Source organism: Moschus berezovskii, chromosome 11 (genome assembly GCF_049115385.1).
Source record: "Moschus berezovskii isolate FMDL1 chromosome 11, NW_MosBer_1.0, whole genome shotgun sequence".
Classification (NCBI taxonomy): Eukaryota; Metazoa; Chordata; class Mammalia; order Artiodactyla; family Moschidae; genus Moschus; species Moschus berezovskii.
In genome coordinates, this window is record NC_142470.1 from 69,291,721 (window position 1) to 69,435,899 (window position 144,179).

The 144,179-nt window shown below is 39.4% G+C and overlaps 1 protein-coding gene and 1 pseudogene across 3 annotated transcripts; both read left to right on the plus strand.

The window, feature by feature from the left end:
• Positions 1–20,645: 20,645 nt before the first annotated feature.
• On the plus strand, positions 20,646–91,061 carry EFEMP1 (EGF-like fibulin extracellular matrix protein 1). 3 transcript variants are annotated; one of them, XM_055399613.1, is made up of 11 exons: positions 20,646–20,801; positions 22,039–22,126; positions 26,578–26,626; positions 26,790–27,191; positions 71,129–71,251; positions 75,114–75,233; positions 76,178–76,297; positions 77,522–77,641; positions 81,950–82,073; positions 82,153–82,348; positions 90,433–91,061. In XM_055399613.1, the coding sequence occupies exons 2-11, from the start codon at positions 22,046–22,048 to the stop codon at positions 90,592–90,594; spliced, it is 1,497 nt and encodes a 498-aa protein (XP_055255588.1). In that variant the 5' UTR covers positions 20,646–20,801; positions 22,039–22,045; the 3' UTR covers positions 90,595–91,061. The 3 variants fall into 3 exon arrangements, with proteins under 3 accessions (XP_055255588.1, XP_055255590.1, XP_055255589.1); XM_055399615.2 differs by having other exon boundaries at positions 20,723–20,801; positions 22,003–22,126; XM_055399614.2 differs by lacking the exon at positions 20,646–20,801 and adding an exon at positions 21,224–21,242.
• Positions 91,062–129,952: 38,891 nt separating this feature from the next.
• LOC148776184 (small ribosomal subunit protein uS8 pseudogene) lies at positions 129,953–130,495 on the plus strand (annotated as a pseudogene).
• Positions 130,496–144,179: the final 13,684 nt, after the last annotated feature.

Consider the following 144,179-nt stretch of genomic DNA (forward strand, 5'->3'; position numbering starts at 1 on the left):
GATTGATTTGCTTTTTATTCATCCAAGGTAGTCTCTGCTCTATGATGAAATCAAGCCTTCAATAAAATTCCAAAAATTTCAGAACAATTTACGAGCTCCAGATGACTGAAAGTTTTCTCAAGTCCATTTGGCATTTAGAAGAAGACTTTCACCAAATACATTCTGAAGAAGAATACATCTGGCATTCACTAAAACAAAGAACTCACCAATGACATAATTGAGGCAAATTAATATCACATAAAAGCAAATTTGCCAATATTCTTTGAGGCCAAAGCTACAATCCAACTTCCATGTATTTCAACAAGTCTTCTTCTAAAGCACAGGCCACTAATCACATAGGTTAATGTTTGGTGGTGTTTCAGCAATCAGTTTCATAAGCACACATTATCTTTTGTGGAGTGTGTGTGTGTGTGTGTGTGTATGTGAGTATTTGAAAAGACTCAGGTGTGTGCTGAAAACCCACTTAAAATTCATATTTTCTCTTGGCCTGATGCTAACTCCAATTCAGTGACAAAAGATAATATTAAAATAAAAGAAATTTAGCACTAAAAGACTATTAAAGACTACTTATTTAATAAAGGCAAGTATATCAGAAATTCATATGTGTATTCACCACAAGAAAATTCCTTGGATGGTAAACTTAGTTATTAAAAAATGAATTTTTAAGCATCAATATGAAAGCAGCCCAAGAAAATAAATAATTTAATCAACATTATTCTTGCAAGATGACATTACAGGGGCTATCAGTAGCCAGTAATCAAATTTTATCATGATACTAAGAAATCTAGTGTTTAACAAAAAAGCTCTTTTTATGAAAGCAAAGGCTTGTACAGGCAAATCTGATCCCAACATTGGCTTCTCTTTCAACAGATTCATAACGGCATATACTTTCACAAACCAACTGGCCCAAATACTGTCTGATTTGGTTATATGACCAAAAGTTATAGGCCATTTCTGCTATTCGTGTGTTGGTCTCTAGAATACCAGGGGTACCCAAAGCTGGACACAGCGTGCACCTTAATCAGCCACTCCTAGAATTGAGAGAAGGAAATGGCAACCCACTCCAGTGTTCTTGCCTGGAGAATCCCAGGGACGAGGGAGCCTGGTGGGCTGCCGTCTATGGGGTCACACAGAGTCAGACACGACTGAAGTGACTTAGCAGCAGCAGCAGCAGAATTGAGTTACACTCACAGGGCATCTTTTTAAATGTAAATGGAGACTTAAAGCACACTGTGTAGTCATCAACATCTGCGAATTCCTTCTAAACTGTGATTGCCCCCCTACCCGCCCCAAACAAACAAATCTTCAAATCTTTAAAATTTCAGACTCCTGTGGGCTCAGAGCAATTGAACAAGGTGAATTTATTGCAATCTCCAATTACAGTCTGCTCAATCTACATATCAGTTTGAATCTCTGTAGTGGCACTACAATGCTTCTGTTCTGTCCCTGAAATCCTAAATTCCATTGGTGGTGGGGAAGGAGTAAGAGAGATGAGAATTCAGAACAAGGGTTCTGGCACTAGACAGCCTGCTTTTGAATCCCCACTTTGCTGCTCACTACTGTATGATCAGAGCAAGTTACTAAACGGCTTGGTGACTCTACTTCTTTTCTAGTAAAACAGGCACAATAAGTTCTGTTACACATGGAGTAATGACTGTAAAAATGGTAACTACTATTTACTACCAGAAGAAGTATAATTTCATAAGCCACTTGAAATCCAAGAAATTAGATGTCTCAGATCCATTTATTCAAAAAATACTATTGTCTGAGGACATTGCTCAGAGTGAGGCCACAGATTTCCATGACCCAGTCATCAAAGTGTAGTACAGTAAGTGTCTAGACCCTGATTCTTCTAAATATCCCATAAATTAGAGAGAGTTACACACAAAAATATGAAAAAATTTTTTAACCTTAATGACCTCTTTCATTCTATCATTCAGTTAATCTGGTTATCTGACTTAAGATAAGTCACCTTCTTTGGTAATAACAACTACAGCAATCAGTTCAGTTCAGTCACTCAGTCGTGTCCAACTCTTTGCAACCCCAAGAATTGCAGCACGCCAGGCCACCCTGTCATTCACCAACTTCCAGAGTTCACCCAAACTCATATGCATTGAATCAGTGATGCCATCCAGCCATCTCATCCTCTGTCGTCCCCTTCTCCTCCTGCCCCCAATCCCTCCCAGCATCAGGGTCTCTTCCAATGAGCCAATTCTTCGCATGAGGTGGCCAAAGTATTGGAGTTTCAGCTTCAGCATCAGTCTTTCCAATGAACACCCAGGACTGATCTCCTCTAGGATGGACTGGTTGGATCTCCTTGCAGTCCAAGAGGCTCTCAAGAGTCTTCTCCAACACCACAGTTCAAAAGCATCAATTCTTCGGTGCTCAGCTTTCTTCACAGTCCAACTCTCACATCCATACATGACCACTGGAAAAACCATAGCCTTGACTAGACAGACCTTTGTTAGCCAAGTAATGTGTCTGCTTTTTAATATGCTGTCTAGGTTGGTCATAACTTTCCTTCCAAGGAGTAAGAGTCTTTTACTTTCACGGCTGCAATCACCATCTGCAGTGATTTTGGAGCCCCCAAAAAAGAAAGTTTCCACTGTTTCCCCATCTATTTCCCGTGAAGTAATGGGACCAGATGCCATGATCTTAGTTTTCTGAATGTTGAGCTTTAAGCCAACTTTTTCACTCTCCTCTTTCACTTTAGATCATGAACTCCTTACTGCCAAATTCAGACTTAAATTGAAGAAAGTAGGGAAAACCACTAGACCATTCAGGTATGACCTAAATCAAATCCCTTATGATTATACAGTGGAAGTGAGAAATAGATTTAAGGGACTAGATCTGATAGATAGAGTGCCTGATGAACTATGGATGGAGATTCGTGACATGGTACAGGAGACAAGGATCAAGACCATCCCCATGGAAAAAAATGCAAAAAACCAAAATGACTGTCTGAGGAGGCCTTACAAATAGTTGTGAAAAGAAGAGAAGCAAAAAGCAAAGGAGAAAAGGAAAGATATAAGCATCTGAATGCAGAGTTCCAAAGAATAGGAGAGAAAAGAAAACCTTCCTCAGTGATCAATGCAAAGAAATAGAGGAAAACAACAGAATGGGAAAGACTAGAGATCTCTTCAAGAAAATTAGAGTACCAAGGGAACATTTCATGCAAAGATGGGCTCGATAAAGGACAGAAATGGTATGGACCTAACAGAAGCAGAAGTTATGAAGAAGAGGTGGCAAGAATACACAGAAGAACTGTACAAAAAAGATCTTCATGACCCAGATAACCATGATGGAGTGATCACTCACCTAGAGCCAGACATCCTGGAATGTGAAGTCAAGTGGGCCTTAGAAAGCATCACTATGAACAAAGCTAGTGGAGGTGATGGAATTCCAGTTATTTCAAATCCTGAAAGATGATGCAGTGAAAGTGCTGCACTCAATATGCCAGCAAATTTGGGAAACTCAGCAGTGGCCACAGGACTATAAAAGGTCAGTTTTAATTCCAATCCCAAAGAAAGGCAATGCCAAGGAATGCTCAAACTACCACACAATTGCACTCATCTCACACTCTAGTAAAGTCATGCTCAAAATTCTCCAAGCCAGGCTTCAGCAATACGTGAACCACGAACTTCCAGATATTCACGCAGGTTTTAGAAGAGGCAGAGGAACCAGAGATCAAATTGCCAACATCTGCTGGATCATTGAAAAAGCAAGAGAGTTCCAGAAAATATATATATTTCTGCTTTATTGACTATGCCAAAGCCTTTGACTGTGTGGATCACAATAAACTGTGGGAAATTCTGAAAGAGATGGGAATACCAGACCACCTGATCTGCCTCAAGAAACCTGTATGCAGGTCAGGAAGCAACAGTTAGAACTGGACATGGAACAACAGACTGGTTCCAAATAGGAAAAGGAGTATGTCAAGGTTGTATATTGTCACCTTGCTTATTTAACTTATATGCAGAGTACATCATGAGAAACGCTGGGCTGGAAGAAGCACAAGCCGGAATCAAGATTGCCAGGAGAAATATCAATAACCTCAGATGTGCAGATGACACCACCCTTATGGCAGAAAGTGAATAGGAACTCAAAAGCCTCTTGATGAAAGTGAAAGAAGAGAGTGAAAAAGTTGGCTTAAAGCTCAACTACAGCAATAACTATGTGCAAAGAATTGTACTAAAGCCTTTATATGCATTTTCTTATTTAATACTCATAAAAACTCTATGAGCTAAGAATTATAATTATTCCCATCTCACATATGAGGAAACCGAGGTCCCAAAAGAGTTAAGTAACTTTCCCAAGTTCACGCAGTTTGTGAGTGGCACTTGGAACCCAAGCTATCTGGACCCAAGCCCTACACTACACTAACTTCTCACTGGGGGTTATCTTAGGGTATGTCCATTATTTCTGAACCAACTACTGTGTCTATAGGTTTGATATTTATTGGCACAGTCTGACCCACATGCTCACCCAAAAAGTCAGAGAAAAAATAAGCTCCCTACAAATTATTTGAAGTGGAAATCTCAAGACCAGATGGTGGTATCTGGATTGAAGAACCATAAGAACAAGCAGGCAAAGAATACAGCAGTTCCCAGTTATCCATGGTTTTGCTTCCCACAGTTTCAGTCACCCAAGGTCAGCTATGGTCTGAAAATATTATATGGAAAATTCCATAAATAAACAACTCAAGTTTTAAATTGCACCATTCTGAGTGCTGTGATGAAATCTTGAGCTGTCCTGCTCCATCCTACCTGAGATCCTAACCATCGACATCATCTGCCTACATCCAATCAAAGACATCATCATGGTCCAATGATCTAGGATCACCAGAAGCAGATGATACTACTTCTGACTTATTGTCAGAATGTCAATAGCAGCCTAATGTTAAGTCACAATTTCTGTTGTCATTCACTTCATTCATCTCGTCATGTGAGCATTTTATCACCTCACATAATCACAAAAAGTGTGAGTACAGTATAATAAGACATTCTGAGAGAGAGACTATATAACTTTTATCACAGTATATTATTATAATTATTCCATTTTATTAGTTATTGTTGTTATCTCTTGTGAAAGTGAAAGTGTTAGTCACTCAGTCGTGTCCGACTCTTTGCGACCCCATGGACTGTAGCCTACCAGATTCCTCTGTCCATGGAATTCTCCAGGTAAGAATACTGGAGTGGGTTGCCATTTCCTTCGCCAGGGGATCTTCCCGACCCAAGGGTTGAACCCAGGTCTCCCACATTGCAGGCAGACTCTTTACTGACTGAACCAGCAGGGAAGAGTTGTTATCTCTTACTGTGCCTAATTTATAAATTAAACTTTATCTTATGTATGCCTAAGAAAAACATAGTATATATAAACTTTAGTACTTTCCATAGTTTCAGCATCTACTGGAGGCCTTGGAATGTACAGTCTCTGGATAGAAAGGGATGACAGTATAAATGAAAATAAAAGTTCAAGGTGGATGCCCCAGGTCCTGGCCTGCCTTGTAGCTCAGAGTTCAGTTCAGTTCAGTCTCTCAGTCATATCTGACTCTTTGCGACCCCATACACTGCAGCACACCAGGCTTCCTTGTCCATCACCAACTCCCAGAGCTTGCTCAAACTCAAGTCCATCAAGTCGGTGATGCCATCCGGTGATGCCATCCGACCATCTCATCCTCTGTCATCCCCTTCTCCTCCCACCTTCAATTTCTTTTCAGCATCAGGGTCTTTTCCAGTGCGTCAGTTCTTCACATCAAGTGGCCAAAGGATTGCAGTTTCAGATTCAGTATCAGTCCTTCCAATGAATATTTTTCAGTCCCGATCTCCTTTAGAATGGACTGGTTGGATCTCCTTGCAGTTGAAGGGACTCTAGAGAGTCTTCTCCAACACCACAGTTCAAAAGCATCAATTCTTTGATACTCAGCTTTCTTTATAGTCCAATTCTCACATCCATACATGACTACTGGAAAAACCATAGCTTTGACTAGACAGACCTTTGTTGGAAAACTGATGTTTCTGCTATTTAATATGTTGTCTAGGTTGGTCATAGCCTTTCTTCCAAGGAGCAAGTGTGTTTTAATTTCATGGCTGCAGTCACCAACCGCAGTGATTTTGGAGCCCAAAATATAGTCTCTCACTGTTTCCATTGTTTCCCCATCTATTTGCCATAAAGTAATGGGACCGGATGCCATGATCTTAGTTTTCTGAATGTTGAGCTTTAAGCCAACTTTTTCAATCTCCTCTTTCACTTTCATCAAGAGGCTCTTTAGTTCTTTTTCACTTTCTGCCATAAAGTGAAAGTGAAGTCACTTAGTCGTGTCCGACTCTTTGCGACCCCATGGACTGTAGAATACCAGGCTCCTCAGTCTATGAGATTTTACAGGCAAGAATACTGGAGTGGGTTGCCATTTCCTTCTCCAGGGGATCTTTCTGATCCAGGGATCGAACCTGGTCTCCCACACTGTAGGCAGATGCTTTACCGTCTGAGCTACCAGGAAAGCCCCATAGGGTGGCAGACACTTTCTGCCATAGGATGGTGCCAACTGCGCATCTGAGGTTATTGACATTTCTCCCGTAATCTTGATTCCAGCTTGTGCCGCATCCAGATTTCACATGGTGTACTCTGCATATGAATTAAATAAGCAGGGTGACAGTATACAGCCTTAACATACTCCTTTCCTAATTTGGAACTAGTCTGTTGTTCCATGTCCAGTTCTAACTGTTGCTTCCTGACCTGCATACAGATTTCTCAGGAGGCAGGTAAGGTGGCCTGGTATTCCCATCTCTTGAAGAATTTTCCACAGTTTGTTGTGATCCACACAGGCAAAGGCTTTGGCATAGTCAATAAAGCAGTAGATGTTTTCTGGGACTATTTTGCTTTTTCAATGATCCAATGATGCTGGCAATTTGATCTCTGGTCCTTCTGCCTTTTCTAAATCCAGCTTGAACATCTGGAAGTTCACAGTTCATGTACTGTTGAAGCCTGGCTTGGAGAATTTTAACATTACTTTGCTAGCATGTGAGGTGTGTGCAATTGTGTGGTAGTTTGAGCATTCTTTGGCATTGCCTTTCTTTGGGATTGGAATTAAAACTGACCTTTTCCAGTCCTGTGGCCACTGCTGAGTTTTCACAGCAGTTTTCCAAATTTGTTGGCATATTGAGTGCAGCACTTTCACAGCATCATCTTTCAGGATTTGAAATAGCTCAACTGGAATTCCATCACCTCCACTAGCTTTGTTCATAGTGATGCTTTCTAAGGCCCACTGACTTCATATTCCAGGATGTCTGGCTCTAGGTGATTGATCACACCATCATGGTTACCTGGGTCATGAAGGTCTTTTTTGTACAGTTCTTCTGTATATTCTTGCCACCTCTTCTTCATATCTTCTGCTTCTGTTAGGTCCATACCATTTCTGTCCTTTATTGTGCTCATCTTTGCATGAAATGTTGCCTTGATATCTCTAATTTTCTTGAAGAGATCTCTAGTCTTTCCCATTCTGTTGTTTTCCTCTATTTCTTTGCATTGATCACTGAGGAAGGCTTTCTTATCTCTCCTTGCTATTCTTTGGAACTCTGCACTCAGTGGGTGTATCTTTTCTTTTCTCCTTTGCCTTTAGCTTCTCTTCTTTTCTCAGTTATTTGTAAGGCCTCCTCAGATAACCATTTTGCATTTTCACATTTCTTTTTCTTGGTGATGATCTTGATCACTGCCTCCTGTACAATGTCATGAACCTCCGTCCATAGTTCTTCAGGTACTCTGCCTATCAGATCTAATCCCTTGAATCTATTTGTCACTTCCACTGTATAATCATAAGGGATTTGATTTAGATCATACCTGATTTGGCTAGTGGCTTTCCCTGCTTTCTTCAATTTAAGTCTGAATTTGCCAATAAGGAGTTCATGATCTGAGCCACAGTCAATTCCCGGTCTTGCTTTTGCTGACTATATAGAGCTTCTCCATCTTTGACTGCAAAGAATATAATCAATCTGATTTCGGTGTTGACCATCTGGTGATGTCCATGTGTAGAGACTTCTCTTGTGTTGTTGGAAGAGGGTGTGTGCTATGACTAGTGCATTCTCTTGGCAAAACTCTGTCACCTTTGCCCTGCTTCATTTTTTAGTCCAAGGACAAATTTGCCTGTTACTCGAAGTATCTCTTGACTTCCTACTTTTGCATTCCAGTCCCCTATAATGAAAAGGACATCTTTTTTGCATGTTAGTTCTAGAAGGTCTTGTAGGTCTTCATAGAACCATTCAACTTCAGCTTCTTCAGCATTACTGATTGGGGATTACTTGGATTACTGTGATACTGAATGTAGCTTGCAGAGGCAAACTTAAATCTAGAAGTCCTGACAGCTCATGCAGAATGAGTTGCCTTCCAGTCAGAGAAACCTGGAATCATGGGCTCAGTGTTCTTTGTGTCCTCAGGCTCATCAGCACACAGAAACAACTTAAACCACTAGAGAAGACAATACTTCTACCATCTCACCAGACCTAACAGCCAGGTTCTGGACTTTGACATTCTTCTTTTACTGCCATTAGAAAAGACAATACTTCTGCCACAACTTACTAGACCTAACAGCCAGGTTTTAAACTTTGACATTCTTCTCTTGCTGGCACTGAGTCATTTCTCCTTATTTTTTGGACCTAGGAATTTTTCCTTTTTGTACTTAGGGGGCATTCTATGTGCAAGACTGCTGATGACCTACCACTGTAAGGAAAGAAATAATGAATGGGCAAAAGCAATGTGAGAAATATAGGTAAGTAGAATGTGACAACAACAGGTAGGTTCAGTATAATAACTACAAATAAATGTTGTTACCCAGATCAGTGTTTGTGTAAAACTGACACAGAGAAGTTGAGCAACTGCTGTGATTACCCAGCTAAAGCACAGCAAAGTCCAGGCAAGAACTCCTGTGTCCTTTCATGTTTTCTTTCTGCCACACCTTTTCTCTGCACTTTTTTTTGTTTCAGCCGCACCACACAGTTTTCAGGATCTTAGTTCCCGTACCAGGGATGGAACCCAGATCTCAGCAGTGAAAACTCGGAGTCCTAACCACTGGCCTGCCAAGGAATTCCCTTTTCTATACCTTTAAGTTTGCCTAGGATTGAGGGCTTTCCAAGGATATAGAACTTCCAGTGCAAAAACTGGAAAAGTCCTGGGAAAACAGATGAGTCAATCACCCTGCCATTAATCCCTACATAATTGTTCCATCTTCACTGCCTTCTTCACATTTTTTCACCGATTTCACTTTCCAGGTACCCACACACTAGTGAAAATTATTAATCAGGTTTTAACCACAAGATTTGTGGCTCCATGACTCAATTAAAGCTTGTGGGTCCTTGAGACTTCTAATTATTTTCAGGGATTTTTTTTTTTTTTTTAAGGGAAAGAAAAAGTGAAGTCACTCAGTCATGCCTGACTCTTTGTGACCCCATGGACTGTGGCTTACCAGACTCCTCTGTCCATGGGATTTTCCAGGCAAGAGTACTAGAGTGGGTTTCCATTTCCTTCTCCATTTAAAAAGGGGGCAATATTAAAATTTTCTTTGTGATACATATAGTATAATAGTTGGCAAACTGGAAAAGAGATGGCTCCCTTATCACTGGTTATTTTTCAAATCCTATGAAGAGAAGCCAGAGTTGTCTGCCAAAGCTGTCTTCCAGAAGCAGTGACTATTAAAGGAAGATCTCAATTCTTAAATCTTTGAAAATCACAAACACACACACAAAGGTAAAAGGATGGAGGGGGGCGCAGAAGCTGACCCAAGCAGAAGTGGTTGGAACGCTCAACTTGCCCCAGGACAGAAAGCCTGGGAAGCTCTCCCAATAGACTTTCCTAAGAAACAGCCAAGGCCTGGCACTCTGGAGTTCAGGACACAGGTACAACACTTCACAGGAACCAGAGCTCCCAGAGTGGGATTCTTCCTCATGTTAATAGGGAGATGTTTTCTGTTTCAAGTAACTGAACACCTGACTCAGACTGGCTTGAGCCATAAGGAAATATATTACCTCACAAAACAGGTGTGCAGAGTCAGGGCAGAGGTCAAGTTTGGCTAATTTGGAAGCTCAAAAATCAGGGCCACATTATGACTTTCTGGTCCCTGGGCAGTTTTACCTTCTTGGGCCCCTTTCTCCATAAAAATTATATTTTACAACTGCAACAGTATAGGGACAAATATAATCCAGACTGGATGATATTTATTTATTCCTTCTGACTCTAAAAATTAACATATTGTGGAGAGGACTTCCCTAATGATTCTGTGGTTAAGAATCCACCTGCCAATACAAGAGACATGAATTCAATCCCTTCTCTGGGAAGACACCACATGCCATGGGGCAGCTAAGCCCAGGCATAAGAACTACTGAAGCTCACCTACAGCCTGTGCTCTACAACAAGAGAGGTCACCACAGTGAGAAGCCCACACACCACAACTAGAGAGTAGCCCCTTGCTCACCAACTAGAGACAGCCTTCAAGGAGCAATGAAGACCCACCACAGCCAAACATTAATTAATTAATTAATTAATTTTAAAACACTGTGGAGGACCCCTAAAAGTATCATGATTTCTAGAGTCAGTTGGCCCTCTGAACAATCCATCAAGATCCAGGTTCTCTCCATGCGGTTGGCCACACACAGCATGTATCAACTTTTTATGCTCAGGCTGGCTTACCTCTGGGCTGTGTTATGGCTGCCAGTGGCAATGGAGGCAAAGGGCTCCACTGTTATCCAGTGTGGGCTTAGGAGACCTTTCACCTAGGAAAGAAATCCTTCCCCTCAGTTCTAATTGGTTGAGGTGGGACGATGGGCTACCCTGAAACAACAGCCAGAGAATGCCATTGTTGATTTCATTACCGTAGACCTGTCAGGAGATGCCCTATTGTAAGAAATACCTAAAGAATCCTGGGTTAAGTTAAGATTGAGGAACAGTCTACTATAGCCCATCACACTATATATTCTAATATCTCAGAACAATCATTCAAATGTATTTGATATTTACCATGAGTTTCTTACCTCGTCCCCACAACCTTAAGAAAGAAAGTATGTTATCCTTCCCATTTTATAGAAGCAGGAACTGAGGCTTATAGCACTTACAAGATTTCCCAAAGGTAAGATTTTGCAAATAGTAAATAAAGAGGTCAAAACATAAAAGAAAAATTAATGTTAGACTTCATCAAAATAAAAAATGTTTGCTCTCAAAAAAACAGCATTAAGAAAATGAAAAGGCAAAACACAGACTGGGAGAAAACATTCAAAAATATGACAAAGAACTTGCAGGGAGAACTTGTATTTTTAAAAGGCTCTTACTACCAATAAGACAAAAAATAAAGAAATAAATTAAAGATTTGAATGGGCTCTTCACAAAAGAATACATACTAATGGATAATGAGCATATAAAAAAGTTCAGTATCATTAGATATCAGAGAAACATAATATAAAACCACAATGAGCTGCCACTTACACACCTGCCATAAAATGGCTAGCATTATAAATTGCTGACAATATCACATAGAGTTTCACACACTGCTGGTAGGAATGTAAAGTGGTAAGGCTACTTTGGGAAAAACTTTGGCACTTTCTTATAAAGTTAAACATACCTATACCATATGACCCAGAGATTCCACTTCTAAGTACTTATCTAAATGAAGGGAAAACATGTCTCCACACAAAGATTTCTACATTAAATGTCCATGATGGCTTTATTCACAAACAATCCAAATACCCATCAACAGGTGAATAGATAAACAAACCAGGGTATATCCACACAGTGGAACAATACTCATTAATTAAAAAGGAGTGGACTTCTGATATACCTAACAGCAAGGATGCATCTCAAAAGTATGCTGAGTGAAGGAAGCCAGATGCAAAAATGTACATGTTCTAGGATTCCATTTACATGAACTTCTGCTGAGAAATGGCTGCAGGGGAGCAAGGGTGTAAGTAAGGATAAAGATAAGGAGGCTAAAATAATTTGTGTGGAAGATGGTGGTGGCAGAGGCCAGCATGGTCATGAAAGAAGTGATGAGAAGTTGTTCAGTTCTGGATACAGCTTAAAGATGGAGCCAACAGAGTTTTCTGAAGAACTGAATGCAGGGTGTGTGAGAAAAAAGAGAAACCAAGGATGACCCTGTGATCTTGGATCTAAGCAAATGGAAAGATGAAATTGCTGTTCATTAAGATGGTGAAGCAGGTAGGCAGAGAAGGTTGGGAAGGAGGGTGAAAGTCAGAAGACTGTTCGGTTTGAAATGTCCATTAGGTACACAAATGAAGACAGCAGATCAGGAGTTGGTTGTACAGGAACAATTCCTGGCTGGAGATAGAAATTTGGGAGTTTTAACCCCCTTTTTTTCTGGGGAAAGGGCTGAAGATTTGTAAAAAGAACTCAAAAAGTAGAAGAAAATGTCTAGACAGATCTTCTTACTGTACAAGAGCAAAGACACAATTTACTAAAGTTTGGAGGTCACTAATGACTGGGGAGGGAGAAGGCAATGGCACCCCACTCCTGTACTCTTGCCTGGACAATCCCATGGACAGAGGAGCCTGGTAGGCTGCAGTCCATGGGGTCGCTAAGAGTCAGACATGACTGAGTGATTTCACTTTCACTTTTCACTTTCATGCATTGGAGAGGGAAATGGCAACCCACTCCAGTGTTCTTGCCTGGAGAATCCCAGGGACGGAGGAGCCTGGTGGGCTGCTGTCTATGGGGTCGCACAGAGTCGGACACGACTGAAGCGACTTAGCAGCAGCAGCAATGACTGGGGAAACAAACATTGGAATTCTGGCACCAAAATCTTCAATACTATTACCAAAACCCCACACACTAAAATAACTGTGGTGAAGCATCAGGGTGGTGAAGCTCCTCTGATCCTGTCCATTGTTGTATGGCTTGCAACCAAACTGGCAAGGTTGGCAACCCACTACATACCCCCGAGATAAGGACAGAGGCTCCCCCCACCCCCCCGCAGCCTCTCTCTCTCTCTTGCATTCCCTAACATTTGATGCCTTTTGGTCCACAGGAAAGGAGAAGGAGCTGTTGGGCGGAGCCTCTGCCCCTGCTGAGGGTGTGCTGAATCAACAACTTCAACTGGCATATTGTCTCATTCATGAAACTGTATTTTCTTCAGAAGTTGTAACTGCCTTGGAGGCAAACTATTATTCTGACTTTAGAGTTGGAACTTTCAAAGATAACCACAATCTGTGTGTTATGACTTGAAGAAGCCGGAAAAAAAAATTTTTTTTTCTCTCCAAATTCCTGAAATTCCACCATTAGTATGAAAGGTGAGAGCAAAATATCCAACTTTGAACGTCCAATGTTGGGGACTCCCACAAATGAACCAGTGGAGAGAAGAAAAGTAGTAGATGATAAAAGGGCGGGGTGTGGTTGAGAGACCAAAAACAACGCAACCTCACAATTTTGTGTGAGTTCTACTTGGCCTATTCCCAACACCTCGAACACAGTAAGTCACAAGTATTTGTTGAATTGAAGGAGGAAACAGACAGAACAGGCTCCATCTTGAAAGCAGGACTCCATCTTGGGCCGGACTGTGGACTTTGAGCTATATGCCCGGTATCTATGGAAACAACATACCAACTGGAAAACCAGGCCCCCTGGATGGAAGAGCCCCAGGGCTCATACCTAGACCCTCTGTTGCCTAAAAGAATACCCTAATTATCTGTGTAACCGAATAGAATCATAAATTCTATTATGCTTATTGGGGTATGACCACAGGCCTATTGATAATTGTCCACTGTTAACTACCTAGGCTTAAGGCATATAAATCATGGGTTAACTTTGATTGTATCTTTCTTTTCCTTTGTTCACACTAGTTTCAGGGAATTTGGGGAGGTGGGTTTGGGCACGTACACTTAGAGTATATAAGGTTTTCAGAGAAACTGGTCAGGGTCCTTGGCTAAGAGGAGACTGCCTTGGGCCCACCGGTGTAATAAATGGCACTCCACTATCTGCATTGTCCTTCTGAGTGAGTTTGTTTCCCAGAATGCATGGCTACAACATTTGGTGCATGGGCCGGGAAACTCCTCACTTTGAGGAGACAAGTCCCATTTGGTACTACTCCGAGGCCTTGTGGCTCGAATCTTCTAGAGGGGGGAAGGCGCCTCGCCCTTCTGGAAGGATTCTGCTTCTCAGTGCCCAGACCTTTCATGTTAGCAGGTAGTGGACGGCAGCAGGGGAACTGAGCACTCAGGTGAGGAGGAGCCCACCCGGGAGGGTGGAAGAGGGGCCTGATCACCCCCTGGGAGGGACTAGAAGTGGCACAGACCCACAGGAGCGTAGAATAGGCAGGTGGCAGAGATTGCTTGGTACACAGGTTGACGAGCATATTAGGGCTTAGGAAGGAAATTTGTGAAGGTCATTTAGGAGGTAATGTCCATGCCATCTTGGGGAAAATTATTACCAAGCGATTGCCAGGGGATTTTTGGAGAAGAAACTTGGTTTTTGTGTGCTCGTATTCTGCCTTCCCCAAGAAGGTGTCCCATCTGCTATGAAATTCTTGACCCCCTCGGAATTGTCAGACTAGAAGGGCAGGGATACATAAGTGAGTACAACTTGGCTTTTCCGGAGACGGCCTGGGACATGGGATATTTAACCCATCTGTATTTTCATCCTCACCTGATCAAGCCCACCAAGGCAGAATGGACTTTAAAAGTTAAGGGAGAAACAGTCTTGGATCACGTGGTGTTCTGGTTCAGCTGTGCTGACCGGCAGGTGAAGACATGCCAATCCCCCTTCTCCCTCTGGGATCTGGTAGGTAAGGCTCTTCTCACCCCAATTAGGAAGGAGGCAGAATGGCAATTTAAGTGTCATTGAGTGGAAATATCAGAAGTACATAGGGTACTGAGAACTTCGTAGACAGAACGAAAAGGAAAAGTAGAAGAAGGTCCAAGAAGGTTAGCAAGATGGGGGAAGTATTGGGGTGCATGATTAAAATTTTTAAAAAAGGATTTGGAGGAGACTATGGGGTGAAAATGAAGCCTAACCACCTCCACAGACTCTTTGTGGTTGAATGGCCCCCTATGGGAGTAGGATGGCCATCAGAGAACACCATGAATTTAAAAAGAGTGGAAGCAGTCTATACAGTAGTCACAGGAGAGCCAGGACATCTGGATCAATATCCATATATTGACTCATGGCTAGAGTCCCAGGGACGGCGGAGCCTGGTGGGTTGCCATCTATGGGGTCGCACAGAGTCGGACACGACTGAAGTGACTTATCAGCAGGGTTAGCTCAACACCCTCCTACTTGGACAAGGTTCTGTATCCAAAAAGGAAAGGGAAAAATATTAATGGCACAAAAACTGACTGATGATAAAAAAAGAAATTCTACAGGATTTGGACGGGGATGACCTGACCCCTCCCCCATCCTGGATAATGACGCGCCTGCCTCCCAGTGCTCTACCAGGTCCGGAGGCCGCCTTACTGCCCAACTCAGGGCCAGGTGAAGTTCCTGCAGCAGCCACTGCTCTTCCACCAGTTCTCCCAGAGTTCGTAGAGCTGCTGTTTCCGCAGGCTCCAGTCCCAGCAATGGAGACCTCTGGTCAATGCCCCCAGAATTCCACCTCAGTTGGACCTCCTAGATTGTATCCACCTCTCCCAGTGAGTACTGATGGGAAGGGGGAAGAAAACACAGCAATTAGACAGAGGTTGTGCTCCGCCAAGGAACAGGGGGAAAGAACCCCACTACAGATGCCCCTCAGAGAGCTACAACAGCTTCCGGTTCAGGACGCATGGGGCACTACCATCCGCCCCCTATAGCCTATTATTACCAGCTATTTTCCTCTACGGATATATTAAACTGGCAGAGACACATTCTACCATACTTGGGGGAGCCACAAGCCATGATTAGGCTAATGGAGATTATTTTTTGAACCCACCGCCCTACATAGGATGACATAATCCAACTACTAGTCTCCCTTTTCAGCACTGAGGAAAGACACCGGATCCTAATTGAGGCCAGAAAATGGTTAGGAGAAATGGCACCTGGGGGTACTGCAAACCCGCAGCGGTGGGCAGAACTAGCCACCCCCGATAAGAGGCTCAGTTGGGACTGTAACACAGAGGAAGGGAGGGACGGCCTGGAGAGAGATCGGGTGACTATTTTACAAGGTCTCAAGAGGGGGGCCCGAAAAGCTATGAGTATCGCAAAACCCTCCAAAGTGATTCAAAGGGAAAGCGAATCACCCTCTGAGTTCTGCGCAAGACTGTGCGAGGCCTATAGACTTTATACACCAATAGACCCAGCCAGAGGCTGCTGGGTCTCAGATGGTGATAAATGCAGCCTTTGTGTCTCTAGCCTACCCTGAAAATGTCAGATGGGGGGATACCAAGTGACTCATGAACTTTTATACATCCCTGAATGCCCAGTACCTTTGTTAGGAAGAGACTTGCTGTCTAAATTGGGGGCAAAAGTGAACTTTCCTCCCACGAAAGACCCACTGTTCGAGTGGGCTCACCCACCTATTTACTCTTCCTCTCAGTAACCCCTCAAGATGAATGGAGGTTGCACGATCTCCCAGAAGGAAACCGGACAGGCTAAACAGTCGAGAGAGTTAACTCAACAATTCCCTGAGGTCTGGGCAGAAGACAACCCACCCCAGGCTTGCAAAACAAGTCCCACTGGTAATAGAACTCAAACCCGGTACAATTATGTCAGCACCCGCCTTGGGCCTGCCAGACCTCGCTAAGCCATTTACTCTTTACGTGACTGAAAAGGACAAGGTAGCTATGGGAGTGTTGTCCCAGGCTATGGGGACACGGGACAAACTGGTGACTTTTCTCTAATCAGCTGGACAACGTTGCCACTGGGTGGCCGGGATGCTTACAGGCAGTTGCTGCAGTTGCCTTACTGGTCCAGGAGGCAATCAAGCTGACTTTGGGCCAAGATTTGTTCGTAAAACTCCTGCATGAGGTCAACACTCTCCTGAGAGCAGACCCCCATGAATGGCTGTCAACATCCTGGATTACTCAATACCAGGGACTGTTATGTGAGAACCCCCATGTTACTACTGAGCCTTGTCAGTCCCTGAATCTGGCCACTCTCTTTCTTGTGGGAGAAGGTGGGCGCTCACATGACTGCAAGGAAATATGCCAGCAGACCTGACTTGAGAGACCAGCCAATCCCGGACCCAGATTTGGTCCTGTACACCAATGGTACCAGCCTGGTGAAACAAGGACAATGGTCGTTGGGATATGCAATAGTCATGGAAGAAACCATCGTTGAGGCTAGCTCTCTGCCATCACACTGGTCTGCTCAACAGGCCGAACTATATGCTCTAATCCAGGCCCTCCAGCTGTCAAAAGGTAAGAAGACAAACATTTACACGGACTCCAGGTATGTTTTTGCCACACTACAGGGCTCTGTATAAGGAGAGAGGTCTTTGACAGCTAGTTAAGGTATTAAAAATAAGGAAGAAATTAATATCTTATCAGATGCTGCCTGGGAACCAGAAAGGGTTGCAGTCATACACGGCTGAGGACGTCAAAAAGAGGATACCCCCCGGGCTCATGGAACAGACTGGCAGATAAGACCGCTAAACAAGCAGCCGAAGGCTTGGGGGTGACAAGTGAAGCCCCTATTAAAGTTCTCACACTGGCGGAGCTACCTGAGCTAACGCTGCTGCTGCTGCTGCTGCTAAGTTGCTTCAGTCGTATCTGACTCTGTGCGACTTCACAGATGGCAGCCCACCAGACTCTGCCATCCCCAGGATTCTCCAGGCAAGAACACTGAAGTGGGTTGCCATTGCCTTCTCCGGCTAGACTCTCCAAAATACACTGAAGCCCAAAACCAACTAGCCAAAGCAGAAGGGGCCATCAAGATTGAAAAGGGATGGTGGGAATTGCCAAGTGGCAAATTATTGGTACCGGAGAAGCTGGCACCCATTCTGGTAAGCCAAACACACCAAGCGACCCATCTCGGCCATGATAAAGAGCTGGAAGGGCTAATTTGAAAGTATTTCTTGGTTCCCCACCTCTCTTCCCTATGCAGGACAAAATCTCAGAACTGCACTGCCTGCTCACAGGTCAATGCTGCCTCTCAGCACAGACAGAAACCTCCAGGGATTCAGGTAAAAGGCACACTGCTGTTTGAACACATGCAAGTGGACTTCACTGAACTGAAACCTCATCAACACTACCGTTACCTGCTGGTCATAGTATGTACATTCTCGGGATGGGTAGAAGCTTTTTCTACCCGGACTGAAAGAGCATCAAAAGTAGCCTGGTGCCTCCTTAGGGAGATAGTTCCCAGATTTGGATTTCCTATCAGCATTGGATCGGACAATGCCCGTCTTTTGTAGCTGATTTAGTATAACAAGTAAGCAAAACTTTAAACATCAAGTGGAAATTACATACAGCATATAGGCCCCAGAGTTCTGGGATTGTGGAAGGAACCAACCGGACACTTAAAGAGACACTCTCCAAGTGAATCTTAGAGACTGACTGTTCCTGGGTGGACTTGTTTCCGACGGCTCTGCTCAGACTCAGGATGACCCCACAGTCCCATGGCTCTTCTCCGTACAAAATTGTGTACGGGAGGCCCCCTCCCATAATAAAACAGGTGTCAACAAATTTGCCTCAGGTAAGGGGAGTTGAGATTTCACAGCAGATGGAACAACTGGGTAAGGTAATAAATCAGGTAATGAAGTTTGTCCAAGAGTGCCATTCCCCATTGGGGAACAGATTCACGAATTTGTTCCTGGGGATCAGGTGTGGTCAAGGACTGTAAACACGACTCCTTGGCCCCACATTGGAAGGGTCCATATACTGTTGTTCTAACCAGCCCTACTCAGAGAAGGCGATGGCACCCCACTCCAGTACTCTTGCCTGGAAAATCCCATGGACAAAAGAGCCTGGTAGGCTGCAGTCCATGGGGTCGCAAAGGGTCGGACACGACTGAGCAACTTCACTTTCACTTTTCACTTTCATGCATTGGAGAAGGAAATGGCAACCCACTCCAGTATTCTTGCCTGGAGAATCCCAGGGACAGGGGAGCCTGGTGGGCTGCTGTCTATGGGGTCACACAGAGTTGGACACGACTGAAGCGACTTAGCAGCAGCAACCAGCCCTACTGCAGTTAAAGTTGCAGGTGTCACTCCCTGGATCCACCACACGAGGGTGAAGAGAGCATACCATGCAGACCTGGAGGACTCCGAGTGGACCACACAAAAGGACCCCACTGATCCCCATGAACCCAAGATCATCTTAAAGAAGAAGAAGAGATGAAGCTCTACAATCAACTGCTGCCACAAGGACTTGCTGGTATCATCTTGAGACTAACCATAGTTTCAGTACAAAGAGGGACCTGTGCTATAATTAAAGTTGAATGTTGTGTATATATTCCTGATTTATCTGGCTATATATCAGCCACCCTAGATGACATGAAAGGTCAGGTAAAAGTTATGTCTGATTATAATCTTCCTTTTTGGACTTTGGTCCTATCTTGGGTGAAAGGTGGTTGGTGGAAAACTACATTTACCATTGTTATTGTTGCCTTGATAGTTCCGCTTTGTGGACCCTTTGTTTTACAATGTATTATGAACTTTGTAACCCAAAGGTTGATGTCATTCTCCCAAATTGGAGGTCGGAGAGTCAGGGTGCAATATATCCCTATGAATGATGAGGGATATATGAGTTGAGAGCATCAAGAGTGGGGAATGAAGGAGGAAACAGAACAGGCTCCATCTTGAAAGCAGGACTCCATCTTGGGCCGGACTGTGGACTTTGAGCTATATGCCCGGTATCTATGGAAACGACATACCAACTGGAAAACCAGGCCCCCTGGATGGAAGAGCCCCAGGGCTCGTACCTAGACTCTCTGTTGCCTAAAAGAATACCCTAATTATCTGTGTAACCGAATAGAATCATAAATTCTATTATGCTTATTGAGGTATGACCACAGGCCTATTGATAATTGTCCACTGTTAACTACCTAGGCTTAAGGCATATAAATCATGGGTTGACTTTGATGGTATCTTTCTTTTCCTTTGTTCACACTAGTTTCAGGGAATTTGGGGAGGTGGGTTTGGGCATGTACACTTAGGGTATATAAGGTTTTCAGAAAAACTGGTCAGGGTCCTTGGCTAAGAGGAGACTGCCTTGGGCCCACCGGTGTAATAAATGGCACTCCACTATCTGCATTGTCCTTCTGAGTGAGTTTGTTTCCCAGAATGTTGTAGCACATTATGAATGCTCTTTTTTCTATATTTGAGGAAGTAGACACTCCCCTATCCCCTCCCCCCAAAAAAAAAATCTTAAAGAAAAGGCAAAAGAACTAGTCCTATAAATGGGGTTAATTTACTCTCCTAGGATTCACTTATTGTTTAAAAGAAAAAAAAAAGCAATTTCTCAGGACACTTGCAAGCTCTCTAGGAGGGCAGTTTTCCACTCCGCGGGGCACGAGAAATTGCCCGGGAGGCTGGAGCATCACCAAGGCCTATTCAAATCCCAAACATCACATGCCAAACGTGCCATCTTCCGCATAGAGTTCTGGCGCGTTTGGGAACTAAGGGTGAGGGGCTGGGAGGGGCGGGCAGGCGCCCTCAGAGGAAGGGGCGCAGACCCAGCTGCGCAGCGCGCCCTCCCTCCGGGTTTGCTGCGCTCAGTTCAGCCCTTGCGCCTCCCTCAGCTCTCTCCTCCGCCCCCCTTCCCCCTCCCCTTTCCCTCCTTTTCTCCTCCTCCTCCTGCCGCCGCGGCCGCTGCCAGACCTCGCCAGTTCAGACCCACGGGGCTGCCCTCCCCTGCGCTCTCCCCTCGCTGCCCGGCCCGGAGCGCAGCGCAGCCGCGCAGGTAGGAGCCCCGGAGCGGGGATCACACCAGCGCACCCACTGCTCACGGGGTCGCGCGCCGAGGAGTGAGTGGGGTGACTTGAGGGGTGCAGTGGACCTGAGAACTGCCCCCACACAGTGCAGGATCTCTCAGGCAGAGAGGGAGGTGGAGGTGTGAGGTCTCGGAATGCGATCTGTCAGGATGTGCGAGCACTAGGTGACATCTGTTTGGATGGGCATGTGTGTGCGTGCCGACAATCAACCGACAGGGCTTTGCCCGCAAACGAGGTTTTAAAAGTTTCAGGGGGCCAGTGTGTGAGATTTAAGCCGCACCTGGATTCCACCGGAACTGGTTAGAAGCTGGAGCACTGTGCAGCTCCCCAGAGACAACCGCCTGTTAACATACTGTTAAGAAAGGGGACCTCGCCTCCTTGAGGACGCCTGGCCGGCCGCCCTGAAACTGGTACTTCGGGCTGCGGTGTGGTTCCCCAGTTCTGGCGTTAGGCAGACCCGATCCTGAAGGTAGCATTTCGGGTACCGAGACACCCGTAAGGCGCGAGAGAACTAGACGCTTGGGCTGCTCATCTACACCACCTGGGGCTTTTAAACAAAGCTGCGCACAGAGAACGCGTGGAAATGCCACTTGGAGAGTTTGCGCTGGGGAATGTGAGAAGGAGTTCTGAAGGGCAGGTATTTTACTATGGGAGGAGATTGCTCCGGAGTTTCGCTGTGGTATTTTGTTTTTTTTTTAAAAAAAAGTTTGAAGCCAAGATAATCCATATTGGTTCACAAGTTTTTCTGCTGAACTTTGCAAGGAACTTAACTAGCTGGCGGTGAGCTTATAGGGAAAGCCTTAACGTTCAAAGGAATATAAATTTGCTGCCCCACTTCCACTCTCGAAAAAAAAAATGCACCGTCACCTTTGAAATTAATTACCCTGTATTCCTTCTCTTTCACCCCCTTTCTCGAGCCTATTGTAGGTGCAGAGTAAATTGCGTACCTTACAACTTTTGTGTATATTCATCGTAGCCGGACAGTGTAAATCGAAATGTAATTATGCAGCCGTCTTCAGCCTTTGGTGTCCCGTTTGGCCAAGGGAAAGTTGAGGAGGGGGTGGGGAGATGAGAAGTAGATCAGTAGATTGTGTATGACGGTGAGCCTTCTCCACCTTCTCTACCTTGCCAGTTACTTTACAGCTGAAGTTTTATTTTCCTCCGCTGCAGATGCTAAGCATCGGTTTGTACTGTGTTTTATTTGAGATTCACGATGTTGAAAGCCCTTTTTCTAACTATGCTGACTCTGGCGTTGGTCAAGTCACAGGACACTGAAGAAACCATCACATACACGGTAAGGGGTGATGGAATTTGAGATAAGTGCGGTTCAGTGGGATTCTGTGGCACAAGGGAGACTTTATGCAGTCCTGCCAGTCTATGAGGGCTATTCTCTGCGGAGGGTAATAAATTAAACCAGAGTTAGCAAGGTTCACATTTAAGATATGTTGTAAATAGCCCGTCCTTTGAAAAGTTCACTTAGATCACCATTTGAGATAGGGACCAAAATGTAAGGATTTATGCAAGGCCAAAAAGGGAAACTACTTGAAAACAAAAATCAAAATAAGCTACTTGTTTATGAAACATTCAGCATATTAATAAGTAATTGGAAAACATGAATTACTATATACATGCAGATAAAACCAGAACTCAAGGAGTAAGACTCAAAATAGGAATGTTAAATATCACAAAAACCCATCACCTCATTTGTGCATGTGACTTATGTTCTCATGTAAGTGGATTTTCTCAACTTTATAAAGGCTATTATTCACTTACAATCTAATTGATAGCTCATATAAATGCCACTCAGATAGACACGTGTTACCAGGATGCAGTATTTGGTAAAATGCATTGTGTGAAATTTGGTTTTGTATTTTCTGATTAGCATATCTGATATTTCCAAGTAATTTTTATTAATTTGCTAATTGTATGAGTACAACCAACATTGAATAAAGTATTGAAAATGTCATCATCTAACCACCCCTCCCCACCACTGCCCAGAATGGATATGGTGAGAAAAGAGAGCAGTGCTTTCCTCACTTCTGGTGAGTTTGTTTGCACCTCTGTTTTGTGTTTTCTAGTCTTTAATCAGTGTTGTGAGGCAAAAGACATTTGTCCTGGATCAGAATATGAAAAACATATTTTTCTACTTGCTCCCAACTTAAAATGAAGTAATCTTACTCAAAAGAATGTCGAAAATTTTTGAAAATAAAACTCTTAAAAGTGAGCTAATGTTAATTACTGATAATAAACATTATCTCACTTTTTTGATACTGTATTATCCCTAGAATGTTAGTATTCATCTGGCAAATGTTCCTTGTTGTCCAGATCAACTATAAATCAAATGGGGTTTAGTATAAATATTTTGTTAACTTAATGGTAAATGTAGTTGCTTCCTCTGCTGAAGATAAATAAAGCAAGAGAAATGAATACATGTGTTGTTTATCTTGAGATGAAACTGTTTTGTTCTTCAGGCTAAACTTACTACCTTCTTAGGGAGTTAAAATTAAATTAGCTACCCCCTTTTATATTCATGTAATAATACATTTTATTGCTTTTACAATTGCTTATCTTGTACTCCCTTCCCTTTGCTAATCACCTAAACCTTACTCATTTTTAGCAGAGAAAGTTCCCTGCGGTTTAGACACTGTAGTTTTAAGACCACTAACTAGGGTTCACCATTAGTATACCAAGTTTCCCAGATATGACACCCTTCCTGTGCCAAGATTAAATCTATTCTCTTTTAAACTGTATATGACTATTAGTTCATGGTTAAAGGACAAGATTTAACTATTTTTTTAGTAACTCCCTATGGAGACACTATCTCTTTTCATCCTCATAGCAAAGTATGAGCTAAGTGGCATGCTCTTACTTCTACTAATAGTAGAACTAAAGATCAGAGAGGTATCTAAATTAAGACTACACAGCCAATAAGTGGCGAAGCTAAATTCAGTCTAGGCTTGTTTAATAGTGATCCATATTGAATGTCCTGGAACTGAAAACCTAAATCAAACTGCAAGTCTCCTCTATTTAGCATACAAATTTATCAAGTGAACTGCCATTCTGCCTGGCTTGAATGATACTTTTCAGAAGGATGGGATCATATCCACAAGACAGCCTCATATTCTCCTTTCATATTAAAGATATGATCCATTCAGTTATGTATTCTTCATGTGCCTGCCCTGTGCATAAGCAATTCTCATCACTATCAAAAGAATTCAAGTTTATTTGTTTACTAAAAAATTTCAGACCTTAACCTTGGGGAATTTACCTTGAGAAAAGTACTGTTGAAAAGTACAAAGTATTATGCAGCTTATACATGTTGCTAAAGAAATACAAAAGCAGAGAGGTAATTAATGTTCATACTGGCAACCCACTCCATTATTCTTGCCTGGAGAATTCCATGGACAGAGGAGCCTGGTGGGCTACTGTCCACAGGGTTGCAAAGGTTTGGATACAACTGAAGCGACTTAGCATGTGCTGCCTTCAATAAGTGACTGGCTTATTGAAGGAGTTAGAACTGCTGCTACTTCTTGCGGAGAAGGCAATGGCAAGCCACTCCAGTACTCTTGCCTAGAAAATCCCATGGATGGAGGAGCCTGGTAGGCTGCAGTCTGTAGGGTCACTAAGGGTCGGACACGACTGAGAGACTTCACTTTCACTTTTCACTTTCACACACTGGAGAAGGAAATGGCAACCCACTCCAGTGTTCTTGCCTGGAGAATCCCAGGGACGGGGGAGCCTGGTGGGCTTCCATCTATGGGGTCACACAGAGTCGGACACGACTGAAGTGACGCAGCAGAAGCAGCAGCTACTTCTTAAAGGAAGTGAGGACTTTGGATTATTCTAGAAAGGCTGAAGAGGCACCTGAATCAGAAAAGGTGGCATAATCAAAGGCTAGTAGGGAACATAGCCAGGTCAAGATCAGGAGGTGACAGGAGCTGGGTGGTGTGGAGAACTTAAAGATGATAATAGTGGAAGAGGAGGGGTCCACAGGCCCCTGTGAGCTCTTAGATGGAGGAGCAGTGTAACCAAGACAGCAAAGAAAGGTTATCATAGAGGCTTGTGTGCAGAATGCAGTGATAAGGAGACCAGCTAAGGAGATTTGCCTTCTCATGAGATCAGGAAGGCTTACACCAACATGGGAGATATAAAAATGGACGCAAAGACAGCAGAGCTTGAAGGAAAAGAATGGAAAAGTTGATGTTAAAATTGTTATCCTGGTTCCTGAAAAATGTGGTAGTGCCTTGGACAGTGTTGGTAAAACTAGAAGTATTAGTTTGGGAGATAAAATGAGTTTAGTTTTCACCTTATTAAGTCTCAGAAGTCAGTAAAATATCTAAACTCATCTCTATCTCCATTCAGCTATTTATTTGCCAAGCATCTGTTGTTTGCCAAGCAACTCTTGGCTCTTATGGAAGAATTTAAGTTTATTTGTTTGTTTACTCTACTTTTGCTTAATCCTTCCTGAAACCTCTTCCTCAAATCTGCATGTGATCAGATGTTTTCTTGAGCTTAAGAATTCTTCAGAGGCCTTATCACTTAGACCAGCATGTCTCAAGAAGTAGCCCATAGATAACTTGTATCAGAATCACCTGAGATGCTTGTTAGGAATTCAGATTCCATGCCACCTACCTGACCTACAGAGTCAGAGCCTTTGGTTGGTCCCAGGAGTCTCATTTTAACAAGCACCAGACTGATTCTTAAGCATAATAAAGCTTGAGATTCACTGAACTTCAAGGTCAAATTCAGTTCCCACTTGGCCTTTCCAGAGAAAGGCTTCCCAGGTTTGGCCCTGCCTACCTCTCTTACCTCACTCCATCCACCCAGGACTACTGGTAGCTCCTTCCAGCTTTGCACCTTTGCTTATGTGGTCCCTTATCCTAGACTCACCACATCTCCCTGGAAAAAATCCAACTCACTTGTAGCTTCGCCGATAAAGCCCTCCTTTGCACCCTGTCATGCCTCCCCACAGTCCTGAACAGAGTCCATCACTCCTTCCACAAGTGAACTTGTCTCACGACACCTGACATCTTGCTTCAACTAATCAACCTGTCATCTTGCTTCAGCTAATCTACCTGTCTGTCTCCTCTTCAGGCCTGTGAGCTGCCTGAGAATAGGAACAAAATCTTAATCATCTTTGCTTTCCCAGGGACTAGGATGGTGCCTGGTGTGAAAGGGTACTTGACAGATGGTTCTGTCAGGGAGTGAACTAGAGAGGACCTTTAGAAACTGAAGCTGGGAGGCAGGCCATGATATGAGAAGACGGATCAGGACTTGACTGAATAGGAATGATAAGGAAAGTCAGGTGCTGGAATGTTCTAAGAGGATTTAGAGAGAGGGGGAATAGTCAAGGGCTAAATAAAAGAACTGAGTTGGATTTTTTTTTTTTTTTTGGTAAAATTTATAATGTGGAAGAAGGGTCAAGTAAAGCAAAAAACAAAAATAGAGAGATTACAGAATATTAGTATCAAGACAGAAAGGAATTCCAAGATGGTCATGGGCAACTGGATCCAATGAAATGCAACAAAAAAGCTGAGACAGGTGGCGATTGAGAAGGGATCCCTGAAGCAGTCCAGTGCACAGATGTGTCTTTTTTAAAAAGCTACAGAATGTTAAATTACCCATCTCATCATCTATGTGGGACTCTAGTACCAACATATTTATGTTGCCATAAATATGAAGCTTTTAGAGTGACTTCTTAGAGAGTGGATACTCAATTAACTGTCTCCTGGCCCCTCTTCACAGCAATGCACAGATGGCTATGAGTGGGATCCTGTAAGACAGCAGTGCAAAGGTGAGCCAGCTTTAAAGACTTCCCATCTGATCATAGCTGTCTGTCTCCATCTAGTATGTCCTTCATGCCCCACCTGTATTATATCCAAAAGGTGTAAGCATGTGTTTACATGTTCAGTTTCCCCTGTAAGAAGATTCCTGACTTATTTTATTACTCACCACAGATATTGATGAATGTGACATTGTCCCAGACGCTTGCAAAGGTGGAATGAAGTGTGTCAACCACTATGGAGGATACCTCTGCCTTCCTAAAACAGCCCAGATTATTGTCAACAATGAGCAACCTCAGCAAGAAACACCAGCAGCCGAAGGTGTGGGTGCAGCTGCAAATGCAGCTGCGACCTCTAGTACAGGCACTGGGGGTGTAGCAGCCAGTGGCATGGCTGCCAGTGGAGTGGTGCCTGGGGGTGGTTTTGTCGCCAGTGCTGCTGCTGGAGTGCAGACTGGCCGAAATAACTTTGTCACCCGGCGGAACCCAGCTGACCCTCAGCGCATTCCCGCCAACCCTTCTCACCGGATCCAGTGTGCAACAGGCTATGAGCAGAGTGAGCATAACGTGTGCCAAGGTAAGCATGACTTTCTATGCTAATGAGAAAGTTCTTGCCCAAGTGCACCTTGTGGTGAGAAAGACAAGAGCTCTCATTTATTGAGAGCTTCCCCCTTGCCATTCTTTGTGCTAAGTGCTTGGCCTGCATTATCGTATTCTATCATCACAAATATCATAAAAGGTAGTTGCTGCCTGTGTCGTCATCATTTTACAAATGAGGAAACTGTGTCTCAGAGAGGTCACCAGTGATTCTCAACCTTAGCTGCACATATTTAGAATCACTTGGGAGCCTTTAAAACTTCTCCATGTCCAAACCACATGCCAGCCCAATTAAATAACACTCTCTGGGGGTGGGTTCCAGGAATCAGTATTTTTTTAAGCTCCCCAAGTGGTTCCAGTGTGCAGCCAAGTTTAAGAACAAGGGGTCACACAGGTGATGAATGCAGAGCCAGCCTTCAAACCCAGACAGATGGGGCTAGAGTCACAGCTGTCAAAAGGAGCAGTCAAATTATTCACTTGGAATTTGAAATTGTGCTGTCAAGCTACTCCACAAATGCCCCCCTTTTAGGGGACGACAGAGAATGAGATGGCTGGATGGCATAACCGACTCGATGGAGGTCAGTTTGAGTGAACTCTGGGAGTTGGTGATGGACAGGGAGGCCTGGCATGCTGTGATTCATGGGGTCGCAAGGAGTCAGACACGACTGAGTGACTGAGCTGAACTAAACTGAATGTCTCTTAATTGAACTTGCCAGTGACTTGTTTTCTTCACTGAGGAATAAAGAAATGGGACTTTTGCTTCTTATTACCTTTGAAGGAGTCTTCCCCCACTCACACTTAAATCTATTCTTAAGCTCTCATTTGAGCACATTTTGCTTATATCACCTGCACCATGGCACCATCTGCCTGGGTTTTTCTGTTTATTCTTACAAAGAATACAAATCTGGCAGACTCAGGCTAGCAAACTGATAAGAATCTTGGGCTTTGAAGAAATGTAGCTTATGAACTAACTGGACTGTGCTAAGGGATTTTGTTCCTCTTTGCCTACTTAGCAAACCCTTTTAGTTCTGCCTGATGTGGCCATAGAAGCTTCAGACTACTTTTTCACTGCTAGGCGCTGGCTGGGTACACCCCATATACACCATAAGTGCCTGGTACACACTGGCCAATAGGAAGGGCCCAGGAGTTCTTACCTTCTACTTACATAAGTGAAGAAGAGAGCACCTTCCTCCCTCAACACAGAAGGGTTCAACTGGGGTCACCTAGCTGCTGTATTAAGTGAAAGAAGCATCTTTTGGTCTTCTAGGATGCTGCCCCTTATTCACAAGTGTTGAGTTTTATCTTCTGTATAAAAATATAGTAGATTTTAAATGGTTTATAGATGAAGTAAGGAAATCTATCAGGCTCTGACTTTTATTATTTCATAGTTTGCATTCAGATTTTCAGTATCCCACATCAAGAGCTAACCCATGCTGTGATGGTGTCACTTTTCAGAGTGCCTATCTTATTAGCATCTGTTTTGTGTTACTGTCATGAGTCAGAATTCCAATATTGATGATGAATGCTTCAGCATCTGCTTGATATTCAGATATTTAATTTAAGGATTATGTCAAAGAGATAACCTCATAAGATTATTTATATATATATATATAAATAAATATATATTTACAAATAAATATATATTTATATATGTATGGTGTGTGTATTTGAGTGAATATTGATTTTAAAATACCTTGAATTTATTTAAGATACCAAATTTTAATTGTGTTATTTAAATATATAATTACATTGGAAGGTTTGGTGGTATTTTTCCTGAAACTGAAAAGGTTTGGTGAAAGTTTTAAAGTACTGACTTTTACATATTGAATTATTTTTTATACTTCAGACATATGTTTGAATGGTACTTAGGAGGGGAAAAAAGCAGGTAAATGAAAGGGTCATTTATCAGAAACTACAAAGTAGTTTATGGTCCATCATTGACAGTTGTGGTTGAAAGCAAGAAGAATGCCTAGAATCAAATGAAGTTCTAGAATAAAACATATTCAGGATTTACAGCATGCATTGGTTACAGTAAAAACTGTATAATAAAAAGTGAATAATAAAAATGAAACCCTATTTAATCTTTCTTAAACAAAGATTTAGACTACCTTACAAAGTAAGGTCTTTTCTTCTTTGGGAATTTCTTTTTCAGTTATAGCTAAAACTCTTAAATGCTTATGATAGATGCTAAATACATATTCATTGATCGTGTGCACATGAGGCATTTCCAACCCAAACTGTTTTGCATAATTCAACCAATTTCTACAATTTGAGATTGGGGGTCTGTATCATTAAAAGCAGGGTTAAAAGTTTTTTTGGATGACTTAAGGCTTAAGTTGGATTTCTTCCCATCACACACTTTTGCAAAGTGCCCATAAATGTGGACTTACTTAATTGTTGATAAAAGGGGGTTATTTCATATGATAACAACAGGATAATCTGTCTAGGGAATCTGACTAACATAAGTCGAGTCACACTTGTGCCCGTTTATTATTGAGCTGATCAAACATGCAGTCCAGCTTCTTCTAATTGCCTACAGATGTATGACATTCTCATTCCAGGCCAGCAGCACAAAATAATGTTTTATAACCAATGTGAAAGTGTAGGGACTTCTGCTTAAAACAATAATATGCTCCAAGGACCTATATTACTGACATCATTGTAGAGTTTGAGGAACTTTCTCTTTTAATAAAGATCTCCATTCTCCTTTTAAATGTTGCGTACTTATGACCAGTAATCCAAACACATTTACCATGATTGCTGGATCAGAATAAATGAAACCCTTAGATGAGTCATATTTTTGTCATAAAATTATTTCTTTTTTCCACATATATTTTTCAACAGGTACAGTTTATCATTATGTAACTTAAAGCTGAGGACATTTTTAATGTAATGACTGAAATCTGAACTGTATTTCAGTGTTAGTCAGTTGTGCCTTTGCATGCACTATTATCAATCACAGCTGGCACTTAATAATTTAAATATCACTAGATATTTTAAAATATTTTCTATTTTAGGGCCTTCCCTGGTGGTCCAGTTAAGACACTGCATTTCCAGTGCAGAGGGACAAGAGTTCAATCCCTGGTCAAGGAACTAAGATACCTCATGCCACGTGTAGTGTGGCCAAAAATAAAAAAGTAAATAAATAAATGTATTCTATTTTATAAATACATTTTTAAACCAGCTTTCCATGTTTTAACATTTAGTCAAAACATGATTCTTTAACCTTTATTCATCTATTTGTCCAGGTTTTTTTCAATTTTATGCAAAACCAAGGGGTTTAAAACATAACACCCAAATATCAATTCACACTAAGCATTTTTTCCAGGTAATTTTTACCAAATGAGCATGATACTGGGGAAGTCATTCACACTGAGAATTTCAAATGACAGGTGGCATCTTTCAGTTCAGTTCAATTGCTTAGTCATGTCCGACTCTTTGCAACCCCATGAATCACAGCATGCCAGGCCTCCCTGTCCATCACCAACTCCTGCAGTTTACCCAAACTCATGTCCATCAAGTCAGTAATGCCATCCAGCCATCTCATCCTCTGTCATCCCCTTCTCCTCCTGCCCCCAATCCTCCCAGCGTAAGGGTCTTTTCCAATGAGTCAACACTTCGTATGAGGTGGCCAAAGTATTGAAGTTTCAGCTTCAGCATCAGTCCTTCCAATGAACACCCAGGACTGATCTCCTTTAGAATGGACTGGTTGGATCTCCTTGCAGTCCAGGGGACTCTGAAGAGTCTTCTCCAGCACCACAGTTCAAAAGCATCAATTCTTCGGCGATCAGCTTTCTTCACAGTCCAACTCTCACATCCATACATGACCACTGGAAAAACCATAGCCTTGACTAGACGGACCTTTGTTGGCAAAGTAATATCTCTGCTTTTTAATATGCTATCTAGGTTAGTCATAACTTTCCTTCCAAGGAGTAAGTGTCTTTTAATTTCATGGCTGCAATCAGCATCTGCAGTGATTTTGGAGCCCCCAAAAATAAAGTCTGACATTGTTTCCACTGTTTCCCCATCTATTTCCCATGAAGTGATGGGACCAGATGCCATGATCTTAGTTTTCTAAATGTAAAAATTAAGCTTTAGAAATTAATTATTTTTCCATGAAATATCATCCACCTCAAAGACAACAGATATTCATCTGTTCCAAAAGGAAGTTGGATCTTTAGTGCATAGTCACTATGTAATCTTCAAAGGATATGGAGTTAGAAAACACTAGTTCAAGTTGAAAAAGAATTTTTTTTACCATATATAATGTTCTAAGAGCCCCATTCTTGTAGGGGAAAAAATAAGAGAAATAAGAAAATCAATTGCCCAATTGAAAGGAATTTGTCCACTTAATTGAACTTTCAAAAATTAAATGTAGAATATTTGAATGGCTGGTAATTAAATCATTACTAAACTCAGCCAGGGTTTTCAAGTATCATTACTTACTTGCTAAAGAAACCATGCCATTAGAAAATGAACTTGATACAAATGTCTAATAAAGCTGATTGTGGAGTCAAATCCAGAGTGCAATTCCTGGCTTGTATTATATAAGGTATAACTGAAAGATGTGAAAACATATCCTAGGGTTTCCAACCATCTCTGTCTACCCAAGACTGTCCTGATCTGAAAACTAAATGTCCCATTTCCCTGGAAATGCCTCAGTTCTGGAGAAATGGCATTGTTGAGCACCTCAGCAAACCCCTAATAACCAAATGTCCTGCACACCACAGTCAACAGTGGAAAAGTTTCAGTGTTAAAGCCACTTTTTCAGGTTAAGGCATTGTTTTTATGGTAAGACTGTTTTTTCAATTTGTTTTAAACTTTTAAAAACTATATTTCATTGATCTTTATGTACCTGGACAGAGCCTTTCTTTGCAGTTGTCAGGATTCTGCCCGTTTGTCAATTTCTACATTGTTCTAGATTGCATGTGTAGGATACCTAGACATTAGCACCTACATACTTGGATACATGTCATACCATAGTTAGTTCATCTTTCCTCATTTCCACTGGGAAAAATTTTACCACTCAGCTAAATTAAAAACCATACTTCAACTACAAACTTTTGTTTGCCAAATATCTTTTTTCAGTTTTAGCTGTATTTTCGATGATTTTATTTGATTTCTGTTATTATTACCTATGATGCAGGAGCAACTAAACAGCTAAAAAGAGAAATATACTGCCTTTTGTAAAGCCTAAAGGAATTAAAAAATTATACTTAGGGTTAAAAAGCTCCACACTCTTGGAGACCATATATTATCCTCCACACGTTTCTTTATAAACATAACTAAAGTACTGTTTTGAAAAGGAAAAAAGTTATTATCTATGCAACTACTTTAAAAAAGAGAAATTTGAACTAACACATAGAGATTCTCAGATGTTAGGGACATCTCTTGTTGGCTTCTTTCATTTGAAACTTAAATGATATCATATCCAAAAGAGGATTTAGAAATTATAGTGTAAGCAAGTAGCTTAGCATACTTGGCGGAGAAGGCAATGGCAAGCCACTCCAGTCCTCTTGCCTGGAAAATCCCATGGATGGAGGAGCCTGGTGGGCTGCAGTCCATGGGGTCGCTATGAGTCGGACATGACTGAACGACTTTACTTTCACTTTTCACTTTCACACATTGGAGAAGGAAATGGCAACCCACTCCAGTGTTCTTGCCTGGAGAATCCCAGGGACGGGGGAGCCTGGTGAGCTGCCGTCTGTGGGGTCACACAAAGTCGGACACGACTGAAGTGACTTAGCAGCAGCAGCAGCAGCAGCATACTTGGCATTGTCATTACCAGGCAACTTTCAAATACTAGCCTTTCGTTGATCCTCACTACTGTCATTAGGGTCTCTGGTTGCTCCGGTTAGTTTTGTGAAGAAGTGCCTAATTTTTGTTATATATAATTATACAGCCCAGCAAAGAGCTTTGATCTCAGAAAATAGATATTTGCAAAAAGAAGACTATAATTGAGTAAATTATTATATTAACAGAAAAGAAATATTTCAAGTAGAATGTAAAATGGGTATTTCACCTACTAATAGTTTATTGTGTTTAGCTGTTAATTATCTTTGAGTATCTTAAAATTCTCTAAGGCCATGTAAATGCATAGGAGTTGAGTTTATAGGGAAAACTTAATTACTTTTTAAATAAGCTGATGCCATATAATTGCACTGATTTCCTCCTGAAAAATCTAGCATTGTTTCATGATTTACATCTCCAAACACTATAGTCATCAAATTTCAGTTAATTTAAGACCCATCTTAATATACATTTGTAAATAATATGTACATCTTTGTGATTCATGCATAGTCAGAAAATTCCTTCATAAAAATTAAATGATAGTTACTTGAGGTAGAAGGATGGAAGATATTGATATGATCACACTTCTGCCACAAAAGACTAAGTTACATAACTGTTTAACTCAATGATTTCTAAATGTGGTTTCCAGACCAGAAACATTAGCATCATCCAGTAACTTATCAGAAATGCAAAATCATGGGCCCCATCAGAACTATTGAATTGGAAACTCTAAGGATGGGGCTCAGCAATCTATGTCCTAACAATCCTATGATTTTGATCCCTACTCAAGTATGAGAACCAATGGCCTAACATAATTTTAACCTCAGGAAGTTGCATTCAGTTGTAAAAATCAAAGGGTGGGGTCAGAATACTTTATGTGGGATATGGGAAGTAATGAAGAGAAAACATCAAAAATACTTTCTGCTTATGGGGCAGAATAATATGCCTACTTCTCTCACCATTCTTATTATCATCACCAGTGCCCTCATCCCTAAGTATGATTGGCCATGAGTCCTGGTTAGGTCTGCATTCCTGAACCAAGAACACATATGTGCAATCTAGAGGAAAAGGGGACATCTTAACAAGAAAACAAGAGGTCTTTCACCTCTCTATGAAGCCTGCAAGTGTGAAATACCATGCTGCTGTCCTATGCTAAATCACTCAGTTGTGTCTGACTCTTTGTGACCCCATGGACTGTAGCCCACCAGACTCCTCTGTCCATGAGATTCTCCAGGCAAGAATACTGGAGTGGGTTGCCATGTCCTACTCCAGGGGATCTTCCCAACCTGGGATCAAATCCACATCTGTTGCGTCTACTTCATTGGCAGGCGGATTCTTTACCACTGCATCTGGGAAGCCCTGTGAAATACAATGAATGCCCTTAAATTGTCAGTAGGTGAAACTCACAGTTATGTTTTGGCTGTGATAATGATTGGTGCTAAGTGATACCTGTACCTTCTAAAGGCATCCCCCTCACACTCAAGGCACAAACATGTGGAGGTTTAGTTCATGTAGAGTTGCAAACGAGGAAGAGGTTGATTCTGATTTTGACCTTAAAAGTGTGCTTTATTTACCAAACTGATAGGAGATCCTTTCAATTACCAGATGCATGACTGACATCCCCTTTAGAGTCTGTGAATATCATCAAATATTAGAATACTATTCTTATGAGTATCTTCTGTTCAATTAAAACTTTATCAGAGATTTACTTCCCATCAAAGACAAGATTCTTAAAACTAGTTAACACTTAATCTACAGAATGAATTTTCCTCGCCCCATAGAAGCAAAAAAGAAGCAGATTAGAGTAGAATTGCAAGTCTGGGTAACTTCAGGAATGTGCACTGGATACTCATTATCTCTTTCTCCAGAAGAAAATTTCAAACTAGAGTCTCTGAAATCAACAAATTGTCCCATTGGTAAAGATTGCCTTTGCACTTGCTGAATTATTGGCACAATTCTGTTCTTTGAAACCAAAGAGTAAACAAAATTTGTCCCAAATGTGTTTGATTTTGCACAAATGTACAAATAAGTAATCTGTGCCACATCTGAAATTCATTAGCATGCTTCTTTTTCCAGGAGGTAACTGCAAATTGCACACTCAAAAATAAAACTGATCAAGAAAACTGCATTCAAATATTGGCAGAAGAAAACAGCTCTCATTGTAAGCATTTAGCCACAATTGCAGACTTGTAGCTTGAACCTAAATGATTTGTAAACATTTAATAAAGATGGCGTGAAGAAATGACATGAAAGGAAGGCTGAGTGCCAGGATACTGGCAGCAGCATGGATAGCTTATTGCTGTCAATTTTGTATAACCACAGATTAAAAGGAGGGACAGAGTGTGAATTAATGTTATATAAATGTGTACTAAATAGACTTAAAAACTTAAGATATTTGGCTAACTCAATTCTAAAACTTGATCTACCTTTAAAATAATTGTATGTTTATATTAGTGAAGGGTAACCAAGCAATATCACGAGTGAAATTGATCAAACAGAATGCAAAACCATTCAGTTAATGTTCAGTAATTCCATCAAATTTTAAGAATTACTTTGTGTTGTTAAGGCACTTTGGTAGAATCAAAGTAGGAGTGGACATTGTCCTTTGGGAATTTGCCATCATCAACCCATGAATTATCAAATAACAATAAAAGAAAATACAACTCTGGAAAATAACTCATGGGACATCATGAGAAGTACATAATGAATTGCCAGAAGTAGTAGCAAAATCAATATGTGATACAGGTATCCTTACAATTTACTAAAATCCATACTTGGAAAGAAAAAAAGAACATGTCCCCAGATATATGGTGAAGAACAGAAGCCTGTTTCCTTCCTGGAATGGAATATTTAGAAGAGAATAATGAGGGGAAGTTGAGAGTTCTGAAGAGGAAATTAAGATCCAAACAGCGAGGGAAGAAGCATCATGTAGACAAGCCAGAACAAGGGAAAAACAGCTTTGTGTCCATGTTCCTCCTACTCAAGAGTGGTTTCCCAGGAGACTCCCCCAGAAGCAGGGTGCTGCTGATAGGAATGCTAACAAGGTTAGGGGTAGGGGTATGTGGAGGAATACAAGATTAGACAGTACCCATGATGCTGAAGCACTGCAGAGCAAACATTCATGACTGGTTCCATCCTTGGTAACTCTCCCCAACAAAATACTAATGTGGTCCTCCAGCTCTGTCTCAGTATCTTCCCAAATTATGTCCCATTTTACTTATTATTGAAATGGCACTAAGCAAATGGTTTGTGTTTGTGTAAGTGTGTGTGTGTTCTTTGAATAAATGAATGGTTTTTAATCATTAGGAGAATTCATGCTTAAAGTTTACTTGAGTTCTAAAACCATCCTTGAAAATGAGCTATTATGTATACCATATATGTATAAATTATATTTCCCAACTCTGTATGTATCAAACTTTTTATTAACAATGGAGGTGTTAGATATCTAGTACTTATCTTAAGCTTAAGACATTTGAAAGAAGAAACTATGAAATCTATCCTTTATATTATGGATTGTTAGGTTTTTAATAAACATTGGCAAATAAATAAGTTGCTGTTATTCCTAAAGCAAGACTAATAATAAGAAACACTATAATTCTTTTAACTTTCTGACAAGCCATTTAACCAGTGATTGCATCTCTGTATCAGATATATCCTTCATCAGAAATATAATGGTGAATAATGAAAATACAGTTGGCTCGGGGAAATGTTAACATTTATGATATTTGAAGTGAATATCATAAGGCTGGAAAAATGTTTATGTAAGCTCTCCAATATTGTGGAGGAAAGCAGGGCACTAGGTAAAACTCTGTAAAATAAGAGCAAAAAAAGGAAGAAGAGATCAGAGCAATCTATCTTGGTCCTTTCCCTTGACTTCAAGCCACAAACTATCTGTAGTTTTTTGTTGTTGTTTTTTGGTTATGTAATTTTTTTAAAAATTGAATTATAATTGACTTACAATATTGTGTTAATTTTAAGAGTACAGCAAACTGATTCAGTTATATTTTTCAGATTTCCATTATCAATTATATTATAAGATATTGAATATAGTTCCCTGTGCATGTATGCCCAATCATTCAGTCATGTCCAACTCTTTGCGACCCCAAGAATAGCCCGCCAGGCTCCTCTGCCCATGGAACTTTCCAGCAAGAGTACTGGAGTGGCTTGCCATTTCCTTCTCCAGGGGATCTTCCTGACCCAAGAATTGAACCCGTGTCTCTTGTGTCTTCTGTATTGACAGTCAGATTCTTTACCACTGAGCCACCTGGAAAGCACATAGTTCCCTGTGCTATACAGTAAATCCTTGTTGCTTATCTTTTTTATGTATAGTAGTTTGTATATGTTAATCCCATACTCCTAATTTATCACTTCTCCCCCTCCATTTCTCCTTAGGTAACCGTAAGTTTGTTATCTATGTCTGTGAATCTTTTTCTGTTTTGTATATAGATTCATTTGTATTATGTTTTAGATTCCACATGTAAGTGATACCATAAAACATTTGTCTGTTACTGCTTCATTTAGTATGATAATCTCTAGGTCCATCTATGTTGCTGCAAATGACATATTTTATTCTTTTTTATGACATATTCCATTGTATATATGTATATGTATGTGTGTGTGTGTTTGTTGTTGTTGTTCAGTTGCCAAGTTGTGTCCAACACTTAGTGACCTCATGGACATCAGCGTACCTGGCTCCTCTGTCCTTCACTATCACCTGGAGTTTGCTCAAACTCATGTCCACTGGGTTGGTGATGCTATCTAACCATCTCATCCTCTGCCACCCAATTCTCCTATTGCCTTCAATCTTTCCCAGCATCGGGATTTTTTTCCAAAGAGTCAGCTCTTTGTATCAGGTACCCAAAGTATTGGAACTTCAGCTTCAGCAGCAGTCCTTCTAATGAATAGTCAGGACTGATTTCCTTTAGGATTGACTGGTTGGATCTCCTTGCAGTCCAAGGGACTCTCAAGAATCTTCTCCAGCACCACAGTTCAAAAGCATCAATTCTTTGGCACTCAGCCTTCTTTATGGTCCAACTCTCACATCTATACCTGACTACTGGAAACACCATAGCTTTGACTATACAGACCTTTGTTAGCAAAGTGATGTCTCTGCTTTTTAATACGCTGTCTAGGTTTGTCATAGCTTTTCTTCTGAGGACCAAGAATTTCATGGCTACAGCCACTGTCTGCAGTGATTTTGGAGCCCAAGAAAATAAAATCTGTTACTGCTTCCACTTTTTCCTTTTCTATTTGCCATGAAATGATGGGACCAGATGCCATGATCTTAGTTTTTTGAATGTCAACTTTCAAGTCAGCTTTTTCACTCTTCTCTTTCACCCTCATCAAGAGGCTCTTTAGTTCCTCTTTACTTTCTGCCATTAGAAATAATATCTGCATATCTGAGGTGGTTGATATTTCCTTTGGCAATCTTAAGTCCAGCTAGTGATTCATCCAGCCCGGCATTTTGCATGATGTACTCTGCATAGAAGTTAAATAAGCAGGATGACAATATACAGCCTTGATGTACTCCTTTCCCAATTTGGAACCATTTCATTGTTCCAGGTCTGATTCTAACTTTTGCTTCTTGACCTGTATACAGGTTTCTCAGGAGACAGGTACGGTGGTCTCATATTCTCATTTCTTTAAGATTCCATAGTTTGTTGTGATTTCCATTGTGTAGTCAATGAAGCAGAAGTAGATGTTTTTCTGGAATTCCCTTGCTTTCTCTCTGATCGAGTGAATGTTGGCAATTTGATCTCTAGTTCCTCTGTCCTTTCTAAACCCAACTTGTACATCTGGAAGTTCTTGGTTCAAATACTCCTGAAGTCTTGAAGAATTTTGAGCATAATCTTACTAGCCTGTGAAATGAGCACAACTGTATGGTAGTTTGAACTTTCTTTGGCATACTACATCTTCTTAAACCAATTATCTGTTGATGTGCACTTCAACTGTTTCCATATACTGGCTATCGTAAATTGTGCTGCTATAAACATTGGAGTGCATATATCTTTTCAAATTAGTTTTCTTCTTTTCTGGATATACGCCAAGGAGTGGGATTGCTGGATCATGTGGTAGCTCTATTTTTAGTTTTTTAAAGGAACTTCCATGTTGTTTTCCGTAGTGACTGTACCAGTTTACATTCCCACCAATAGTGTAAGAGAGTTCACTTTTCTTCACACTCTCTCCAGCATTTTACAATCTGTAGACTTTTTGATGATAGCCATTCTGATTCATTGTGATTTTGATTTGCATTACACTAATAATTAGTGATGTTAAGCATTTTTTCATGTGCTTGTTGGCCATCTGTATGTCTTCTTTGGAGAATTGTCTGTTTAAGTCTTCTGCCCATTTTTTGATTTTTTTTTTAATATTGAGCTATATGAGCTGTTTGTAGATTTTGGATACTAACCCCTTGTCTGTTGCATCATTTGCAAAAATTTTCTCCCATTCTGTAGGTTATCTTTTCATTTGATAATGGTTTCCTTTGCTGTGCAAAAAGATTTTAAGTTTGCTTGGCCCTGTTTATTTTTTATTTTATTTCTATTGCTTTGGGAGCATGATCTAAGAAAATATTGCTGCAATTTATGTCAGAGCATATTTTGCCTATGTTCTAAGAGTTTTATGGTGTCATGTCTTGTGTTTAGGCCTTTAAACCATTTTGAATTTATTTTTGTATATAGTGTGAGAGAATATTCTAGTTTCATTGATTTACATGTAGCTGTACAGCTTTCCCAACACTACTTGTTGAAGAGACTGTCTTTTTCTCTATCGTATATTCTTGCCTCCTTTGTCATAGTTCAATTTACTGTAGGTGTGTGGGTTATTTCGGGGCTCTCTATTCTGTTCCATTGAACCATGTGTCTGTTTTTGTACCAATACCATGCTATTTTGATAATTATAACTTTGCAGTATCACCTGAAGTGTGGAAGGGTTATGCCTTCAGCTTTGTTATTTTTCGCCAGAATTGCTTTGGCAATTATGGATCTTTTGTGGTTCCATATAAATTTGAGGGTTATTTATTCTAGTTCTGTGAGAAACCCAAATAAGACAGTAGGTATTGCGAGGGGGCATCAGAGGGCAGACACACTGAAATCATAATCACAGGAAACTAGTTTATCTGATCACATGGACCACAGCCGAATGTGGTCCACTGGAGAAGGGAATGGCAAACCACTTCAGTATACTTGGCTTGAGAACCCCATGAACAGTATCAAAGGGCAAAATGATAGGATACTGAATGAGGAATTCCCCAGGTCGGTAGGTGCCCAGTATGCTACTGGAGATCAGTGGAGAAGTATTTTGATAGGGATTATATTAAATCTGTAGATTGTTTTGGGTAGTATGGCCACTTTAACAATATTAATTCTTTCAATCCAAGAGGATGGGATATTGTTCCATTTCCTTGAACTACCACCAATTTCCTTTATCAGTGTTTTATATAATTTTCAGTGTATAGATCTTTTACCTCCTTGGTTAAGTTTATTCCTAAGTATTCTTTGTGATTTTAAATGGGATTTTTTTTTAACTTTCTCTTTCTGGTATTCATTGTTATTATAAAGAAATGCAGCAGATTTATGTATATTAATCTTTTATCCTTCCTGTCTTGCTGAATTCATTTATTTAGTTCTAAAAGTGTTTGGTGGAGTCTTTAAGGTTCTCGGTATAGAGTATCAAGTTATCTGCAAATAGTTTTACCTCTTCCATTCCAATTTAGATACCTTTTATTCATTTTTCTTGTCTGATTGCTGTGGCTAGGAATGAAACCATTCTTTTAAAAATCTATCCTTTTAAAATGCTAAAGGGTAGAATCCAGGAAAGTTACTTAGTTGGTTGTAGGTGACTTAAAGAAGCACAGTTATGATCTGGTCCCAAGGTAGGAAGAACTGAATTTCTAGAGAAGTGAGAAAGAGATCCATAGATTTGAGAGTCCCAGGAAGAAAAAAATGCATAATACTGAGGGGACCCTGGGAGCTAATAGCTAGCTTGTACTTAGCTGTACATGAATTAGGAGTGTGAAGGAGACAACAGAACTAGAGACAACCATGAAAGCTGTGTGTTTTGCTTTATGTGTGCCCAGCTAAAGTGAGAATCATGATGGAAACCACAACTTCCTTTGTGCATATAAAATCTCAAAAAGCTCTAGGGACTGTAGTGAAATAAGTTTTACACTCTAAACAGCTGTGTGTGCTACAGAGAATCTAATCCTACTCCCTTGAGTGGACAGTGGAACACAATCTAAAATAGGAAACAACTCAAGGGTTCCCACTTATTGTCCAACCTGGAGACCAGATCTGTCACAATGTGGATCAGGGAAGAATTTTTGTTTGGTGGTGATTAATTAGATCTCACCGTTTTGCCATAAGGCCCTCCTCTTATACATACATTCACAAAATGTCATTAAATTGTTGCTGTCATATTCACAAAATGTCATTAAATTATCATTAAACTGTTACTGTTCACTAAAAAATTTAAGTATCTCAATATTTTTAATATACCAAAATTATGCAGAGCAGTATAAATCTGCTTTCCAGAGTCTGTTATTCAGTCCTTTGAATTTGTTTATTTGAAGAAGCTTCTTAAAGAATCCGTTCAAAATAAATCATTCTCCTAAAATATGTGAGCAGTTTATGTATCTGGCATCATTCAAAACCCACCAGTAAACTTTTTTCCTAATCACTGTTTTTCATCATTTGAGGCCTAAAGAGATAATGTTGTGTAAGATGGTTTTCTCTGCTTATCCATGTTCTGCCCTGAGAAATTTGTGATATCAGAAGGTACCTCATCTAAAAAAGGAAAGGATATTCCAAAAGAAGTTGTTAAAAGACACCTTAGAGACCTGCCTACACGGCCTAAATGCCCCCCTTCCTTGCCTGGATTTAGTTTGTTCCAGCTATTTACATTCACACATGTGCACATATGCACATACCTACTCAAGTTTAGCCCATACAGATTCTTGCGCACAAACATGTAACACACCATTTTTTTTACAGTAAAGTAACATGGATGAAAATTAAACTGATCAAAGCTGATAATGCTTCTAAAATGATTCTCTCATTATTCTTGTAAAATCAACTCTAGGAACTGCTTTGTAAATTCATGTTTTTACCTATCACAAGACAACAGGTCACCTTGGATAGCTACTACATGATTCGAGCAACAAAAAACATGCTGGATGGAATATAGAAAGAGTCAACAAAATAGAAATAAAAATGTTAAGACATAACCTCTAAGATTGTGTTCTCTTAACACTTCTTCAGCATCCTGGCCATGTCTTGACTAATCTTTCTTAGAGATTTACCTGGATTCCATCTTGACCTATCTTTGTGTTAAAAAATAGGAAAATGAGCAACTGAATTTTTAACAAAATAAACTTTTTAGATAGACCATCATAGAATGAATTAGAAAATAACATATCTGGGACTGTTACTGAATTGCCATACTCTTTTATTCTTCAGTTCAGTTCAGTCACTCAGTCATGTCCAACTCTTTGCAACCCTGTGGACTGCAGCACGCCAGGATTCCCTGTCCATCACCAACTCCCAGAGCCTGCTCAAACTCACATCCATTAAGTTGGTGATGCCATCCAACCATCTCACCTTCTGTTGTACCCTTCTCCTCTTGCCTTCAATCTTCCCCAGCATCAGGGTCTTTTCCAAGGAGTCAGTTCTTCACATCAGGTGGCCAAAGTATTGGAGCTTCAGCTTCAGCATCAGTCCTTCCATTGAATATTCAGGACTGATTTCCTTTAGGATGCACTGGTTGGATATCCTTGTAGTCCAAGGGACTCTTCAAGAGTCTTATCCAGCACCACAGTTCAAAAGTATCAATTCTTTGGCACTCAGCTTTCTTTATAGTCCAGTTCTCACATCCATACATGACTACTGGAAAAACCAAGGCTTGGACTAGACAGACTCTGGTGAATTATAGTCAGGATGTAGCCCAGAATAAAAGTTCACTCAACAGGCAAGGCAGAAAATTCCAGTCATTCTCAATTAATTAAACTTCCCAATAAAAGCTATGGGCCCTTTTTCTTCATGACCTGACATATAAGAACCCTAATCCAAGGCGGAAGGTAGCCAGAGAAAAAAGTTTTCCCACACAAGCTGGTAAAGATGCTGGGCTTTGTTCTAAACTTCAATTGCAAGACCTCCCTTCTTTAGTGATAGGGGTAGGGGTGCTAACGATAAAAAGAACCTAAATGAAAGAAGGAAATTTAATTGTGCAATTTATACAGCTAATGATAATTCTGAAAAGCCAGGAAAGATTATTTGGTGACTAGTTCATTCTGAAGTGAAGTGAAGTGAAAGTCGCTCCGTTGTGTCCGACTCTTTGCAACCCCATGGACTATACAGTCCATGGAATTCTATAGGCCAGAACACTGGAGGAGGTAACCTCTTTCTTTTCCTGAGGATCTTCCCAACCCAGTGATCATACCCAAGTCTCCCACATTGCAGGCAGATTCTATACCAGTTGAGCCACAAGGGAAGCACAAGAATACTGGGGTAGGTAGCCTATCCCTTCTCCAGCAGATCCTCCTGACCCAGGAATCCAACCAGTGTCTCCTGCATTGCAGGACGATTCTTTACCAACTGAACTATCAGAGAAGCCCCTAGTTCATTTTTAAAAAATTTTAAATAGAAAAACCATTGTAAATTGGAGTTCAACTCTAAGTAAACTAAAAAAAATCTTCTCATTGATTTTTCAATTTAAGCAGAAAAATAGATTGTGTCAGCATGCCAGAACAAGTTTCCAATAAACCAAGCTAACACCAAAGGTTAATACCCAAATAGAATATCACTCTTAGAAAAAGAGCTTGGGCTATTTAGTTGTCATTGAAAAACCCAGCCCCAAACAGTATTAGGATTTTAATAGGGTTTTAAAAGAATTATTGGAAAAGCTGACTATAATGTCAAAATTAGGAGTAGGCAGAATTACACATTCCCCAAAGCATTATCAATCCATAACAAAATTGTTATAACTGTTTTTCTTGGTGAAATACACTGTTTCTGGTCTCATATTAAAAGGAATAATATATAGGGATAGAGAATAGAGAAGACATCAGTAAGGAAAATTTAATGAGTTATTTGATTAAATATGAATGATGTTTTGTATTTTCTCAAGAACTTAAAACATGAAGTAGAAGTCCTGAGAAGTGGTTAAAACCAACTGCAAGCAACTACCTATTCCTCAGTATAACTCTCACATTAGGAAAAGAAGAATCAGTGCAGTGTCAAGTCAGCCTTAGCAGTTGACTTGGAGACATTTTAAAATCAGTTTAATAGATGACACACTCTATGTTATGTCAACTCTATTACTCAGCAAAAAAGAAAACACCACTTTCCCTTAAAGAAGAGAGACTTTCTCTTCTCTGTTACTGTTAGGTGAATCTCTTAACTACAAAGATCATAACTGGGTAACTACTGATGCTAAAAATTCATGACTTAGGTGTTGCTTGTGCATTGATCAGTTTTAAATACAAAAGTCCCCACTTGTCTGCAAATACATTTCAAGACCTCCAGTGGATGCTTAAAACCATGGAGAGTACCGAACTCTATATATACTGTTTTTTATTATATATACATACCTGTGATCAAGTTTAATTTATAAATTAGGCACAGTGAGAGATTAGCAACAATAACTAATAATGATATAAAATAATTATAATAATATAACCTGTAATAATGGTCTCTCTCATTCTCAAAATATCTTTTTGTATAAACTTAATGCCTTTTTCCATTTTAACTTAGTACTTATTGCACACTGACCATGGCTTTTACAGTTTGAGTTTTGATAGCGAAACTAGCACAAATTTTTTTTCCTTACTCACAATTTCACATTTAGAAGATTCCTTCTTAATGTAGATCTTAGCAGCCTCAGGGTACGAATTTTTTTTTTCTTTCCTTATTAAGTCAAGAACTTCTACCTTTTCACTTAAAGGAAGCACTTTATAGTTTCTCTGCGGCATACCCTAATTGCTGGGATCACAATTCTTGAGCTTTGGGACAAGTGTTATGTGAAATGTGATTCACCTGAACACAAGCACTGCAATATCCAAAAGAGTAGATCTGAAAGCAAGATGCTACTAATCGGTTGCTGGGTAGGATATGCTAGACGAAGGGATGATTCATGTCCCGGACAGCATGGAGTGGGATGGCAAGGTATTTCATCATGCTATTTAGAATGGTGGGCAGTCTAAAACTTATGAATTATTTATGGAATTTTTCATATAATATATTTAGACCAGAGTTGACCATGTGGATAGCTGAAACGTCCAGAAAGTGAAACCAGAGATAAGAGGGGCAACTATATAAACCACAAATTAAGATGAAACAGTGGTGCCAGTTATGAAAATTTCCCTGGCTCCTCTGCTGAGTGACTCAAGGTAACAGTAACACTCTCCCCCCAACACCCAGCTACCATCCCCACACACCACTCAGTATGAAAATTGGTCATCTAAGGAAAAAGCAAAAATGCAGTGAACACCTGTGAGGGTAGAGGCCAGTACAATAGTCACACTTTTGTGGAGGAAAAAAGCAAAATAAACAGCTGAACCATATCCTTCTCTTCCAGGAGCCTCCCCTTACCCTGGGAGACAAGCAGCTGTAAGAGGAATGAGAGGCAGAAAAGGAGATGTTGAATGAAACTATGAGAGAGAAAAAAACAGAGCAAGGTAGAAGAGTAGAGGACAGTGGGCAAGGGCAAGACTATTCTCATCAAAAGTGGGTTGTCCTGAAGTATCTTATAATATAACAAGGACCAATTTTTACCTGTGTATATAGTAGGTATAAATGTATATTTTCCTCAAAACACTGATGAAGGTAAAAAAGAAAAGGTGACAACTAAGTAAATCAGTTTTGCTGTTTTTATGAAATTAGCTAAGGGAGTCTTTAAATTTGGGATTCAATTTTCTAATATGTTTCTGAGAAACTTCTATATGCTATGTGTGACAGGCCAGCAATTCTCAAATTTTGATGTACATATGAATTCCCTGGGATTCTATTAAAATGGGATCCTATTAAAATGGGAATGAAGGTTCTGATTTACTATGTGTGGGATGAGACCCACGATTCACACTTTTAACAAGCTCCCAGATTTTATTGATATAGACAGAGCCTATCTTCCAGTAGCTGGCAATTTGTGCTTCCCACCAAGAAACTGATATGTCTAGTGATTCTTCATTCTCTTTTTTCTGCAGTTATCAAAGTGGGTATACTTTGGATAAAATTAGATCTGCATGTGGTGGGTTTTTTTTTTTTCCCCTAAAAAAGATATTCTTCTTCCCTGATTCGATACTCAATGTCTCCCATATAAATTCCATTGTAACAGTTACAGCTATAATACATAGATATTTCCTTTGCTTACTAATTAATAGAATTTTCTCCTGTAGTGGAATGTTTTTATGCTTAAATGCTCAGGAGGATACAGAAAGTAGTTTGGCAGGAAAAGAGTGGCAGAAATTCCATGAAACTTAGAGAAAAAGGTTCCCATCTGAATCTTCCCCAAGTGACTCTGACTGTATTAAACCAGTTAACCTTTCTGAGACTCAGCTTTCTCAGCTGTCAAAATTAAGAGTTGTCTCTTACAGCTCTCATTCAAAATAATTTTAAAAGAATGAGATAGAGGAAAAGAGAGGTAGAGAAAGTGTACTTTGTCTAGCTACAAGCCTTGGAAGTGTGGTCACTATATGGTTCTTGAACTATTTCTATTGATAGGAACTCTTTGCCTTTCACTTGGCATTTTTTTATAAGGAAAAGCATACTAGAGCAAGTTAAAATCTGCCCTGAGAAGAATGCAGGTGTATTCTGTGATTATAATAAAATTAATGACTCAGAAGCAAAAATCCAGACATTTCTAATGATTTGAACCTTTACTGACAAAACAGTTCACACCTAGTACTAGTTGTTTGCTAAAAGTCTGGACCAAATCACTGAAGCTTTAAAAGCTAGATCACTGCAGTCTTACCCCCAGGCACTGACATGGGTAATTATTGTGGTTCATGCCACAGCCAAGGATTCCATTTCAATCCTAGCTTGTAAAGGAATTGGGTTGGGGTGTGTGTGTGTGTGTGTGTGTGTGTGTGTGTGCAGTGTAAATATACTTTTTTGCATGTATTACTATCAGTTCAGTTCAGTCACTCAGTCGTATCCAGCTCTTTGCGACCCCATGGACTGCAGCACGCCAGGCTTCCCTGTCTATCACCAACTCCCGGAATTTACCCAAACTCATGTCCATTGAGTCGATGATGCCATCCAACAATCTCATCCTCTTTCATCCCCTTCTCCTCTCATCTTCAATCTTTTCTAGCATCAGGGTCTTTTCCAAGGAGTCAGTTCTTCACATCAAGTAGCCAAAGTACTGGAGCTTCAGCTTCAGCGTCAGTCCTTCCAATGAATATTCAGGACTAATTTCCTTTAGTATTGACTGGTTGGATCTCCTTGCAATCCAAGGGTCTCTCAAGAGTCTTCTCCAATACCACAGTTCAAAACCATCAATTCTTCAATGCTTAGTCCTCTTTATGGTCCAACTCTCACATCAATACATGACTACTGGAGAAACCATAGCTTTGACTAGGCGGGCCTTTGTCAGCAAAGTAATGTCTCTGCTTTTTAATATGCTGTCTAGGTTTGTCCTAACTTTTCTTCCTTTAATTTCATGACTGTAGTCACCATCTGCAGTGAGTTTGGAGCCCAAGAGAATAGTCTGTCAGTGTTTCCATTGTTTCCCTTTCTATTTGCCATGAAGTGATGGGACCAGATGCCATGATCTTAGTTTTTTGAATGTTAAGTTTTAAGTCAACTTTTTCACTGTCCTCTTTCACTTTCATCAAGAGGCTCTTTAGTTCCTCTTTGCTTTCTGCCATAAGGGTGATGTCATCTGCATATCTGAGGTTATTGCTGTTTCTCCTGACAGTCTTAATTCCAGCTTGTGCTTCATCCAGTCTGGCATTTTGCATGATATATTCTGCATATAAGTTAAATAAGCAGGGTGACAATATACAGCCTTGATGTATTCCTTTCCCAATTTGAAACCTGTCAGTTGTTCAATGTCTGGTTCTAACTGTTGCTTCTTGACCTGCAGAGATATCTCAAGAGACAGTATTACTATTAGTATATAGTATATACTATAAATATAGTATAGTACACTAGTACTATATTATACTACATAGTATAGTATATATGTTTATGTATTTTATGTATTTAAGTAGTTTATGTATTACTATAAATTCATTTAATGTAAAGGTGCCAAAATTAAATGTTACAGGTTCTTTATTATGTTCTTTTTCTTTTTTCTTGATTTTGAATTAAGACTTCCTGTCTTCGCTGTGGGACCTGAATACCTTTCAGCAAAGAACAACCTGTTAAAAGTCTACAGGTTTGTTCATTTCACATTTCAAGACTTTTTTCAGCCTCAGACTCAAACTAGGCTTATGATCAAAGGTCTTTCCTGACTTCGTGCATTATTATCTATTACACAGAAACCATAACGAAGTCTATGAGTTATCTCTTGCCATGTGACAAATTGACCTAAACATAGCAGCTTGAAACAACAAAAATTCATTATCTCACAATTTCTCTAGGTCAGGAATCAAAGTATGGCTTAGCTGGGTTTTTAGGCTCTGGGTCTTTTACAACCTGCAGTTGTCTCAAGGCCTGACTGGGAAGAATCCCCTTCCCAGCTCACTCAGCTAGAGTTTGTTGGTAGGATTCACTTCCTACCTCCATTCCTCACGAGGTCTTCCTCCATCAACTCATAGCCACATATACCTCTCCATAGAGCATCTCACAGCATAGCAGCCTTCTTCATCAGAGTAAGCAATAGAGAAGGCAAGAGGTGTCAGCAAAAGAGTGCTCAGAAGACTAAAGTCACAGCCTTTTGTAACTCAACTACTGAAGTTACAGTTCAGAACTTTTACCAAATTTTGTTCATTAGAAACAAGCCACTAGAAGATTCCACAGTCTGAATGTCAGGAGTCTAGGATCACTGAGAGCCATGTCAGAAGCCTACCACAATCTGTAATTAAAATTCTCCCTGAAATGATTCCATCTAAACCTTTAGAGTTAAATCTAGAATTTTAAATGGTTTCAAAAGGCAAAATATGGGTCAAAAAGCAAAATGCACCCACCTCCCCAGCAGTTCAGGAGAGTGGATGACTCATTCAGATACGCATCCTGATGGGCGCAGTCCATACAGGCAAAGTACTGTTCAAAAGAAGAGCCACATAACTTCTAACAGCTCCTTTTGAATGAATGTACCCTTCTCTACTTCATGGACATGGAACTTTTAGAATGCTATCAATTCTCTCCAAAACCACTCCTAAATAATTATGAATATATTCTCTGATTTTCAAGTGTTTTAGTTAAAATCCTGCTTTACTCCACTCTACAAATAAACAATATCCATGAAACAAGAACTTTATGAGCAAACACAAAAACTCCCTTTATTTTTGCAGATCAGCATGTATCCACATGCTTGTTATATAAAAGAAAGTTAATAAACACAGTTCTTACTTCAATGTGAACTTTTGTCCTAGACATCTGTGATATTTGTGTGTTTGTTAGAGGATCATGGAAAATGTTCTCCATCTCTCTAATAGAAATCACTGTTCTGTTTTGGTCACATTTTTCTTCCTACAACCTATTCAAAAACCTGCTCCTAGAGTTGTCATTTTTGTGTTTAAATATGTTTAGCATCTTTTCTTTTGCCTCAAATTTCTACTAGGAGACATGTGATGAATATAACCTAAGGTTACAATAAATAAGTTGTGTAAGACTTAAAAATTCAGCGGCCATAAAATCCAACATGAACTGTCTTAGGATTTAAGGAGCAGGTGTCTTGCTAGGAGACAGAATAGTGGTTTGTTTTTCAACAAGAAGGCAACAATGAGGTAGAATAGCACTCTGAGGGAAAAGAAAAATAGAAAATCACCATGATGGGAGATACTAAGAATTGAACAATTTATAAAATCAGATGGTGACATGTAGGAAAGGCCATCAGCCACATCCAATCTTCCTAAAAGACTATTCTGGTAGCCAGATTGTAACTTAACCAGAGTGAAAGAACCAAGAAAAGGCTAATGCAGCTATTAAAAGGAGTAACCAAAATCCAAAGGAAAGGGTTTTTTTTTTTCCCCCTAAAAGAAAATGGAAATGAACCAAATGTTCTTAAATTGCTTTTTAAAGTACATAATACAGCTCTGTATGGAGAGCAGTACATTTTCTCCTTGGTTCACTCTTCCCCAGAATTAGTTTCCAGGTTTTCTCAGGTGTTTCTGATGCCAATAATAAAAAGCTCTATGGACCTGTTGAGTGGGTAGTAGGATAATAGGTGCCTCAGCAGCCAGGTAGCAGCCAGCCTCTGGCCTTGGGCCTGGAGCATTCCCAGAAGGCTGGACTGATTCAAGAAACAGGCAGTGAGAGCTGGGGCAGCTCTCATGGGGCTCTCAGTCAGATCTGCTTCCCTTTACCATGAAATACAGGGTGGGGGTAGGGGGTGGGGGGAGCATTATGCTCATAATATCTCTTCATATTCAGCCATCCATTTGCTAATACATTCCCTTGACATAAGTAGCCTCACTAAATTCCTCTTTCTCATCACTAACTCTAAAATGACAGTGTAAGGATTATCCTTTCTGCCACTTAACCGTGAAACAGCTCCAGACCAGTTTGTTGCAGGCTCTTCTGAGCTTAACCACATAGCTCACAACTGAGTGGATAATCAATCATTCTGTGACTAAATCCATCTGGAACAAATTTGAAGAAGTGGCCATGTAGGTTTCTTTTGAAAAAAATAAAAAAAATTAAACTGAAACCAGAGTTGATCTTTTCAAAGGTTCAGGAAAAAATACATATATAACTTAGCAATGACTTTTCCCTCCAGAACTTAGGCATGCTCTCTTAATAAGATCGGTTTTGTCCTGGACCCATTTTGCATTTCATTTAATCTTTAAGAGAAGCGGTCCTCAAATGCTTTTGGAGGAGAGTCCACTTTCCAGAGAATGAGGTCATGATCCCTCCATGGAGAGAAGGAAAAGGGGACATTGTGTGGCCAGGTGGTCACCATAACTTCATGCTGATCTTAAATTCCTAAACACACAGGACTCAACAGAGAGATTATGGAACTAAAAGAGCCCATTTCTGGCTATTCTTTCTGGACTCACTACTTTTTTGCCCTGCAGACATCGAAGGATAATTTAAATATCAAGAGTCTTGGCTTTTAAGAACTTTCCCTTTCTTTTCCCCAGTAGACTCCAAATTGTTAGTGTAAATTTAGGATGTATTTTTTCCATGTGTACTCTGAAATTCATACCATTCATACGTTCATTTGTTCAATTTTTAGTCACTTATTCATCAATTTTTGCATCAATGCATTCAGTTAATATGTGTTCAAACTATAGTAGATGTTTAGACTCACCACCTTTCTTGCAAGGACTTTTCAGTCTCTCTGAAGACGTTTGTTGTTCTTCAGTCACTCAGTCCGACTCATTGTGACCCCATGAACTGCAACATGCCAGCCTTCCCTTTCCTTCACAGTTTCCTGGAATTTGTTCAAACTCTGTATAGTCCATGGGGTCGCAAAGAGTCGGACATGACTGAGTGTTTTTCACACTTTCGCTATGTCCATTGAAATAGGTGATGTCATCCAACCATCTCATTCTCTGTCTCCCCTTTTTCTCCTGCCCTCAATCTTTCCCAGCATCTGGGTTTTTTCCAATGAGTCAGCTCTTTTCACCAGGTGGTCAAAGTATTGAAGTTTCAGCATCAGTCCTTCCAGTGAATATTCAGGTTTGATTTCCTTTAGGATTGACTGGTTGGATCTCCTTGCTGTCCAAGGGACTCTCGAGGCTTCTCCAGCACCACAGTTCAAAAGCATCAATTCTTCAGCACTCAGCCTTCCTTATGGTCCAACTCTTACGTTCATACATGTCAGATTTTTAAAAATGAAAGATAGATAGAACACATTGGTGGTTGCCAGAGGTGGGTGGTGGAGGGTCGGTGAAATGAGTGAAAGGAATCAAAAGGTACAAATGTTTGGTTATAAAAGAAATAAATCATGGGGATATAACATACAGGATGGCAACTATAATTAATAACACTGTATTGTATATTTGAAAGTTGCTAAGAGAGTACATCTTAAAAGTTCTCATCACAAGAAAAAGGATGTTAACTAGATTTATTGTGGTGATCACAATATACACAAATATCAAATTGTTATATCCCTGAAACTAATAATGTGGTATGTCAATTATACATCAATAAAAAATAAATTAACCAAATAATTCAGCTCAACAATTCAACTCAACAAAACCCTAGTTAAGGGCCATAGTCCCTATGTAGTAAATGGTAAATGATGGTTACCAAGAAGCACTGGAGGGGGATGAAACTAGAGTCTGTCATACAGAATGAAGTAAGTCAGGAAAAGGAAAACAAATATTGTATATTAATGCATATATATGGAATCTAGAAAAAATGATACTGATGAACCTATCTGCAGGGCAAGAATAGAGACACAGATGTAGAGAATGGACTTATGGACACAGCAGGGTAAAGAGAGAGTGGGACAAATTTAGAGAGTAGCATTGACATACATACACTACCATGTGCAAAATAGATAGTCAATGGAAAGCTGCTGTATAACACAGGGAGCTCAGCTTGGTGCTCTGTGATGACCTAGAGGGATGGGATGGGGAAAGTGGAAGGAAGGGTCAAGGTGGAGGGCTATATATATATATATATATATAGCCGATTCATGATGTTGTACAACAGAAACTAACATATTGTAAAGCAATTATTCTCCAGTTAAAAATTAATTAATTAATTTAACAAAAAGAACTGGAAGGGTCCAAAGGAGGGATTGGTTGCTGCAACCAAGGGCCAGTTAAGAGTTTTCTGTAAGGAGCAGATGTTTTACAGATGTGAATAAATTTGAGAAGAAAAAGGGCAGGCTCTGCTAGATGGACCTGAGTTATGGTAACACTACTGTATTACTGTTCAGGGTGATGGAAAGAGGGTCTACTATAGGGGAAGCAAGAAACACGATAGGGAAGTCATTGGAGAAAATTTATATAAAACCTTGAATTCTTGTTAATCTATTTAGATTTAGTACTGTCAAAATTAGTAAAATGTTTTGAGTAAGGAGTGATCTAATAAAAATGCTACCTTTAGATAGTTGTAAGGTGAGGGGGAGAAATAAGCATGCACATATGGTTAAATATGTTAAATCACCCCAATAGGACTGGGGTGGGGAACTGAGACCTGAGGGCATATGTTAGTCTGATTTTTCTAAAATTTAGTTTTTCAAGAAAGAATTGTACATAACTTTCAAGTTAGTATATACAGTAATGATGCTAATAATAGGTATAAAAAAGCTTGCTCCATAAGGACTATTTTCAGAATCTTAATAATAATTTAACACTTTGTTAGAAACTATTTCCAATAGACACATTCATTATTTTTGCATGCAAGTGCTTCTCCTGAGTCAAATGATGATTCTAAACAAGTTCCACTTCAAGTAGGGTAAACTGTTTATAATATTGTTTAGCAATCCATTTATTCATAGGTTTTACAAAAGTAAACATCAAATTTGAAATTAATAACATTCTGGTGTAATTGAGCTCCTGTACCCAATGAAATAGCCAATTAGGAGCTAAGTAAGTCCTTAAATGATCTTCTGAACAATCAGCCTTTGTGCTTCGTGCCCACATCCATTAAACTGTAGAATGTTCATTAGTTATAATGTATAACTGAAGGAATATGGAGCAAGTCTCTAACCATAAACTGTCTAAACATAGACTGTTAACAACAGTTTCTCTTATTTTAACATATTTAAGTCTGTGACACTGCAGTATGCAATGAATACAACTGAAGTAGAGTCATACCCTAATTAAATAAGGGTTTTGCAGTTATAGAAAATTATGGCAAGAGGCAATTATCCATAGGCCCCGTCTACCCTGTGAGTCTCCTACTACCATTTTGTAAATAAGCATAAACTAAAGGAGTAATCTGATTATAAACAGAGGAGAACAACAAGTTCTCATGATATGTCATGAGAATATGCATGGGAAATGCATTTTCTAGTTAAAAATGATCTTTGTTTAAAAATACAAAATGGGGAACAGCAGTTTTAGAGTGGGAGTGAGGCTAGATTGCTAAGCTAATACAGCAAGAATTTAAAACCATAAGAATATATAGTTTAGCCTATAGAGTAACCAGATGAATTTTAACTAGATTTAGAGATCACTAAGTCTTGATACTATTTGGTTGGGGGTGGTTGTTTTGGTTTCGTTTTGGTTTTTTTGAAGATCTACTCATAGCTAGAATTTTGCAATGACAAAACACCTGGCTTGTTCCATTCTGGAACACTTCATAAATAATAGTCATGATTATGCTTTTCAAGAGTGGGTCTCCTGGAGATGAAATTTTAGTTGTCTATATTTGCTTTTTAATTATATTGTTGGAATAATAAGATGGGAGGTAGAAATATTTTAACATTGCTTTGTTTCTTATAGTTTGGGAGATGGCACAAGACCACAGAGATATCCTATAGCTGGATCCCTAAGCATAATTTCAAAGTGTGAGATTATTCAACAAGCCTGAGTAGAGTAACTACTGTGTGCAAAGTATAGTAGGTGTTGATAATACAAGGATGAAAGCTTATGGTGCCTGCCCACAAAGAGCTCACAGTATGAGCAAGAAGACAGTAATAGCAATGTGACATTTTTGACTCCCATTTCAGAAACTTCCCAGAGAAGGTACCACCAGACTTCAGTCTTAGGAAGTTGTGGGGATTAGCCTTTAATGAACTGGGGGAAAGGATGGAGGAAAAGAGAAAAAAGGTTCTATGCAGAGGGAATAGCATTTGCTAGTCATTAAGTAGAATACAGAAGAAATAAGTGCTCTATATAGTTCAGTGAGCATTTAAGATGATAAGTAAGTCAAATCAGGAAGGGACCTGAATGTCCTGTTAAAAAGTTTGGATTTCATCCTGAAGATAGGTGGGAGGTGACATAACCAGGTTTGTTTACAGAACAGGCAAACACATCATTTGCTTTTAAAACTTATTTCTAAATTATAAATTTGTTAATCTGGTGAGATAACTTTATTATAGCTAATTAGAACTGGTTTAATTCTTCATTTCATACCAGTGCAACAAAGGCAAATTAAGTATGAATTTCATTATAAAAATGGCACAGTCCTGTTTATAAGTTTCAATCTTTATCAAACATAACACAGTGGGAAAAATATCTTAGCTCAAGGAAAAGCTTATAAAGTCAAATCCAGCCTTAAAATTCCACTCAGCATTTAGTCATTGTTCCAGGCCATTATGATTTTATCCACACAGAATATAATTGTAAACTCTTAAAGGATTTTTACTACTTGAGATCTGTTCCATCTTAAAATTTGTACTAAAACTTACTGGAAAACTGGTTTGAAAATAAAATTGTAATTCAACCTCACTGTAACTTTGCAGAAGCTACAAGAGTTTCCACACATTCACCTTATTTGGCATAGCATCCCTAGCCTTATAAAAAAAAAATTGTTGTAGTGACAATAGAATTGTATAAATGCTATGGAAGTATTGAGTGTTATTTATCTTAAATGTTTTGCCACTTTATAACATAATAGTGCTAGAATCTACACATCAGATCTAATGGAGAGCTCAATTGGTACCTTCAACAAATTGAGTCTATAAAATTATATAGGCCACTGATGTGTGCCTAGGGTTATTCAGTTGCTGGTTTTTCCTAATGGAGTGTGCCAGAATTCAGTAGTCAGAGAAAAACTTATTTAGGACCCTAAGCCAGACAAAGTGCCAGAGGCACTCCTTCATCCTTAAGGTGAGTCTAGTTAAGCAGGAGGGGATACGGGCAGCTGTCACCAAGATCTCTCCAAGATAGTTGATTTTCCAGAGGTGGCAAATATACTGCTATTCCTCTTTCTTAACAAGGATAATTTGTGGATATAGCAGTCCCATAGCTCAACTGGACAGGTTACTTTCTGCAGTCATCTTACATTGGGCAAAGGAACCTGAGAAAAGAAGCTTCAGGAAGGTGGATATGAACTGGATAGAAGGACAGTCTATCCTGTTAAGGTAGAAGGGTTGGGAAGAGGCTCATGGGAAAATGCAGACAAGTGGCAACATGTGTTTACACCATGGAAATATGTAGCCTGGCTGATATTGAAGGTCATACAAGATGATATTGATGAAAAGACTAGTTTTTATATGAAATTACCTGTTATAGTGAGGTTTATCCAGTTATACAGACCTTCTTCATTTTATTGACATCTATGTGCATTTGCATCAGTCACAGGATTAAGTTGGGGTTCTGGGGACCTGGGTAGCAGCAGATCACCTCACTGAAGAGATGGAGATGGCAGGGACAGTCTGCTGAGCTCCTGAGGGGTGCACTGGAGAGTCACAGCACTGGGTCAGGGAAACAGCACTCACAAACCATTGTTAAAGCAACAGTTCTCAAGGCCTGCACTAGTAGGAGATCCTCACATGACCCTTGGATGTGGCATCAATCAGAATTCTCAAGGTAAAAGAATGGTCTGCTCAACTGAGGTGAAATTAAGAAAGGGCAAATACAAGATCAACTACAAATGCAAGCTGGAATCAAGATCACTGGGGGAAATATCAATAACCTCAGATATGCAGATTATACCACCCTTATGACAGAAAGCGAAGAAGAAAAGAGCCTCCTGATGAAAGTGAAAGAGGACAGTGAAAAATTGGGCCTAAAACTGAACATTCAAAAAACAAAGATCATGGCATCCAGTCCCATCACTACATAGAAAATAGATGAGGAAATAATAGAAACAGTGAGAGACTTTCTTTTCTTGGGCTCTAAAATCACTGCAGATGGTGACTGCAGTCATGACATTAAAAGATGCTTGCTCCTTGGAAGAAAAGCTATGACAAACCATAACAGCATATTAAAAAGGAGAGACATTACTTTGCCGACAAAGGTCTAAATAGTCAAAGCTATGGTTTTTCCATATGAGAGTTGGACCATAAAGAAGCTGAGTGCTGAAAAATTGATGTTTTTGAACTGTGGTATTGAAGAAGACTTCTGAGCATCCCTTGGATTGCAAGGAGATCCAACCAGTCAATCCTACAGGAAATCAGTCCTGAATATTCATTGGAAGGACTGATGCTGAAGCTGGAGCTCCAGTACTTTGGCCACCTGATGGGAAAAACTGACTCATTGGAAAAGACCTTGATGCTGGGAAAGATTGAAGGCAGGAGGAGAAGGGGATGACAGAGGATGAGGTTGTATGGCATCACCAACTCAGTGGCCATGAGTTTGAGCAGGCTCCGGGAGTTGGTGAGGAACCAGGAAGCCTAGCATGCTGCCTTCTGTAGGGGCACAAAGAGTTGGACACGACTGAGCAACTGAACTGAACTGAAATGCAAGATCGAACACTGAAATAGGAAGAAAGAGTCAGAACTGCAGGATGGGACAAGGTGGGATAATAAGACAACAGAGAAGGAAGTCACCCTTGTCACTTGCTGATTTGTCACACTGTCACCATAAGCATAGTGTTTTTCCTCAGGCTTTAAATTCTTTAATTTTTCCTATTAATTTTCTATGTTTTACTTTTAATATGAGAATAAGAATTTATCATATGCACCTATATAATTTATATATGGATATAATGAAAGCATTTGGAGGTCATTTGGTATCCAAATGAACCAAAATTAATTTTCCCAAGTTTATTTTTCTCATATGCCATGTTTTTTTGCTTTATTAATAGCATAACTTTTAACAAACAAAAATTGGCTCCAGATCAAACATTCCTGTATGATATGATTGAATGGATGTTTCATTAACTACAAATGATATGGATCACCATTATGTCTTGTGGAGATTCCCCAGATTTCCTCATTTGAGAAGTTAAGCACCTGATGATTTCATCTTAGAATGTGATGCTGAGCCTTGTCCCTAATGAACAAACACCCAGAAATGACTTTACATGTAGCTTTTCCCATATGTTTGAAAATATTCCCCATCTGTTCTCTAGTTCTGATTTATAATTTCATCAACACGTTGAGAAATGATGACCATATCCTTGACATGTGCTATGCTTAGTCATTCAGTTACGTCTGACTTTTTGCAACCCCATGGACTGTATCCTGCCAGGCTCCTCTGTCCATGGGGATTCTCCAGGCAAGGATACTGGAGTGGGTTGCCATGCCCTCCTCCAGGGGATCTTCCTAACCCAGGGATCAAACCCAGGTCTCCCGCAAATATAATAATAAAAATTGCTTCTGAAATTTGTATTTTTCACAGTCTTTTCAAATCTCTCAGAATTACACGTAGGTTCTAATTAGAGCGCCAATTAAAGCTATGTTTGCTAAACATTAATAAACATTAATACTTCATAGATATTAATACTCCATTTCTGTTGATGGTCCTATTGCCACCAACTGTCCTTTCATATCTCAAAATATGAAATGCAAATGATGTAGACTCTTTCTGTTTTGCCAGATCACATTTGTGTGAATATTTGCAATTTCCCTAATGAGAAATAACTTTAAGAAAGAAAGGGTGATTTTGCCTATTCTTGCATCCATGCATCTGGAATATGCCAAAGGAAGGGAAGTCATCCGATGCTATGGTTGTTCCTCTTAAGTGGATTTCAGTCATGACCACCACATTCAAAATATGACACTGAGCAAGGAAACCAAGATAGGATGTGTAATTATATACTAGGACATCTGCAGTTTTCTTGCTTCCTTCCACTTGTCTGTAACAGAAGTACCATCCTGATGTACAACAACGTATAAAAACCTCACAGTGTTAAATACAATTTATTGAGCCCTTAGGTAAATGAAGTGCCATTTGGGATGTGTATTACTTCAGTCCATCCTCACAAGAACCTTATGAAATGCATATTATCCCTACTTGACAGACATGGCAGTGAGACTTGGAAAAGTTAAATGACTCTCCCCTGACACATACCAAAAATATGGTGTCGCTTGGATTTGACCACTCTTCTGTCTCAATCATATTTCATATCTTTCTGTCAGGGAGGTGCACAGGGAAAAAATTTATTCTGTGGTTCAAAGACTTTCTAAAAAGATTGAGTCCTCCCATAAACTCTTAATTCTTGGTATAATAAGGCTAGACCAAAATCTAGCACAAGAAATTAAAGAAAGAAACAACCTCAAGTAAAATAATTTAAAACTTAAAAATACTATGTAGTGAGAAAATAGTATGGCTATTCAAATTCCAAAAGCCATGGAAAAAGTTCTGTAATTGCAGGTCATTGATAGGGGACCTATCTGGCAGCTTCATAGTCATCCACATTGACCATATATGTGCCTGAAGTCAAAGGTTTTTATTTAAAGGTTTCCATAAACAAATTGTTATATTTCTAGGGAGAAATAATTCTAGGCTAATTTTAAAATTAACAATATGAATTACTCAGTTTTTCCATTCTTCTTCTAAAATGGATGTGCTCCATGCGGTAACCATTTTAAGTGTATATAACAGATCTAAGAACATAGACTTTTTTTTCATCTGTGTTTATTCATGCCAAGAAATTCTCTTAAAGACTAAGTTTGGCATCTACCTTTAACACATAACTGGCACAGGTCCACCTCCCTTTGTAGTCTACAGACAGAAACCGTGTACAGGGCATGTTTCCCCACAAGAATTTTTTTCAGAGTTTAAGCTGGCAATCAAGCATTAAGCTTCTCTAAATTCTGGGCAGGTATGTAACTTTACAGGTACACAGTACTGCCTAAGCATTGAAGAGAACTTTCTATGCATCCCTCTCTGCTAACAGAGCCATTTAATCCTGTTCAGAAAGATGAGTCCATTTTAAATCCTCCTTTGATTCTACAGATTAGGAGGAGGGGAAAATGAAAAACAAGGGACGAAGAAACAGTCATGGCTCTCAAGAAGCAAGAGCATGTTTTTTCAGGTTTTCCAGGATCCAGTATTTTGTGTTAGAAAGGGTGGAAGCGATAAGAGCTGGAAAATGAATCCGTTTTACAACAGCATTCAGGAATTCAACAAAGTGAACTTTAATTTCAGATTTTTAAAACTGAAAGAAATTTCAGAGAATACATAGTATTTTTGCTTCTAATGGAAATGGAGGGTAAAATACCCCAAACTCATTTAAAAAGTCCAAAGATTATTTATATGCTTGCTTGAGAAATCTTTAGCATCAAAACTCACCAGGTCATAGTTTTAGGGAACAGTATTTTCCCTATTGCCTTTGGATACTCTTTGAATTAATAATCAGGAGTTATTTGAATGCTATTGCTTCACATCACTAAAAGTGTTTTAACACTGGGTAAGGGGATATCCCATAGTTTATGTAGGTCAAACACAATTTATCAGCAAATTAAATTCAAGTATTCATGATAATTCATGAATAACTTGGAGGAAATGGTAACTATAGTATCAGTTTGAAACAAAACCAAAAAGTCAAATCTTACTTGGTATGATGGCACATGAAACACTTGGGCACAAGCTGATAGTTGCTTGTATTTAACATTTTGAACACTGAATAATCTTCTGCCTTAATATGATAAAGCCTACAGAGTCTTCCTTCCTGAAAAATTCTTAAAACTAACAAGGAATTTGTTAGTATACTGTATATATTTTGTTAGTATTTGTTAGTAAACTATATATACTATATATATAGTATATTATATAGTATAGTACAACTATAACATATATATTAGTATAATAACAAGTCTAGGATTTCTTAACTACTTCCTAAAGGAAGAAAGAATGAAAAATAAAACACTTGAGATCTTTCCTTGTTATATTTTGTCATAGAATAAGTTTGTCAGATGTTAGAGGAAAAATTATAAAAGTATAAAAGTAAACATCACAATATACATTGTGTATATACAAAGATATATGTATGTACACCATATGTCAAAGAGAGAAAATATAGATATTCAATCTTACTGAATCCTCACAACTTTCTACACTGGGGTAGATGCAGCACCTATTTTTCAGTGTTTTTTATCAAAATTTTCAAACTTGAATGTATGATACAATGAACATTGATCACCTACCATCCAGATTCAGAAACTGTTAATATTTGCACACAGTACCTTAACACCATCTTTAAACAGAGATAACTGGTCAAATCCGACCCCTGCCCCCTCCACACATATACACACACACTGCTGGGATTAAAGTTACACCAGTTGCATATTTCCAGTGATAGGAACCTCGTTATCTCTTAATATCTTAAAATGTTCAATGACCACAACATTTTTTTTCTTTCACTGAACCAAAATCAGCCTTCCTCGGATTTCTACCTGTTTATTCTAGTTCTGCTCTTTGCAAAGACATGGTCAAGATCTTTTCCTTCTTCTTTAAGCAGCCCTTCAGAATCCTCAAGTCACTCTCACAGCAGACTAGCTCAGATACAAATCTCATTTTGTAAACTGGGTACAGTGTGGGGGGAAGATTAGGATGATGTAAGAAGAGGAGGGGCTATAGTCCTTAAAGGCTGGCATTTCCGCCCCCCTCAGGATTTGATATTTAACATTTTCATTTTCACTTAGCTTGAAATAGTCTTAAATTTCAATTTTGTTATCTTCTTTAAATCATGAGCTCTTTTGAAGTGTAGGTCTTCTTTTCCAAAAGAGAGTGATTTTTCTAGTTTTGTCATTATTACTGTTGCTGTTCTATCTTACTTGCCTTGCAGTTAGAGTGTATATTGCAATTTTGAAGTTTATTTAAACTTAAGACCAGCATATAGTTATTTTCCATTAATGCTTTGTCAATATTTGAAAAGGTTATATATTCTGTACAGTGTTCTATATATGTCAGTTCAAAGTTTTTAACCATGTTACTCATATTTTCTATTCATTTTTGCAAATGTGTGTTTATTCTTTCAGTTACTGGGAGAGATTGTTAAAATATTTTACTGTATATATCCATTTGCCCTTTAGTTTGATTCATGTTTGCTTTATCTATATTGAGGCTATGTGATTAAATGCAGTTAAATTTAGAATTTCTACATTTTTCTGGTGAACTAAACTTTTATCATTACACAGTATTATTTTTTATCCTTTCTAATCTTTTTTCCTTAAAGTCAACTTTGTCTGATATTAATACTGAAGAGCCAACTTTCTTTTGGTTAGTGTTTACATAGTATATTTTCCATCTTTTTTCTTTAATCTACCTGTGTCCTTACATTTAAATCATTTCTCTTGAAACAGCATATTTGGGTTTTGTTTTGTAATCAACCTGACAACTTTTGGTTTTCATAAGAGCATTTAATTCACTTACCTTTAATGTAGCTATTGATAAGTTTAGGTTTAAGCTAACATTTTACTATTTGCCTTTTTTTTCCATTCTGCATATTATGGTTTGTTTTTCTTCACTTTCTTTTTTGCTTTTGAACTAAAATGATGGACTATTTTGTATTATTCCATTCTCCTTTGTATTAGATTTGAGTTTTATACTCTTTTACTAGTCCTTTCATGCTTTCCCTGGGGAATACTTTAACATGTACCCTTGACTTATCAAAGTCCAGAATAAATTGGTTTTATTTATTAGTTTTACCTCTTCCAAGACTACAACAGAACTTTAAAATACTTAAACTCCATTTATATTCCTGCCAGCATATGCACTTTATTCCCATGTATTTTAATTCTAATTTTTTATAAATCACGAAAGACCTTACTATTATTGTTTTATTAAGTCAGTATTCATTATGATTTACACACATGTTTATCCTTTCATTGCTTTTCATTGTGCTTAAATTTTGAGTGAAAAAGAAAAGGAAATTTAGTACAAATTTGGTGTCACACACCTCACTCACTTCATCCTACCTATCCATTTGGAATTCAGAAAACTGTAAGGTCATTCAGGCATATGGGGAAACATTATGCAGAAGTATCATAAGTGCAGTGTAATGAAATGGGTAGGAAAGTATACACAAGAACGGAACATGCTCTGAAGGCAAGAGGCACAAAGATATACTTTATTTTCAAAGTCTTAGGCAGTTAATGATTTGGAGAAGTATTGCCAAGTTACATTCAGCAAATTTAGTAGTATGCCTCAATTTAGTGGGCACAAAAGCTGTTTATTGTTAAATGAACAACAAGTATAATGTAATTGGTCTCATACAATTAGGAGGTCCTCAAGCCATGCTTGTTATAATTGGCATTGCCATAGCCAGCGGCTTATATGACCTCAAGTGGTGACTGGGCTGAAGGAGTAAGCCAGGAATGTGTGTGCCTTGGGCTAGAGAGGCTGACTAATCTGGCTGTTAAGGCCTCAAGGATTGGGACCAGGAGTCAAATCACAGTGTTCAGGGAAGGCATGGTGGACTCCTTCAAATGTACTCAGTCTCCATTCAGTTCATCACTCTCCAGTGGTATGATCTGGAGCTAGAAATAGGAGGGAGGTGGGAGGGGGCAAGATGAAGTAGTGGGGCACCAGAAAACACAATTGAAATATAAGTGCAAGTGAGGTGAAAATCTCTCAGTCATGTCCAACTCTTTGTGACCCCATGGATGTCGCCCATCAAGCGCCTCTGTCCATGGAATTCTCCAAGGAAGAATACTGGAGTGGGTTGCCATTCCCTTCTCAGTCAATGCAAAGGCATCCCCTAATAAGATGGGATCACAACTCCTCTGAAGGCCATTCAGTATGAAGTAGGTCCTTGACATGTATGGGATGGGCTTGAACTTTCATACAGAATCCTTTATTCCTGGTACTGAGCCACCCTAGAACAAAGACTGACGGTGCTGCTTGTTTCAAAATAAATTTTACCTCCACTATATTAATGATTGATTATAGAATAATGATTGATTGTAATATCATTCAAATACTAAGGTCATCTTTTCTCAAATATTTTTAATGTATTATTAAGATTAAGAAGAAAAAAGAGAGTTTACCTGGATGTGACATATTCACAGAGATTCCAGAGAACACTCCTGACAATTAACAACCATTTATCAGTAGAAAATGTATTTCCCTTAAGATTCTGAAAGCAATAAGCTTCACTTTGACAGTGTGCAAAAAGAGCTGAAGAATGAGGATTAAGGTCTTTGAGTTTTTGCTTGCTGTCTTGTTTTGGCTTGATTGGTCCATTTGGTTTGTTTGTAGTAGAGGTGAGTTATAAGTTGATCATTCATGTTTACCAGTTGATTTTCTCCCCCACATTCATGAATGTTAGATATGACTTCATGAGGTTATACATGAACCTCGTGTCTAATCTCATCCAACATCTTGCAAATGAACACCTCTAGACAGAGGAAACAAGGTGAGAGAAGGTCATTTGTAGTGCAGATCCACTATCGGGGTTTACAAGGCAACTCCAAGTACATGTACCATGACTTTTCCACATGGTAATAGCACATTTCAAGGTTCTGTTCGAATGCAGTGCAATACCAAGGACTTCCAGTATAGTTGATTGACTACTCTTCTAAAATGAACAAATGAACTATCTGGGAAGCTGATATTTCTTGATTTAGGTGATATTTTTGTTTATCATTTAAAGCACACCAAACTATTAACAATCTGTCTTGCCAGAACAGATAAGAATCTAGAACTATAAATCTACTGCTGGCCATCAACAAAGACAGTCCTCTTTTGTTACTCAATGTCAGTATTTATTTTCCCCACTAGAACTGCTTAGCTTGGGTGAATTCTAGCTGATAATTTCAGAAGGGTGAAAAGCTAACTAGAACTGGGCATCTGTCCCAGATAAATCTGATTCCAGTACTATTAAAGAAGCAGCAAGGGAAATAGAAAGTCTTTGACAAAAATTGTTGATAATTGGCTAAGGACTGGGGAGGGAAACAGAAGACTTGGAGAGCTATGAATGTTACTCTGATGGAGCAGAAAGATGCAAAGGAGGAATCAATGCCCTAATGATTAACAGCCCTCTCTTTAATTCTAAGAAAAATTATATATTTATATAAGATATATTAGAAATATATATATATATATATATATTATATGTATATATATACAGAGAACTTCTACTATCCAGAACTCTTAAGAAATAAGCCTTTCTGGAGACCTAAATTACAGAAGCAAAAGAGAAGTCTTTTTTGACTCCGAGATTTCTCTGTTCTTTGTTACCTTGAGCAGGTCACTTACCAACCTACATTTCAGTGGTATCCTCCTGCCTCATCCAAAAATTGTGGATAATGAGACCATTATTCTACAGGATTGTTATTAGGATGAAATCAGAGGCTTGTAGGTCTTATTTCCTAAACAAATAATAGATGTTTAAATACTATTAAATATTTACCTATTTTTACACCAGTTAATTTTAGAATTTTAACAAATTTTCATATGAAGTCATATAAAATATTATACATCTTATCCTTAATCAGATCTCAGTCAACATAATATAATGCCTTGATTACTCAGGCTATCACTATCAATAGCCATTAATGGATGAAACAGCAATAAAATAGCAATGCCTCAGCACTTGCTGAAATAGATGCTACCTTCCAGGATTGTATTGAAAATAAGATTAATATCCAAAATAACTATAAGATCTTCACCCAATGAATCTCTTTTCTTCAAAAAGTTTCATAGGTTAAGTGGAAAGTGTACTTTGCTGGGAACTAATTTATTATCCTGTCACTATAGAAAAAAAAGAAAGAAAAAAATAGAAAAGAAGGAAAGGGGGCGAGAGGGAGGGAAGAAAGCAGCCAGGAGTGAAGTAACTCCTCCTTACAGCAAATATGAGTCTTGACCTTTTTCTCCTACTTCATTCCATTTATGAGATTAAATTAGTATTGTTGGGGAAGACATAATAAGGTTTTAGATCCAAAAAGATCAAGAAATAGCAGCAACTTGAATTTAATTATTACCTTTTCTTTGCTATCAAATAATATTTACAATGGCCCACTCAGAACTAGTAAAGATCTGGTTATTTTACTCTAAGGATTTATGATCTGGAATTAAAAAGATGTATTTTGAAATTTCTGAACTTTTAAAAATCTGTGCATATCAAGGACAGACAGTCCATTTTACAGACAAACAGAAAAGGAATTGATGTCATGACCCTAGATCACAGAGGTAGTGACAGAATAAAAATAATTTCAGTCCCCTTATTTCTATTTCAGTGCTTTCTCATCAAATACAACATATGGTGAATGGTGGCTTATTCCAAAGTAGTTCTAAATTATTCCCTTAACGTAAAGCAGCACAAGAAAAGTATAAGTGGTAATATAGAGCATTTAAGGTACACAAAATCTTTGCCCATGAAAACACACTGAAGTAACTCCATGTTGTGGTAAGTTATCAAATTATGGAAAGAACATTGCAAAGATTAAAATGTTGCATAAGAGAGAGAAAGCAGCATGAGTCAGGGGTTTGGGAAATATGAGTCATACTGAAGGGCAGTAGCCAAAAACATAGAGCATGAGGGCCTAAGCAGGGACTTAATGGACACCACAGAGATGTGGACACAGTTGCCTCTACTAACTCTGAGAGAAAACCAAATATGCAGTTCCATAGACTGGGGATCAGTGCGATAAAGAGGCTAGGAGTGAGAGCTGAGCGAAGATCAGCTGGATTATTTAACGCAGTGATGATGCCAAAGTCAGCAAGAGAGGGACTTACAATAGTATAAATCACTAGAAGGGAGAGTGTGGGCACATTTTTGAAAAATGAGGGAATCACCAAATATTGCCATTAGCTATTCTTAATACATTAGAATGATGAAATGTGAGTTGATTTATGTGTCGTGATATTTTAGGAAGCACATTCTATTATTTTGTACTTTTGTAATGTTTACATTAGGCTGTGTCTACATAGTTCAGAGCTGCTTCCTGTGGTGTTCAATCTAAACTCTAATTACACCTTTGCTCTGTGCTTCGTGCCATGCTCAGTTGTGTCCAACTCTTTGCAACCCCCCATGGAGTGTAGGCCGCCAGGCTCCTCTGTTCATGGGATTTTCCAGGCAAGAATACTGGAGTGGGTTGCATTTCCTCCTCCAGGATATCTTCCCAAGCCAGGGATCGAACCCACGTCTCTCGCATCTCCTGCATTGGCAGATGGATTCTTTACCACTCTACCACCTGGGAAGCCCAATCACACCTTTAAGGCCTTGAATTTTGCTCATGACTTGAATGGCATTTTATGAGTGCCTTTAATCGGGCACTGCAGCAAACTCCATACACAGTACCTCCAGCCATGCTGACTCCAGCTGTCTGCCATTCTTCTTGTGCAAACCACTTCTATCTTATCAGCATTTTCTAATGTGATCTCCCTTCTGCCTAGAAATAGCCTCCTATTTCTTTTCCTTTTTAAATTTTTTTCACATGTGTTGTTTATTTTTGGCTGTGCTGGATCTTCATTGCAGCACAGGCTTCTCTCTAGCTGCAGTGTGTGGGCTTCTCATTGCAGTGGCTTCTTTTGTTGTGGAGCACAGGCTTCAGGGCGTGTGGGCTTCAGTAGTTTGCAGCTTCTGGGCTCTAGAGCACAGGCTCAGTAGTTGTGGCACATGGGCTTAGCTGCTCCATGGCATGTGAGATCTTCCCCTGACCAGGGACCGAAACCATGTCTCCCACATTGGCAGGCAGATTCTTTACCACTGAGCCACGAGTAAAACCCCTAGCCTCCTATTTCTGCCAATCCACATACCTTACCTTTTTCAAAATGCAGCTCAAAATTCTCCTTGGGCCAGTCTTCCACCTCTGATGCTGCCTTTTTCTTCCTTGCTTCTGTATTTCTCTACTCCGTTGCTTTATAGCCATTTCCATTTTCTGACATTTTGCTGTGTTTCTTACATTTTACCTGTTACTCTGTCTTGTAAATGTTTAGTTCTGTGAGATAAAACACTGACCCTACTTTCTTTCAACTATAGGCATCCCTTGTTAAGAAACAACCTTGATTCAATCATCCGTTTATTGAACAATTATGTTTTGAAAACCCATCATGTTTCATGTACTCTGTAAGGTTCTAGGAATACAGAAAAAAAGTAATACGTAGACCGTGTCCTCAAAGAACTTGGTTTCAAGGCCCAAGAAACATGCTGTCTACCTAAAGAACCTAGTGAGCTGAACTGTCAAAGATAACTTACAAATAGTTTAAAAACAACACAAAAACTCCTCTCCCCAGAGTACTGTTTCCTAGATTATCAGGGAAACTGTGGCTGACCTGAGTAGTTTCCCTTATGAATAAAGAATTGCTTTTGCTCGTAAGGTATTCCCACCACAGAGGACTTTTATAAACATACCTAGAAAAGCCAGGTCTGCTGGTGCATCTGCACAGAGATGGATATTCTGCTTTGAGTTTCTAGCATAGTCGTATATTTTAGATGCATACAAGTAGAAAAAATAAGCACAATTAGTTTAACAATGTAAGATTATTTTTGCCTAATTTTGTATAGATGTGTGAATAAACAATAACAGGATCTCAAAGAACAACTTTCAAATCAATAAAACCGTGTTATTTAAATAAACCAACAAATTTATGGTCTTATTGAAGATCAGAGAAATCTGGTCTACCTACACATCCTTCAGCATTACATAACTTGCAAAGAGGAAAGGAGATAAATATTCTAAACTCGAGTCAGAGAAGCCATAAATGAAAATGCAGTCTGTTCATTTACTAGCAGATGCAGCTCAAGGTATAAGATGAAGCATCCATTCAACTCCTTTGGAATAATTTCTTGAAGGGAATTTCATGCAATTGTGTTTTATTGAATTTCAGGGAGTTTTCCCATCTGAAAGAATTAAAACTAAAAGTGAATCCAGGTAAGTAGAAAGTATATTAAAAATATCACCAGTCAATCCTAGGTGGGGTAAATCCTGTTTCAGTTTTGTTTGTTATTGACAGAGAAAGGAATATAGTGGCAGCAGAGATGGTGGCATTTTATTTGCTTTTGGGGTTTTTTTATTATTATTAAATTACTTTAATTCACCTAATACTTTTATTAAATTATCCTTCTTAGAAGGTAAACAAACCTGGCTCTTAAAAAGGAACTGGTCCAGGGAGCACGACTTTTATGTATGAAACCTATTTAATGATATATTAATTCCACTGGAAATGTTAGCCTATTTATCAAAGAGAACTGAAGGACAAAAAAAAAAGAATAGGAAGGAAATCACATCAGGAATGCAATGGGGTGGAGGCAGTTTGCAAAGGGATGTCTCAGAAAAAAAAGCCAGTCACTGGTGAGACCTCCTTTAGAAAATGCAGCAGCCAACCCAAGCCCTTGATCTTCTGCCAGCATGTACTGAGGAAACTTGCCACATCTGAATCTCACATTGCTGTATCTCTCAGGGCTGTTATCACTGCAAATGCTGGCAAATGTTCTTGACATAAAACAAGAGGAATTCTGCTGTCATTTCTGTATTAGCGAGTCATAAACCTCTGAAGAAACCCCAGTAGACATGTTTTCATCAAGTGCATATGAGAAAATAATAAAAGACACACCAAAAAAAGCAGATAATTTCAAAGAAAGATTGTTGTACCTTTGCATAGTACCTAGAAAGGACAGAGTTGTAATCACTGATTTGAAAATAGTAATAAAAATTTTCAAAACAGACATAAAAATAATAACAAAAATTTTGCCAGAACTTTAAACCTGGATAATAAGAATTATGTAAGTAGATGCTTTTATAGGTTATTATCCAATAAACAGCCAGGCACCCCTCGGGGATTCTTTATCTCCCCTCCCTCTTTCTCTTGGAAAGAATCCCTCTTGTCTTTTCCACACCCAGCTAACTAAAGCCGTTATCTGAGGATAACTCTCTTATAACATGAGCTTCCTACATTAATATACTGGGTAGTGTAAGTGCAGCAATTATGCTTGAAAATAAAGGAAGATGAAAGGCAGCACACCCGGGGCAACTCTCTGAGCCTCTTAAAGGGAAAGCAGGATTTAGGAATAAATTCTAATTACTGATGGTTCATTTTCAGTACTGATTTTTGGCCCACTATTTCCTCCAAAGCACCTCCATGGGTCTACCACAGTGATGATTCAGACACCCCAAAACCTCTCTCAGTTTTTATGCAAAATTTGTCATCTAGGAACTACAAATTTTAGATATTTTTAAATGAAGCTTAGGGTCTTCAGTTATTGAAGAATGACAAAATTTCATAATCTTTTCATCTGTGCTATTTAACCTCATAAATATGAGAGATTTAAATGAATGCAAAGGTGAAATGGAGAAGGCAGAACTAAATTTCACTTATAAATATTCCAATATGAGTGCACACACACAAATCCACATCATATTTTTCCCCAGATTTTAAACCTTTTATTTTGTATTGGGGTAGAGCCGATTAATAATGTTGTGGTAGTTTCAGATAAACAGTGAAGGGACTCTGCCATGCATATACATGTTGATCTCAAACTGAACATTTTTTTACTTTTCTAGAACTAAATCTACCTATGCTTTAAGGTACATTTAGTAAATTATTCCAGGACGTGAAATGCTTTGGTAAAATATGTATTTTAAACTACACCAGACTGTCTCTCTTGGAGGAATATGATTAAATTTAATCCCTTTTATTTTGAAATCTGCAATGAAAAGTTTATTCATCCATGTTATGCTAAAGTTTACCACAAAAAAAAAAAAACAGCAACAAGCAATGCATAATATTAAAGCTTGATTTTTACCTAGGTATTAGGCACATTTTTAGAGATTGGTCACTAGAAATTATTTCAAATGTGATATATTGGGTGGAAAAGCAAGTATCATATAATTTAACATTTTAAAACACCCAAAACAATACCATATATGCTAACAGGTGCATATATGTTCAATGAAAGTATTAAAAAAAAATCTCAAGGAAGGATTCACACCTACCAGGATGGTCGTAGGTGGGTAAATAAAGGGATGAGAATGGAGTAAAGCTTTGGTTACACCTCAATGTTTCATTTCTTAACAAAACAAAGTGAACTGAAGCGTGCATGGCAGAATGTTAGCGTTTGTTAAATCTATTAATAAGTGATATACAGTGGCATCTATGAAATTACTTTCTGAACATTTAAAATAATTTATCATTTTAAGCATTTCCAATAAAACAGTATTATGGAGTAATGTTTTAAGAATAGAGTGAAAACTTGGTTTCTTTAAGAAAAGTATGGCAAAATAGATGGAGAAAATACCAGCATCTCCACAGTCGACTCAAACTCTTTCTGTGCTGCATGTCTTTATCAGACATAGATGAATGCACTGCAGGGACACACAACTGTAGAGCCGATCAAGTGTGCATCAATTTACGAGGTTCCTTCGCCTGTCAATGCCCTCCCGGGTATCAGAAGCGAGGAGAGCAGTGTGTAGGTAAGTACAACAGTGCAGTGAGCCAAGTCCTGTCTGGAGCATCTTAATTGTTTAACCCTCAGGCCTTCAAATCAAAGCACTCATCTTTATTTGCAGAATGATAATGCCTATTCTTTCTTTGACTACCAACCCATTTTCCATATTAACAAGAAAAAAACAACTTTATAGGTTAAGCATATTCTGGATATCAAAGTGTCAGTTACATCTTAGACTAAGCAAAAGCAGAAATTTAGGGTATGAGTGAGACCACAAAAGCAAAGAGGAAAATCATTTAAATTAGTTATTTGGTGTTCTAGCTCTAAAATACTGAGGCTATGGGCTTCATTCACTAGGTTTTAGTGTAACATATAGCTTACAGAGCAAATGTGTGTTGTGTGTGTGCTCAGTCACTCAGTCATGTCCAACTTTTTGTGGCCCCATGGACTGTAGCCCACCAGGCTCCTCTGTCCATGGAATTTTCCAAGCAGGGATATTGGAGCGGGTTGCCATTTCCTACTCCAGGGTATCTTCCCTACCCAGGGATGGAACCTGCATCTCTTGCATCTCCTTTATTGGCATGTGGATTCTTTACCACTGAGTCACCTGGGAAGCTCTATAAAGCGAATAGTAAGGTTCAAATCCCAGCTCCATCCCTCACTCACTTTGAGTTACTTAAATCCTCTGTGTCTCACTTCTTTTCTTTGTACTGTGGAAATAAAACCAGCCCCTATCTCAAGAGCTCATGTGCAGGAATGCTTAGAATGGTGCCTGGTCCTGGATTGAATAGTTGTTAACAGACTTGTACTAAACATTCTTTATGTTACAAGTGGCTCCAGTACTAGAACCGCAACACATGAGCCCTCCTTGAGAGCTCTATTTGAGCTCTCTGAGGGCAGGGGCCAGGTATGGTTTGTGTCATTGTTATCTCCCCAGTCCCGGAAGTCTGCCAGCCAAGTAGATGCTCAATGCATGCATTTTGAATGACTGGAAGAACACAATATGGGAGGCTGGCAAATAAGAAGTCAACTAAAGTGTTCTAGGTGCAATCTTGAGGCCCAGCACTAGGATGAAACTCTGTAATCAACTCCCTTTGTCCACTGACTTACATACTTCCTCGTGCCATTAGATCAGTGAAGAGTCCTTATTTTCTCTTAGGAACAGAGGATAAAAATCTCTGGGGGCAGGCAACACCACATTCACTTTTCACCAGTGAATGTGAGCTGTTGGTGTCAGGGTGTCCACTCTGAGCTCTCATAGGCCCTGACCCTGCTCTCTCTGCCATGGGGCTCTGCTAGGTGCTGGGGCTAGTGACCAGTCTCTGATGAAGGACCAGGAATTTGCAGTGACTGAAGCTGTGATTTAGGAGAAAACTGTTCAGAAAAATTCATAGGCACCAAAGTTTTGCCCGCTGTATTAGTCAGGAAAATAAACAACTTAGGGTATAATAAGTATAGAAAAAGAACAAACCCAGCCTACTATGGGAAGAATCAAAGCAAATGGAACATATGGTTAGAGCTCTTTATGATACGGTAGGAGATGTCCTTAAATTCAGATCTAATCATGTGACTTCCCTGATGTACCCCTCACCCCCAGAATCAACACTGCATTCCTCAACAGCATATAAGGTCTTCCCCATCTTATCGTCGCCCAACTCTGTTGTAACAACACCCTTCTCCTGCCAAAACAATTACACTTTAGCTTTGTCCCACGAGTTATAGTTCCCCAACACATCACACAGTGTCACACTTTGCTACCTCTGTGCTTTCAGTACCAGAGACATGTACTTCTGACAAACTCCTATTCAAATCTTAAATTCCAGGTCAGGGTCACTTCCTCTGGGAAGTGTTCCATGATCTCCCCAAACACAGTCATTCCCTCTTCTATGCCAGTAATTCTCAAACTTTGATGGATTCTTTTTGTAAATTTTTAGCCTGTTATAGATCAATACTTCTGTAGAGTACAATAAGAATGTTGCAGTAACAACAAATTGCTATTCTGAAACACATGCTCCCAATTTCTATACTTATTCATTGTGGACTGGTCCAAATAGACCAGCAGTGGCCAGCAAGTCACACTTTGAGTGGTGTGGTGCTCCCTCTATCTCTTGTACACTTTTCTATTTTTGATCTTATAATTACACACAATAATTTGTTTTCATGCCTGTTTTCCATAAAAGATGGAGTAGAATATACATATGATTATCATCATATGTTGAGCAGTGTAAACCTACATTGCCAGTCACAGTGCTAACAAATAACAAAGGTTCAACGAATGTTTACTTGTTGAAAAGACATACACCACTTATTCATCAAATATTTATTGAGGGCTCACTGTGTGCTAGGTGCTGGACCACTGTGGTAAACAAACAGATTTTACAGAATCACGGCCCTCATGGAGCTATTACAAAGTACCAATTACATAACTTAGCTATTGATATTGTCATCTGGCTATGATACTAGGTACCAGGAAGAACTGTGCCACAGCTGCTCTTAGTTAGTATGAACTTTCCATTCATTCAACTAATGTTTATTGAGCACCTGCCGTGCCAGACCCTATTCTAGGTATTAAGCACACAACAGACAAAAAATACTTTATCTCTACCTCAAGGGGAGAAAACGGATCTTATTTGCCATGGATTATAGTGAGGAAGACAGACAAGAAGCAAATGAACACATAACACAATGGCAGGGAGTGTCACTGGCTACAAAGAAATATAAAGCAGGATTAGGGGTAGATGAAGCAGAAGTTATTTTATATGGATGGACAGAAATGGCCTCCCTGACATGACATCTGATCAGACAGCTAAATAAATTAGGAGGGAAGCTATGTGAACATTTTAATTGTTTATTTAATATTCAAGTTAAATCACATATATTTGTAGCTTATTCATAATAGCTTCCATTTGTTTTTACCTATTTTGTGCAAGGAAGTTCACCTACATCATCTCATGTTATCCTCCCAACAACCCTACCACATTGTTGTATTATTACTCACAAAAGAGGAAATGGAAGCAATGAGAGGTTAAGACCAAGCTAGTAAATGCTGGAATAAAGACTTAAACTCACATTACCTCGTGGTACACTACCTACTTGAGCACACAGCCTCCCACACTTGTAATTATTAAAATACCAGAAGAGTTCAGCATAAAGTTATGTTTCATTTTCATTTTTCCAATAAGATAGTATCATTGCATTGATAGTTATATAATTATTATTTTAAATTACACATGCCATATTTGAGTGTACAGTTGTAAATTAATGAAATTTTATTATGCTCTAAAATATTAATTCTATCCTTGATCAGTGTGTCAGAAGGGCACTCTCAAAAAGTAACTTGTTTAGTATCCCATTCCTTCCACAGCATTCTTTCACTTGATTCTCACAGAAACTTCATAAGCTACACATTACAAGCATTACTGTCTACATTATATGGAAGAAAAAATGAACTACTGGACATTTAAGTGACTTCACCAAGGTCACCAGCTGAACAACAGCCTCCTTTCTTAGTTTTATATTATATCTCAATCTTCCATGGTTCTTTTCTACTTCTTTAATTATAAATAAGCTTTTATAGTCCCAGCCTGACATTCTCACTTATATGTGAAATAGTCTTAATTACTTTTCCTTCTTTAAATCTCAACCCATCCAGCCAGGTTTATGAAGTCTTTGTTCTTAATGTCTCATTTAGCTACAGAGGGCACACAAAAGTATATTTAAAGCACAGATACACTAATTTTTTAAAAAGAAAAATAATTACTTTTAAAATGAGGTCTCCAGGTTTCCTAGATAATGCTCTGCTGAGAACTTGAGATTAAACAGATCAATAATAGTAATTTGGATAGTCAGTAATTTGGTTCTCTTTGCGTCTGTGCTTAATAACCCAGATATAGACGAATGCGCCATCCCTCCATATTGCCACCAAAGATGTGTGAACACACCAGGATCATTTTATTGCCAGTGCAATCCTGGGTTTCAGTTGGCAGCAAACAACTATACCTGTGTAGGTAAGTCTTCTGGAAACAGCCAACCAATTTCTGTCATCCTAGCAGTATCTCCAGTTTTCTATATTCATGGTTTCCATCAACTTCCCCACATAAAGCTGAAAAGACAATAAGCAATCTGGTTTTTAAAAACACATCAAGATGTAAACAGGAAAAAATTTTAACTTTGGTTTTAGTTCTCCTCTGTGACAGTATCAAAACAGGTTTTAACTATAGATCAGTTGATATACACAGACCAGTTGGTCAACAGTGTGTGATACGAACCCTGAAGGTGCCAAAGGGGTTACTACAAGTTCAGATACATAAACTTTCTGCTGAGAGTGCATCTGATTTTTGCATGCTTCTTCTGCCCTTTCAGAATGCAATGTCACGGCACACAATTTTAAGATTGGCATGACATGGAAAAAATCTAGTGCAGGAAAAATGCCTTTTCACAATATTTTCAGAGCCTTAGAGCATTGCAAAACTCTGTATGGGTCTCAAAGGCTTATGTTATAATTGTAATGGAATTTAACAGGACCCATTTAAAAGTAATAAATAGCACAAATAAATCTTCACTACAGCATGGTGAGAGACCGTATCAGTATGTGTCTTATATCAATTATTTATAGACTTGGCATTTTGCATTTGAACAATAAAAGAAAATAGACATTGGAATGTATATTTATTAGAATCATTAAATTCTTTTGGAAAGATTCATCAAACACCAAACTAACCATCATTCCCAGGGAAAAAAATACTCTGGTATTTCTAAAAGAAGTACATGACAGATGTTTGAAGTTGTTCCAATAAATATGAGACCTGAATGGATGTTCTCCAGTGAGCTTCTGCAAGGCAAAGAATCCAACTAGGGAATTACTCACTTATCATCAGATGACATAGGTACAAAAGAGCAAGGCTATGTTTAAAGACATAAATATATAAGTGTGTATGACCTTGCCTTTCAGATATAAATGAATGTGATGCCAGCAATCAGTGTGCTCAGCAATGCTACAACATTCTTGGTTCATTCATCTGTCAGTGCAATCAAGGATATGAGCTAAGCAGTGACAGGCTCAACTGTGAAGGTAAAATATTATCCAAATATTGGTAGTAATAGCACAGTTCCTGTCTTTGCTGTTGCTTTATCCAAGTATATACCTGTTTAAGAAAGAAAATATTTATTATGTTCTAAAATCCAGTTAACTTAGTTCACTTATAACACTGTCTTTTTAGTATGTTATCAAAAGAAAGGAGAAAAAATAATTGAAATACTAGATGTAGGCTGGGTCTGATAATTAGCAAGGGTACTCTAATGTCTTGTTTCTCAAGTGTGATGGGCCAGCAGAATTGGCACCTCCTAGGGGGTGGGCTGCCGTCTATGGGGTCGCACAGAGTCGGACACGACTGAAGCGACTTAGCAGCAGCTGCAGCAGTGGCATATTTAAGTTCAAAAGTAGCGATTGCATGTCAGGAACATTAGAATAGAAACCAAAATATCTGGCCCCTAGGCATCCCTGCCACTGCGTGCTTGGGGCACATTTCTTAAGGTGCCTTCGTTTCACTCTCCACATGATCAAGAAGAGGGCCATTTAACTAGGGCCATTTAACTAGAGGGATCACCATCAGAGTCCACTGCACATGCTCGCTCCACTGTGTACTTCAAATGGCCTAAGACATCCTGAGGGTGATACCATTGACACTTCACGCTCTTGGCTTCCTCACAAACTGTCCCAGCTTTACTTGGGGCCACAAAGATCATACCGTACACAGAGAGGCTTCCCATCATGCCACTGCACTCAAAACCAAAAGGAGCTGGCTCTGGATGGCTGCCTCTGCCCTTCTGAGCAAACTATAAGAACAGCACCATTGAGAAATGCAAAGCCTTCTGCCAGGGCATCAACCTCTAGAAGCTAGCACAGGGATGGAACTTGGAGTTCAAAACTCAGATGAACTTGGAAGCAGAGCCACCCAATTTCTGAGAAGGCAAATATGAATCTGCATCAAGGGTAGGTCTGCCAAGCACAACACAAGGATCATCAACCACAAACCACTTCTTTCAGTCTGCTCAGCTAGCATGGTTAGTTCCAGGATTTGCCAAAGTGTCAGCAGTAATTGAGTAAAACTGATGGTAAGAAAATTCTCTGCTCTGTGAAGTTCCATGAGAAATAAGCTGATATTGTTAGAACTTGCATTTGAGCCTCTTATAAAGTATTGCATTTCTGTTCCAGAGATTGTTTTAAAAAAAAGTTACCAAAATAATAACAAGTAAGCGTTCAACTCTATTTTGTTGCTTTTGTCTGGTTCAACAGACATTGATGAATGCAGAACCTCGAGCTACCTGTGTCAATATCAGTGTGTCAATGAACCTGGGAAATTCTCATGTATGTGCCCCCAAGGATACCAAGTGGTGAGAGGTAGAACATGTCAGGGTAAGTTTATTGTTTTCAGACCTGTTAAGTTTTAACCAAGAAAAGCAGGGAGGAAGTATTGCAATCTCTACCACAGACTCTCATTTTTTACAATTTGAGCTCTTTTTTCCCCTGTTGATCATGAGACATGCACAACTCATAAAGAGGATATTCAGTGTTATCTTTCTTTGAAATTTAAAGTAATAATTTTTTCTTAAAATAGAAATAATTTTAATAAAATATTAATATGCTTTCTAAATAGCCTATATAATTCCTATAATATACATCCTCTAAACATCCACCAAAAATGATTCAATTATTAAAATACTTCGCCATGAATTTCAGTATGGAACATAAGCTTAATGTGTGGTTAGGTATACCTCAAAAAGATCTCAGTTCTCTAAAACACTAGGATTATAAACTGGATGGTAATAAGTGTTGACAAAATCAGCATCATGTGTATTAAAATGTACCTGAATTCTTCAGTTAAAAAAAAAAACTATTAATCCAAAAATAGCTAATGTCTTTCGATCCAGTTTTAAAATAAATATTTAGGTGATCTTCATAGTGACATATAGGTAGAAAAGACACAGCTCCCTACATAGGATGATTTCAGAATTTCTCTGAAAGATTGAAAATCCTGGGAAAATTGGTGTAAACACGTTTATATAAATAAATGAAAAAAATGACTGAATTTGAAGAAATAAAATCTGTTGAAGACCCAGCTATGTGACATTCTATCTATACAATTTTAACAAATTATCAGACTTCTCTGAGCCTGAACCTTCCTGTTTGGCAAAGGGAGCTGAGGGAATAAAATGGAATAATACACATAAAAACTATAAATTATAAAGCCTAGAAAATGTTTTTATGAAATTTACCTAGCAATATAAATGACTAGTAGTAAATTTTTTCTAGAAGGACAGTAAAATTTTGTTAAGAAAATATCTAGGAAAGGAGACAGGATTCTGAGTTTGCTTCATGATTTTGCAGGGAAATATTAACTCACAGGAACATCTATTACCTGATAGCATGCATGTGATTATTCAACTAGAATCTAACCACAAAACATGAGCATAATCAGAATGTAGTTCATTACACAAGTAACATCTTTCTACCCCTTTCAAGGTTACTAGAGACTGTAATGTTAACTGTGGAAAAACATTGCATTCCAAAGGTTTTATTTTCTGAACTCTAATTGAGACTTTTAACATGAATATTACATGCAGGAAAATGTTAGCCAGAGGGTTATCTTAACCAATTTCCCTGGAGCCCTTCAAACAAATATCTATGTGTTTTTCTAATCATAAATGGACTTGATACCCAGCAAAAGACAGAAACAAGTTAACATTCAGTTACCTGCCTACTTTATGGAAACATTTATATCTGTTATGATGAAAGGTGAAATGCAGTGGAATTGCAAATAAGGGATTCATCAGTGTTATATCTTGAAGAATATTTGTTAAACTAAAACATTTTTTGTGAAAGAGACCATTCTTTTAAGGTATAAAACAATTGGTTTACCCCACTGAAAGCATCCCTTCCCAATAGTCCACAGGTTAAATTAATACCAAAAGAGTTTCGATTCTCACCTTCCCCTACAAAGTGTATTTGGAGGATGAAATAACTGTTCTCATTTCCACAGTCTTGCAAAAATGAAAACTCTCTGTGTATGTGCTGGTTGGTGTGGGGAGGGTAAAGGGACAGTGGTGAGGAAGAGAAACAGAGAGAGAATACTCAGATGCACAGACACTCACGAAATATTTTATACTATTAATCATTTCTGAAAAACCCTCCAAAATGATTAAGGAGCTGATTATGCTAGGCTGTAAATTACTGGAAGTAATAAATAAAATTATTAAATAAAATTTCCTTTTGCCGCTTTTGAACTCCATATAACAAACCAGTCCTGTAGCTAAACAGCATCTTTATTTTTCAAAAAAGTGAAAAATATTGAAAGGACAAGTCAGCCGTGATTTCTTATGAGGAATCTAAGTTCTTTCTTTAGCCATAGCCAGTCCAAAAGAAGATACTTTTTGTAACTGACTCTTGGAAACTGCATGGCTTTTCCAGTCTCCTCTTAGGTTCCAGATAGCTCTTGCCAGTTTGGAAGCTAAAAGAAAAAAAATTTTTTTCCAAAGACAAAGAATGGAATTATTCTCATTTAGAGGATGCAGTACCTTGTGGTGGAAAGATGCCTGTCACTATCTGTATACACTTGGGTCAGCCACTTAACCTTTATTTGTTTTTCCTTCATGCCAAATAGAGATATCTTTCTCACTATCTCCACATGTTGTGTGAAGAGCAGCTTAGTTCATTTTCAGTCAGTCAGTTCAGTCGCTCAGTCGTGTCCGACTCTTTGCAACCCCATGAACTGCAGCGTGCCAGGCCTCCCTGTCCATCACCAACTCCCTGAGTTTACCCAAACTCATGTCCATTGAGTCGGTGATGCCATTCAACCATCTCATCCTCTGTCGTCCCCTTCTCCTCCCGCCCTCAATCTTTCCCAGCATCAGGGTCTTTTCAAATGAGTCAGCTCTTCCCATTAGGTAGCCAAAATATTGGAGTTTGAGCTTCAACATCAGTCCTTCCAGTGAAAACCCAGGACTGATCTCCTTTAGGATGGACTGGTTGGATCTCCTTGAAGTCCAAGGGACTCTCAAGAGTCTTCTCCAACACCACAGCTCAAAAGCATCAATTCTTCAGTGCTCAGCTTTCTTTATAGTCCAGCTCTCACATTCAGTTTAATATTTGCTAAAATCCAGGTGCCTCCAATGCATTCATGCTATGTGATTAAGGGATAAAAATATGTGCACAATGGTGCTTACCCTCCAGGAGTTTACAAACTAATAGAAGGATTGAAACAAACATGCAGATTTCAATAATGCAAAGCAGAAACGAATAAAGGCCCCAAAAGAGGAAAAATGAGATATAAGAATTCAGAGAGAAGAAAGAGATCACATCCCAGCAACTAGGCCATGACTGCCTTGTTAACAAGAATTCAGTAAATTATTTATGAAATAAGTAAATTAACGAATGAAAATATCTGATTGTGTGGAAGGAATGATTCAGAAAAGACTTATATTGGATACAATCTTATCACTATTCAAATGTAAAGGGAGGCACACATAAGGATGTGCATATTAATATAATTTTTGTCATTGCTGTAAATGTAATGGTTCTCTGGAGAAACTGTTCTCTCAGATGTCATCTAGGAACCCTTGATTCTCAAGTCTACACTCAGTCTTTGTCTAGCCTGACCTTTCCACAACCATCCTTCCTGAGACTCTCTCCTATTCTGACCTCCTTGAACTGCGTTTTCCTGGGTTGCTTCTCACTGCTGACAGCCCCTTCCTTAATTCCTCTTCTTCCCCATGATCTTTAAATAGCCACATTCTATGGGCTTCCCTGGTAGTTCAGCTGATAAAGAATCTGCCTGCAATGCAGGAGACCCCGGTTCGATTTCCGGTTTGGGAAGATCTTCTGGAGAAGGGACAGGCTACCCACTCCAGTATTCTTGGGGCTTCCCTGGTGGCTCAGCTGGTAAGGAATCTGCCCACAATGTCGGAGAGCTGGGTTCAATCCCTGAGTTGGGGAGATCCCCTGGAGAAGGGAACGGCTACCTACTCCAGTATTCTGGCCTGGAGAATTCTGTGGATTGTAAAGTCCATGGGGTTGCAAAGAATCAGACAGGACCTAGCGACTTTCCCTTTCACGTGCTGGAATGCTTCATAGCTTCATTTCTTTTCCTGTAAACAGCTCCTTAAGGACACTTTAACCCACTCCCAGAGCACCAACTATCCAGCAGCATGCTACAACTTACTGAAACCACATTCTAGCTTTTCCCTCTCTTCAGGCTCCTGAGCCTGACAATAAACTTCCATCTCCAGAGTTTTTGTTTGCTGCTTTCTCACCCTGGAAGGCCCTCCCCACCTCCAAGATAAAAATCCTATCTAGCCACCACCTTTTCTAGGCCAAGTTGAGAGGGCTTCTCCTTCCTTCAGCCTTACCTAATCCCCCAAGAAGTGGCATGGCGTCTTTCACTTTTATTTAAGCAAAGTCAATGGCCTAACATTTGGCTTTGAATTCAACAGATGAATAATAGATGCTTGATAAAATACAATGAAATGACACATATTAATCTGTCGAGAATGGTTTCACTACATCTGTTCTGAATTAAATGCAATGAATTCAGGTCCCACCAAGTTTTAGGTCTAAAATCAAATTAAACAGTCCAGATTCTCATATACCTCCTTCTGGTGGCAAAGTGGCATGCCACTTAGGCAATTTACTTATATCAGTAAACTCTTTGACTCTGCATCTCTACAGATATAAATGAGTGTGAGACCACAAATGAATGTCGGGAAGATGAAATGTGTTGGAATTATCATGGCGGCTTCCGTTGTTACCCACGAAATCCTTGTCAAGATCCCTATGTTCTAACATCAGAGAAGTAAGAAAAACCAGAACTTTTGAAACTGAGAGTCTTCTCATTTTACCAAGCCTAACAGTGAATACTTTTCTCTCTGCAGCCGATGTGTTTGCCCAGTCTCAAACGCAATGTGCCGAGAACTTCCGCAATCCATCGTCTACAAATACATGAGCATTCGATCTGATAGGTCTGTACCATCAGACATCTTCCAAATACAGGCCACAACCATTTATGCCAACACTATCAACACTTTTCGGATTAAATCTGGAAATGAAAATGGAGAGTTCTACCTAAGAGTAAGTATTCTGAGGGCAGCCTTAGCTGTTGAGAATGGTTCAAGGTTGTTGTTGTTTGATAATAATTCACTTGGAAAGAAAGCTAACATTTAAAGAGTTTTTATGTGCAGGCATTGTATAAGGCCTTCCTGTATGCATTATCTCATAATCCTCTTGGTAATATTGATACTTGGTAAGATTAATATTTATCTCCATATTTTACAGAAAAGTGAAACCCAGGGAGATGAAATAGCTTCTCTAAAGTCACTCAGATAAATATTATAGACTCTAACAGAGTTATATGTGACCACCAAAATACAAGCCTGCCTGCACACACACTCACACGCACTAAATAGATACTAGAAATCAGTGATATCTATTTAATTGTACATAGAAAAACTAATTCCTACAGAAATTTTTCAAAAACCCTGGATTCCTTATTGTTACATTCACAAGATTATTTACATTTGCACCAAAACTAAGACCCAGAAATATCTGAGAAGTGACCCCAACCTCCCACCCTTGTACCATGTATACAACCAATAAGTTGTACCATTCTTGCAAATTTCCAGTAAGGCAATGTGAGGTCACCTTTATGTTTTCCTTTTCTTTCATTGCCTATATGAAATCTTTCTCTGAATTCTGCCATTTCTCTCTTCACAGTGTCCCCTGTGTTATCTTTGTTTCCTCATGTCCCTGACTCTCTTCCTTTAAACTGGGTCAACTCTCTGCAACCCCATGAATCACAGCATGCCAGGCCTCCCTGTCCATCACCAACTCCCGGAGTTCACTCAAACTCATGTCCATCCAGTCGGTGATGCCATCCAGCCATCTCATTCTCCGCCGTCCCCATCTCCTCCCGCCCCCAATTCCTCCCAGCATCAGGGTCTTTTCCAGTGAGTCAGCTGGTCGCATGAGGTGGCCAACGTATTGGAGTTTCAGCTTTAGCATCAGTCCTTCCAATGAACACCCAGGATTGATCTCCTTTAGAATGGACTGGTTGGATCTCCTTGCAGTCCAAGGGACTCTCAAGAGTCTTCTCCAGCACCACAGTTCAAAAGCATCAATTCTTCGGCGGTCAGCTTTCTTCACAGTCCAACTCTCACATCCATACATGACCACTGGGAAAACCATAGCCTTGGCTAGACGGACCTTTGTTGGCAAAGTCATGTCTCTGCTTTTTAATATACTATCTAGGTTGGTCATAACTTTCCTTCCAAGGAGTAAGCATCTTTTAATTTCATGGCTGCAGTCAGCATTTGCAATGATTTTGGAGCCCCCAAAAATAAAGTCTGACACTGTTTCCACTGTTTCCCCATCTATTTCCCATGAAGTGATGGGACCAGATGCCATGATCTTTGTTTTCTGAATGTTGAACTTCAAGCCAACTTTTTCACTCTCCTCTTTCACTTTCATCAAGAGGCTTTTTAGTTCCTCTTCACTTTCTGCCATAAGGGTGGTGTCATCTGCGTATCTGAGGTTCTTGATATTTCTCCCAGCAATCTTGATTCCAGCTTGTGCTTCCTCCAGCCCAGCATTCCTCATGATGTACTCTGCATTTAAGTTAAATAAGCAGGGTGACAATATACAGCCTTGATGTACTCCTTTTCCTATTTGGAACCAGTCTGTTGTTCCATGTCCAGTTCTAACTGTTGCTTCCTGACCCGCATATGGGTTTCTCAAGAGGCAGATCAGGTGGTCTGGTATTCCCATCTCTTTCAGAATGTTCCACAGTTTATTGTGATCCACACAGTCAAAGGCTTTGGCATAGTCAATGAAGCAGAAATAGATGTTTTTCTAGAACTCTCTTGCTTTCTCCATGATCCAGCGGATGTTGGCAATTTGATCTCTGGTGCCTCTGCCTTTTCTAAAACCTGCTTGAACATCTGGGAGTTCATGGTTCACACACTGCTGAAGCCTGGCTTGGAGAATTTTGAGCATGACTTTACTAGCGTGTGAGATGAGTGCAATTGTGCGGTAGTTTGAGCATTCTTTGGCCTTGCCTTTCTTTGGGATTGGAATGAAGACTGACCTTTTCCAGTCCTGTGGCCACTGCTGAGTTTTCCAAATGTGCTGGCATACTGAGTGCAGCACTTTCACAGCATCATCTTTCAGGATTTGAAATAGCTCAACTGGAATTCCATCACCTCCACTAGCTTTGTTCGTAGTGATGCTCTCTAAGGCCCACTTGACTTCACATTCCAAGATGTCTGGCTCCAGGTGAGTGATCACGCCATCGTGATTATCTTCGTCGTGAAGATCTTTTTTGTACAGTTCTTCTGTGTATTCTTGCCACCGCTTCCTAATATCTTCTGCTTCTGTTAGGGCCATATGATTTCTGTCCTTTATCAAGCCCATCTTTGCATGAAATGTTCCCTTGGTATCTCTAGTTTTCTTGAGGAGATCTCTTGTTTTTCCTATTCTGTTGTTTTCCTCTATTTCTTTGCATTGATTGCTGAGGAAGGCTTTCTTTTCTCTCCTTGTTATTCTTTGGAACTCTGCATTCAGATGCTTGTATCTTTCCTGTTTCCCTTTGCTCTTCGCACCTCTCTAATCCCTCCAAGGGTTTCCCAGCAGATCTTCCTGACTGCAGTGCCTCAACCTTCCAGTCCCCCTACAAAATCTTAGCAAGTTCATTTTAGGTTAAAATTCTGACATTTTAAATATGGCTCACCAGTTCATGTGAAAATGATGGCACCCCACCAACCAGTTTACAGGGTTACGGTAACTATTTCATGTTAAGGATGTTATTCATCCAGTTACAATTTTCTCAAAACTCCTTTGGGCACTCTTCATTTTTAATCAAATTTTAAGGTCAATATTTCATTTTGAGAATATGAAAAGTAAATTGGGAAATTCATCCTTGTGGTAAAGTTTACAGATTCTTAATGTTTACATGTTTATCCTGTTCTTTGATATATTAAGTTCCCTTCCAGCTCCAGAATTATGTGATTCTGTTTCTTTGCCAGTAAATTAGAAATGATTAATTTCTCATGACCAACTTCTGAAGAGAAAAATCCAACCCAAATACAATCTGTTACTATTCTTTTTTCTAATGACTAAAAATAAACTTCTTTAAAATTTGATGCTTTAAATTTGAGATATACTAGATATTTATAAGAAATTTACTTTAAAGGAACTTCACACAGTTCAGATAATAACAATTTAATAATTTTAGCCCAAAGAAATCACATTATTTGTAACCCATGGCAACAAAATAGATTCATCTTAAAATCTACTTTAAAAATAATTTTACATTTGGGACTCTTAGGTATAATTTAAGAAAAAAAAATTTCCTAGGAATATCAACAAATAGTTTTGCAAAGTTCCTGCATATTTTTTTAAATGAACATGGCACTATTAAAGTTTCATGATTCATATCAGTGCACTTATCAATTTGATATTTTCAAGTATAAATACAGTATTTTTTCAAGTAAATATATCATCCCTTTTAATGAATGATATAAAACATTGTCAATTTATATAATCCCAGAGTTAAATACTACTATTTGAAAACCAAAAAGAAGCATTTAAAATAAAAAGATATTTCAAGACTACTTCTTATCACATAATTGAAAAAGTAGTTGTATAAAATCCTACAAAATGTCTATACTGAAATTCCACTTGTGCTGAGGCCATTTACAATCAGCAGGCATTAATTAAACACTTACTATATGCTCAGTTCCATGCTAAGTTTATGTAATACAGAGTTCCTTATATCAGAGAGCTTTAGATATTACTTTGTGGCATAGTTAACACCTATGAAAACAGTAGCAGTGTTTAATTGTGTTTAATTCCATGTCCCAAGACCTCAAAGAATTAGGAGTCAGAGACAATTTCTTGAGAAGCATGAGACTGGACCTTATCCTTGAAAGAATCTGAGTGATATAGGATTTTATTTATATTCCTTTAGGGAGAATACTGAGAAAATCTTCTTCCTTAGAAAAGTGAACACATTAGAAAGAAGTAATACATGAAATTGAAGGTAGAATACCATCTTTCACCCAGACCAACCAATATCCTTCCTCCCTTACTGAGACTTATTTTTCTTCACAACCCCTAACACCACCTTCCATAATATTTGTCTATGTCACCTACTACAACGTGAGGGCAATGAGCAGAGACATTGTCTATCTGTTCACTTTTCCATGCACAGCACATAGAATGAATGGTACCTGGCATTTTGCAGGTGCTCAAAAATGTTTTTAAATGAATGAATTAATTCAATCAACACCTTCAAGGTATCACTGTTACCTATAAGAGGCAAGTACCATGCTAGGTTCTAGAGATAGAGCCGTGAATAAAACCAAACCAGTTTTGGCCCCAGTGGGGCTTATGGTCAAGACATTGAACAAGTGTTCACAAGTGTGCTGAATGCTTCAACTGAACATGGCAAATTCCTCATGAGCACACTACATGTCAACCCTAACTAAGATAGTGGTGGTCTGGGAGCTTCCTGAGAATAGATTTAAACTGAAGACTAACAGTTAGAGACTAGCAAATGGAAGCAATAAAAAGCAGACAAGTTGATCTACAACTCCAGATGCTATATGCAGAGTGATTTGAGAGAAGCCTAGAGAGATGCTGCTGCTGCTGCTGCTGCTAAGTCACTTCAGTCGTGTCCGACTCTGTGTGACCCCATAGACGGCAGCCCACCAGGCTCCCCGGTCCCTGGGATTCTCCAGGCAAGAACATTGGAGTGGGTTGCCATTTCCTTCTCCAATGTGTGAAAGTGAAAAGTGAAAGTGAAGTTGCTCAGTCATGTCTGACTCGTAGCGACCCCATGGACTGCAGCCTACCAGGCTCCTCCGTCCATGGGATTTTCTAGGCAAGAGTACCAGAGTGGCTCGCCATAGCCTTCTCCACTAGAGCGATGAGCAGGGCCTATATCACGTAATGCATGACAGACCATACTAAGGGTTTCAAGAAGAGGAGTTGCTGTAAGATTTTCATTAAAAAACAAACAAACAAACAAACCCTGGCTACACTGTAGAGCCTGGATTGAACTGAAGCAAAAATGGAAATGGAGAGACCAGTAATTCAAAAGATGGGGGACTAGGGTGGTAGCAGTGTGTCCAAAAGAACTGGACAGATTTATGATGATATACGAAGAACTACATGACTTGGTAAGCTGTTTTTTATGGGGAGGTGAAGGAGAATGAAACATCATGGATAACCTCCAAGTTTCTGTCTTGAGCAACAGTAGATGGTGGGACCATTTACTGAGATAAGGAAGGAGTTAGTGGAGAGGAAGCCAAGGAGTTCAGTTTGGACATATGGAATACTGGTTGCCTTGAGACTTCCAAGTAAATCTGAGTAGAGTATTGGATATGTGGGCTTGGAATTCCTAGTATAGACTTTAAAGTCACTGGCAGATATGTCATACTTGAAGCCATGGCTATGGATGAGCTCACTTAGGGAGAGTGTGTAGAGAGTAGGTGAGATCACTCAGAATTGGGCATTATTATAGTCGAAAGGTTGGGGGCGGGAGAAGGGGACGACAGAGAATGAGGTGGCTGGATGGCATCACCAACTCTGTGGACATGAGTTTGAGTGAACTCCGGGAGTTGGTGATGGACAGGGAGGCCTGGCGTGCTGTAATTCATGGGGTCGCGGAGAGTCGGACACGACTGAGCGACTGAACTGAACTGAACTGAACTGATAGTCATCCAGAAGCTTAGCCTACAACTCTCTGGCCGTGTCATCCCCCATGAACTTCAGCTTCACCACCCCATAGCCACATGATGGACACTTTTATCAGGCAGAACAGTTCTACACTGGAATCTTAGTCTCCAGTGATCCCCTCAGGGACTGATTCTCCTTCTCTTTCATGCCCTCACTTTACCTTCAAAGTGATGTTAGTCCTCTGACCCCTCATCCCCCATTTTCTTACAGCCTATCAACTTCTTAATGGACCCTTGAACTACTGTCATCAGCATCTCCACCCCCTGTCCAGCAACCCTATATCAATCACATAATCCATATCTTTATTCATACCCACCTTGTCAGCACAGATTGGTAATATTTTAAATCTTCAGATGTGTCCTCAGTATGCTCAGCAATCCTATTACTTTCTTTTGTTCGTCACTAATTGCAAATGTCCCCATACTCTTTAAGTACCTCAGTTCAGTTGCTCAGTCATATCTGACTCTTTGCAACCCTATGGACTGCAGCACTCCAGGTTTCCTGGTCCATTACCAACTCCCGGAGCTTGTTCAAATTCATATCCATGGAGTCACCCTTCATTTTCAGTAGATGAACTCACCTCCTACTCTTCTGAAACCACTGAAACCAACAGTCTTGAATTATTTGAACTTATCATCCTATCCCTTACAAATTTAATTCCATGTGTCCCCCTTCTGTCCTTCTTGCTTGAATTTTCCAAAGACAAACTTTCACTTCTATCCATCAAGGCCAACTCACCCCTGTATTCTTCATTCCATTTCCTTTGGGAACTTACCCTATTAAATTCTAATATACCTCATACATATCCAGCTTGTTTTCCCTCTAGATGTTGCCTCCTCTCTCTGTTTTCCCTTCCTCGCCAAGGTTCTTAAAGCATAGTCTGTAACCACAGTCTCTACTTTCTCACTTCCTAGTTACTCTTCCGCCTTCTATTCCCACTACCTTACTGAAATTGTTCTGGAAAAAAAAGCCACCAACAGCATCCATACTGCTATATCAGAGGCATTTTTTAGTTCTAGTCACCCTCATCCTCCACTGCTCTATGGGCACTTCTTGCTGTTCATCTGTTTTCTACTTAATTATTTCTTCTCAGCTTCCTTCAATGGCTTCTCTTCTGCCCATCCTTAAATGCTGGCCTCTCCCAGACCCAGTCATGTATACATTTTCTCCCTTGGTTTAATGTCCATCTGTTGAAGTGACTGGGCTCCCAAGGTGGTGCTAGTATTAAAGAACCCACCTGCCAATGCAAGAGACATAAGAGACTCGGGTTCCATCCCTGGGTCACGAAGATACCCTGGAGGAGAGCATGACAACCCACCCCAGTGTTCTTGCCTAGAGAATCCCATGGACAGAAGAGCCTGGCAGGCTACAGTCCATAGGGTCACAAAGAGTCAGACACAACTGAAGCGACTTAGCATGCACACAATTGAAGTGACAGCAAAAGTCCTAATCCATTGTTTCTATCCCTGCCCTCCTCTTGGCACCCAGATCCACACATCTACCTGCCTGACTGTCCAAACTGATCTCTCTGGAGTCTCCAGTGCCCATCATATTGTCCATCAAAATGAAACTGCATCCATTGCTCCAGAACATCCTTCTTTACAAAATTCCCAATTATTCTGGGTGACTGTCCTCAAGCATCAAAAGCCTTCCCTTAATGCTTCAGAGTTCCTCTCTTTTTCCCTGTGTGTATACACCTCTAAATGGACTTCCCTGGTGGCTCAAATGGTAAAGAATCTGCCTGCAATGCAAGAGACCCAAGTTTAATCCCTGGGTCTGGAAGATCTCCTAGAGAAGGGAATAGCAACCCACTCCAGTATTCTTGCCTGAGAAATTCCATGGACAGAGGAGCCTATCAGGCTGCAGCCCATGGGGTCACAAGGAGTCAGACACGACTGAGCAACTAACACATATGCCTCTATGTATCTTCATGTAACCCTGCATATCCCCGCATATCTTAGCATTTGCCACATTCTATTGAAACTATTTACATATCTCTTCACCTATTAGAATATAAACAGATCCACAATGGTGAGAAGTGAAAGGTGACAACTTTTTTTATCAGTCCAAAAAATATCAGATTCTCACATAAACTGCAGTCTCTATAATGAGTCATTCTCATTTGAACTGCAGTCTTTTATTGATATAACTACTCAATAAAAGTGAAGAGAAAAATTAACACAGAGAGATGAAAGAAAACAAAGAACTATCAAAAAAGCATGTCCCTATATCTGAAACTAATGACTGTGTGGACGAGAGACAAGATTCAAGGATTATAACCAAGAATGGACTAAGTAGTGACTTTAATCCTACATCAGAATTGTTCCCCTAATTCTTATAAGAAAGTGTATTCACAAATAATAGAAACTCCAATAAAGGAAAAATTATTCTCTCACTCCCTCATTTTTCTTTCATTTTAGCAAACAAGTCCTGTAAGTGCAATGCTTGTGCTGGTGAAGTCGCTATCAGGACCAAGAGAATATATAGTGGACCTGGAGATGCTGACAGTCAACAGTATAGGAACCTTCCGCACTAGTTCAGTGTTAAGATTGACAATAATAGTGGGGCCATTTTCATTTTAGTGTTTTTAAAGAGTCCACTGTAGGCATTTAAATCAGCCAAAGAATATTGTTATCTTAAAGCACTATTTTATTTATAGACATATCTAGTTCATCTACATCTATATACTGTACACTCATGAATAATTCAAACAATTACACCATGGTATAAAGTGGGCATTTAATCTGTAAAGATTCAAAGGTTGTCTTTCTTACTGTATGTAAATTCGACATTAATCCACTAAACTGGTCTTCTGCAAGAGAGCTAAGCATACTCTTTCTGGTGAAACTTGGATTCTTTTCTGGAAAAGTGGGACCATGCAATGATTGTCTTCTGTGGTGCTTAAGGAAACTTACCACAGCTCCACTGACAGTCTCATAAGGAGACAGCACCATAACATTGAACAGCATGCAAGTTCAAGAATGAGATTTTAACTGCTTTGTAAGAAAATGAAAAAAGTCAATAAAGATATATTTCTTTAGAAAATGAGGATATTTGTGTTGGTTTTTACTTTTATGATCAGTATAAAGTAGTTGTTTATTACATAGTAATAAATCACTATCACATAGTATAGTAGTTTCTATATTTTACATTTTTTCAGAAATTTTTGTTATGAATGTAAACAAAAACAGAAAGCAAAATTCCCAAAATGAATAAGATATCCCCTAGAAAATTATCATATTGAGAAATCTATGGGAAGGAGATGAGAAAACAAATTCATTTCTAAACCACTTGGAGCTGACCAGAAGAAGCAAACTTGGTGTACTAGTCAGTTTGACTAGTATTTTGCTATAACAAAATACTATAGACTAACTGAGTGGCTTATAAACAACATAAATTTATTTCTCACAGTCTGGAGGCTGGAAGTCCAAGATCAGAGTGCCAGCATGGTCAGGTTCTGGTGACATGAATAAGTCCTGACCTTCTACCCCCACCTCTAAAATATAATTATAGAAGTACATATAATCTATGTATTAAAATGTGTCTGTGTGCTCAGTTGCTGAGTTGTATCTAACTCTTTGTGACCCCGTGGAATGTAGGCCACCAGGCTTCTCTGTCCATGGAATTTTTCAGGCAAGAATACTGGAGTGGGTTGCCATTTCCTACCCCAGGGGATCTTCCCAGCCCAAGGATCAAACTCACATCTCTTGCACCTCTTGCATTGCACCACCTGGGAAGCCCCTGCATAGGTTATATATACTTCTGGCTTCCCTGGTAGCTCAGTTGGTAAAGAATCCACCTGCAAGGCAGGAGACCCCTGTTCAATTTCTGGGTCAGGAAGATTTTCTGGAGAATGGATAGGCTACCCACCCCAGTATTCCCTGGTGGCTCAGTCAGTAAAAAATCCCCCTGCAATGTGGGAGGCCTGGGTTCGATCCCTGGGTTGGTAAGACCCCCTGGAGGAGGGCATAGCAACCCACTCTAGTATTCTTGCCTGGATAATCCCCATGGACAGAGGAGCCTGGCAGGCTGCAGTCCACGAGGCTGTAAAGAGTCAGACACAACTGAGTGACTAAGCACACACAATAATATATTCTACAAATATTTTATACATTATAATTTATATATATAATTTAAATATAATCTATGATAAAATAATAATATATTTTATGTATATATTTTTGGGGACCTACAGAAGCCATTAACTGCAAACAAGATGGTCTCCCTTTCATCCCAACACCTAGTCCTATTCACAAATCATAAACACATGAAAAGGGTTGACAAAGTGTCACTGGTGCAATCCCTTTTCTTCTTTTTAATTGTAAAATACGGATAAAACTCACCATTTTACAGTGTACAATTCAGTGGCGTTTAGTATATTACAATATTATGCAAATATCACCACTACCTAGTTTTGTGTCATGTCCATAACTCAAAAATAAAGTCCATACCCATTAGCAGTCAATCCTCATTCCCCCTTCTCACAAGCTTTGGTGGGAGTTACCACTTGTCTACTTTCTATCTCTCCGAATTTGCCTATTCTAGATGTTTCATCCAACTAGAATCATACAATAGATGTCCTTCTGTGTCTGGCTTCTTTCACTTGGCGTAATGTCTTCAAAGTTTAGCCATGATATGTAAGTATTTCACTCCTTTTTATGATTGAGTGATATTCCATTGTATAAATATACCACATTTGTTTATCCATTCATCAGTTTATAGACTATAGTTGATAGGTTGTTTACACCTATAATTTCTATGTATCTGGAATATCCAAAAGGAAACTGATTATAGTCTAAATCACCCATTTTTACTTTCATTTTTAACTAAAAGGAAGAGCAAGTGAAAAATAAATTTTATTCACAGAAGCAAAATCCTGAAAGAAGCTAACACATGAGTCACTTTACAGGTACAGTTGTCCTCAGTAAACATAAAAATCTCGTGCTCTCTTCAAACATAATTTGAAATTCAAAATAAGGTAAATATCACTGAAAACAAACCAAAGCAGTAAAGCAAAGCTTTGTTTTCAAACTACACGTGACTCCCACCTTCCCTCCTCCATGAGAATCACTGGTTTAAACCAGCTCCCATGGATAAGAATTATGAAAATAATTCATCATCAGAGTCATTATTATTCAGCAGCAAACATTAATTGAGCAGCTTCTACAGTAGTCTCTTCGAACATCTAATAGTGTGATGGAGCACAGAAGAACCATGGTTTGAGTCTCAATTCTAACATTAGCTTCTTGGCACCTTGGTTTCTTTATACATAAAACTAGGATATTGAAACAAGGTGTTTTTTTCATCTTTAAAAACTATAACTATTCCTCATACCTGAGCTGCATTGAGAGAAAAGGTGGCTCTATTTGCCAAACTTTTTACAACATTGAGTCTTCTTTGTATGCAGTGGCTGTTGGGAAGCACTGCTGCTGCTGTTGCTGCTAAGTTGCTACAGTCATGTCCGACTCTGTGCAATCCCAGAGATGGCAGCCCACCACGCTCCCCTGTCCCTGAGATTCTCCAGGCAAGAACACTGGGTTGGGTTGCCATTTCCTTCTCCAGTGCATGAAAGTGAAAAGTGAAAGTGAAGTCGCTCAGTTGTGTCCGACTCTTAGCGACCCCATGGACTGCAGCCTACTAGGCTCCTCCGTCCATGGGATTTTCCAGGCAAGAGTACTGGAGTGGGCTGCCATTGCCTTCTCCCTTGGGAAGCACTGGACATTGGTAAAAAAGAAAACTAATAGCTCCTACCCCAAAATATGTATTCAAAATGAGAGTTCATTGCTAGGGACAAGGACATGAGAAATAAGTTTAGCTATAAATTTTTAAATTACAATTCAAAATAACATTTTTTTAGTTTTCACTGTTAAATTATGCATGTTTGTTCCTTTCTACTGATTATAACTGAAATATTATTTCTCATGTTAAACTGAAAATGATTTTACTTTGTTTTGCCAGCAAAAAATTCAAGTCATAGGTTCCCACACTTCCAAACATGCTTCCAGAAAAAACCACATGTTCTTATTCAGTAAGCCTCAATAATGAAGACTGAACTAGTAATTTCTATCACCAGTCCAATGCCCATACCTGGGTTCTGAAACTTCCATGCTCTCTGACTGGACAGAGGTATTTTCTGATAGCAGTTAGAAAAGAACTCTTGGTTGCTAAGACTTCTCAAAAGGGGAATAACATCCCTTCAGCTGCCAAATTTCCCTCTTAAATAGGTTTTTTGACAATATGCAGACTTCATCTCTTCTAAACATAAAATCTCCCATTACCTACACTTCTTTTTAATTATAATAGAATTCTAAACTTAGATGCCACCTGGTGAAACCAAGTTATTAACACTTGCTCAACCTACTCAATGCTTTATGGTGATCTAAATGTGATTCACTTTGCTGTACAATAAAAACTAATACAACATTGTAAAGCAAATATACTCCAATAATAAATAAACAAAACTTTTTTTAAAAGACTTTCAAGGTCACAGTTTATTGAGCAAGAGCACTGTGCCTTGAATGAATGTCTTATGACTTAGATTAGGGCTCTTTTTGTTGGCTATACTCCAAATTTCAACACCAACAAGCAATCACTTTCCTTCCAAGCTTCTTCCTGCAGTATCCACCCCAAACTGTGGACCAGCTTTGCTGATTACCAAGAGCAGTTGTCACCACTGCTGTTAACTGCAAAAAGATTGAAATAGCACAGGTACTAACCTGATTCTGATTTACTCTGTTAAACTTTGCTCATTTGTTCCCTGAAAAAACTCCAGCGAGGCAAAAATAATTGTTCCACAAAATACTTCTGAACTCTAGAAACTGAAACTCAAGGACCAATCATGTAGACCTTACTATACTTGAGAGCTTAGAGATTTCTAAAAGGAAAAAAGAAAGCCTATTCCTAAAGGTACAAACAGAACTCTCTGCACGGGAGAGATTTGAGAGCGACAGTAAGGGTGGAAAGGGGTGAGCATTCTCCTCATTCAGAAACTAGACAAAAAGACAATGAGTCCTTCCTCCCATAAGATCAGTGGAAGGTAAGGGGTTAATGAAAGATTACTGCCAGTCCTGATATCAGTTAACATTCATTAGGTGTTTATTGAAGGAGCAGACAACGAACATCATCACCTCATCACCTAAAGCATTCTTGCTTTAGAGGCTTGAAATAACATAAGAGATACCATATTTTATTAACAACTCAGCTGACTGTGGGGCTTTTGGTTCTTTCACAATGTTTAAGTTAAAATGATCTCCCTAGGGCTTCCTTGGTGGTCCAGTGGTTAAGAATACACCTTCCACTGCAAGGGACATGAGTTTGATCCCTTTTTCAAGAACTAAGATCCCACATGCTGTGGGGCAACTAAGCCTGTGCGCCACAACTCTTAAAGCCCACGCACCCTAGAGCCCGTGCTCCACAAAAGCCATCACTATGAGAAGCCTCTGCACCGCAACTAGAGAATAAACCCCCACTCACTGCAACTAGAGAAAGCCCAACTGCACCAACAAAGAGCCCATATGCTGCATTGAGGACCCAGTGCAGCCAAAATAAATACTATGATAACATCATTTACTTAATTCACCTCATCCTCAATTTGAAAAATGGCCCCCCCAAAAAAAGTTAAGGACTTTTTACTGTGATTTAAAATATATAAATATTAGAGGGTGGAAATAAGCTAGAAATTCCATCCCCATTTTTATCTAAAGAATATAGTTCTCTCTACCACTCTGCCTCTATAATGAAGTTGTTTCAGTAAATGCAAAGGATGGAAATAGAAAGATTGTTCAGTACCCTAAGACCATCTGAACATGACCCAGTGGGATTATTATTTGGGGGGAAGCTTCACAAATACAAGTTTATTGTTGAACCTTCTTTCCATGATTGCAAGCAGTTGCTTATGTTTTGAATGGCCATGTATGCTTCTAACTTTCTAGTTCTTCTTTTAAAATATAGAACAGCTGCTGGCATACTCATATGTTACACATAAGAAGCCCACAAGGGACAAGGCCTTCCATTAATATGTTGAATTATTTTTAACACATTTGTATTTCTATCCTGACTCATCATCTCAGAGAGAGGGCAAGTTTCCATCTTCCCAGCTGGGGGGAGCACCTGCAAAATACAAATGCAAACTGTGACACATCTGGTACCAAAAAACCAATCTTGTTTCATCTGGCCAGCAGACTAAAATATCAGGATTGTTGAACAGAAACAAGGCCAAAAGTTAACTGCCATTTATATGTAGTCAACACACATGTCTATTTAAGCTGTTTATAAGCGCATGTGTATGTTAACAGAGCACAGACTCCTTTAATAAGCCAGAGTTGGATTATAAATGCAAGAGAATTTTAAAGCCCTGAATGCAATAATTTGGTTCTTTTTTATCTTCCTATAGAAACTAAATAAATTTCATCAGAATTTCAGCATTCTTTTTAAACAGACGCATTTAACACAAATAATTTTGTTGAATACCAAATTATTTCCTTTAAAAACTGTATTCCATGTTTTTTATTTTAATGTTTATATTATGTTTCTTAAAGTGACTTAAACCAGGTGTCTTGGTTTCTGTTGCCCAGAAGAAGACCCTGTCACGGAACTGAGTGCGGGACGTTTGACAGGTTAACTGAGGAAGCACAGGTGAGAAACTGGGGACAGTGAGTCAGGGAAGAGAGAGATGCTAACAACTGCGTGAGTTAATGCGTGGGTCTCTTCTGCGAGCAAATTAGTGCTTAGTTTCTCTGGGGAGCCTCTGAGATACAGTGTGGAACTCTCCGCAAAAGCCTCCCACTAGAAGCTGCCTAGACAGACTCCCATCCCTGTGGGAGGGTTGCCACACACACCCAGTTACAACTACCTGCAGCGGGTGAGCTTTCTGGCACTGGAGAAAGCCCTCAGGCAGAGGAGAAGAGAGACTAAGGTTTGATGCGGGATGTTGTCAGGGAGCTAGAAACTTCTACTGCAAACCTCAGTAAGCTCTTGCTGCTGAAGGACTGTCTGCCAGGCAGCAATACCCACACTGCTTGGATTCTGACCACAGAAGCACATGACCTGATGGTTTCATACACATAAGCCTTTCCTGAATCTTTTTCTGTTGGTTCTTCATCTTTTTTCCCCCTCTCTTCCTTTCTCTGGAAAAAACTCAAGTTTTTTTCTCCTCTGTGTATCACTCATTTAGCAAATCAGGCCCCGAACATGTTCATTCAATGCAAAGACATGCAAGATATTATGTACAGTGGTATTGTACACTTAACACCATGAGCCTGATTCCAGAGCACAAGTCCAACTATAGAGTTTTATATCAAATTAGTTGCCATTCAAAGATGAATTTCACTTTCATGCATTGTAGAAGGAAATGGCAACCCACTCCAGTGTTCATGCCTGGAGAATCCCAGGGATGGGGGAGCCTGGTGGACTGCCGTCTATGCAGTCGCAAGTCGGAGACGACTGAAGCAACTTAGCAGCAGCAGCAGCAGTAAAGCTAAAGCTTCAAGGCCTTTCCCTTGCATCATCCTTTCCAAGGCTCTGAAGCTACAATGTGCCCATGTCATCATATATTTTTGCAAAATTTGAAAAAGTAATACATTTCAGCCAAATGGATTAGGACTGATCATTCCTCTTAGGGCCCCCTTTCACACTTCTTGTGTTAGATAGCACTGGGATGGTCATAAGGATTTTGGGGAATCCAGCCCAAGATTTAAGTTCAGTTCAGTCACTGAGTCATGTCCGACTCTTTGTGACCCCAAGAATCACAGCACGCCAGGCCTTCCTTTCCATCACCAACTCCCGGAGTTTACTCAAACTCATGTCTATCAAGTCGGTGATGCCATCCAGCCATCTCATCCTCTGTCGTCCCCTTTTCCTCCTGCCCCCAATCCCTCCCAGCATCAGGGTGTTTTCCAATGAGTCAACTCTTCGCATGAGGTGGCCAAAGTATTGGAGTTTCAGCTTTAGCATCAGTCCTTCCAATGAACACCCAGGATTGATCTCCTTTAGGATGGACGGGTTGGATCTCCTTGCAGTCCAAGGGACTCTCAAGAGTCTTCTCCAGCACCACAGTTCAAAAGCATCAATTCTTCAGTGCTCAGCTTTCTTCACAGTCTAACTCTCACATCCATACATGACCACCGGAAAAACCGCAGCCTTGACTAGACGGACCTTGGTTGACAAAGTAATGTCTCTGCTTTTGAATATGCTATCTAGGTTGGTCATAACTTTCCTTCCAAGGAGTAAGCATCTTTTAATTTCATGGCTGCAATCACCATCAGCAGTGATTTTGGAGCCCAAAAAAATAGTCAGCCACTGTTTTCACTGTTTCCCCATCTATTTCCCATAAAGTGATGGGACCAGATGCCATGATCTTAGTTTCCTGAATGTTGAGCCTCAAGCTAACTTTTTCACTCTCCTCCTTCAACAAGAGGCTCTTCAGTTCCTCTTCACTCTCTGCCATAAGAGTGGTGTCATCCACATATCTGAGGTTATTGATATTTCTCCCAGCAATCTTGATTCCAGCTTGTGCTTCTTCCAGCCCAGTGTTTCTCATGATGTACTCTGCATATAAGTTAAATAAGCAGGGTGACAATATACAGCCTTGACGTACTCCTTTTCCTATTTGGAACCAGTCTGTTGTTCTATGTCCAGTTCTAACTGTTGCTTCCTGACCTGCATACAGGTTTCTCAAGAGGCAGGTCAGGTGGTCTGGTACTCCCATCTCTTGTAGAATTTTCCACAGTTTATTGTGATCCACACAATCAAAGTCTTTGGCATAGTCAATAAAGCAGAAATATATATTTTTCTGGAATTCTCTTGCTTTTAGGGTGATCCAGCGGATATTGGCAGTTTGATTTGCGGTTCTTCCACCTTTTCTAAAACCAGCTTGAACATCTGGAAGTTCACGGTTCACATATTGCTGAAGCCTGCCTTGGAGAATTTTGAGCATGACTTTACTAGCGTGTGAGATGAGTGCAATTGTGCAGTAGTTTGAGCATTCTTTGGCATTGCCTTTCTTTGGGATTGGAATGAAGACTGACGTTTTACAGTCCTGTGGGCACTGCTGAGTTTTCCAAATGTGCTGGCATATTGAGTGCAGCAGTTTCACAGCATTATCTTTTAGGATTTGAAATAGCTTAACTGGAATTCTATCACCTCCACTAGTTTTGTTCATAGTGATGCTTTCTAAGGCCCACTTGACTTCACATTCCAGGATGTCTGACTCTAGGTGAGGTATCACACCATCATGATTATCTGGGTCATGAAGATCTTTTCTGTACAGTTCTTCTGTGTATTCTTGCCACCTCTTCTTCATAACTTCTGCTTCTGTTAGGTCCATACCATTTCTGTCCTTTATCGAGCCCATCTTTGCATGAAATGTTCCCTTTGTATCTCTAATTTTCTTAAAGAGATATCTAGTTACGAAAGTACATTTAACTTCACCTTAGAGAAATATATATATATATATATATATAGTTCACAATCGCTTCTATGTATGTTTAATTCCAGTTCCTGTCTGGCATAGGAATATCTTCTAAAAATGTTCCTACCACCTACCCTCCATGTTAATTTTACCTAACAGCATGCACAGAGATTCAAGGCTAGGGGTCTTATCACAGTTTAATGTGTCCTACGACAGTTGAACATGACTGAGCAACTAACATTTTCACATGTATCCAGCACCAGAGTAGGTAGTAGAAGAAAAACAAGTTTTGAAAGAGCCAGAAGCTAATCTATGAAAAATTCTCCCAATCATCACGGGTGTAAAATGAAAACCAAAAGATTTGGGTTTTAATCAATACCTTTTCAGGAATATATTTAATTATGTAACATGTTGTTGTTCAGTTTCCCAGTCATGTCCAACTGTTCACAACCCCATGAACTGCAGCATGTCAGGCCTCTCTGTCCCTCACCATCTCCCAAAGTTTGCCCAAGTTCATGTCCATTGCATTGGTGATGCCATCCAGCCATCTCATCCTCTGACACCCTCTTCTCCTTCTGCCCTCAGTCTTTCCCAGCCTCAGGGACTTTTCCAGTGAGTCAGCTGTTCGTATCAGATGACCAAAATACTGGAGTTTCAGTTACAGCATCAGTCCTTCCAACCTGTATTCAGGGTTTATTTCCCTTAAGATTGACTGGTTTGATCTTCTTGCTGTCTAAGGGACTTTCAGGAGTCTTCTCCAGCACCACAGTTTGAAGGAATCAATTCTCGGTGCTTCGCCTTCTTTACCGTCCAGCTCTCACAACCATACGTGATCACTGGGAAGGCCATAGCCTTGACTATATGGACCTTTGTTGTCAATGTCTCTGCTTTTCAACACATTGTCTAGGTTTGTCATACTTTTTCTGCCAAGAAACAAACATCTTCTGATTTCATGGCTGCAGTCACCATCCACAATGATTTTAGAGCCCAAGAAGAGGAAATCTATAACTACTTGCACCTTTTCTTCTTCTATTTGCCATGAAGTAATGGGGCTGGATGCCATGATCTTAGTTTTTTTAATATTTAGTCTTAAGCCGGCTCTTTCACTCTCCTCCTTCACCCTTATCAAGAGGCTTTTTAGTCCCTCTTCACTTTCTGCCATTAGAGTGGTATCATCTGCATATCTGAGGTTGTTGATGTTTCTCCCTCCTATCTTGATTCCAGCCTGGCATTTCTTGTGATGTGCTTAGCATATAGATTAAACAAACAGGGTGACAGCAGACAACATCATCATACTGCTTTCTCAATCTTGAACCAATCAGTTGTTTAATATAGGGTTTTAACTATTGCTTCTTGACCTGCATACAGGTTTCTCAGGAGACAGGTAAGATGGTCTGTTATCCCCATCTCTTTAAGAGCTTTCCATTTATTATGATCCAAACAGTCAAAGGCTTTGATGTAGTCGATGAAACAAAGGTAAATGTTTTTCTGGAATTCCCTAGCTCTCTCTATGATCCAGCAAATGTTGGTGATTTGATCTCTGGTTCCTCTTCCTTTTCTAAATCAAGCTTGAACATCTGGAAATTCTTAGTTCATATAATGCTGAAGTCTTAGCATGCAAGATTTTAAGCATGGAAGATGAGTGCAACTGTCCAATGATTAGCACATTCTTTGGTACTACTCTTCTTAGGAATTGGGATGAGGATTGACCTTTTCCAATCCTGTAGCCAGGTCTTCCAGATTTACTGACAAATTGAATGCAACACTTTGATGGCATCATCCTTTAATGGCATCATCCTTTAGGGTTTTGAATACATTGTTCTTCAATGAAGAGTGTATATAGCATATGCAATTATAAATGCACCATATCATGAAAATATTTTTCATATATTTCTATAAGAACTCACTAGAAATTATTTTGACAGTGAGAATTGCATTTTAATCCCCCCAAATCTATAGTCCCCCAAAAAACTATAATTCACTGAAATGAAGAAATAAATTTCAAGTAGAAATAATGAATAAATGCTTACATTGATCAAATTAATAAAAAGGAATGAGTCATGTGAACATGTTGGGATGGAATTTAAGGGTCCTGCTACTTGGATATGGAACACTAACATCAGTAAAGTTCAGTTCAGTTCAGTTCAGTTCAGTTCATTTCAGTCGCTCAGTCGTGTCCGACTCTCCACGACCCCATGAATCACAGCACGCCAGGCCTCCCTGTCCATCACCAACTCCCGGAGTTCACTCAAACTCATGTCCAGAGTCGGTGATGCCATCCAGCCATCTCATTCTCTGTCGTCCCCTTCTCCTCCCGCCCTCAACCTTTCCCAGCATCAGAGTCTTTTCCAGTGAGTCAACTCGTCGCATGAGGTGGCCAAAGTATTGGAGTTTCAGCTTTAGCATCAGTCCTTCCAATGAACACCCAGGATTGATCTCCTTTAGAATGGACTGGTTGGATCTCCTTGCAATCCAAGGGACTCTCAAGAGTCTTCTCCAACACCACAGTTCAAAAGCATCAATTCTTCAGCGATCAGCTTTCTTCACAGTCTAACTCTCACATCCATACATGACCACGGGAAAAACCATTGCCTTGACTAGACAGACCTTGGTTGGCAAAGTAATGTCTCTGCTTTTTAATATACTATCAAGGTTGGTCATAACTTTCCTTCCAAGGAGCAAGCGTCTTTTAATTTCATGGCTGCAATCAGCATCTGCAGTGATTTTGGAGCTCCCAAAAATAAAGTCTGACACTGTTTCCACTGTTTTTCCATCTATTTCCCATGAAGTGATGGGACCAGATGCCATGATCTTTGTTTTCTGAATGTTGAGCTTCAAGCCAACCTTTTCACTCTCCTCTTTCACTTTCATCAAGAGGCTTTTGAGTTCCTCTTCACTTTCTGCCATAAGGGTAGTGTCATCTGCATATCTGAGGTTATTGATATTTCTCCCAGCAATCTTGATTCCAGCTTGTGCTTCTTCTAGCCCAGCGTTCCTCATGATGTACTCTGCATATAAGTTAAATAAGCAGGGTGACAATATACAACCTTGACATACTCCTTTTCCTATTTGGAACCAGTCTGTTCCATGTCCAGTTCTGACTGTTGCTTCCTGACCTGCATACAGGTTTCTCAAGAGACAGGTCAGGTGGTCTGGGATTCCCATCTCTTTCAGAATGTTCCACAGTTTATTGTGATCGACGCAGTCAAAGGCTTTGGCCTAGTCAATGAAGCAGAAATAGATGTTTTTCTGGAACTCTCTTGCTTTCTCCATGATCCAGTGGATCTTGGCAATTTGCTGGTGCCTCTGCCTTTTCTAAAACCTGCTTGAACATCTGGGAGTTCACGGTTCACATACTGCTGAAGCCTGGCTTGGAGAATTTTGAGCATGACTTTACTAGCGTGTGAGATGAGTGCAATTGTGCGGTAGTTTGAGCATTCTTTGGCATTGCCTTTCTTTGGGATTGGAATGAAGACTGACCTCTTCCAGTCCTGTGGCCACTGCTGAGTTTTCCAAATCTGCTATGAACAAAGCTAGTGGAGGTGATGGAATTCCAGTTGAGCTATTTCAAGTCTTGAAAGATGATGCTGTGAAAGTGCTGCACTCAACATCAGTAAAGAAAACATAAAATTGGTAATTTTACCACCACAACAAGGTCATTGACAACTCATTAGTAAGTGACTGTGGCCATTTCAAAGGGTGTTTAACATAAGTTCTTGCACAAGAAAACTAGGAGTGATTTACAGTTGTATATATCTTATATGATAGAAGCTTGCTAGAGGTTTCCAAATTTAACAACAATTTCAAAAATTTGTATGACATTGCCAAAATGGCTCTTGAAACCAAAGAAATCTTTTGGTAAATATGTCAATTTAAAATTGTTCTCAACCATTCTAGAAGAAAGATTGGGTTATCTTTCTCTTCTTTCTATAAGAACCTACTGTAGAGCACAGGGAATTCTTCTCAATAGTCTGCAATAGCCTAAATTGGAAAGAAATTTTAAAAAGAATAAATACATGAATATTTATAACTGAGTCACTTTGTTGTACACCTGAAACTAACACATTGAATCAATAATACTCCAATATAAAATAAAAATTTCAAGAAAAAGAAATGATGTTACAAAGTTGTGGCCATCAGTTCAGTTCAGTTCAGTTTAGTCGCTCAGTCGTGTCCGACTCTTTGCGACCCCATGAATCACAGCATGCCAGGCCTCCCTGTCCATTACCACCTCCCAGAGTTCACTCAAACTCATGTCCATCCAGTCGGTGATGCCATCCAGCCATCTCATTCTCTGTCGTCCCCGTCTCCTCCCACCCCCAATCCCTCCCAGCATCAGACTCTTTTCCAGTGAGTCAATTCGTCACTTGAGGTGGCCAAAGTATTGGAGTTTCAGCTTTAGCATCAGTCCTTCCAATGAACACCCAGGATTGATCTCCTTTAGGATGGACTGGTTGGATCTCCTTGCAGTCCAACGGACTCTCAAGAGTCTTCTCCAGCACCACAGTTCAAAAGCATCAATTCTTCGGCGATCAGCTTTCTTCACAGTCCAACTCTCACATCCATACATGACCACGGGAAAAACCATAGCCTTGGCTAGACGGACCTTTGTTGACAAAGTGATGTCTCTGCTTTTTAATATGCTATCTAGGTTGGTCATAACTTTCCTTCCAAGGAGTAAGCGTCTTTTTTAATTTCCTGGCTGCAAAGTTGTGGCCATAGGCAATCAAAAGGTATGTATCCAAAATGTAGGAGGAAAAGTATTACCAAGGAGTTCCTGGTAGCTAATTAATAAAAAAATATTATTTTCCTAGACTTTGTAATGTTTACTGTCAGCTTTTAAATCTTGTGATTTGTGATTTGTTTTGTTATTTTAAATAAGAATTCCCTTTTGTGTCTAATTTTGCATTTATAATTTGTATTCTTTCCCTTAAAGTGAGCTTCTAAATATGTATAGGCTTTGCTCAAAGCCTGAATGCATCCCTGATCACATGAAGTAGTCCCGCACCTAGCAATTATGGGGCTTTTGTGAAAATAAAAAAGAATATTTAATCTGAGCCTTAGAATATTTGCATAGGCAGGGAAAAAAGGTATAGGAGATAGCCCTTTATTTCAAATTTAGCAGCACAATGCATAGGCATCAATTAATCTTGTTAATAGCAATTGTGTATTTAAAAGTTGCTAATTTCTGATTCAGGCTCAAAAGTTGAAAAGTCTCTTTAAACCTCTGGCCTCTATTAGGTGTGTTCTTACAGTGATTAAACGTGCTGTTCCTCCACTTTGTCTCTTAGCAATGATTGCTACTGCTAAGTCACGTCAGTCGTGTCCAACTCTGTGCGACCCCATGGACGGCAGCCCACCAGGCTCCCGTCCCTGGGATTCTCCAGACAAGAATACTGGAGTGGGTTGCCGTTTCCTTCTCCAGTGCATGAAAGTGAAAAGTGAAAGTGAAGTCACTCAGTCATGTCTGGTTCTTCTTGACCCTATGTACTGTAGCCTGCCAGGCTCCTCGGTACATGGGATTTCCCAGGCAAGAGTACTGGAGTGGGTTGCTATTGCCTTCTCTGTTAGCGGTGATTATCTGCTTTTATTTCCTCCTAATGGCATCACCGACTCTGTGGACATGAGTTTGAGTGAGTTCCGGGAGTTGGTGATGGACAGGGAGGCCTGGCGTGCTGTGATTCATGGGGTCGCGGAGAGTCGGACACAACTGAGTGACTGAACTGAACTGAACTGAAGATCTGTTGACTGGAGAAGGCAATGGTGACCCACTCCAGTACTCTTGCCTGGAAAATCCCATGGATGAAAGAGCCTGGTAGGCTGCAGTCCAAGGGGGCTCCAACAGTCAGACATGACTGAGCGGCTTCACTTTCACTATTCACTTTCATGTATTGGAAAAGGAACTGGCAATCCACTCCAGTGTTCTTGCCTGGAGAATCCCAGGGACGGGGGAGCCTGGTGGGCTGCCATCAATGGGGTTGCACAGAGTTGGACATGACTGAAGCGACTTAGCAGCAGCAGCAGCAGCAAGATCTGTTGATTAGCCATTAATAAGAGTTTTCCTTGTGGCTCAGCTGGTTAAGAATCCGCCCGCAATGCGGGAGACCTGGGTTCAATCCCTGGGTTGGGAATATCCCCTGGAGAAGGGAAAGGCTACCCACTCCAGTATTCAGGCCTAGAGAATTCCATGAACTGTAGAGTCCATGGGGTTGCAAAGAGTCAGACATGACTGAGCGACTTTCACAAAGACCTCAAAGAGATAAGCTTTCCAAACCCCTGATTACATCCCAGCTCCAGGCCTTATATAATAATTCCAGTGTAATTCACTTCAGTAAACATTCACTGGACATCCACCATACTCAGGGCACTGTGCTAAGGGAGCAAAAGTAAATATGATGTAGTCCTTGGCCTCAAAGAACTTACAACATGATTAGAAAATTAAACACAATAATATCAGTTCAATTTTTTTTAAAATAGTCACTGTTCATTGAGCTTTCAGTCAATAAAACTTATTCCTCATTTCAATCATTTACCTCATTCCTCATATTCATCCAATAAAGAAGGAGTTCCATTTTAAACAATGAAGTTTCGTTCCATTTTACTGGTGAAGAAACAGATTTAATGACTTATTTAGGGCCAGATGTCAAGCAGGAGCAGGATCAAGACTGGAAACAAGACCTATCTTTCTCTAGAGCCTTAATATGATCTACCGGGAGACAACTGAGAGCATTTAACCCTGACTGGAGAAGGAAATGGCAACCCACTCCAGTGTTCTTGCCTGGAGAATCCCAGGGATGGGGGAGCCTGGTGGGCTTCCGTCTATGGGGTCACACAGAGTCGGACACGACTGAAGTGACTTAGCAGCAGCAGCAGGGGGACATCAGAGAAAGCAGAGCTGGTCTGAAAGGTGGAATGAGTTTGTCCCAGTAAAGAAAAGTTATTCCTGCAGAGGGGAATTTACACACAAAGGCAAGGAAGTAAAACACAACACGGGACAAGTCAAGAAACCTTATAAACCTTGTACTCCTCAATTAACCAAGATCCTGACTCCTGATACTGAATAATGTGGTTACAAATCTCACTCCATCCATCAGTTTTTTCATTTTCCCAACCTTTCTTTACGTCTCTCCTTATTTTAATCTTTCCATAAGCATGGATACAATGGCTTTTTAAATACTCTTCCTATTTTTTAGTAAATTTAGTAATTGGAGGAAACAAATAATCAAATAATCCCACAAACAAATGTAAAACTGCAACTATGAAAGATTCTACCAAAAAGGCAGGTGGTGCTCCAAGAGTCTAAAATGGGGGAAATCAAATGACCTACCCAGGCATCCCTTGAAAAATGTTTCCAGAGCTGAGCTATTGGAAATGAGAAGGAGATAACCGAATAAAAAGGGAGGGAAGGATGGATGTTCAGAAAAGGATCTACATACACAACGGACCTTGGGAGGGAAGAAGTATTTTGTGGGACGGAGTCCAAGGGACTGGTGAAGTGTAGGTGAAGCTGAAAACATAAGAGGATAGGACATAAAGCTAGACAGGATACCACTGAAGAATCTGTGCCTTTATTCTTAGAGCAATGGAAAGCTACTTAAATATTTTAAGCAGGTAAGTAATGTCATCATATTTGCACTTTGGAAAAACTCTCTTTGATCTTCAGATAAACTGGAAAGGAGTCAGAATGGATTTTTTTACACATTACCATGTGCTTGCTCCTTGTAAGCAAAGCTATGACAAGCCAAGACAGCATATTAAAAAGCACAGACATCACTTTACTAACGAAGGTCTGCATAGTCAAAGCGATGGTTTTTCCAGCAGTCATGTGAGAGTTGGACCACAAAAAAGTCTGAGCAGCAAAGAATTGATGCTTTTAAACTGTGGTCCTGGAGAAGACTCTTGAGAGTCCCATGGACTGCAAGGAGATCAACCCTACAGGAAATCACTCTGAATATTCATTGGAAGGACTGATGCTGAAGTGGAAGCTCCAATACTTTGGCCACCTGATGGGAAGAGCTGACTCACTGGAAAAGACCCAGAGGCTGGGAAGGACTGAGGGCAGGAGGAGAAGGGGGTGACAGAGGATGAGATGGTTGGATGGCATCACCAATTCAATGGACATGAGTTTGAGCAAACTCAAGGAGATAGTGAAGGACAGCAAAGCCTAGTGTGCTGCAGAGCATGGGGTGGCAAAGAGTCAGACACAATTGAGTGACTAAACAACAATGATGGGAAAAATAGAGAGCTAGTGGGAACTTGCTGTATAGACAAGGAGCTCAGCTTGGGGCTCTGTGACAACCTAGATGGGTGGGAAGGGGTGGGAGATGTGAGGGAGGCCTACAAGGGAGGGCAAATATATATACACACACATATATATACACATATAGCTGATACCCTTCATCGTACAGCAGAAAGTAACAACACTGTGAAGCAATTATACTCCAGTTTTTTAAAAAAGAACTAAAAAAAAAAAAGAAGAAGAAGAAGACTATGCAAGCAGCCCAGGAAAAAAATGATATGCTAACTTGGACAAAAGAATTGGTGGAGAGCATGAAGAGAAATGAACAGATTGTACATGGGAGACAAAATAAAGGACTTAGGTTGGATGTGGAGAGTAAGGGAGAAGGACTTGTTGGAAATAAGCCTAAGTTTCTGGTAGCCCAGTAGGCAGATAATTGTTTCTAAGCAGAGATTCAGGAATCAAGCTTCTTCCATTTGGGGGCTCTACCGCCTGCAACTGATGGCTTCCAAGGTCCCTGTGGTCACATCTACATCAAGAGGTAGATCAATAGCAGACTGAAAATGAGAACTTTTTATGGAGCAGACTGGAAGTGGCTTACATCACTCTGCTATATTCCTTTGGCCACACTTCTGAGGAAGGTTGGGAAATAGAGTCTGTCTAGCTGTGTATACAGAAAGAAGAGCAAAGGGGTTTTGTCTGAGCAGTCTCTGCCTCAGTGGAGAAACTAGAAAATGAATACAGTTGACCATTGAACAAATGGGTTAGGGGTACCAGCCCTTTGACCAGTCAAAAATCCATTTGACCCTCCTTATACTCTGTATCCGGAGAAGGCAATGGCAAGCCACTCCAGTACTCTTGCCTAGAAAATCGCACGGACAGAGGAGCCTGGTAGGTTGCAGTCCATGGGGTCGCTACTAGTCTGACACGACTGAGCGACTTCACTTTCACTTTTCACTTTCACACATTGGAGAAGGAAATGGCAACCCACTCCAGTGTTCTTGCCTGGAGAATCCCAGGGACGGCGGAGCCTGGTGGGCTGCCGTCTATGGGGTCGCACAGAGTCGGACACGACTGAAGCGACTTAGCAGCAGCATACTCTGTATCTGAGGTTCCACATCCATGGATTCAAGCAACTGTGAACTGTGTAGTAATGTTTAATTTACTACCAAACAATGTGCATATAAAAGGACCCATTAAATAAAAACTCATTGTTCAAAGATCAACTATATATTCTTTAGTAAGGCAATGGAAGTGTTCCGTTGGGGCAGAGAACAGTTTTCTAACTCCTAGAATTTTTTTCAGTTTCATTTGTTTTTCTCTATATCCCTTCTCTTTACCATACTGTTTGTGTTCAAGAATGAGTAGGAGCAATACTTAATTGCACATCTGTATGTATTCATTTCTAATGAGAGAAAATCACCTTTTTAATACCGATCCATTCCGTGGATATTTAAGGGTCTACAGTTGTCTCAGTCTAGTTGTTTACTTCTTATCCAGGGAAGGCAGAAAGAAAGAAAACTATTCTTTTACTGTTTAAAAAAAAAGGTTATCAGTACTTTAAATTTATAAGAAAAATGTTTATGTGCAAATATGATTACTTTGGGCTTCCCTCGTGGCTCCAACAGTAAAGAATCTGCAGGAAATGCAGGAGACCTGAGTTCCATCCCTGGATCAGGAAGATTCCCCAGAGAAGGGAATGGCAACCCAATCCAGTATTCTGGCCTGGAGAATTCCATAGATTAGTCTGATGGGCTTGAGTCCATGAGTTCACAAAGAGTCAGACATGACTGAGCAACTAACACACACATGATTACTTTAATGTTATTTCTAGTAACCAAACAAATGAAAACAGTTTAAATAGTACAATAATGGGGGCATTTAAATTATGACACAGCTATATAATGGAATAGTATGCAGTGATTAAAATGTTTAGAAAGAGATTTTTATGGAGTGGAGAATATTTATGACATAGTGTTAAGTGTGCAATGCATAAAGGACTCTCTCAATTACATAAATATATGTATGGAGAGAAGTACACCAAATATTAACTATAGTTATTTCTGAGATAGGATCAAAAGAACATTATAGTCTCCTCTCTGTACTTCCTTATATCTGTAATTTATTTTTAACAATGATATTCATGTCAAATTAAAAGTTTTCTTTTTAAAAATTAAAGCAAATTCAAAGCCTCAGAAATCTTGAAAATATGATAGATAATCACAGGTGGAAAACTCAGCAGTGGCCACAGGATTGGAAAAGGTCAGTTTTCATTCCAATCCCAAAGAAAGGCAATGCCAAAGAATGCTCATACTACTGCACAATTGCATTCATCTCACACGCTAGTAAAGTAGTGCTCAAAATTCTCCAAGCCAGGCTTCAGCAATACATGAACCATGAACTTCCAGATGTTCAAGCTGGTTTTAGAAAAGGCAGAGGAACCACAGATCAAACTGCCAATATCCGCTCGATCACCGAAAAAGCAAGAGAATTCCAGAAAAATATATATTTCTGCTTCATTGACTATGCCAAAGCCTTTGACTGTGTGGATCACAATAAACTGTGGAACATTCTACAAGAGATGGGAGTACCAGACCACCTGACCTGCCTCTTGAGAAACCTGTATGCAGGTCAGGAAGCAACAGTTAGAACTGGACATAGAACAACAGACTGGTTCCAAATAGGAAAAGGAGTACGTCAAGGCTGTATATTGTCACCCTGCTTATTTAATTTATATGCAGAGTACATCATGAGAAACACTGGGCTGGAAGGAATCAAGATCACCAGGAGAAATATCAATAACCTCAGATACTCAGATGACAACACCCTTATGGCAGAAAGTAAAGAAGAGCTAAAGAGCCTCTTGATGAAAGTGAAAGAGGAGAGTGAAAAAGTTGGCTTAAAGCTCAACATTCAAAAAACAAAGATCATGGTATCTGGTCCCATCACTTCATGGGAAATAGATGGGGAAACAGTGGAAACAGTGGCTGACTTTATGTTTTGGGGCTCCAAAATCATTGCAGATGGTGACTGCAGCCATGAAATTAAAAGATGCTTACTCCTTGGAAGGAAAGTTATGACCAACCTAGATAGCATATTAAAAAGCAGAGACATCACTTTGTCAACAAAGGTCCGTCTAGTCAAGGCTATGGTTTTTCCAGTAGTCATGTATGGAGTAAGAGTTGGACTATAAAGAAAGCTGAGCACCGAAGAATTGATGCTTTTGAACTGTGGTGTTGGAGAAGACTCTTGAGAGTCCGTTGGACTACCAGAAGATCCAACCAGTCCATCCTAAAGAGATCAATCCTGAATATTCATTGGAAGAACTGATGTTGAAGCTGAAACTCCAATATTCTGGCCACCTGATGCAGAGAACTGAATCATCTGAAAAGACCCTGATGCTGGGAAAGATTGAGGGCAGGAGGAGAAGGGGACAACAGAGGGTGAGATGGTTTGATGGCATCACTGACTCAATGGACATGAGTTTGGGTAAACTCTTGGAGTTGGTGATAGACAGGGAGGCCCGGCGTGCTGCAGTTCATGGGATCACAAAGAGTCGGACACAATTGAGGGACTGAATTGAACTGAATGGAACTGAATCACAGTCAAGCTATATAAAGCTTCCTAAGCAAAAAATGGACAGTAAAGTTAAAGGTTCAGTCTAAAATTTTGGAGGTGGTTACCACAATCTTCCATATGAGTGCCTGTTCAATAGTAGTAAGAGCCTACCAGTCCCATTAATTGGGGATATAACATCTTAAAAAGCAGAGACATTACTTTACCAACAAAGGTCCATAGTCAAGGCTATGGTTTTTCCAGTGTTCATGTATGGATGTGAGAGTTGGACTATAAAGAAAGCTGAGTGCCAAAGAATTGATGCTTTTGAACTGTGGTGTTGGAGAAGACTCTTGAGAGTCTCTTGGACTGCAAGGAGATCCAACCAGTCAATCCTAAAGGAAATCAGTCCTAAATATTCATTGAATAAAGGACTGATGCTGAAGCTGAAACTCCAATATTTTGGCCACCTGATTTGAAGAACCGACTCATTAGAAAAGACTCTGATGCTGGGAAATATTGAAGGCAGGAGGAGGAGGGGACGACAGAGGATGAGATGACTGGATGGCATCACTGATGCAATGGACATGAGTTTGTGTAGGCTCTAGGAGTTGGTGATGGACAGGAAAGCCTGGCGTGCTGTGGTCCATGGGGTCGCAAAGAGTCAGACACGAATGGGTGACTGAACTGACTGAACCAATAACATCTTGGTGACCTACATGCTTCAAACATTACTTTCACCACCAGACACATCCACAACTGAGCATCACTATGGATGTGTCAGGTCCATCAGTGCTGGTAAGGCAAAGCCAAAAAGCAGAACTGAGGCCAGAAAATCAGACCTCAATAGATGACTGGCATAACAAAGCCAAACTTCCAAGTAAAAGAGATCAGTGGAAAGGCTGGACTTTGGCTACACAAAAGCAAAGCAAGAGGTCCAGGCTTTGAACAAGTTGATGTAAAAGGCAAAGCTGAAGGAGCAGTTTGGATTCAAAAGTGTTAAGTGAGGGTCAGGAGCAAGGATTCAGGTGCCAGGAGTTCACATTAGTCTCCTAGGATGGAATTTCGTGCCTCAGGTGAAAATCTAAGGCATGCCTGCAAACATCTTAACAAACAAACATCATAGCTTAGTGTTACCAAATCGGTGTTACCTTTAATCAAGAAAGGTACTTTTTAATGCCTCGATATTTCAATAGTAAAGATGATAACATTTCCTGAGTACCTACTGTAAACTTTTGACTGTGGCTTTACACTGCACTATATGCTTTATATGCTTGCAGATATGATCTCATTTTATGACATGAGCATTTCTATCCCATTGAAAGATGAAGAGACTGAGTCTTGGAGAGGGAAACTGCTCAAGTCACACAGGTAGAAAGTGGTGGTACCAGGTCTGCAACCCAAGTCAGTCTGACACCAAAGCTCACAGGCCTAACCACTTCATTACTGGTCAGTGGTTAGTTCCCTGTGGCTATGGATATTTTCTGTGCTTTTTTTTTTTAAACATATCAGTAAACCAGAAATCCTATCTACTGGGGATGAGGCTAATAGAAAGCATAGGTGAGTAAAGAACATTAAGATCTTCGGCGCCTGTTAAAAGAATATTACTACTAAATATATATACATATATATATATATGTATATTTATTTATGAGAGTTAATTTGGAAAATAAGGAAGTCTCCTCAGCATTCCTAACATTACATCATAAGCTCTGAAGTTGACTCTTCTTTATCTCTGCTGCTGCTGCTAAGTCACTTCAGTCGTGTCCGACTCTGTGCGACCCCATAGACGGAAGCCCACCAGGCTTCCCCCGTCCCTGGGATTCTCCAGGCAAGAACACTGGAGTGGGTTGCCATTTCCTTCTCCACTTCTTTATCTCTAGCCAAGGTAAATAAGGAAGAAATGAAAAGTTTATACTATAGATGGCTAAGAAACCGTGAAAATTAGCCCAGATTCAGGAAGGATCTAAACGGAATGAGTAAGGTATTAAGCAATTAAAATTTCTGTTTGAAAACACGGTGTACATCCCTTATGTAATTCTTCTTTGGATCACTGAATTGTACCTTCTTTAGACCAAACATCCAAAGAACAGTAAAATATAAAATATAAATATAAAAAAGCCTTTACAGTACAGCAAACATTTCTGTGGACTGAAGCATAAAATCAATTGGGCAAAGCTGAACAATGAATCAAATAGTATATACGCCCTTCTTTGCTTCTCAGGGATTTATGGAGCACTGTTGAATATCAGTTGCAACTTAATAACATGCTTAGTTTGTTTTTTTTTTTTAATGTGTCAAGATTTGACATGTTTTCTTCTGTTGAGTGAAAGCTCATGCAATTAGCTGTGCAGAAAGCTACGAACATGGTCAGGCCACTTTACCTTAGCAGAGGTAACTGCAAATCAGCAGAGTGTATACACTCTAAGTACTGGGCAAATCTAGCAGACCATTCCAAAAGTAATCATGGGGCTTCAATTTGTATCATTTACTTCCTCCTGTTCAAATAAAAAAAAGGTTAACCCTTCAGCAGCAATTCTCATCCTTTTCCCAAGAGATGCTTTTAAATACTCTGGGATGAAACTAAGTACATGAAGTAAAGTGAAGTGAAGTGAAAGTTACTCAGTAGTGTCTGACTCTTTGCGACCCCATGGACTGTAGCCCACCAGGCTCCTCTGGTGGGAATTCTCTAGGCAGGAATGAAATTCTTTCCATGGAACTCTCCACGCAAGAATACTGGAGTGGCTTGCCATTTCCTTCTCCAGGGGATCTTCCCAACCCAGGGATTGAACCTGGGTCTCCTGCATTGCAGGAAGACTACCATCTGAGCCACCAGGGAAGCCCATGATCACCTTGGAGGAGGGTCAGAATCAAACATCTGCTCAACGACAGCAAAGAAATTTTGAATTTGTTTTGGTTTTTTAATGATTTGAGTGCCAATCTGAAGATTTCATTTTTAATTCACCACACTGATATCAAGATATACTTCATATTCTATGATTGTGCTTAAAGGAGAGTGAGGTAAGTTTTGATGTCAAATAAACTGAACTAGAGGATAAATAAAAAACAACAAATGCAAAATTATGTAACACAAAGTTTTTCAGCTCTGCCTGATGCTTCTGTAGCAAAGAAGGTATCCCAGTAGGTCAAATGCATGCCCTGTTATCTTCACAATAGCTTCAATAATTAGCTATTTGGTGTAGAAGCAAGCTTGGGCCCTGACTCTTGACAGTTTTATAGCCCTTGGTGAAAGTTTTCAACAGCATTTGGGCAGGCGTGACTAGGCAGCCAGATTACACATACTGACTTTCCACTTGCAAGATACACAGTATTTACTTTACAGGGTGAGCCAGTAAATCAGCTGACCAATTAGGCCACAGATTCTTTGTGCCTCATGAAAGCTAAGCAAAGACTGAATATAAAAATCTCAGAAACACATGCAGACTGGACTTTCCTTTAATGTGTCTTCATATAATCTCCATGAAAAAAGAATGTCAATGACCAATAATCTTCAGAACCACTTCAGTGTAAAAAACAGTGTGTCTCTCAAGTGAAGAGCTCTAGTTTCTTGGGTTTATGGAGATCCACATTCAGACAGTAGATAGGATCAAACTTCAGAAAATAAGGCAATTTTATAAGAAATCTCCAGAACTCCTCTAAACCCCACTGCTATTTGGCCTGTCATTCAAGTACCTCCACAATCAATTTTCCAACTTTTTTACCAACATTTCTATCAATCAGTTCTCTCTTCTAGCCAAATTGATCTTCCCATGGTCCTCTGAACATGTGATGTGCACTGCTACCTGTAAGGTCAAAAGGGCCCATGACGTTAAATAAAAGAACCCAGATGCCAAATAATGTAACAGGCTTTAATGGCCAGGCCCCCGGGCAGGTGAACAGGCCATGAGAATTCAGTATGAACACTGATTTTCCAGCTGAGACCAGAGGAAGAGCAAGGGAGAAGAGTGTGCTAATTCAGGAACAGTGTGCACAAAGTCCTGGAAATGGGAGAACTCATCTGGGAAGTCCACAAACTGCAAGAGCACTTCAAAATGGCTGAAGCTCAGAGAACTTAAGTGGTGGTAGCAAGACATGAGGCAAGAAAGGCCGGCAGGACCAGAACAAGAAAGAACAGTAGCCTTATTTGGGGATCTTGACACTATCCTTAGGGCAGAAGAGAGCTATTAGAGAGCTTTAAAGTAGGAAAAAGATGACCACATTTGTGCTTTAGAAAGATTTCTCTACCTCCAATGTAAAGGAAAAATTAGCTGGAGGAAATATTGAAGGCAGGTGGTTATGGTAGTCATTCAAGTAGAAGATAATGGAGAGCTGGCCCAAGGAGTAACAGTGGAGACCGAGAAACCTGGACAAATTCAGGAGATGTTGAGAAACTAATATAAAAGGCATGATGACTTATCACATGGAGGGTATTAGGGAAGGAAGAGTCAAAGATTAAATCATGTTTCAGACTTAAAAAACTAATTGTATATTATTCACTGGAAAAGGAAACACTAAGGAAGATACATAACTAGGGAGAAAAATAAGGAGTTCAGTTTTGGCCATGCTATATTTAAGGTACTTAACTAAGAGTTGGATATGTGGGTGTCTACAAAAGACAGTTAGCCATATAGGTCTGACTTTTGAGAAAGCAGTCTGGCTAGAGGCACAGGTGAGGCATCATCAGCCTATATTTAGTCAGAGAACCTGGGGGTGAGACTGAAAAGAGCGGTCAGAAAAGCAGAGAGAAAGTCAGTGGAGTGTGATGTCATGAAACCAAGAGAATATTTCAAGATAACGCCAAGGGTCAACAGTATCAAATAGGCCAAATAAAGTCAGGACCAAAAAGATTGTCCCCTGACTATAAACACCTCTGTGCCTTTGCTCAAACTATTCTACAACCAGAAACCATAGAAACATTTCCCATATTTCTTTCAAGGATAGTCTCAAATCACCTCACATTTGCGTGGTGATTTATTGCACATCATCACATGTTACCTCATTTACTGACTAAGATTTCAAGGGTTAAAACCACCTCTTATGTATCTTGGCATCCCTCTAAGCTCATTAAAATATGAATGCAGTAGGTTGAGAAAAGGAATCAAATTTGCAGTGAAAGCTCCACGAAAAGAGGAGAATCTATGGATGGGAAGAGCTGGTCCACAGGCCAGAACTATTGCTTGTCCCTGTCAGCAAGACAGCACAGCTAAGACAAGTCTGTGTCCACACAGATAAGTCATGAAGCATTGCCCTTGATTGTTTAGAAAGAGATACAGTCATTATCCTTATATGCAAACTTACTGAATGAAATGATGGTAACAAGCTCATCCTGCCTTTCACCATGCCAATAACCTCATGGACCAGGTTAGTGACAGATCTAGAGCAAAATACCCACAACCCCCAGATCCTGACTGACCTCACTCAACCCAAAAGGGAGGCCATGTGTAGACAAGGATAGGGAGGCATTTGTCTTCTGACTGTTCTTTTTTCTGGAGGGCAAACATCTAAAAAGGAAAACCTATTTGAATAGGTGTAACTGCCAGCTTCACTTACCCCTTCATAGTTAATGAGCCTATTTTGTTTTATAGGTGCTTCAAAAGAGCTGACAGAGACGAGACAGCTCTGAATGGAAAACAGGAAGCAACTTGCTGAGCTCTCATTGTGAGGTCAACTGCTTGCCTTCTCGTGCCCTTGCAGACCTACATTTAAATGATTGCCTTTTCAAACACAGAGCAAAAACCAAAGGAGAAAAGAATTCTGATGTTTCAAGTGTCAACAAGGTAGCTTGAGGGAGATGCAGCCACCAACACAGTAACAGTTAAAGCAGTAGTGATGTGGTACATGTTTTGAAGACATTCAGCCTAAACCTCCAAACCTTGCAGCTCAGCAAGTTGCCCTCCCCCATCCCTGCCTACGCAACATTCCTCTTAAGTTCTCAAGAGGCCCTGGCATTTAGAACACTGGCAAATATTTATTCAATACCCAGAAAAGTACTTTAAAAAATGGTGGGTCCTTGATAGTGGTAACACTCTACACTGGTAACAAATAACCCTTTACACAGTACCTTTTTATAAATGGAGAAGACAAGAGTAGTGAAGATGAAAGTTAAAGGTAAAAATTCCCAGCAGTTTCTGTCTGGAATATGTTGCCTAAAGAAAGTTCAGTTCAGTAAGATGTTAGTCAATGCCTATTAGTATTCAGCACCACAGGAGTTTGGGTGGTCCCTTCTTTTCATCAAGTCATCTTGTCATTCAGCACTGCCTCTATATTAATATTGCACATAATATTGCAAACTTCACTTCTGGATGTCTTTACCCCTTTTACTGTGCTTTCCACTGAAAACCCTGAGTGGCTTAAAAATAGACGATCCACTTTACACTGACCCAGCCTACAGGTGTCCAAGCAGGCATGGCATCATTAATGTGGTACCAGCCATGTAAGGAGAGAATTTCAGACAGAAGAAAGAGTACTACAAATCTGAAGCTTCAGAAGGAAATTAGGGATTTAATCCAATGCCAACATTTTACACAACTTGAAACATTTTTAAACAAGCCAAGACATGAGAGAAAGTATTTCACCAAGGTCACATAGTTACAAGTATCTTCTCAGAATTAGTTATTCTCTTGTGCCGCCACTGTTTTAATACCTGTAATACTAGATTCCTGTCACAACATAATGGCTTCCCTGGTGGCTCAGCGGTAAAGAATCTGCCTGCCAATGCAAGAGACATGGGTTCAATCCCAGGGACGGGAAGAGCCCCTAGAGAAGAAAATGGCAACCCACTGCAGTATTCTTGCCTGAGAAATCCCATGAGCAGAGGAGTCTGGTGGGCTATAGTCCATGGGGTCTCAAAAGAGTTAGACACAACTTAGCAACTAGACAACAACCACATAATAATATGAGTAGCTACACTTTATAATCTTAATAACCACACAGAGCCAACAGTTGACTAGTAGGCCTTCTGGAGTCCTACACATAGAGGGATTAAGAATAATTTAGGCACAAAAGAATATTCTCCAAACACCAACTAAATGTTAAGTTGTAAAGAAGGTTATTTGTAATAGACCAGAAATTTTTCACCTGTAGCTAGTAAAATAATAACAACAACAAAAACAGGTAGAATTTTTTAGGTATCTAATCTAATTCTGACAACAATTCTATGGAGCAGAGTTATTATTACCCCCATTTTAGAAGTGAGGAAACCAGGGCTCAAAAAGGTTAAGCAATTTTCCCAATTGTTTACAGGTTCTATAGCTAATCAATTCGAAATCAAAGAGTTAGATCTAAGCTGTCAAGCTTCAGGGATTGTCCTCTTAACCATTATGCTGTACTGACTAGACTTAATATCAATCAGTTCAGTTGCTCAGGCATGTCCAACTCTTTGCAACCCCATGAACTGCAGCATGCCAGGCTTCCCTGTTCATCACCAACTCCCAGAGCTTGCTCAAACTCATGTCCATCGAGTCAGTGATGCCATCTGACCATCTCATCCCCTGTCGTCCCCTTCTCCTCCTGCCCCCAATCCCTCCCAGCATCAGGGTCTTTTCCAAGGTGTCAATTCTTCACATCAGGTGGTCAAAGTATTGCAGTTTCAGCTTCAGCATCAGTCCTTCCAATGAATATTCAGGACTGATTTCCTTTAGGATTGACTCGTTGGATCTCCTTGCAGTCCAAGGAACTCTCAAGAGTCTTCTCCAACACCACAGTTCAAAAGCATAAATTCTTCGGCGCTCAGCTTTCTTTTTGGTCCAGCTCTCACATCCATATATGACTACTGGAAAAACCATAACTTTGACTAGACAGACCTTTGTCAGCAAAGTAATCTCTCTGCTTTTTAATATGCTGTCTAGGTTAGGCATAGCTTTTCTTCCAAGGAGCAAGCATCTCTTAATTTCATGGCTGCAGTCACCATCAGTCAGACTTAATATACACAACCATAAACAACATGCATAAGATTGATTTAATTTTTTAAAGTTTTATTCTATATACAAAATTTAAGATTTTTCTACTTTTATATAGATCTTGGAACTGTTGATCTAAGACAGTAGAATAATACAATATCCCACATTTTTCAAGCTGTCCTCTCCACTGAGGTGTTGCATTTCATTTCACTAGCTAATGTTTGTAGCTAATTAATATAAGACTGCATTCAGTTTAAGAACTAAAGGTATGGACTTACTTTAGCATTTCTCAAGAATGCAGATTTTTTCTCTAAAAGATTACCTTTTTTTAAACTAGAGATTTAGCACCTCTATTTTTTGGTCATCATTCCTAAGTTGTTCCAGTCCTCATAATTTATTAGTGGAAATTATGCTTGGTTTTGGAACAACCCATTGCAGATTGTAAATAGGATTACTTTTCACTAAGTGTAAATAAAAGATGTCAATTGTTACTACACATTTTATCAACGAGAAATTAACTGTAAAGTGAGCCCACTTTTTGAAACAAAAAGCCTGAATTTTTTTAATGGTCAAAACAGGAGATGGCTTCTCTGTCAAATACTTATCACATACATTTAAGCTGATCAGAATTCTCCAAAGTGTCAAATTATAAATCACTGTCAAAAAGCAAAAAATTAATTCATTTTCAATTTACAAAATAATCTGAGTAATAACAATTCAATAGAATATAATGTGACTAGTCAGTACCAGTAACAAACAAGCATCCATGTTATTTATAGGCAAAAATAAACGGGTTACTTATTGATTAAATGTGGAAGATCAACTTCTTTTTAGCTCTTCTTCTCTAAGTAGCACATGGGCCTCAACAGTTCATTTTTTCTCTCACTTTTCACATAAGATAAAGTAAAAATCTGATTTCAAAAAAAAATTATAAACTAAGCATACCAAGCATGGTATCTTACTTTAGTAAGATAAACCTGATGAATAGGACAACATAACAGATGTTCATGAGATATACCTAAAAATTTTAAAAATAGGTCTAAAATAATTTAGCATCACTAGTTTAACTACATTTTTAATGGAGAAAGACACAGTATAGTAAATTTCACTAAATTATTATAATTCTTTGACCAAGTTTCTACATACACTTGTAGTATTTCTAATTATTCTATTTTATTTTTACTTTCTATGCTATTTTCATTGTGATTACTTCTTTTGGGGGTAAGTCTTGCAATGAAGCTTTTATCATTTATGAGATTTTTATATACATCAAATGTTACTGATTATACCTTCAGTCATTCCAAATTTTCTTTTCGTGACCATTTTTTCATACCAAGTAAAAATTTTGCCATCTAAATTTTGTCAGTATTTTATTCTTCTGTTAAATTTTGTAAATAACACATTTTATAATGTGAAGTTTTAATAGCTGTCATTGTTATTTATTATTGATTCTTTACATATATGATATTCATTATGATCTTGATTAAAAAATAACTGATTGCTTTGTTGGTTCATGATAATGAGTAATTTCTCTCAGATAATCCAGTATTGACAATAATTATTAATGGTCAGCCAGTTGTATGGTTTGAGCGGCTAAACTGAACTGAACTGAATCACCTTTGTATTTCATGAGCAAACTGTCTACATCCTACATCATTGACTGAATTATCTTAATCAAGTTGTTTAACCTGATGACCTGGCTGTTTCTGTTTTCTAATTTATAAAATCAAAGTTACAATAGTGCATACCTTATAAATTGCTATGAGAAAATACATGCAAACCACCTACAACAGTCTGGCACCTAGAAATCAATAAACACAGCTTTCATACTTTTCACTTTTGTTATTCAGTTTAGTTCAATTCAGTCGCTCAGTCGTGTCCAACTCTTTGTGACCCCATGAATCACAGCACGCCAGGCCTCCCTGTCCATCACCAACTCCCGGAGCTCACTCAAACTCATGTCCATCGAGTCGGTGATGCCATCCAGCCATCTCATTCTCTGTCGTCCCCGTCTCCTCCGACCCCCAATCCCTCCCAGCATCAGACTCTTTTCCAGTGAGTCAACTCTTCACATGAGGTGGCCAAAGTATTGCAGTTTCAGCTTTAGCATCAGTCCTTCCAACGAACACCCAGGATTGATCTCCTTTAGAATGGACTGGTTGGATCTCCTTGCAATACAAGGGACTCTCAAGAGTCTTCTCCAACACCACAGTTCAAAAGCATCAATTCTTCGGCGCTCAGCTTTCTTCACAGTCCAACTCTCACATCCACACATGACCACGGGAAAAACCATAGCCTTGACTAGACGGACCTTTGTTGGCAAAGTAATGTCTCTGCTTTTTAATATGCTATCTAGGTTGGTCATAACTTTCCTTCCAAGGAGCAAGCGTCTTTTAATTTCATGGCTGCAATCAGCGTCCGCAGTGATTTTGGAGCCCCAAAATATAAAGTCTGACACTGCTTCCACTGTTTCCCCTTAGGAATGACTATATTTAGCTCGTTTAAGTAAAAAATAAAATACAACACTATGTAATTCATAGCAGAGACTGCTACCTCCTTGTGACTGGTTTTTGGCTATAACAACTGCTTACAGTTCCTAAAAATTGCACTATGTGTGTTAATTCACTTCCCTGATGTGTGTAGAGGAAAACATCCTCTGAAATACTAGCAAAACAGAATCCAATAACACGTTAAAAGAATGATACAATATGACCACGTGGGATTTATCCCTGGGATGCAAGAATGGTTCAGTATGCTGTTGTTGTTGTTCAGTTGCTAAGTCATGCCTGACTCTTAGAAACCCCATGGACTGCAGCACACCAGGCTTCCCTGTCCTCCACTATCTCCTGTAGTTCAGTATAAGAAAATCAATTAATGTGATACCCTACATTAACATAACAAAGAATTTAAGTCACATGATTGTCTCAGTAGATGCAGAAAAATGTGTTTGACAACATTCAACACTCTCACATGATAAAAACTCTCAACAAACTAGGAATAAAGGGAAATACCTTTACATAATAAAGACTATATATGAAAACTCCATAGCTAACATCATACTTAATGGTGAAGAAATGAAAAGTCTTCCTCTAAAATCAAGAATAAGACAAGGATGATCACTCTTAGTACTTCTATTTAACATAGTACTGGAAGTTCCAGAGCAGCTAGGTAAGAAAAAAATAAAATACATGCAAATTGCAAAGGAAGAATTAAAATTATCCCTGTTTTCAGATATTATGATCTTATATACAGAAAACCCCAGACATTTAAAAAAATGTTAGAACTGCTAAAGGAGTTCAGTAAAATTACAGGATACAAAATAAATGTACAGAAACCGGTTGCATTTTTATACACTAACAGTGAACTAGCTAGAAAGGAAATTAGGAAAACAATCACATTTTCATTAACACCAAAAAAAAAATAAAATATTTAAGGATAAATTTACCTAAGGAGGTCAAGGTTTATATACTAAAAACTATAACACATTGATGAATAAAATTAAGAAAGGCAAAAACAATGGAAAGACACCCCATATTCATGTATTGGAAACTTAACACTGCTAAAACATCTGTACCCAAAGTGATCTACAGATTCAATGCAATCCTTATCAAAATCCCAAAGCCAATTTTTATAGAAATATAAGATACAACTCTACAATTTATATGGAACCACCAAAGTTCATAAATAGCCAAGTCAATTCCAACTAAGAACAAAGGTTGAGGCATCACTTTTATGATTTCAAAATAATTATAAAGCTATAGCAATCAAAAAAGTACAGTATGAATATAAAGACCAATAGACCAATGGAACAGAATAGGGCCCAGAAATAAACTCACACAGATATAGTCAACTGATCTTCAACAAAGATTTCAAGAACACACAATGTGGAAATTATAGTAGTCTTTTCAACAAATGACTTTGGGAGACTGAATGTTCACATTTAAAAGAATGAAAATGGACCTTTCTCTTATACCATAAAAAAAAAAAAAAAACTGAAATAGAAACCCCAAAATCATAAAACTCCTCGAAGAAACAGGAAAATCTTCACGACATTGGTTTTGGCAATGATTTCATGAATATGACACCAAATGCACAGGCAACAAAAACAAAATTTAAAAATGGGGCCACATCAAATTAAAAGACTTCTGCTCAGCAAAGGCAACAATCAACAGAGTGAAAAGCAATCTATGGATTGGGAGAAAATATTTGCAAATCAAATATCTGATAAAGAGTTCATCTCCTATAGATACAAGGAAATCCTACAATTCAATAACAACAACATCCCACTAATAATCTGATTTCAAAAATGGGCTTAGCCCATCTTTAAAACATTGTAAAAAAATAATGTTTTATAGTAAACGCCACCTGTCCAAGGGAGGCCTGGCATGCTGCAGTTCATGGGGTCGCAAAGAGTAGGACATGACTGAGCGACTGAACTGAACTGACTGAACACCTGTCCAAAAAAAAAAAAAAAGGGCTAAGGACTTGAATAGATATTTCTTCAAAGACATAAAAACAGTCAACAGGTATACAGAAAAAGTAAGTGTTCATCATCACTGATCCCCCGGGAAATGTAAATCAAAACCACAAGATATTATCTGATACTGTCAGAATGACTATTATGATAAAAGGCAATAAGAATTGGCAAGGATATAGAGAAACTGGAACAGTTGAACACTGTTGGTGGGAATGTAAAATGGTGTAGTCACTGTGGAAAATATTATGAAAGTTTCTCAAAAACTTAAAAATAGAATTACTGTTATGACTCAGCAGTCCCATTTCTGGGTATACATCCAAAAGAACAGAAATTAGGATCTCAAAAAGGTATTAGAACTTCTATATTCATTGCAACACTATTCACAATAGCAGAGGTATAAATAACCTAAATGCATTGACAAAAGAATGAATTTTTAAAATGTGGTATACATTTACAATGGAATACTCTTCAGCCTTTAAAATAAAAGGAAATTCTGCAATATTTGACAACATTGTGGACCCTTAGGACATTATGCTTAAATAATCCAGGTACAGAAAGACTAAAGGGAGTAGGGAATGGCAGCCCACTCCAGCATTCTTGCCTAGAAAATCCCATGGACAGAGGAGCCTAGAGGACCACATTCCATAGGGTCACAAAGAGTTGGACACAACTGAGCATAGAAAGACAAATATTGCATGATTCTACTTATATGAGATATTTAAAATAGTCAAATTCAAAAAACCAGAGACTAGAATGGTGGTTACCAGGGGTTAAGAGAAGAAGAAAATGAGTTTTTAATCAACAGCCATAAAATGTTAGTTAAGATGAATAAGTTCTAGAGATCTGCTGTACAATATTTATGTCTATAGCCAACAATAATGTATTGTAAACTGAAAATGTGTTAAGATGGTAGATCTCATGTGAAGTGTTCTTGCATTAATAAAATAAAACAGAAAACATATCTCAGTTTTAAATGCTTGAGGGTCTCCAATAATTCACAGGGTGCTTATTATAATAACAAAATAAGTATTTTTGACATGAAAGTCTGATTGCCTTTCCGACCTTCTCCCCAAAGGATGGCTCCCCATTGTGGCTCAGATGGAAAAGAATCTGCCTGCAATGTGGGAGACCTGGGTTCAATCCCTGGGTTGGGAAGATCCCCTGGAGGCCACCCTCTCCAATATTCTTGCCTGGAGAATCCTCATGAACAAAGGAGCCTGGCAGGCTGCAGTCCATGGCGTCGCAAAGAGTCAGACAAGACTAAGCGACTAAGCATAGCCACAGCCCCATTGTTCTTAGGATTAAAGAATATGGCCTTTGAGCTTCTGGATGATCAGGGTTCAGCTGCCTATCTTCCTGTCAGCCCCTCCTGCTGCCTCATCCTCTTCCCTGTCCCTCTCTTTCCCTGTCCCCCGTCACAGAACTTTGTTACTTGGCCACAGCCTCTAGGGAATGGCTCACCCCACTCTTCAACCAAGTAACTCCACTTCTTCCTTCAGATCTCCTCCCACCTCACAACTATGTCAAACCCACCTATTTTATGCTCTAACAGCTCCATGTACTTCCATTTTTTAACTCTTACTACTGATATCGTTTTGAATATATTTATGTGATTATGTGATTACCATCTGTCTTTCCCACTGGATTCTAAAATCCATACCTGGTTTTACTCACCATTGTTCACCACTGTTTAATAGTGTGCCTGGAACAGAGTAGGTGCACTATGAAACAAATACACAAATGAACAGCCTCAACAAAATAAGCAGATTTGAATTTATATTTATCATTTGTGATACATAAATGTGTAGTCTCCCAATATGTATTTCCCATTTGGGGCACGTTCCCATAGAGGAAGCAGGTTTTTCACCCTGAATAAAGCCCTCACCACAGGAATCCAAGGGGAAAGCATGAAGAACTTCAGAGATCAATGGCCTCTAATTCCCCTGGGAGGGATTAAAGTTACCATACAGGTGGGGAAAGCCAGGAGGTGCTAGAACAAGACAAGTTAACTGCATTAGGAGTTATTCTTGCCACAGCTACTCTCTCTTCTGAGAGTTCCTCTCTTCTCAGACATTATAAGGATCTTTGACCATCTGACAATATTGATCTTTTGACCTCTCTGAAAAGAGCCAAATTTTTTTATGGCTTGGAAATTGTTTCATCTGTTTTTCAGCTCACCATAACCTAATTTCAAACTATAATATTTGAAGGAGAATATAAACATGCAAAAAAAAGTTTACATGATATACTTCATGGAATCATGGTGTCCTAAGAATGGAATGGACCTACAAGAGGTCATAACCCATCACCTTTCACACCTGCAACCATGAGTCACTCCACGCTTCTCTCCTGAGTGTTCCCTTAAGCTAGGGCAATCTGTCCCACATAGTTTAAGGAGACTTGCCATAGAACTTCATGGAAGTTCTGTGATAAAAGAGCAAAGAAGGTTATCTCTCCACAGAGATGTAGAGAAATAAGAAGAGTGGAGCAGAAACGGGAGGATATGTGGAAACAGGAGTTGGGAAATGAATAACAGGGAAAAAAAAAAAAAAGCATTAGGGGAAAACTGAAAATTAAAAAAAATTCTGGAAACATGCACAAATTGAGATAGCCCAGGATATGAGTCAGAGACTTGATTAAAAAAAAAAAACCAAAGAAAAATAAGGAAAATGAAGATGGCTTTGCTGTTTTTGTTGTTGTTCTGTTGTTCTCTTAACATAAGTTTACAGTTACTAAACAAGGCAAAATTAGAAGTGTAATAATGTGCTATATGTGAGGGGACTCAATTTTTTGAGGTAAAAAATGCAATCAGCCAAGGATATGTGCAAATCAGAAGAAAAGATTCAAGATGTAAGATGCAAAATAAAGCATACCTTACATCTGTTTTTTTTTTAAGAAATCACATTGAACAGCTAAGATTCCTTCCAAAATGTTTAATATTCCTTCTCTTCACCAGCTTCCTAACAGTGTGTTCACCCACATATCTCAATGTTAGTGGCACATAAAACAAACCTTTCATAAAAATCAGAAATAAATATATATATATATATATATATATATGAACACAGGAGGTTCCTGACATTGGAAAGATTCCAATTCACATATACTCTTAGGCTAGACCCACTAACATTTAGAAGCCAATCTGCTCTTAGTTCAGTAATGGAGAAGGTTCTACCAGCCTTGGTTTCCATGTACTAGGGTACTCTCTAAAAGGAGCAAGACATCTCCAACAATCTTCAGAATTCTTTTATGCGATATTGCTGCAAGGTGTGTAAACTCTTCCTACCAGTCTACAACAAGGCAGTAACTGAAGTATCAGAAGACGGTGAAAATTTGGTTCACTGTGTTTTTGACCAATAGCAGTGTAAGAGCTTAAGAAAGAATGTACTATTCATGAGTGTGAAATCTACAGCAGGGAAGCCATCTCTTAGGACAAGACACTTGCATGCAGTAAAGGACATTCTGCTCCTCGGGAAGATCTAGTGCTGATCAACAATAAAGCAAATAAGGGCTCTGTCAAAACAAACAAACAAACACTCTTTGAAAGGGACAAGGTGCAGATCATATAGAATAGTCTTAGCTGAAAAATGTCAAAAAGGAGGCACAGTAACTCCCATTCTGCCAAAGGCTGACTCCCTGGGAGGGACTCCCAGAGCAGTCTTCAAGTCTGTTGACTTGTTTTTTCAAGCTATTAATGTAACTCGCAGCTACATTGGTTTGTTTTGTTGTTGTGACATGGTCTCCATAGATGTGCATTGAAATTGTGCCCAGCTGCACTGAAGCCAAGAACCATGCAATCTGGAGGTTGTGCAAGCAAGATTACAAGGCTCCAAGGTATCCAGTGCCTGCACTGCTCATCTCTTCCACTTACCTCGAAGCTTGGCTTGTCCAGCCTGGACAAGGGAATGTTGCACTGGGACCATATCCAAGTGCTTTAGGAAAGTGACTACATTTACAGGGAAGGAAGAGAGTTTTATCTTCACATCAGGGCTTTATTTGCATGCCTAAGGAATGGTCAGCTTAACCAGGATCAGTTTAGTGCCTGTTTGTTTTTAGTTGTCCCTCTTCCTTTTTGTACAGAGCCCGACTTTCTCATCTTTATTCCTCTCATGAGTCCATTACCCTTATGTTTTCTTCATCCTCTGTCCATCTCAGGAGATGTATTTGCAAGAAATAACTTGATCAATTCATTCACACCAAACTTAGAAAATAAAAACACAGCGAGGAAAATACAGGGCATCCAGTTAAATTTGAATTTCACATAAACAATATTTTTTAGTGCAACCATATCTCATCCAACATTTGGGACATATTTATATTAAGATTATTTACTGTTTATTTGAATTTCAAACTTAACGTTTGTCCTATAAACTAAATAAGTAAATGACTACATGAAACAGTAAATGGCTTATGATGTTTTTACCTCTCCCAAGGCTATTGTCTGAATTTTAACTTAGGGTTAAAGTGCTCATGCTGCTGCTGCTGCTGCTGCTAAGTCACTTCAGTCGTGTCCGACTCTGTGTGACCCCATAGACGGAAGCCCACCAGGCTCCCCCGTCCCTAGGATTCTCCAGACAAGAACACTGGAGTGGGTTGCCATTTCCTTCTCCAATGTGTGAAAGTGAAAAGTGAAAGTGAAGTTACTCAGTCATGTCCGACCCTTAGCGACCCCACGGACTGCAGCCCACCAGGTTCCTCCATCCACGGGACTCTCCAGGCAAGAGTACTGGAGTGGCTTGCCATTGCCTTCTCCGTAAAGTCCTCATAGCTCTAACTAAATGAATAATTAGGAGATCTTAGCAACAAACTCGGAGAAGGCAATGGCAAGCCACTCCAGGACTCTTGCCTGGAAAATCCCATGGATGGAGGAGCCTGGTAGGCTGCAGTCCGTGGGGTCGCTAAGGGTCAGACTCGACTGAGCAACTTCACTTTCACCTTTCACTTTCACACATTGGAGAAGGAAATGGCAACCCACTCCAGTGTTCTTGTCTGGAGAATCCCAGGGATGGGGGAGCCTGGTGGGCTTCCATCTATGGGGTCACACAGAGTCGGACACGACTGAAGTGACTTAGCAGCAGCAGCAGCAGCAGCAGCAACAAACTAGAAGAAAAACATATTGTACCAGGTAAGCATTCGCTTATTATGCCCAGCCATAAGGAGTCACATTTTCTAAAATTAAAGGACTGCAATCTAGAGGCAGAAAGCATCACTTGATTTTTACCTGCTTGTACTTAAGGCTACTTATCAACGCTTATTTCAAATCAGACAATGTGATTGTTCACATTAATTGGTGCTTTATTCTTCTAGATGGAGAGAACACAATTTAAAGATGCAAACCTCTGCGCCAAAATATCTGTTCTCACACTGTCTTCCATGAACTGGAGACACACATGGTGTTAGCTGAACATCCTAGGCCTCAGATCATATCTCCTCAACAAAGACGTTACATGCCATATCTATTAACAAAGCCAAGCGTGAATACATATTCTTCAAGTTCTCAGAAAACCTATAGTTAGGGTCAGAGAAAAGGAAGATATATGAAATTAATGGTAATCAAAGAGAAAATAGGAAGGAGAATTGATAAAAGAAAGAAGAAAATTATAAATACAAATATCAATAATGTAAAGGGAGTGAAGAAGACCCTTGGACCAACCCCAGTTATCTAGAATAGGGGGCTACCTCCTGGTGTGGGTTAAGTTCTGTGACGAACCCTGTGGGAAATACTAGAGATAAGCTCATTTAACATCTGTTCCAACTTCCTTCTGCAATGCCTTCCTATGTATTACAGAGGCTAATAAACAAAACTGCCTTTTTCCACACTTTCTTGTAACTAGGGTTCTAGATATGATATAGACTCCGTTATTAGATTCACTTTCAGAGGGGGAATTCAGACTCTATAAAGCAAGGAGAGAGACTGGACATGAGGTATCGTTCTGCTGATGCAGATGGAGTATTAACTCCCCAGTTTAGCAGAAGTGGTTTCCTGACCACAGCTTCTCCGTTTGACAGGCAGCATTCAGATCAAGACAAGTACAGCAGTTTCTACGATGATTCAGTTGTGAAGTGGCCTCAGGATTTGTCTCTGGAAGCTCACCAGCCTAGATTCTATTTCTTCTACCCACAGACCAGTTCTGTAGACCATTGGATACCCTGTCATTAATACATTTCAGCTTAAGCCAGCTAAAGCGGGGTCTGTTCTGTGCAACTGAGCACTGAGACAAGCTGCTACTACCAAAATATCGACTTCACTAGCCTAATGGTTCTCAACTTGCCAATGTCTGGAGACATTTTGGGGTCACAAATAAAAGGAAGATTACTCTTGGCATCTAGTGAATAGAGACCAGATCCTACTAAACACTCTACGATGCACAGAACAATCCCCACAGCAAAGAACTGTCCAGTCCAAAATGTCAATAGTGCCAAGATTGAGAAACCCTTCCCTAGCCTAGAATCAAATTTGAAAGTTTATCATTTAAAATACAGTATTTGCCTCTTTCTGCCATCTTTCCATGCTGCCATAATGGTGTGCATGAATGTCCTGGCTGATGCTCTCAAGAGTATCGACAATGCTGAAAAAAGAGGCAAACTCCAGGGGCTTATAAGGCTGTGCTCCAAAGTCATCATCAGGTTTCTCATTGTGAGGATGAAGCATGGTAACATTGGTGAATTTTAAATCATCAATGACCACAGGGTTGGGAAAATTGTTGTAACATACAGGCAGAATAAATAAGTGTGGAGTGATCAGCCTCAGATTTGATGTGAGACTCAAAGATATAGAAAAATGGCAGAATAATCTGCTCCCATCCCATCAGTTTGGCTTCATTGTACTGAAAACCTGAGCTGGCATATGGACCATAAAGAAGTAAGACAAAACACAATAGGGAAAGCACTTGGATTCTTTTTCTAGGGATGCAATACAAATAAAATGCCTCAGAGGACAAAAAAAAAAAATACAGTATTTGCAATATGTTGGTTTAACAAGAACTCTTTCACAATGCAAATGGTCCTCAAAAAACTACAGGTAAAGTTTTTGTTCTCTGCCAATGTAGTACTGAAAACCACATTCTCTTTTACACTGTAATATTTCTGCAATCGTGTCATGACCTAAAAGGTATGCTTTTAATGTAATGATTTTTTTCCTATCGACAGAGTTGGCTATTTGTAGTCTCAACCCTAGCTACTCAACACAATCAATGCAGTGCTTTTCATTGGTTTAAGCGTGAGGTTCAGACATCAATATTTCTTCAATGTTCATTGCAATCAGGGTCAAGAACCACTAATTTGGAGCATTTTAAAGAATTTGGACCCCTGAATATAGAGAAAAGGAAATAAAAGAGATGCCACTAGGAAAGATAAGCAAAAGTGATGGCAGACAACCAGACAGACTTCAGAACCTCACTCTTCCACCCAGGACCAAACCTTGTTACAATCACAGAAAAAGTGCTAACACTCCAGCCTTATAGTTCTTGAGTAACTTTCACGAGTTTTCTGTGACCCAAAGAAAATAACAAGTGGAGAACTGAACTAATAATTGATACTGACAAAAAGAAATGGAAGATGCTTTCATCTACTCCAAACTCAGTACATATTTTTTTCAGCACATATGTCGAAGCAAGCTGTATCCTACAAATATATTTTCTATAATTTGTAAACATCTCATTCCCCTGTAAAGTCTAGCTCCTCCCTTGAATGAAGAGGTGCTCTATAAACATTGGCTAACTTGAATTATTATTGGCTATCTTGAAAGATGATGCTGTGAAAGTGCTGCACTCAATATGCCAGCAGATTTGGAAAACTCAGCAGTGGCCACAGGACTGGAAAAGGTCAGTCTTCATTCCAATCCCAAAGAAAGGCAATGCCAAAGAATGCTCAAACTACCGCACAATTGCACTCATCTCACACGCTAGTAAAGTCATGCTCAAAATTCTCCAAGCCAGGCTTCAGCAGTATGTAAACCGTGAACTCCCAGATGTTCAAGCAGGTTTTAGAAAAGGCAGAGGCACCAGAGAGCAAATTGCCAACATCCGCTGGATCATGGAGAAAGCAAGAGAGTTCCAGAAAAACATCTATTTCTGCTTCATTGACTATGCCAAAGCCTTTGACTGTGTGGATCACAATAAACTGTGGAACATTCTGAAAGAGATGGGAATCCCAGACCACCTGACCTGCCTCTTGAGAAACCTGTATGCAGGTCAGGAAGCAACAGTCAGAACTGGACATGGAACAACAGACTGGTTCCAAATAGGAAAAGGAGTACGTCAAGGCTGTATATTGTCACCTTGCTTATTTAACTTATATGCAGAGTACATCATGAGGAACGCTGGGCTGGAAGAAGCACAAGCTGGAATCAAGATTGCCGGGAGAAATATCAATAACCTCAGATATGCAGATGACACCACCCTTATGGCAGAAAGTGAAGAGGAACTCAAAAGCCTCTTGATGAAAGTGAAAGAGGAGAGTGAAAAGGTTGGCTTGAAGCTCAACATTCAGAAAACGAAGATCATGGCATCTGGTCCCATCACTTCATGGGAAATAGATGGAAAAACAGTGGAAACAGTGTCAGACTTTATATTTTTGGGCTCCAAAATCACTGCAGATGCTGATTGCAGCCATGAAATTAAAAGACGCTTGTTCCTTGGAAGGAAAGCTATGACCAACCTTGATAGTATATTAAAAAGCAGAGACATTACTTTGCCAACCAAGGTCCGTCTAGTCAAGGCAATGGTTTTTCCCGTGGTCATGTATGGATGTGAGAGTTGGACTGTGAAGAAAGCTGATCGCCGAAGAATTGATGCTTTTGAACTGTGGTGTTGGAGAAGACTCTTGAGAGTCCCTTATACTGCAAGGAGATTCAACCAGTCCATTCTAAAGGAGATCAATCCTGGATGTTCATTGGAGGGACTGATGCTAAAGCTGAAACTGCAATACTTTGGCCACCTCATGCGACGAGTTGACTCACTGGAAAAGACTCTGATGCTGGGAAAGGTTGGGGGCAGGAGGAGAAGGGGACGACGGAGAATGAGATGGCTGGATGGCATCACCGACTCTGTGGACATGAGTTTGAGTGTACTCCGGGAGTTGGTGATGGACAGGGAGGCCTGGCGTGCTGTGGTTCATGGGGTCGCGGAGAGTCGGACACGACTGAGCGACTGAACTGAACTGAACTGAACTTGAATTAAATATACTCCCTAAGTACGCTTCTGACTTAAAATGTATAGGGAAAAGATATTAGCCCTCTTTAAAGGAGAGAGCAAAAATTTAAGAGAAAATAGTAAAAGGACACAAAGGAACTAGCCCACTCCAATTATCTCTTTCTCCAGCAGTGGAAGAGATCTACACAGGTCCAAATAAATGTTGCCTCAAAAATTTGCTACTACTCCAACTTAATAACCCTACTACTTCATTGTTAATTTTTTTAAGTCAAAATTGACACAGTAAATTCTACAGCGTCCCCACCTGCCTCAAAACCCAGATTGTAGACTTCTAAAGTCAGATCTTGGATAAGATTTTGAAACCATGCTCTGCTATACAAAAAAGGCATGTTTAGGTGACAGGCATAATACTGCAAAGGACTGAGTCTCAAGCAGTAAGTAGAGTCTGAAGCCTAAATCCATCTTTTTAGAAACACTTTCATCATTTCAGCAGAGTCAGTTTTTCTTTGTTTTACATTTATTTATTCAGAGACTTCTAAATAGAAGCTGCTCTGTTGAAACAGCCTCTGGACCCAAGTACAATAAAACCACTAATTAAAATATATGATTAAAAACACCCATCTGCAAGGCTGGAACAGTATCAAATGAGCTCTCGCGTTTAGTGTCAGTCATAAAGGATAAATCCACCTGCTGGTGACCAGTACCGTGCTCCTCCCACCCCCATCCCACCCCTGGCTTTGCCATGGATTCCGAACAGCTGATGCTGCAGTGGGCGCTCTCTGAAGACAGAAGGGCACACTCAAATATTCCATTTCTTTCCCCACCCTTGATTTGGCTTCCCTGGTGGCTCAGATGGTAAAGAATCCGCCTGCAAAGCAGGAGATGTGGGTTTGTATACCTAGGTCGATAAGATCTCCTAGAGAAGGGGATGACAACCCACTCCAGTATTCTTGCCTGGAGATTCCATGAATAGAGGAGATTGGTGGGCTACAGTCCATGGGTTCACAAAGAATCAGACATGACTGAGTAACTAACAGCTTCACTTTTTCTCATGTTCCTCTCCTTTCATTCAGCAATAGACTAAAGAGAAATTCACAGAAGCCCCAAATCTGAGAGACACCCAGACATGGGAATTTTACATAACCTTTTGGCTTTGGCAGGTCAGGAATGAAGAGCTGGAAGCCCTCAACTGAAAAGGACCCTGTCCTCTGTGGGCAGCATTATTCTTCCTGAGGTGTTCTACCCTTGGTTCTGGCTCCAAACACTTCGCAATGCAGAGGTAGCAGCAGAAGTAATATAAAATACACAATGTAGAGTCAAAGGGAACACCACAGGGAATAGCATGGATTTCAGACAATGTAGACATTTCACATTTAGGGGTTGGGGGTTCCCATCTATAAAATAGAAACTACTACAAAAAAAAAAAAAAAAAAGGTTATAAACCTTCACTCCCTTGTGACACAGAAAATTCTCTAAATTCCAAATGTGTTTACACAGCTAATTAGGCATGAAAATTTTAAATCTAGCACAGGCCTGTTAAGAAGTTCTTGTTATATGCAGACATGTTCTGTCAAGGGTGTGTATCTAGTGAGAGATGCCATCAATGGCTAATATGATTTTGTTATAAATTCTATCCTTTTCTTAAAAGTTCACAAGTAAAAAAAATAAGCAAAAGATCTTGGCTTTCTTCTTTTATGTATGATTTTCCCATAAATCTCCCACCATAGGAAAACAAGAAAAGAGATTTGAAAGAAAAGAATAGTAAATCAATACTAAGTAGGAATAGTATGTCAAAAGTGGTGAAAGTGAAAGTGAAGTCGCTCAGTTGTGTCTGACTCTACGCAACACTGTAGATTGTAGCCTACCAGGCTCCTCCGTCCATGGGATTTTCTAGGCAAGAGCACTGGAGTGGGTTGCCATTTCCTTCTCGAGGGGATCTTCCCGACCCAGGGATTGAGTGGGAACATGTTATTTTATGTTCCTCTGTATTCTGTATTATTCATTCCTCTTTTTTTTTCTTTAATGACAAGTGTGCCCGTATCTTATTACAAAGAGGCTACCACCAAAGAAGATAAAAATGCCTTTTATCATGCATCTGGCCCAAATTATATTTCTAGAACTCCTTTTCAATCAGCCATGGTGTTTTTCATAATTTTGTGATTTTGTCAAATTGACTGAATCTCACGAGCTGCCTGCTACTACATTCTGAAGTGCCAGGCTGGTATCTAAGAAAAAAAAATAACATTTTCCTTCACTTTTAACCCACAATCTGACTTCTTATGCTGAATTCAATCCCAGCTAATTAGTTCAAGAGTAAGCAACTTTAACCAAGATTTGGTATTACTTTCCTGTTTCTGAGAGCTGGACTTTCCCCAGATGTAGCTCTCTTATTACCCTTTGCATTTTAAATAAGCCATTTTGGAGCATGTCTCTGGCTTTTTCTCTAATATATGCGCCCCTTGGGGCTGTACTGAAGCTTGTGATGGCTCTTCGCCAGCAGTCAAGGCAACAGAATATCTACAAGATCCAGCTTTGTCCTACAGTTGGCATTCATTGTGTAGCCCCAGTTGAACAGAGAGATTGCAAGTCAATTTTCTCAGAAATTCAGGGTCCCTAATATTCTAACATAGAATCTCCCTTAATTTCCTCCATCTTGTTTGTTTTAAACATGCAGTAACATTTACCTTATTGATAGTTTCTGGAATAAAGTATTCCTTAGAAGGCTACCTTACAGATAACTGAAGACTTGCTAAAGTAAGAGTTTGATTAAAAAAAAAAAGTTCTAAAATGTTAAATAGTTCTGGTGGGTCTCAAACAAGGTATGCCAAAAGTATTTTTACTCTTTCTTGATGAGTTAGGGTCATCTTTAAACCATCAGTTATTTTACACTGAAGTATACCCTGGCGTTTCAGATGGTAAAGAATCCACCTGCCATTCAGGAGACCCAGGTTCAATCCCTGGGTCAGGAAGATCCCCTGGAGAAGGGAATGGCAACCCACTCCAGTATTCTTAACTGGAGAATTCCATGAACAGAGGAGCCTGGCAGGCTATAGTTCATGAGGTCGCAAAGAGTCAGACGTGACTAAGCAACTCACACTCTCACTTTCATAAAAAAAAAAAAAACCAGTGCATAAAATTACTTGCCCCTACATTCAGAAGTTACTATAGTTTCTTGGTTACTTTGGCAAATTTTTTATATTTTTATTTCTGTCCTCTTCCATACTATCAAATTATTTCAAACTATCTGTGTTCACTTTGCATTGATATTCACATATCAGTAAAGAAGCAAACTTTGGTTTCATTGCTTTCAGCTTGCAGATGGCTGGAAACCCAAATAAATCTGCTGTAACAATATCTACATGAAAATTAAATCAGTTTTGGATGGTATTCTGAAGCTCAGCCTTCTGATCTAAATGCATAAGCATCAGGATATGTATGTGTAGCTGCTATTCTGGATACTCAAAGCCATTTGAGCTCTTCATCTATATTACACAGAAGAACATGACCAGGTACTTGTCCTTCAGTAGTACTGCACACTCAAGTTCAGCAATTTGTTCACTCTCAGTGTTCTTCTCTTTCCTTCTTGTTCTTGATTTCTCTTCATCCCTCTGATCCTTTGTTTGAGCAATTTCCATAAGCATTAAATCATCCATTGTGATAAGGAAAGAAATCATAAAGGAAAGAGTAAAATATTTTAATCACTGCAAACTGAATCTAGATTTTGGGGAGGCAGTGGGCAGTGGTTAAATGATTGGCAGGAGAAGGATAAAAGTACATCAAAATGGAAGATTTACTTTTTAAACTTGCCTCTCATCAAAATGGAAGCATGAAGTTTGGTTATGCTCACAAAAGCCTCTGACACTCATATGTGGCCATCTCCCCAGGTTATAAAATCTCAGCCTCTTTGACTAAAATCCCAACAGCTGTTGGAAATGCCTGTCCTAGGCAAAGATGATCCAGGCAAAGTTGACTTGGAGCATCAAAAAAATCTCATCAAAAAAAAATAAAAGCTCTTACTCAACCCTACACTTTACCATGTTGGCATTGGTTGGGGATAGGGTGACCAACTTATCCTGACTTGCCAAGGACCGTCCTAATTTTGAAACCAAAACTCCCATGTCGAGGGAACCTACTTGCTGCTGCTAATGCTGCTAATTCACTTCAGTCGTGTCCGACTCTGTGTGACCCCATAGACGGAAGCCCACCAGGCTCCCCCGTCCCTGGGATTCTCCAGATAAGAACACTGGAGTGGGTTGCCATTTCCTTCTCCAAGGGAACCTACTTAGTCACAGGCAAATTGGGACATTTGGTCATCCTGATGGGAGATGATGCATCAAAATTCTCTCATGTTTCCCCCAGCTGATCATTTTTACCTTCAAAGCAAAACTTATCATTTTTACAGTTAAAATTTCTAAGAATTCAAAGAGTCCTCCTTTTTTCCTTTTGCTCAGTCTCGAGAATTATTTCTTAGTAACATCACTAGCATCAGTTCAGTTCAGTTCAGTCGCTCAGTCGTGTCCAACTCTCCGCGACCCCATGAATCACAGCACGCCAGGCCTCCCTGTCCATCACCAACTCCCGGAGTTCACTCAAACTCATGTCCACAGAGTCGGCGATGCCATCCAGCCATCTCATTCTCTGTCGTCCCCTTCTCTTCCTGCCCCCAATCCTTCCCAGCATCAGAGTCTTTTCCAGTGAGTCAACTCGTCTCATGAGGTAGCCAAAGTATTGGAGTTTCAGCTTCAGCATCAGCCCTTCCAATGAACACCCAGGACTGATCTCTCTTAGAATGGACTGGTTGGATCTCCTTGCAGTACAAGGGCCTTTCAGTTCAGTTCAGTTCAGTCGCTCAGTTGTGTCCGACTCTCCACAACCCCATGAATCACAGCACGCCAGGCCTCCCTGTCCATCACCAATTCCCAGAGTTCACTCAAACTCATGTCCACAGAGTCAGTGATGCCATCCAGCCATCTCATTCTCTGTCGTCCCCTTCTCCTCCCGCCCCCAACCTTTCCCAGCATCAGTCTTTTCCAGTGAGTCAACTCATCGCATGAGGTGGCCAAAGTATTGCAGTTTCAGCCTCAGCATCAGTCCTTCCAATGAACACCCAGGATTGATCTCCTTTAGAATGGACTGGTTGGATCTCCTTGCAGTGCAAGGGACTCTCAAGAGTCTTCTCCAACACCACAGTTCAAAAGCATCAATTCTTCGACAATCAGCTTTCTTCACAGTCCAACATCCATACATGACCACAGGAAAAACCATAGCCTTGACTAGACGGACCTTGGTTGGCAAAGTAATGTCTCTGCTTTTTAATATACTATCAAGGTTGGTCATAGCTTTCCTTCCAAGGAGTAAGCATCTTTTAATTTCATGGCTGCAATCAGCATCCGCAGTGATTTTGGAGCCCAAAAAAATAAAGTCTGACACTGTTTCCACTGTTTTTCCATCTATTTCCCATGAAGTGATGGGACCAGATGCCATGATCTTCGTTTTCTGAATGTTGAGCTTCAAGCCAACCTTTTCACTCTCCTCTTTCACTTTCATCAAGAGGCTTTTGAGTTCCTCTTCACTTTCTGCCATAAAGGTAGTGTCATCTGCATATCTGAGGTTATTGATATTTCTCCCGGCAATCTTGATTCCTGCTTGTGCTTCTTCCAGCCCAGTGTTCCTCATGATGTACTCTGCATATAAGTTAAATAAGCAAGGTGACAAGATACAGCCTTGACGTACTCCTTTTCCTATTTGGAACCAGTCTGTTGTTCCATGTACAGTTCTGACTGTTGCCTCCTGACCTGCATACGGGTTTCTCAAGAGGCAGGTCAGGTGGTCTGGTATTCCCATCTCTTTCAGAATGTTCCACAGTTTATTGTGATCCACACAGTCAAAGGCTTTGGCATAGTCAATGAAGCAGAAATAGATGTTTTTCTGGAACTCTCTTGCTTTCTCCATGATCCAGCAGATGTTGGCAATTTGATCTCTGGTGCTTCTGCCTTTTCTAAAACCTGCTTGAACATCTTCAGTTTCTTCTTTATTATTGCCACCAACTTGAACTTTATCCCCGGATCCTGGACTATTGTAAAACTTCCATGAAGTCTTCCTGTCTTCACTACATTGTGCATGCCCTTCTCAGATTAATCTTTTCAAAATCTAGTTTTGCACAAGGTTCAGCTGAAGTCCCACCTCTTTCATGAAGCCTTATATCTCGCCTGGCAGGAGGGGAAACAGGGTGGGAGAAAGAAGTGGCAGAAGGTAGGCTTAGGAAAGGTAGTGGTGCTATGAGGCCAATGCAGGTTGCCACCTCACAGAAGCTGCTAAAGAACAAAATCAAGACAGGCTGCAGAAGGGAGAGACAGGCCAGGCACAGTCACTAATCCAGAAAAGGTGGTCTGAATCAACCACCAAACCAAGGAGGTCGAGCCACAGACACAAATCTGCAGGGTCCATGTGGATATACAAGAGCCAGGATGCATTGTTCTCAGCACACTAGATGCAAGAGGGTCACATCAAGCAAATCCCTCTGAGAGCAGACTACCCCACAGCTAGTTGAAGGCAGGGATAGCCACATGAGAAGGGAAAGGAAACTGCAGTAGGAAGAACTGCCTGTCCCACCCTTTCCACAGCCAGCAGGTTCTAATTTGTAAAGTTGTTAATATATTAATGTTTGCATCCCTTAAATGCAAAGACAGTATCTTATAACGCTCTAAAATTCTCCACACCTAGCACAATATGTAGTCAATAAACATTTGATTTATATAGTATAAAGTGTGCTCCCGTGTTCTAAAGACCATGTGCATGGGAAACCATGAGAAGCACAGAGCAACTGCACTTCTTTTCAGGAAATGTGGAAGTCATCTGGCTGGTTGGGGTTTCAGATGCACTAATCAGCAAATAGAGAACACAAATGCTCCCTTTCCTCTTTTTTAAAACTTCAGAGTGAACCATTAACTCTCCTATTTCTTTTCGTATCCTAGTTCAAATACTAAGCACAAGAAAAAATAATAACAAAACAAACTATCTTTCACCAAGACTCAGATCCAAATCAGCCTTATGTTTTCAAGCTACAGTGTTTATTAGTACTTGAAGTTCAACCAGAGAGAAAGAAAAATTAATCTAGTTCAATTTCTCAACTGAATTTTCAACACACATGCTAAATCACTTCTTGAGCAAATGTCGTGGTGTGTCCATGCTGAGAATCCCTTTAAAATGATGAAGTCTTAAAAAGATTTTGCTAAGAATGTATTTTTCATTCAATAACACTTAGGGGGAAAAGATCCAAGTTAAAATGAAGGACTATTATGTTAGCTTTATAAATGTAATCACCTTTCTTTATTCATTGATCTATGAAGTCCTTTGAGTACACGGGGGGAAAAAAAGCAATAGTTAAGATTTACAAATAATATGCTATTAGAAGTGACTCAAATGAGGGTCTTGTTTTCAGTGCCAAAGTAAATACCTGAAACTACTAACATAAAAGGAGACCACTTTGTTTTCTATTAAAAAAAACAAATGTCAGATGTAATTTTGGAATCTCTGGAGGAAAAAAAGGAAGGCTTCATATGAATCTCTGATAAGAAACAGCATGGCATGCATAATACTAGAAGTATTATTAATCTAAAGAAAGTGACTACCTTAAAATTTGTAAATGGTCTAAATCAGTATTTCTCAATACTATCATGAATAGTCAAGCACTGTGGACATTTTGTACCAAATAATTCTTTGCTTTGAGGGGCTGACCTGTTTATGGTAGTATACAGATACAGTGGGCTTGCCTACTGGCTCAGTGGGAAAGAGTCCACCTGCCAATGCAGAAGATGTGGGTTTGATCTCTGGGTTGGGAAGATCCTCTGGAGAAGGAAATAGCAACCCACTTCAGTATTCTTTATCTGGGAAATCCCATGGACAGAGGAGCCTGGCGGGCTACAGTCCATGGGGTCACAAAGAGTCTGACACAACTTAGCTAACGAACAACAACAACAAATGCCAGTCGCATCCCCCAACCCCTTCCAGTCGTGAAAAAACAAAAATGTCTCCAGATGTTGGCAAATGTTCCCTGAAAGGCAAAACCACACCCCAGTTGAGCCCCACTGATTAAACGAAAGAAACTTTTTTAAAAGTGAAGGCACTTAATACAGCAGACTTAGGACACAGCAAAGAATCAGTGGTGTCAAGATGTCAAAGGCATGCTACACTAAGATAATCAGCTTAGACAAGCAATGGGAAGAATGCACAAGACTAAACATAACTGGAAAACGGAACCATAAACCTAACCAGCAAGAACAAAGGTATACTGAAGAAAATTAGAACGTCCAGCATCACTTGAAAAACAATTTTTCTTAAATTTTTATCTGAAAAAGCATCTGGATAAGAAAGTCAAAGAAAGTCAAACAGTTTCACTCAGATACATACTACAAAGAATGACAGTTCCCTTCCCTGCCTCCTCAAAACACAAACCTCTACTTGCCAAGTATTGGTAAGTTTATATATGCATCTGTGACTGTGAAGGGTGGCTTAGAACTCTCTGTAGCTCCCACACCTAGCAGTATAGGTACTCAATAAATATTTGATTTAAATGATAATAAAAACGTGCTTTCATGTTCTAAAAGGTTTTAAAGAAGACATATCAAAGAGTGGTGAAATGAATGATTTTGTACGTCTCACTTGGAAATAAGAAGCTAAAGGAAAAACCTAGACAAAGCTCAGCAGAAATATTGGAGTGGGAAAAGCAAAGGTCAAAGAGTTGAAAAGACTTGAGTTAAATCCCAGCTGCACTGGTCCTAGATATGTGAATTTGGTTCCATTTACTCTATTGTACCCTGTAGAATGAGTACAATAATCCTACCTCAAAAGACATTTAGGATGATTACTAAGATGAAGTATACATAGTGAGGGGAAAAAAAAATCAGCTCTCTTGATCTCCTTCTCCAAGATTAATGGATTTCTAACCATAAGTGCAATATCTACCCAAGTTAATTTTCTCTTTGAAGTCAGAAAGAGAAAAATCTCAAATCATTGTGGACCTAAAACTAAGTGTCAACAAAGTCCCACACCGACAACAATAATGCAAAAAATCATCAAGGAATAAAAAAAAAGAAGACAAGCCCTGGAGAATAAGTGGATACAATATTAATAGAATACTATCAATAAAAAGTCACCTTGGTAATCTTTTGAGGAAACTCTAAGGCATGAAGAGAAAATTAGAGCCAAACAACAAATAATGTCTTCTCTCTTCCATGAAGTATTTAAAAGTCCACTTAGTTAATTGCATCATTTTTATGCATTAAAAAACTTTTTTAATATCTGTGCTAATTTTTTTTAAAAAAAGAAGATAGATTAAGCTGAATATGATTACAATTTTCTTTCAACATCTAAAAGCTTTTAAATTGAAGGTTATTTCTGGGGTCATGGATATATTCTATTATTTCACAGTCGGGTTTTGATTAAACAGATATATCCATTTGTCGTAACTCATTAATTGTTCATTTAAGATCAGTGTATGTGAAAAATGTTACATATATATACATATGCACAGATATATATGTATGTGTACATATACATTTATATATATTTGTATATATGTACTTGTGTATATATTTGTATATACAAATATATGTATGTATATATATTTTTTAAACTTAAAAATTTTTTTAAATATAGCTGTAGAATTTATGTGATCCAGATCTTTTTCTTCCCCCTCAAACTGTTCTATTTTTATAAATCAATTTTAATTGTCAATGAAAAAATAAATAATTTTTAAAAGAAAGAAAATTATTTCACACAAATCATATAAAGAAAAAATAAAAGTAAAAAATTAGCTCAAAAACTTTAACTCCAAATACCATACTAAGACATAAGATATCTCTTTTGCTGAATTTTTTTTTCATTTTTGCTGTTTTATTTTTAATTGTCTTCTGCAAGAGAAACATATCCAAGTTACATTAGCAGTGGCTCTTACATACTTGGGAGTTAGACTAGGGATCCTTTGAATCAGAGTAGGAAATACATATAGGCATACAGAGAGAAATTTAGAATATAATTCCAGATATGTTATAGGTCAGGTTAGAAACCTTTCAACTAAAAGTTACCAAATGGTCAAAGACCTGTCATATCTGTATGATTATAAGAGAAATATAGGTTATTATCCTAGTAATCAATAAAGGTGATTTCTTAGCTCACATTAAATAAAAATCAAGGGAATGAGTGAATTAAGAGATTTTAGTCATATTTTAAAATTAAATTTTAGCTGATGCTGGTATATTTTCCTTTCAAGAGCTTTAGAAAAGAAACAAACTTACACAAATTTTTAAAGGGAAATATTAAAATCTCAAGGATAAAAATAAACAAAATTGAAAAAGGACAGTATTGAAAAGACCAATAATTGGCAACTTGAAAACAACCTTTTGTGATGCTTCTCGGGGTACAACCACCTCAGTACCTCCTTCCCCAGTGAAACCAAGGTACCAGAAACACTGAACTCTAATGCTCACTCTTAATGATGAATGAATAGCCAAGGCTTGCCAAATATTTAAAGAAAAATTATAACAAATAAAGTCCCAGACAAACTCTGAGGAAAAATAATTTTCAACATCAAACTGTGTGAGGTAAAATAAAGTCCTTTCCAGACATAGATATCCTCACACAAACTCCTAGGCACTCTTTTTCTGAAAGCTACTGGGGAATGTGCTCCTCTAAAGTGATGGCATAAATCAAGAGAAAGGCAGATTCAGCACAGTAGAGAAAAAACTCTCAAGATGGTGTCAAAATGAATACTTCAGAAACAGATGTGTCACAGATTTAAAAAGAAACCAATCCTGATTGAAAAGGGAAGATAAAAGATAACAGGATGGATTTCCCTAAGAAGGAAATAAATGGATATTGCAGATTATCCTACAGATTTTATCATGTAGAAAGCTGTATTGAGAGTCACTTTACAGAAAAGAATCAGCCATAGAGTCAAAAAGTTAAAAAGCTAGGAAAATGAAATTAAAAACACTTATTAACTCCAAGATAACTTAGAAGTTGTATAAGATGCAATTTTCATATAAACTATATATACACTATATACATATATAAACATATATAAAACATGTTTTAGTGTGTTTAATCTTTACATAGTGTATATTATATTGTTTACAGTATAATCTATATGGGCTTCCCTGGTGGCTCAGAGGTTAAAGCTTCTGCCTCCAATGCGGGAGACCCGGGTTCGATCCCTGGGTCGGGAAGATCCCCTGGAGAAGGAAACGGTAACCCACTCCAGTATTCTTGCCTGGAGAATCCCATGGACGGAGAAGCCTGGTAGGGTACAGTCCACGGGGTCGCATAGAGTCGGACACAACTGAGCGACGGGACGGAACGGAAGGGAGTTGGGACAGCCAGAAGAACTGAATGTAGTAAAGAGGAATTATAATCTATATATCATATAAACTATATCTTTGA

Excerpts from the sequence above, each read along its gene's own strand:
- EFEMP1 (XM_055399613.1), top strand. The coding sequence starts at position 22,046 with ATGTTGAAAGCCCTTTTTCTAACTATGCTGACTCTGGCGTTGGTCAAG. Across the intron at positions 27,192-71,128 it reads TGAGCATAACGTGTGCCAAG|ACATAGATGAATGCACTGCA; the intron begins GTAAGCATGACT and ends TGTCTTTATCAG. Across the intron at positions 71,252-75,113 it reads GCGAGGAGAGCAGTGTGTAG|ATATAGACGAATGCGCCATC; the intron begins GTAAGTACAACA and ends TTAATAACCCAG.